Raw genomic sequence first — 144179 nt, forward strand, 5'->3', positions numbered from 1 at the left:
TAAGGTCTCACTTCTCTAAATCTCACAATTTCCCTCATTATTCTCACTTTCTCCCTGCCATGTTTCCTTAATGAAATCTTTAATTTGGTGATCAGCAAGCGATTATTCTCTGTTATCAAGTCTTCCGTTACATTTCTTATCTTGCGAAATGTGTATTTTCGCTAAACATTTCTTTTGGGGGGGGGGGGGCTCTGTGAATCTGTCTCCTTGAAAGTTTCTTTCTTTCTTTCTTTCTTTCTTTCTTTCTTTCTTTCTCTTAAGTTACACTCTTCTTCATTTCTTCTACTCTGGAGCGTCAGCACTCTGGTTGATCCCTCAGGCTGGTCTTCCTCCCTCAGTGGATTCCCTTCCTGAATCCAATGTGCCTTTGTGCTTTTCCTTGCCTCCTGTGGCTGTGGCTCACCCAGCAGGACCACCAAGCTCTCAGGGGAAATGGGTGGCCCTCGCTCTGGCACCTGCTGCAGTGGCCTCTCAGGCAGTTGTAGAAACTGGCCATTTCTCCTGACCCCTGTTGGTACCCGCACATCACAGACTGAAGACCCACCCCAGTTCGTTCCCCTCCAGAGCCCCAGGTTTCCAGGGATTAATTGGCCCTCCCAACTAGTTAGGAAGACTGACAATCAGAACAAAGCTTCCACATGCCATCATCTGAATTCTCGGCTCTTGAAGGCTCATGTTTTACCCTCTCTGTCATTGAAGGAGAGCCCAAGAACACTTCTGGGCAGAACTGTGGTAGAAGTTAACTCCAAGCATTGGCCCCAAAACCCAAAGGGATTTTTTTCCCCAAAAAACATTAGCTTAGAGTGAGAAAGCTATCTCTCAAAAGAGAGTAAAACTTGGTATAAGCTTTCTGGAAGACAGTGAGGCCATAAGATTAAAAATTCACAAATACAGACTCCCTTTAAGCAAACAATGATATCTAGGCATTTTTTCTGAGGGAACAGTTAAGGACATGTGCAAAAATCTAACTATAAGAATGTACTTTAATACTGTTAAGACAGTAAAACATAAAAAGGTGATAGATAGGTAGGTAGGTAAATAGACAGATGAGGAAATACTCCAAATGCCCAGTAATAATTTGTAGCAAATCAGCTTCGAAACACTGTAACCTATGCACCGATATAAAATTATACTCACTGAAGATAGTATTGTAGATCATTTGTGTGTGTACTGATTCCATTTTCTATTGTCTTTAAATCTATAAACCTCTCTATGTGTTTATACCTCGATCTGCATAAAATGGGGAAGATAGGATATACCCAAGTGTTTGAAAGTGGTAGATGGGCAAGCAATGTTTGATCATCTAAAATTTTATTTTCTTATTTTTAAACATCAAGCAAATTTTGCTTGTGGGACTTTTTTAAAGTAGCGAACTTATTTTATTTTATGCTTAAAGTTCATTTATTGATTTTGCGAGGGAGAGAGGGAGAGCGTGAGCCGGGGAGGGGCAGAGAGAGAGCAGTGCCCAAGTCTCCATTTGGGCTCAGGCCATGTTTCACGGTTTCTGGGAGGGAGCCTCGCCTCAGGCTTCACGCTGGCAGCACAGAGCTTGCTTGGGATTCTTTCCGTGCCCCTCCTCCACTTGCACTAAATAAATAAATAAATAAATAAATAAACCTCTTATTCCAGAACTCTAGTTGAACTTTTCAGAATCGTGTTCAAGGTTTCCAGCAAACTGCATGGTTACCTGATCCCAGCTCCTTACTCTTGGCTTTTCCAGATTGTCTCACCCCCCCTTAGCCTGCCTCCCTCACATCTCCTTCGCCATTAGATGATGACGAGCTGATGTACCACACGGTCATCGTGGGCTAAGGAAAGCTCACTGAGAGGGAGGAATGGTCCCCTCCCAGGTCTTCCTCCAGGTTTCTGTTTCATCAGCAAAAGGTCAAGGGAGCAGGAATGGGCCTTTCATGGGCTGGAGCTCAGGGCTGGGGACAAGCTTCCTAGGCTGTGCAGACGCCTATGGTCCTGCCCCAGCATCCAGCCGAAGTGGGGAGGGCTGCAGGGCTGAGCCCATCACCAGGGCAGAGGCAATAACAGGATACCAGTCAGACCAGGGCCAGCTAGAAGGCTCACTGGTGATGACTCACCTGCTAATCCGGTCTCCTTCATTGTCCCCTAATCAACAGTGACAATAGCCTCCGTGTCTAGGACGGAAGGAGAGAAATTTAAAACCTGCTATACCTATAGCTCAACCCTCTTTCTGGCACCATGTGGTGAAGCAAGGACATATCAATATCTTCTTGCCCCAGGCTCTTTGAAGAAAGTCCAGGGCTGAACGACATGAGGGAGCAAAGGAGTCCTCAGCCTTGTCGGTAACGTGCCTCATGCTGCCATCTTGTTATACCCAAGTTTTACTTTCTGATGAAATAAATGAGAAAAAAAAAATGGACAAACTCTTGCTGAGCAGAGGTGGCATTTATGTGCTTGGCAAGTTTTTTATAATTCATGACATTCTTTTTTTTTTTTGACACCCAAAACTCTTTTATTGGGGGTGGGGGGGGAGCACCGGGGCCCCTCACTGCACGGCTTGTTCATTGACGCTGCTTCCTAAGTCCTGTGGCTTCATCATGTCAGATGCCTCAGGTGAGCTAGACAAGGACTCAAGGCACAAGACCTAGAAAGCTTCATCATTCTGGAAGGCCAGCCTCACAGTGGCTGGAGCCTGCAGCCATGCTCTCTGACTGAAAGTGAAGCCACACTTTCCCAGTGTCTTACCATCACCCAGAAACTGGTCATACTTGTAGCTGCTGCCTGAGGATGCCCTTGACGATAATGCAGAACAGTCTCGAAAGTTGCCTCTTGGCACATGTCGGGATACTACATAATGGAGCCTCCTCCTTGAAGACAAGGGCTCCCTCCTTCCAGGTTGTATGGCCTTTCCAACATTGGATCTAGTGACCAATGTATCTCACTTTGGGGCTGGGGGTCCCATGACTGTTCCCACGCATATTCTCCCTCCAGCTTTGGTCCATGACAGCGGGAGCCTCTTGAGGACAGGAATTCTCTCTCTCCCTGTGGCCAGAGACCCAGCAGTGCTGAAGGGGGTGGGTAAGAGGCCAAGGCACAGGCGGGGGGAGGAAATGCCTCATAACCCAGAGCCTGTCAGTCAGAGGAGCTCACTAAAGGATACAGGAAGGGACATATTTGAGTCTTTGGTAGAAAGTTTACAGGGGGTCAAAGTGGCATTCCCCCCCCCACTCCCCACTGTAGAGAAAGGGCCAGGGGCTGGTTCTCTTCAATGGAAGTGACATTCTTGGGGGCTCCCAAGGGACCTTTGTCTTTTCAAGTAAAATCTTCACCATTTGCTACCTCTAGACCAGTGTGTTCCTCAAATTTTAATGTGTACACAAAATCACCTGGGGATGTTGTAAAAATGCAGATTCTCACAAGTCTGGGGTGAACCTGAGAGCTGCTGCTGGCCCATGGCTCACTCTCTGGATAGTGAGACGTTCAAGAGCGCACGTCACATGGAAGCCTGTTCTTGCTACAGCTGAGTGACCTTCGTCAGACACAACCAGATTTCCCGCCTGCGGTGGGTGAGGCAGGTTAGGAAGATGCCAAGCGTACAGAGGTGAGAGGAAGGGCCTCTTTACCAGCAAATCTAGCAAACGCATCTCTCCTCTTTCAAGTTCACCAGGTTGCCACAAAGATACTCTTTATACCGTCCACGTCTACGAAGTTCATTCTGGGCATTGAAGGGGTTAAAAGGGCCAGAGACAGTGAGAGAAAGCACCCTTTTCAAGGGCATTTCTAACAAGCTGAGCCTGATCCAAACCTGGTTTAATGAGTGCTTATTTTATACAAATAAGCTCACAGGCGTGTACTCATCTCTAATTAAACCAGAAAGAAAGCATTTGTTCTAATTGGGCTGCATAGCTCAAGAATTAATTGTGAGATTGTTTAGAATTGCAATCTTGTGACCCGTTCGCCAGAAGGGGGGCTGGGGGTGGGGGTGGGGTGGGGAACCTACTTTAGGAATCTCACTCTGTGTATTTTTTGCTAGGCTTTTTCTCTTCCTAATTCCTGGAAACCTTCCTGCAGTCTGAACTGATGATTTACAAACAAAAGCAAAAACTTCTGAGAGCAACTTACCGCCCTGCGTTACAGAGGCGTGGGCCAAGGTGAAGATAACGCAATTCAGTGTATATTCTAATGTGCCCCTGAGAAAGTGCCCTGATAATTAAGGGTTCGCACAATTTCTATGGGGGGGAATCCTGAGTCACGTTATTTATCAATATCAAAAGAGTCACTTTTGCATTCGGCAGTCTGGCCTGCCTGGAAACAACAGATATTCTCCCCAAACGCCAGTCCACAGCCACATTCAGCCAAAAATGCAAGAGGTTTCTGTGGGCACATCCGGTGCCCTTGGGTGGCGTTGATTGCCATCGAGTTTGCAAAGGATTACTCGACGGTGCTTGGCACTGTTTGCTCGTGAGCTGCCCTCCTCTGCTTGGGCTCTGTCTTCTGTATCTTGTCGGTGCAGCTCAGTGACAAATGCCGGCCGTTTTCCTGCAGCCAGTTCAGCTCATCTAGCTGCAGAGAGAACAAGCTGGGTCTTTTGCCCTTCAGAAGCTAAAAAAAAAAAAAAAAAAAAAAAAAGATACAGCTATGTCATCCTTGACGGCACACCCTGAACCCCTCCGAATCAGGGGCAGATGTCTTTAGAGAACCGGACAGGCTGGGACCGAGGTGGCCTTTAGCAGCTGGGACCCCAGTGCATTGGTGCAGCTCCGTTCAGCTAGCTGTGCTTGGGTTGCTAATACTCTGCCAGGGGCAAAAGGGAACCTATTTCACTGCCAAGAACTAGCTTGAGCTTGTGAAGCTGACACTCGGAAAAGTCTTGCTTTGACTTGTATCTGGAAAGAGAACATTTCAAGTTGAATGTCAGTGATGGAGGAAAAGGGGGATGCTTCAGATGGTCTTCCCGTGCGATACCACATTTCACCAGCGGGTCAGACTTCTGCTGGGAGGCTTCCCACCTCGCAGCCTTTGCCCCCTCCAAATGCACAGGTTTGCACAGTTGTTCACTCTTGAACACAAAACCTGGCTGCTCTTGAGTAAGTTTCAGGGATGGAAAATGCAGAGGACTTTGCCAGAATTGCATAGCGTGAAGCAACCCAAAGCAGACCATAGTAATCGCAGACAGGAAAATGGATCTGAACAAAAACAGAACCGTTTTGCTTCGGGGAATGGATTTTAATAAAGATCCAGTTGATTGCGCCCAGCAGAGACCAGGCATTAAATCAATCGTCCATGCAACAGCCTCCACCCAGCCAGCATTACACCAGGGCGTGTGGGAGATAAATTGGGAAATGAAAGGCATATGGCCTTCTCGTGAGGAGGGAGCACACCCCTGAAGGGAACTTTTCACTAGACTGTGAGTCTTTAAGGGCCGGTTTAGGGCTCTGAGTTCCCATCTCCTGACGTGAGATCCCATCCCAGGCTCCACAGATCTTTGCAGAATGAATGGATCTTTGCGGAATGAATGCAAAGATAATGGGAGACCGAATATAACTAACATGAAGCACAGGTATCCATTGGCACCGCAGTTCAAAAGGGGACCGACCAGTGTGGGACCAAGTAAGTGAGGAAGGGCCCTGGAGGGTGAGTCGAGCCTCAGTGCAGAGAGTGATCCTGAATATCCGTGGCTTCTATATCTCCTCATTTCTATTCCCAACCTTTCCCCCAATCTCCTGAACTTGCTGAGACCACAGCCTGTATGTATCAGGCTCTTTTCACTGCAGAGAGAATTTGACTTAGAGACTCCTAATCCTACTGCCTATACTATCCTAATGCTAAGTTACCATCTTAGCATTAAGTGCTTAATACGTGCAAAACCAAAAGGACGAGAAAAACACACAGAGATGCTAATTCCCGGTTCATTTTGTTTATTGCACACGAAAAATGTATGAGCCAAAAGTTTATAATCGTACACTCTACACATCCACAATAATACACGTACATAAGAGTATTTTAAATATATTAAAATCCAATGGCTTAAAACCTACTTAACGTACAATGTTGTATTGGTCAAAATAGCTTAAGCCATACAACGATTAAAAAATGAGCTCCGAGATCTCCATGGCTTTACACACAAAGGTTTATTTTTGCTCTGCTATGTGTTCAAGTACGTGGCAAGGACGACGTGTTAACTCTCAGGAACCAGGCTCTACCACTTGAAACATGTCCAGGCCCTATAGGAAGGGAAGATACAGCCAAGAAGGGTCATGTCCTGACTCTTCTACACTTGAGTCCAGAGATGACATAAACCACTTTCACCTACAGCCTATTGGTCAGAACTAGTCAAGGAAACTTACCCGAGAAGTCATCAACCACTAATAATAAAGCCTCAATTACTCTCTGAGAGGTCTGTTTGATCTTCGAGGCCCCCAAGTTACCTCTCAGTTGGGTGATACCAAAGTGCCCAGCATTTCACCATAGAGTCTAAACCAAGGGCCACAGCCAAGAGGGGAGAGGCAGAGACTCTGAATGCTGAGGACAGAGTAACTGTCTGGCCCAACTTTTTACTCATTGGGTCTCTGATTCTTTGTTGCCATATCTCACTAGGGATAGCATACGATTCTGCAAATATTCCAAGTAGATTGAATATTTAAAACGTAAGGTTTTTTTTAAGACCCATTTAGTATTTCCTTCCAGTTTCAAATACTGGGAACAATAAAAATTGGAAGTTCAAAACCTCAAACATCCCTGAGCCTCTAAGAGGCCTTACCAGGGATAGATAATCCAGTGAGCTCATTGACAAAATTAGCTGAAAATACATGTGGGTGTTGGGCCCCTGGAGACGAGCTGCTCTAAGCCCAGATCAATCACCCCCTGGTCATGAACAGGCTCCACCCCACCAGGGTGATGACCACATGGAGAAAGATCCTGCGGTGGTGGCGACCTTCAAGCTCAGCTTTTCAATCCAGCCCGTCTGTACCTGGCCCCCAGCATCGCTGCGGGGAGGCGCTCTGGCTGCCAAAAACCTCCAAGTGTCATTGAGAGAAGTTGGTTAGATTCTTGCGGTTTGAGGATTAAGCCCGTGTGGAGACTCTAGTGTTTTTCGGTGCTGGAAGGTGGGGGGGGGTTCCTGGGGTTAGGGGTGGGGGTCCCGGCCTGAAGCCCGCCAAACCCCGTCACCTGAACAAATAGCTCCCTGTCGCACCGATGTCACTGGAGAGAACAGCTGAGGTTCAGCGGAGCATCTGCTAATGAATCGTCTCCACGGTGTCAGCTCTCCCGCCGGGGGCCCGTCCTGCACTCTGACATTATTTTCCTTAAGTGAACAAAAGGAAAGCCGGGATGGCATTTATCCAGGCCAGCTGACTAAGTCAGCACAGCTGGCTCCACCAGCTTAAAGACACCTCACTGATCACCAGCTCCAAATAATCTCAAAACTGGCCCCTGCAAACTTTCCTCCTCTGGGAGGGCAGATACAAAGCAGGGGCCAAGTCCTCCGGGGCTCCGGACCACAGTCTGCCTTGGAGGGGAGAGGTGGGGACCTCCCATCCTCTCTCGGCTCCCGGCTGATGAGAAAGCAGAGGAAGAGGAAGGCCTGGCCTTGGGGCAGGGTGGGGGAAGCTTGCTGGGAAGCCGTGTGTGTTCGCTGTGCCTCCAGCCCAGGACTGCCTGGGAACCCAGGGAGGTGCAGGAGCCCAGGCTACAGGAGGCGTGTGGCATCAGTGTAGACGCTGAACCTGGGCCAATTTCAGCAAAGGCCAAGATGAAACTGGATGGTGAGGGCAATTGCCTCGCCCTCTCCCCACTGGGGGCAACTTGTGTCCAAAACTGCATTTTGCATTAAAATAGGGCAAACAGGGACTGAGTTTCTCGGGCAAGGCAGCAGACGGGGCCGGATTGAGGTCACCTATTTTCTGAGCTAGGAAAACACTTATTTGGGCTTTCATAAAGATTTTTCCTACTTTTTAAAGGTGTGTCCAAGAGAAGTATTTAATGAATGCTTGGGGCACCTGGGTGGCTCCATTGGTTGAGCATCCGACTTTGGCTCAGATCATGATATCGCGGTTCGTGGGTTTGAGCCCCACATCGGGCTCTATGCTTCAGCTCGGAGCTTGAAGCCCGCTTCGGATTCTCTCTCTCTCCTTCTCTCTCTCTCTCTCTCTCTCTCAAAAATAAATAAATAAATATTAAAAATATACAATTTAAAAGTGCTTGGTAGTGCCTGTCCATAGGCACACTATATAACAGAATGGCTTCACAGACACAGGCCTGTGAGATTTCATTATCTGCATAGATGAAACCGATACCTTTTGTATCCTGCAAACTTGAAAAAGTTCAAGAAAGTCTCAGATGGTGAATTTGGGACGAAAAATGGAAGCAGGCCTTCATGGTGACATACCCCGTCACCTCCTGCGTAGACATTGTGCTTTCTAACTCTTTCCTTCCCTTCAGCTCAACAAATGGTCACACACCTAGGAAATTCTTCAAGGAACATTCAGGCTGTGCTCCTATATTCAGGAACGTACTGGAGAGCCCTGCTTTCTGAGACTTGGGACTGTCTGCTTTTTGAAAAGGATGTTCACTTGAATGATGCATGTATTTGGGCCCTTCTGGCCCACATCATCTCTACAAGGACTCATTAGAAATGTGTAAAGAAAGCAACTCCAGGTTGGAATGTATCCAAGCAGAAGACCAGATCGGCACAGAATCAGACTCTCCTGTAAACCCCATAGCCTCCGTGGTATCACCCTCTGGGCTATGGACAGAACGTTTGACCTAAGTTACTTACTACCAACCAGCAAATGAATTTTTCCAGTGGATTCTCAAGCCCGTCTTTTTCTTGTGGCATTGTTCCATTCTGATAAATTTATCTGGATTATGCCTATGAGAGTAAAAGGTTGGGGTCATTCACTAAAGACCATGAGCCTCAGAGTATTGGGAAATAATGATTCTACTTTCTCTGCTTGAATTAGGATTCTCCTAAGCAATGGACGTAGGAGGTCAGAAAGAATGGACAGCTGTTTTTAAAAGACACGATATGCATCTGGGGGTCTTTGCAGTTTATGAGGCATCTGTACCACAAAGAGTTCCACAGATACATCTTCATCATTTGGAATTGAGTTACTTAAGAAATGGGCCAATGCGGGGCGCCTGGGTAGCGCAGTCGGTTAAGCGACCGACATCAGCTGGGTCACGATCTCGCAGTCCGTGAGTTCGAGCCCCGCGTCAGGCTCTGGGCTGATGGCTCGGAGCCTGGAGCCTGTTTCCGATTCTGTGTCTCCGTCTCTCTCTGCCCCTCCCCCGTTCATGCTCTGTCTCTCTCTGTCCCAAAAATAAAAAAAAAATAAAAAAAATAAAAAAGAAATGGGCCAATGCAAGAAGAACACTAAGACTGCCCTTTGTCTCCAGAAAGAAGGAAATAAATCTCTCATAGGAAAGAGACCGCCTGATGTACCAGGGGGAAGAGAGACATCCCTACTGTCAGAGATATGAAATTCAAAACAAAGAATTCTGTATAAACAAACCTTGTTACTTTTCTTAGTTGTCTACTCCAGACCTGATCATTTTTAGAATTCCTTGCTAATGATAGTTCTTCAATGTAAAAAGCATAATCATCCTGTGAAATATCAAAGATTTATGCTTCTTCGTCTAAAATGTGCAAAAGCTGCCTGCCACGCTCATTTCTATGTCCCAATTTCATCACTGGACCTTTGTGAGCCTGTATGAAAACTCTGAGGTTTTCTCCTGTTTAAAAAAAAAAAAAAAAGTAAATAAGCCAACTTATAGCACTTAACAAATAAGCCCTCAAATTCCTGCATTTATATGAAAAGGAGGCATAATGCCAAGCAATGCAAAGTAACAATTTTGCCCTTGAAGATGTAGTCAGAGAAGACGTGGCTCTGGCTGAGAAGGTCGGAGATTAACTCTGCAATATAAGCCCATGTGCTGGATGCATGAAGATTCCGGATTTGCATTTAACAAATCTGCTACCGTAAGCAAGGTAGACTTGGCTTTGCTCTGGGAGTACTTAGAGAGTTGTTGACAATAAGTGAGTTTGAGCAGGAGGACACATTCATGAAATAACTACAGGGGCGCCTGGGTGGCTCAGTCGGTTGAGTGTCCGACTTCGGCTCAGGTCACGATATCACGGTCCGTGAGTTCGAGCCCCGCGTCGGGCTCTGTGCTGACAGATCAGAGCCTGGAGCCTGTTTCAGATTCTGTGTCTCCCTCTCTCTCTGACCCTCCCCCGTTCATGCTCTGTCTCTCTCTGTCTCAAAAATAAATAAACATTTAAAAAAATTAAAAAAAAGAAATAACTACAAACTGTAATGAGTGCTGTGAAAAGAACATGGCATGTCATAAGGAAAGGCCTGGAAAGATGCTATCTATATTCACGCCGAGGCCTAGAGTGCCAGGAGGAAAGCTAAGAGAGCTTCCAAGCAGAATAGCATAGCCGGAGACCCAGAGGCAGGGAAAATTTAACCCATGGAGAAACCAAAAGGCTGGTGTGGCTGAACCTGAAAGACCAGGGCTGAGAGATGAAGTGCAGTTGGAGGCAGGCAAGGGCCGGGTGATGAAAACTTGCCAGCCTCAGTGAGGATTTTGGATTTTACTCCATGTGCCATTGGAAGGGGTCATAACTGGTAACCATGAGATAATCTGGTTTTCATAATTAGAAGGCTCTTCTGGATGCTGTGTGGAGAACGGGTTAGAGGAGAAATAGAGAAGTGGCAAGACATTCAGGAACTGATTAGAATAGTTTACAGGAACTGGTGGGAGAGTCTACAGAAGCAGTAATAACAACCTGGCTGAGGTTAGTGATGTGGATATGGAATGGGTAGACCAGCTGGATGACTGAAAGTCTTGTTTTAGACACATTAATTCCGATATATCTGCAAGACATCCAAGGACAGATCGTGAGTAGGCAGTTAGATACATGAGTCTGGAGTTTACAAATATAAATTTGGAAGCCATAGACATAATTTACATATCTGGGAATGAGTAAGTTCACCTGGTATGAGACACAGTGAGAAAGGGAGACAGAATGAGCGTTAGGAACTGCCAACATGTCCATTCTTAGTAGTTGATACGTAGCCAGTAGAGGAAACAGCTTTGAGTAATTTAGCCCTAGCTCTGTCACTAAGAAGTCGGCGTCCTTGGGCTAAGAGACTGGATGGTACGGACCCAAAGTTCTCTGAATGTTTACCACCCCATGATTTTACCAAAAGGCATTTTCCCAAACCTACAAGCTGACCAATGTTGGGTGGGCTCAGGACTGACGTGAAAGAGGTCAGCTAGAATGACACCCGCCTTCTCTCCATCGTGTTTCTTCAGACAAAATGGTGGGCTAAGTAAATGATGGGCCTGATATTGCTGTGGAGAGAGCCCTCAGATTTTAGCGAAGAAAACTTTACATGATAAGAAGGTTCCATGTATTTGTGGACACAGAGGTTAAATTCAAGTGTGTCTTGGGGTGAGGAAACAACTGGGAAAAGATTTAGAAGCCGGGAATTGTCCAACCAAGGAGACCTTTTCAATGAAGGAAAGGGATATTTTTTATCCTGCCTTTTGCCAAAATAGAAGCATGAGGGAGATTCCAATCCTTTGGATCACCTAAAGCAAATACTCTTCAAGTCAACAAGAGAGGACCAATCAGTGGCATTCTCTTAAGAGCTTCCAGGGCTTTGCGGTGACAGTGTGGAGCCTGCTTGGAATTTTCTTTCTCCTTCTCTCTCTGCCCCTCCCCCTCTCAACATAAATAAATAAGCTTAAGAAAAAAGAGCTTCCAGGAAATGAATGTCATAGAAAGTTTAGTGTAGAGTACATTGAATTACCTGTGAGTTCTTTTAGGTCCTGAGTTACTCTCTCCTTCAGGTTACATAGTTTGGGAAGCTATAGGAGGGAAACAAACAATAGAATGAATAGGATATTTTACATTTTTTTTTTAATGTTTATTTATTTATTTTGAGAGAGAGAGAAAGATAGGGAGAGACAGAGAATCCCAAACAGGCTCCATGCTGAGCCCCGTGCAGGGCTCCATCCCAAGACCACGAGATCAGGATCTGAGCCGAATCAAGAGTTGGACGCTTAACTGACTGAGCCTTCCAGGCACTCCTAGAATTAATAGGATTTTTAAAGGAGCTGCATGTATAGTTAGTGTATCAGTTTGCATGTGATGTGTAACAAGCTTCCTCAAAACTTAGTGGCTTAAAATATCAAACATTTTGCAGTGTAAGCACCTGAGAGTTGGCTTTTTGATTATAATGCAAGTGTCTGACATTAAGCTTTTGATTTCCAGGCAGCCTCTTCACACAGCTATCTCCAATAAACACACTGCCAGCCACGAGACTAGATAAAAAGCCAGGCCACTCCACCCCTGTTTTAGAGGTCCCTGGTTGACTTCCATAACTGACCATTTGAAAAATAAGTGTATTTTTCCCTGCCCATGCTGTAATTATTGCTCTTATGTTTTAAATTCACCAACGAGGAGTGAACCCACAAAACCCTAGACAGCCCCATCTTCAATCCCAATAAAAGCAGAACCTCAAGCCCATGCTTTCTCTCTCTCTCCACAACCTCGTTGTATGACCCCAAACGTGCCATGCACGTCCGTGACCCTGCGTGTGATAAACCTTGATTGTTGTTTCAAAATTCCCTGAGAGTTGCTGCTGAGGTGCCTCTTGCAATCATAATAAGAACCACAAGGACCAGTGCATCTACAACACCGACTCTGAACGGGGACATTTCTGTGGGGGCTCGCCCCAGGCCCAGGTGAATGCCCTCCAGCAATTCTAGCCAAGAGCCAGCACAACACACATTTATACTTCCTCACCATCCCATGGGTGGGCTGAATAGTTCTGGTTTGGGCTGGCACAGATGACCTCTGCTGGCTCCAGAGGAGTTTCACATCATCTTTTGTGTGGTAGGGGTCACACAGGTCTAAGAGAGCAGACTTCAGTGTGTGAGTTCTTTTCCTACCTCTGCCTGAATCATGTGTTGATCGTGCTTGGATTGTCCTATTGGCTGAAGCAACTGCCAGAAGCAAGTTCTGACTAATGTGGGTGGGACTAGCCAAGGGTATGGATGCAATGACACACGAATAAATCTGGGGCCATTACTTGGACAATCTACCACAGGTATCCCCTATCTGATGCTATGGGAGAATCTGGAGTTAAAAGGGAACAATTTAGGAGCCTACCATGAGCACATGAGCGCCTGAAAACATTGTATAATTATTGAAAGAAAATTTTAACTGTCAATGTGGCCAAATACACTCTGAACAAAGTTAGAAGGTAAATACAAATTGAAGAAAAGGTGTCTCCCATACAAAAGACATGCAAAGGATCAATATTCCAAATGTACAAAGCCTTGGTACAACACAATGAAGAGAAGACAAAAACCCCATAGTGGGCCTTTGCCTTTTCCTTGACTGGGCAGTTTCAGAAGCCAACGACCAGTGCCTTGGGAGAGACCAGTGCTTGGAGGGGGGAGATGTGTCCACTGGTGACAGCTTAATCCACCTCTACCCTCCCGCATAACCTAGGCTGTGGTTTCTATATCCAGTCCTTCCTTTGTTCTTGCTTATTTTCTGAGCCTCATTTTTCAGCCTCCTTGTCAATGACATGAGCCACCTGATACCCCCCAAAAATCAATTCTCCATCTGCTTACGTTGCTTTCTATTGTTTGCAGCTCAGAACTTCCACAGGTACACACCCTACTAGAAAACTGCAAATATGAGTAAGCGAGTCGTAAAGGCAAAATACAAAATAACCAATGAGGACAGCACCTGTCTTGTAGACCACAATGCTGATGGTGTCATATGTAACACAACAGAAATTAGGAAATAATTGACAATATCCATCCTCACAGTGGGGAGGATGCAGAAAACAGGTACTTGCCAGCATTGTTTCTGGGAATGCACGCTACATGATCTTTGCCCAAGGCAACTTGACATTATGTATCAAAAGATAAAATTTCAAAAAAAAAGACAAAATTTCATGCTCGGCAATTCCACTTCTTGGATTCCCACCTAAGGACATAGTCAGGAAATAATGTGGAAAGACATATGTATCTGGAGGACCACTGCACCAATGTGTACCATAGCACAAAAAAAGAAAAACTGAATTTATGGTGTTCCATAAAATAAAACAATATACTGTCAGTAGCTAATTCAAGGTGGCACTATTTGATCTGGCAGGATATCTGAAGACTCCTAGCACGCCGAAAAGCAGAGAACAGAGCCTCAGGACTGGTGGGATTCCACTTCTGTGCATGAGACTTTCTGGATATGTTGAATTCATTTATGACTTCCTTGAAAAACACTGATAGAGTGCTTCACCCCAACACAACCATGATTTTACATATCCTCCAAATACTAATTCATTTCTTATCATTATAGCTCTATGATAGAGGTCCTTGTATTAGCTCCGTTTTACAGATGAGAACACTGAGGCAAGTTAACTAGTCCAGGGTCCCAAGCTGACAAGCAGGATAAAGGGGGTTCGAATCCAGGAAACCTGGATCCATACCCTGAGCATTTACTAATGAGCCTTTCAAAACCGTACCCAAAAAATTTAGTAGGGCCTATATCTCTGTCTAGTTGGAAGTTGGCTGTTTTCTCTTTTGTCTGTTGTATTTTCCTTTATTTATTATCTATTTTTAATCCATTATGTCTTTTTGTTCTGTTTCACAGTTTATGTGTATTAGCTACTTATAGAAAGACCTTCCAATAGGTCTGCTTACACGCAGAACAATCCAACGGCCAGACGATCCCCTTACTACTATCTGAACGTCACTCTTTCACTCAGTGCCAAATGCAGCACCTGGAGTGGATGTCTACTAAAATGAAAATGGGGACAACTAAGTTGACTTGAAATCATTCCACCTTGAATGTGCCAGAGAACCTTCTTGGGAAGAAGAACAGGCATGCCAGGAACCTGAAGAGAAAATAAAATATATAAGAAGAGGGGACTTTCTGCTAATCTGGGAGGAACATCATCCAGAGGAGAGAGTGAGTCATGCACTCAAGGCTCTCACCACAGGGTCCACAAGAAGGAGCAGAACACAGGGAGAGCAGCAGGAGTTTATATTCCTCTTAAAGAGCACAAATGCCTAGTCTTACTCTTCGCTTTTGTTGTTAATGGGAACACTTATAATGGTAATGACAACACTGATGTGATGTTGATGAAGTAGGTAACTTCAAAAGGTAATTTGTAATGTAGAACATTAAGCTTTTAAAAATACGTCTGGAGTAATCAACAAACTCATACAGTTTCTTATAGGCATTTTATATAGCCTTTTTTTTTTTTTTCACTTCTCAGTCCCTTCTCTCTTCTCACTACCCTGTGCCTGAGGCTTTGTCATACTGGAAGGGCCTTGATGGGCACCTCGAGACAGGAGAGGAAACCAAATGATTTAGTACACCAGGCTGGACAGCTGCGAGGAGGAGATCAGCTGGGTGGTGTGGAAATTCCCAACACTCTCTCGCTGATGCTCTTCCCAGAATGGGTCATGGGGAAGGCCACTTACCCCACGTCCTGGACCCCACAGGGAACACAATAGCTGACAACCAGCATCCAGAGAAGAGGAAAAGAAAAACAGGAACTTATCGAGAGAGTGAACAAGTAGGAATATTCCATATTGTTGTATTGTTGTCTTATTATTATTCCTATTTCACTGGTAAAAAAAAAAAAAATTGAAGACTTAGAGAGGTTAAGTATCAAAGGGCCAAGAGGAGGGAAAAGCAAACTGAGGGTCAAAGGGCACAGGTTTCTATATTTACATTTTTGAGGACTTTCCATACTGCTGTCCATGGTGGCTGAGAGAATTGGTATTCCCACCGACAGATTAAAAATGGAAATAGCATATGATTCAGCTATCCCACTTCTGGGTATATAACCAAAGGAGATGGAAACCAGATATCTAAAAGACAGCCGTACTCCCATGTTATTGCAGCATGATTTACAAGAGCCAACAGGTGGCAACAACCTAAGGGTCCGCCAATCGATGAATGAATAAAGAAGCCGTGTAAATGTACAGTGGAATATTATTTAGCCACAGGACTGCCATTTGCAATGACCTGGCTGGGCTTTGAGAACATTGCACTGAGACAAGTCAGCTTGAAGAAAGGCCGAAACTGCACGATATCATTTATACTCACGCGTGGAGTCTGAACGAGCTGACTTCATAGACACAGACCGTAAAATAGTGGTGGCCAGGAGCTGGGGCTCGGGCAACTGAGGAGATGTCGTTTAATGATACAAACGTGCACGTAGCAGATGGGTAAATTCTGGAGACCTAATGCAAAGTGGAGTGATTGCACTCAACAATACTGATTTTATACCTCAAAGTTGCTAGAAGGTTAGATTGTAAATGTTCTCACCACAAAAAAGCAATGGCACAGGTGGTACCAGGTGGTAATCATACCGCACTATGTAAATGTGTCAAACCAACATCTTCATGCTCCTTAAACTTACACGACATTGTATGCCAATCATACCTCAATAAAAAAGGGAGCTCTGGTTTCCCTTCTCCTAGGGAATGGGGGGGCCCCTGTGATTCTGGAAGATGCCATCTCCGCCCTGTGGAGAAACTGTGGCCCAGTCCAAAAGACTCAGAGAGCGACTCCCTAATCCACATGCCCTTGTATAATCAAATCCTCCCAAGCTCAGTTTCCTTGCTGACGCCTGGAACTAAGAACCCACCCTGTGGTTTGGGGGCCTGAGTGAGATGGTGAGTTTGAGCTGCTGCACATGCTGACGGACAGAGACCCAGTGCTCAAGGAGGAAGATCTGTCATTGTTATGATTATTAGTAGTTATAGGATTGTTATTCCAATTATTTATCTAAAATGTTTTCATAGGTACAGAGTATAGCATTGGATGTATGTACTTGATTGATTTATCTAAACCCCTGTTATGGGGCATGAATCTTGTTCACAAACCCTCTACCGTTAATCCTGTTAATGACCTTGGGGAAAGCAAGCACAAATACAATGATGGAGAAGGAACATGGCTTACTGCACCACCAGGAGTTCCTGGTTCTCTCTTGGGGGCCCCTCTGTTTCAATGATGGAGGGAACGCTCCAGGGCCTTCACTCAATCTTAAACCAATGCAAAGGGAACCAGGACTCCACGCAGCTCGGGAGGCCTGCCCAGAGCATTTGTAGGCTGGGGAGAGTCCAAATGGAGATGCCACGTAACTACTTAGAAGTTACAAACCAAGCTCACGTATTGCTCAATATGTAATCTCCTCCTCTCCTCCTTCCGTCATGCTCCAGAGGCCGGGTTTCAATGCAGGCTTCTCAGATTCCTTGGTGTTCCATGCTAAAACAGGCAATGAGGAGAAGCAAGCCTCGGCTCTCCACCTGCCCTTCCTCTCTTACCACTCGAACTCCATTCCACAGCACGCAGAGCTGAGTGGACTCCCCAGCCTGCACATCTAAGATCTGTCCACACCTAACATCAGACAACTGCCCCTGTCATAGGGCCATGCACGCTGGTCTGCCCAAGGAGGACAGACATGGAGAAGAGTTCCATGTAGGCTCTGGAAGTAGGCTCAACGTCACTGGATAGGGAATTCTGGGGTCTAAAAGAGGGGCACTCTAGAAGGGAATTCTAGAAATGTTATACTCCCTTCTAGACTGCATTCTCGGAGGGCACATCCCCTGAACCTCCTGATGTCTTCATCTTACGAGAAAGAACAAGGCTAGAGGAAGATCAGAGTAGAGCCCTATAAAGCAAGGGTCTTACAACAGAGGTCCCTTGCCCAGGTCTAAGCAAGGGCAGAATTTCTCAGGGGAAGTCCTCTCATCTGGCTGGTAAACTTACAGACTACTATTGGGAATCGAACTCAAGTAGATACTTTCATTCATTTATTCAGCGAGTATTTTTCCAACCATCAACTACATGTCAAGTGCACTTATAAAGGAGAAACAAGGCTAAAAAGACAGTCCTTGCTTTCACGGCACTTATATTCTTTCTCCATGCCATGGTAACTGGACAGGTGATGATAAGCACTGTGAAGCTATTAAAGCAGGGTTTGTGTGATAGAATGGGGATCAGCAGGCTCATTTATGTTGAGTGTTCAGGAAAGACCTCTTTGAGGAGGTGACATTTGAGCTAAGGCCTAAACATCAAGATGGATCCAGCCTTGTGAAGTCCTGGAGGCAGAGGGAATAACAGGTGCAAAGGACCCAAGGCAGGAGAAAGCTTATGGTATTGGATTAACAGAAAGAAAGCCAGTGGGCTTAGCCTAGTGAGCAAAAGGGCAGGAGGTGAGGACAGAGAGGTTGCCAACAATAAATTGAGGAGGGTATAGGTAAATACCCTATAGGTACCTATATTTTATGGTATTTAGATTATTGTTCAAAATGCCACGAAAAACCACGAGGTATCCTAAGCCAGAAGAGATGTGACCTGATTTATGTTTTTAAAGAGCATGCTATACAAAGAATGAAGGGGGAAATAAGGCTGGGAACAGGCACACCAAACAAGAGGCACAGCCCAGGTAAAAGGATGTGGTTTCTGGGACTAGGTCGGTAGCTTTGAAGCTAGGAAGACATGAGATAAGGAATAAGTCAGGATATGTATTTTGGAGCTACCCTTGAAAGAACTTGGTGATAGATTGCATATGGAAGGTGAGGGAGGGAGAGGAGCCCCAGGCGACTCTCAGATTAGGATCTGCTCAATTGTTCAGATAGTAGTCCCATTAATGGAGATGTGGCAAAGGGCAGAAAGTGAGAAAATCCAAGGGGGTCTGGGAAGTACAGGGGCACATGTGGACTGTTCAGTGAACAGCCACCATCTCTGCCACCGTGGGCCATGTGCACAATAGAAGGCAGGGAATCAATCCTGGAACCCTTCCCACCCAGCCACCCATGTCCCTTTCCCATCCACCTTTCCTCTGCTAACTCAAGCTTCTCCTCTGTCTCATTTCCTCAGGACTCGGCTCTCCATCACTCATCTTTCTCCCTCCCACTGCTCCTCCCCCACTCGCACTTTTTCTCTCTCTCTCCCTCTCAAAATAAATAAATAAACTTAAAAAAAAATTAATAGAGCCTGAAGGAGACACCGCTTCCTTGGGAATCTGCTTTCATCCACTAATGGACAAAGCAAGTCCGTATAATGCTACCATTTCTGGCCCAGGAGCAGGAAGAGGGAGGTGATCACATGCCAATTGTACATTTCTCTTACTTGTGTGACAATAATGGCTTCCTTTTATTGGGTGCTTACTCCATATTGCCACTATTATTTTTGTCATAGTGTTCCAACGATTACTTTGAAAAGTGGCACAGTCAAGTCAAATTCCAAATCTGAGGCTTAGTGACCTCAAGCAAAGTTACTTACCCTCTCAATCCTGTTTCCACGACCATTTAAAATGAGGCTAAAACCACACCCCTTGTAGCCTTGAGACTCCAACAGTCTCCACAGTCTCGTAACAGAAGAAAGGCTAAGGTCGTGGTTCCAGGGTGGCAACCCCAGCTGGTACGCGGGCCATTCTTTCCTGAGAGGAAGAGAGAGAAGCTGGTGGAGGAGGAAAAGGCCGTGAAGTCATTCTGACCAAAGACTTTGAAGCAGGGCCTGGGCCTGCCCTTATTCCAGGTCTGTGGTGCAGCTGCAAACTGAGCCTGAGCCGCTCGGACCCACACAGAGCAACGAAAGCCCTCACCAAATGGCCTGTCGACACCAGGTTCCCTCCCAGGACCCCCCACCGCACCCAATTCCCTATGAATCTATGCTTGGAGACCTGGAATGTTTCCATGCAAGGGTAAGAGACTGGCGGCATGCTAGGAATATTGACACAGCAGTGGTTTAATTAAATCTTTAGTGGAAAAACACAGCTAAGAGGTGGGGCCAGCTCACCAGGCATCTGAGTCCCTGCCATCCTCTGATACCAACACTGGAGTTAATACCATCACTCTTGCCATGATGTCACTCTCAAAGGGGCTGAACTGTCATTTGAAAACACCGCCCGGCTCTTGAAACCAGTCACCTTCTTCAGAGAAACTCCACGGGCAGAAATTCTGGATGTGACATAAGCCAAAGCAGAGGCCTGGATGAAGTGGCCCGCTGCGGGGGGTGAGATGTGAGGTAGCAGGAATGGGATGATGGGGACAGATGAGTCCCAGGAGATGGGGAACTCACATTCCTGTCCTCTCAAGTCACCCACAGCCTGGCCTCAGATCTCTCCCAGGAGGGCCCATCTCTACTGTCACTTTGAGTTTAAGAATCTGGGACTGTAAATGAGACGGCCATGTGAGGCATGTCAAGGCACAGGGAGGACACCGGCAGACGGGACCGTGGGGCCTTTGGCACAAGCCTCCAAAGCCTCCATCACCTCCCTCCCCTCCAAACCCAGGCAAAGCATGTTTCTCAATTCCCGCCCTTTGTAATAATAATATCTGGCATTTATCCAGCATTTAAAATATATTAGACCTGCACTGTCCAACGGAGTAGCTACCAGCCACCCAGGACTGTTCACTACTTAAAATGTGACTAGTTGAATTGAGATAGTCTTGCTAGAAGTATAAAATACACATCAGATTCTGAAGACTGGTTTAAAAAAATATAATATACTGTATTAGTAAATTTTATAATGATTACATGGTAGAATTCAATATTTTAGGTCTATAAATTTAAATAGGATGTTATTAAAATTAATTTCTTTATTTTTTAAATGTGGCTGCGAGAAAATTTTATACTACATTTGTGGCTTAGGAACAATTGTGATTGGATTCATGATTAGAAAACCACGTTATGATTAGGGATCTTCACTCTACTGGCTTCCAGCCTGCTCCACCCTAAAAGGCTGATCTGAATTGTCTACACGGGGGGCACCTAGCTGGCTCAGTCAGTTAAGCTTCCGACATCAGTTCAGGTCATGATTTCATGGTTCATGAGTTCAAGCCCTGCATCGGGCTCTGTGCTGACAGCTGGGGGCCTGTGTCTCCCTCTCTCTCTGCCCCTCCCCTGCTCACACTCTGTCTCTCTCTCCCTCAAAATAAATAAACATAAAAAAAAAAAAAGATTTTGAATTGTCTACACAGATTGGTTCCTGGTTCTTTGACTTCTGGTTGGGTTCACTCAATGGGGAATAAGAAATTGAGGAGAGGATATTGACTCCCCTGGCTCCCTGCCCAAGGAACACAAGCAGTCGTGTCTCTGTGCTGTAGGGGCCTGGCTGGTGGCCCTTCCCACTAAGCTCTCTGTTTCCATGTTTTGATACATATTCCTGCCATGGCACCTAAGCCTTCCCATTCCAAGTCTCCAGGCTGATACACTATCGTTGGTGATTTCTCTACACCCTGCCCACATCTTTGTAAACAATCTTTTTACTAAACCCTCCCAGATTCCCCATTTGAATGTGCCATGTGTTTCCTCCCTGACTCACACAAGATTTTTTTGTGGACTGCTCCAAGAAACCAGATACCATGTAACATATTGTCCTACAGAAAACTCATTCCAAGGAGCAAGTCAGATTGCCAGGAACTTACCTACTTCCAATGTTGCCCCAGCTGGAGGAGAGGCTCTCACCTTCCTATGTTGAGTGGATTGGGGGGGTGGGGGGGTGGGGATGAACTGCCTCAAACTCCCAAGGTTCCAACAGTGCCATGGGACCAGATGGGAAGGCTCCAAAGTATCCAGCATGAAAACCAGCAATCGTGCATGGCCAAGGGAAGCAGCTGGATCCCTTCAGTTATTATGTTCATGTACAAGGATTGAGCTCAAATGAGTTTAAAACTCAGGGTTGGCTTGAGTAATATGCATGTTTATGTGCATAAAAACAACAACGCAGTCATGATGTGTTTATTGAGTGACTCTCATGCACTAGGCATTGTACTTATGGGACATTACGCTCATATCTCTTTAATCCTCAAGACAGTCAAGAAACATGTAAACTTTTCTTGGTTGATGGATGTATATATATAATATCAAACAATCAGCAATTAAAATTTGATCTTAAAGGTACAATTGGGACACAGCTCAACTCTCTCCACAAACTGAGATTCAGAGAAATTCAGTAGCTTACTTGTAAAGGTACATTGGAAAGCTATGGTGGAACTCAGTGGCTTTCATGCCAGACCCTCATGATCTCCATCTGACTGATGGGCTATCCTTCTTCAAGGTGTGAGCCATTTGATATTTTCTAGCTGAGAATTAAACACATAGATAACATGCCTGTCCATGAAGAAATGCCCCCCACCCCCAGTTCAAGCAATGAATTCATCCCATTCACAGATACAAATATGTTATAAAAGGAGCAGAACCCAGGGGATTCTGTCATGCTCACTATGGGAACAGTCACACTGACAAACCTACAGTTGAGAGTCCCTGTAACAAAGAATGCCATTTCTGGCAGGCTGGAGAGAGCAGACCAAGATGGCCAGGGGACAGCAGACACGTTCATGAAGAAGAAAAATGAGCAAGGCAAATGTGCTGTCATATTCAGTTCAATTTCAGCTTCGTCTATGGGGAAACTAGTTTCACTGTCCTCAGATGGCTCAGAGGGATCTCACAGACCTTCAGGAAGAGCCATGGAATGTGCATTCGTGATGGATGCTTCAGGATCTGGCCGTAGTCTCTTCCTTCAGACTATTGTCTATTTCACATGTCCTATCAACTCTTGGGAGACCTGGGGGGCTTTCTCTTGCCCCCAAACCTGATCCTGGATCCCTTTCAGGAATGGCTGGTAAGATCTCTGGAAGGGAGAAACTACCCTTTTGTCCTCTCTTCCCATCCCGCCTCATTCAACACTAAACACTGGTCAACACAGTGTGCTCCCAAGCTCGGATACTCTGAACATGCCAGAAAGAAAGAAGCCAGGAAATACTATCCCTCTTGAGCTCTCTTGCCCTGGTCTCATGGTTTACGCAGCACTGAGATGGTGCCAGAACACTTGCGAATCCTATTAGTGCTCCCTGGAGGCTCCCCACATTTGAGCCAAAAACTGACTCATGGATGATCAGTTTCATGGTACTAAACCCCAATCCCATGACAGCATCATACCTCATCGGCTTTGACGTTCTCCTTTGTAACTGAATCTTTAACAGAATTAGGTTTCTCTCACAACCACTCTCTCGAGCAATATTGGCTGCACTGGGTAATTCGCCTATGAAGGTCATAATTTATAATCTGGGTATTGTACTGAAACGGACAGACAATACAGCATTACAGATCATGACATGCTGTAGTTAGAAATCCTAGGAAAGTCTAATTGCATATTCATTTATTTTTACCAGGTTAGATTTCTTTTATAAGCAGGAAATTTCCTGAATGCTTGCCGCCACCCCTTCATGGGTGTTATATATGCTTGTATTTATTTTAAATTTAGAAGGAAAATAAATTAGTATTTCAGGAGGAAATTTATGTTGAGCTTTGCAGCTCATTCTACAATTTTTTTTAGTTTCAAGTTCAATGCTAGCCCAGTAATACTGATATTAAGAAAAGACCAATTATGATGGGGAAACTGGGTGGCTCAGTCACTTAAGTGTCCAACTTTCTGCTCATGATCTCATGGCTCGTGAATTCGAGCCCTGCATCAGGCTCACTGCTATCCGTGCAGAGCCTGTTTCAGATCTTCTGTCTCCCTTTCTCTCTGCCCCTCACTGCTCACAGGCACAGGTACACACATGGCATGTGCTCTCTCTCTCTCTCTCAAAAACAAACAAAAATTTTTTTTTCAGAAAGACCAGTGATGATAATAGAATTATAATTGCTTAACATTTAGCACTTAATGTTTAAAAGTCCCTGTTCTAAGCACTAAACACCCATTATCTTGATTAACCTTCACAATAATTTTGTAAAAGAGGACTATTATTAAGCCATTTTATTCATGAGGAAACTGGAACTTTAAGAGTTCAAGGTCACCTGGCTGAGTGTGGCAAAGTCAGGATTCAGGTCAGGCCTTGGGCATCAGAACCCTGTTCTTAACCTGTATACAAAAGTGGTGGAGAAGAAAATGAGATTAGATTGAAATGTCCCATGTTTTTGGCTTATGTTTCTTTCCCACTTTTCACCTTTCTGCAATATCTGGAAGTCAGAGATGTACAACTAAAGTCTCAAAGCAATTTTGAGTCAGATGCAGTGGACCTCAAAAGAACTGGCCGGGTTTTTATTTGAAGCTTTATTTGTTAAATCATAGTTCATCTCTGAAGAGAAAGATTACACTGCAAAAAAGAAAAAATAAAATAACACCTAACATTCAGCCCAACATAAGCAACATGGAAATCTCTGGGATTACATAAGACCTTCCCACATGAGGGATTTATTTATGCTGCAGAAAGGTGGTGGTGGTGATGTGTGTGTGTATAAAAGAGAGTAGAGGGCGTTTAAGAGAAAGAAATGAAAAACAGAGAGTTTCATTGCTTGTATTTTTGAGAGTTGAACCTATAGAACCAGACTTCCTGTCCCAGGCCAAGTTCACAGTGAGATAAACTGTGTATTTAAATGATGGGTGTGTGTGCATGTGTTGGTTGGCATGTTTTGGTGACAGAGTCAGGATGAGGTGAACTATCATTCCATTATGAAGAGGTTAGTGTGAATCTCTCAGATTTCCTCTAGTTTAAAATTTGGGGAAGGGTTGTAAGCCCTGCCCCACCAAGTGGAAAATGAATCTACTCACGCATTTCTTCATTAATGTAAAACTTCATTTATTATTCCTTAAAATACTTATGTTAATCACATTTGAGAGAGTCTGAAATTACATACCACTTAAGTTCAATAGAGTATATACATATATTTTCATACTTTTGTAGAAAAAAATAGTAATATAATGCAATACATTTTATAAAATGTTACATATCACATCATATTAAATACCTCACCAAATATACATATGTAGTATTTAATTTCATCTTACACACAAATATTAATAGTGTAATTTAGGTGATTTTAATTGTGTCCTTGTATTTTTTTGGTTCTTCTAAATTTTCTACAATAAAAACATATGACTTACGTGCTTGGATAACAGAACAATGAGTAAATTGCCCTACTTCCTCATTTCCCAAATGGAAAGCCCATTTGCCAAGTCTGCTGAAGTTCAGCCTATGTGAGCTTGTTGAAAACCTCTTCCTCTTTAAACTTCTGTGTCTCCACTTATCAAATACTTTCAGACCAAGTGGAGGAATGGACTCTGAACTCCCCCACACACGTGCACGCGCACACACACACACACACGCACACACTCACATTGGAGAATGGAGAAGGTATCATCCTGAGTGGCTCATTTTGACAGCCATGGCTTCCCGAAGCCCACTGTGGAAATTCGGTCTCTGAGGACTAGTGGAGCCTGTTCTATCCACGCCCACCCCTGCACCCACCACTCACTTCATATTAATGAAAACTGCAGGAGAGCCCAGGCTGCCTTGCTAACACACGGAGGACACAGCAGACTAACTCAATGTAATGTAATGTAATGCATTTTAACCCTTCCACTGAAAAAGACACTCTACAGAGAATCCTAAACTGCTAGGTCGGTGCTGTTTTCTAGAGGATTGGGGCCGTCAGCTACAGCTGGAATGAAAGAAAGGGTGAAGAGGCTGTTACTAATGGGACAGTGTATTTTCTAAAGATACACACCAAACAGAAATCTCTCTAGGCAATCAGGGATGCCGCAGACACTGGGCTGGCTCTTTGGGGTGAGTCAACTGACTTGTGCCGAGAATGTGCCAAGACACCTGCCATTCTAAATGCAGGGCAGTATTGAGAATCATGTGCCCGCTGTTAGGACTAGCTGAGTGTCCCTCAGCTGCACTATTAGGTTGGTTCTTCTTGTTAAAATAGTTGGGAAATTTAAGAGTCTTTTGGTAATCTTTAATAAGCTTTCAATATGTTGCAAGCGTCAAAAGACACACATGTCCACTAAGATCATAGCGTGAGCCTAGGTCCAAGAAATATGCAACAATAAGAAATGATCTTAGTCTCTCTAACAACTTGGCAGAAGTAAGACTAAAGAACACAAAATCATCAGAAAATGCCATAAGAGAGCATATTATATATATATATGTATATGTATATATGTATATTATATATATATAATATATGTATATATATAATATATATGTATATATATGTATATAATATACATATATACATATATAATATACATATATACATACATGTACATATACATATACATATAATATACATATATACATAATATACATATATACATATATAATATACATATATACATACATATAATATACATATATACATATATACATATATGTATATTATATATATATAATATATATGTATATATATAATATACATATATACATATATATATATATATATATACACACACACACCTATCTGGCAGGTATATATATAATGAGTGTTAATTTGCCCAATAATGCTTGAGTATAAGAAATGTACCACTTTCTTATTTCTCCAGAGCAAATAAATCTGGTTGCAAGCTCCTACTTATGTGACTAGCAGAACATCTGATGCCTGCATTTGTGGGTTTCCTTCTGTCCCCCATCACATTAGAGAAGAGTCCCTTGTTATCTTGGCCCCTAGTCTATGGGACACCGGGTTCTCTCCCTTCTTCTGCTTATAAGCCTGCTGCTGAGTAAGCCCACATTTATCACGAGTCAGTCACAAGCACACAATGGATAGGCAAAAATAATACAATGGTTTTCAAGATGTGGAGGAGTTCAGCCCCAGACTGGGCAATGGGAGACTCTCCCTTCCCTTTTCAAGGCTTGAGTATTGGACATCGGTCCCCAGGCAACCACTAGACATTCCCTCAGTGGAATTGACCCCTCCTGGGAGATGTGGGGTGGGCTTGGGTCTTTGACATGCCCAGCCAATGTGAAACAAGGCAAAAAATACCTCGATAGGTAATCCCCGGGTATTTGTGAATATGTGGTAACAAGATGACAGTACCTTGCAAAACACAGGGTCTTATTTAAGACAAATGATTTCCCTACATAATGCTAGACTGAACTGAATAGAATTAACAACAGCTTTTCCGAGGTCATAGCACATGCTTGGGTGGAAAGCCCAGGCTGGCCTGCACTACAGGCCTTGGCGACTTCAAGGCCAACTTCCCCTTGGCGAATGAGAAATGCCTCTGGGTCACCAAGCCTTTGTTGAAGCCAGAGTGCACATTTTCAGGGTGCAGCCCTTCCTTCTCTCTCTCTCTCTCTCTAACTCCACCTCCACCTCTAACTCCACTTCCATCTCTATGTCTCTATCTGTATCTATCTCTATCTCTATCATCTCTATCTCTATCTCTATCTATCTCTTACTTCAATAATCTTTCTTCATCGGACCTTTCTTCTAAAGACAGGAATGGAGTAACATCATGCTTCCAGGCCATCCCCAAATTTCCTCCAACGCTTTCCTCTCTGGGATTCTACAAGTCCCTGGTTTCTTGTATTCCTTTATCCAAGGCATGATCTATCTGGCAGATCATGTGTGTACATCCTCCTGGGAGAGAGGGCGGTGGTGGTGAGTCTCCCCTCAGACAGACCTGGAATTAAGCATGAATTCCAGTTCCAGTTCTTACTAGCTGTGAGATAGTAGACGATTTCTTAGCCCCTCAGATGCCATTTCCTGAGCTGTGCAATGCCAATTCTTCCCTCTGAGCGTGGTTGTGAGTGTGGAATGTGGCGCTCGGTGAATTCCTCAAACATCTCCCCTCCCTGACTCGGCAAAAGGATGTTATAAGAAATGCTCCCTCGTGTTTGAGTGCAGGGAATCCACAGCATCTTACTCATTCTTATTACAAACTTTTGGGGCAGAGGAAAGACTGTATTGTGGTGTGGGGATGGGAGGGTGGGGGGGACTATTTAACTTTCTACAGATGATAGAATCTCCCCTCTAAATTCCACTCGGGCAAGCTCAGCACTCTTTAAAGATAGTTTTATGATGATGCTTTGCCAGATACTTCACATGCTTAGGCTTTAGGAAGTTACTACCACCTGCAAGAAATGGTTTGGCAATGTGGGCTGCCTCCTGCCATCACTTAGAGGTAAGTGGTTAATTTTCCAGAAATACATGGCGGTCAGCCAACATAGTGTTCTTCCCCACAGATGAGACAGTTCAAATTCTCCTACTTCTGGGCAAAGAAAGAAATCTTCGAGGATATCATACCATTGGTTAATTCGGGTCAGTCCAGTGTAGCATTGTGTTGGGAAATCATTTGTGTCCCACCTCTGGGCAGAGAGAAGTCTTTGAAGATAGCATATCCTTCCTCTGTCCCTTTGAGAGGAGAATAAGTAGAGGACTTCTGCATAGCGTGGGGTGGTAGCCTCAGTCCCTCGGGTCTGGGTCACTGGAGATGTGACACAGCTGTCTGGTCGATTTCATAGGGCTACAAAGTCTTCACAGCTCCTCCCGTTGAAAGTGGCATCTGTTTCCCCATCTTTCCACTATCGGCTGGCATGTGAGTTGACTTGATCAATAGCATGTTATGGAATTCCTGTTGTGTGAAATCTGGAGCCTTGGAATAAAGAAACATTGTAGCTTCTGCCCTTGCCATTTTGGAATGCTACCTTGTGGCTGCCATGTCAGGAAGCTGGTCTAGCCTCCTGGAGGATGGGAGAGCACATAGAGGAGAACCCGGGTATTCAGGACAAGAGCCAGTATCACCCGCCATCTTGGACCCTCTGGCCCAACTGACACCCTACGTGAATGACCTCATACAAAACCAACAGAAGAACTGCTTTGCCAACCACAGAAGCTTAAAAATAATATCTTATTACCATCTTAAGTCACTAACTTTGGGGGTGCTTTGTATACAGGAAAGGCTAACAGAAAATGTCCAAGAGGAGTATTTTCCATAAAAATCCAACTCTTCAATCTTGATCCCCATGTATTAAGAATAAAGGCAGAGCAAGTCTCAGGCATAAGTAGATGAGGCCTCCACCCACAGAATGAGATTTGGAGTCCGAGATAAAACTTGCCCCTAATTAATATGACTAACCTGGCTTCGTACCTTAAATGGCCACCCTCAAATCTTGTAAGTTCAGCATTGTGTTTCTCCAGAAAGTTCCTGTTGAAATGCAAATATGTCAAAAGGATGACAGGGTAAGATATTAATTTATTTCTAATAATCTAGACCTCAGTTAAAATAGCTTTGTAGTTAAGTAATAATTTTTGACCACAGGGTTAACAAAGGGTACAAAGATTAAAATAACACAACAATGATTACACTCTCATGGCAACAGCAGAGTGCAATCTTTTAGGGAAGAGACATGTAGGCTTTTTGTACCTTTGTCAAGGAACTGGGAGGGCAATGGAAATCGGCAGAAAAAGAAACTACTTGTGACTGGTAAAACTGGGAAGTATTCATAGAAAAAGTGACATTTGATCAGGGATATTCAAGTACAGTGAAGATTTAGAAGGACAGAGATAACCCATATAGGGTATCCATCCAAAAGGAATGAAATCCGGATCTCAAAGAGATGTCTGCACCCCTGGATCCATTGCAGCATTATTCAAAATAGCCAACATATGGAAATAACCAAAGTGCCCATCAGTGGATGAATGGATTAAAAAAAAAAAAACCTGGTATACATATACAGTGGAATATGATTCAGCCACGAGAAAGGAGGATATCCTGCCATTTGCAACATGGATGGACCCTGAGCCCATTATGCTAAGTGAAATAAGTCAGACAGAGAAAGACAAATACTATATGTTGGCACTTACACGTGGAATCTAAAAAAGCTGAACTCATGGAAACAGAGAGTAGAGTGGTGATTGCCAGGGGCTGAGGGGAAGAGGGAGGAGCGGGCCGAATGAGGAGATGTTGGTCAAAGCATGCAAACTTCCAGTTATAAGATGAATACATCCTGGGGTGCAGTGTATAGCATAGTGCCTATAGTTAATTAACAAAACTCCATTGTATACTTGAAAGTTGCATCCTGAGAAACTTAACAGAAACCCATGGGGGAGGGGAAGGCAAAAAAAAAAAAAAGAGGTTAGAGTGGAAGAGAGCCAAAGCATAAGAGACTCTTAAAAACTGAGAACAAACTGAGGGTTGATGGGGGGTGGGAGGGAGGGGAGGGTGGGTGATGGGTATTGAAGAGGGCACCTTTTGGGATGAGCACTGGGTGTTGTATGGAAACCAATTTGACAATAAACTTCATATATTGAAAAAAAAAGGGGGGGGGTAAAGAAAGTTGCTAAGAGAGGAGATCGTAAATATTCCCACCACAAAAAGAAATGGTAATTAACTGAGGTAATGGACGAGTTAGTTAACTCTACAGCGGTAATCATTTCACAATATACTAAGTGCATCAAATCAATATGTTGTACACTTTAAACTTACACAATGTTGTAGGTCAATTATATCTCAATAAAGCTAGAAAGAAGATAACCAATGTAGCTTATACAATTACATATATAAATTAAATATATATGTGATAGTGTAAGTGTAGGCAATTTTATATATAATTACATCATAATTTATATATAATTATATATTATATGTTGTATATATTAATAATGTATAATGGGATATATTCTATTCATGTATGTAATATATTACATACATATATTATATGTATATATGTATTATATGTATAATAATATATTTATGTAATTATATTTATATACTGTGTATAATACTTGTGTGTGCATATAATTAATAGTGCATAATAATAGTGTGTGTCTATAATTAATAGTGTATATAATAACATATATTATATACATTATTAATACATGCAATATATGTATGTATTGTGTGTATATATACAATATATATTAATATATTATATATTAATACTATATAATGTAACATGTACACATGCATAACATATTACATATACATATATTTCATGCATATAACATGTGTATAATTATTATATAATATATGCATAATATATAATTATATGCATATACTGTCAAATAATAGTGTGTGTGTGCACAGCAAAGGCCAGAGATGAGGGGTCTTAGACAATTTTATTGACAAGGAGAGACCTGAGCAAGTGGTTTGTCTCTGAGGAGGCGGAGCCCAACTGCCGAGCCTGGAGGGTGGCCCGGGCCTCCGGGCAGCATCGTGAGCACCTTAAGGGAAGGAACGAGCTTGGGAGAAGCAACTGGCCCGTGAAGGAGGGTGACCTAGAAGCCTGGCAGTTAGCACGAGCCTAGTTCAGAGCAAGTGGTCAATACATACCTGTGTAATTGAGTTTAGTAGGGAGGATGCAGGAGCCCCTCCCCCCAGCGCGTGGAGCTACATCGCCCACGTCAGACCCTCGATTACCTGTGCCGCTGCTGCTTGTTGTCTCTGCTCCTCACGCTTCTGAGGTCTTCCGCTGTTTGTTCTTTCCGACCTTCCTATGACCTTGTCGTCTCATCCTCTGCACCAGCTCCTTATAGCATGAAGAATCAGCTTGTCTACTTTCCTCTAATTCAGCCAACAATGATGAGTAAGTACACGCACGCACACAAATACGTAGCTGGCAAAATTAGAGGGGCCATTTTTTATTTGTGAGAAAGTTCTTTAACTTTCTATCTCATACAGGCCCTCCCACTCAATCAAGCCTTTCTTTAAGGCAAATGGTTCTCAACTGGGGACGATCTGCACCCCCCCCCCGGGGGGGGGGTTGCTAACACTTGTGACATTTGTATCGTCACAACTGGAAGGATGCTATAGGCATCTACTAGGTAGAGGCCAGGGATGCTGCTGACGGATGATGGGATCTTTTAAAATATTTTTAACGTTCATTTATTTTTGAGACAGAGAGAGGCAGGGCACGAGCAGGGGAGGGGCAGAAAGAGGGAGACACAGAATCTGAAACAGGCTCCAGGCTCCGAGCTGTCTGCACAGAGCCGGATGGGGGGCTTGAACTCATGAACCAGGAGATCATGACCTGAGCCAAAGTCGAATGCTTAACCAATGGAGCCACACAGGGGCCCCTGAAGGATGATGTTTTAAACAATTCATCCCGTAACAATAAGCTTCTCTTTTTGGAACGGCTTTAGATTTACAGAAAAATCATAAAGATAGGATGGGGAGGTCCCATATGATCCACCCTCAATTTCCCTATGATTAACAGCTTTTACCAGCATGGTACATTTATTGTAATTAATGAATTAATATTAGTAGATTATTATTAACTACAGTCCAAACTTAATTCAGATTTCCTTAGTTTTCATCTAGTGCCCTTTTTCTATTTGATCATGGCATCCAGTATAGTACATTATATTTAGTTATATATATATATATATATATATATATATATATATCTCCTTGTTCTTCCTCAGTTTCCCTTGGCTGTGATAGTTTCTCAGACTCGTCTTCGTTTTGATGACTTTGACAGTTGGAGGAGTATTGGGCAGGTGCTTTGCCCAGTGTTTCTCAATTGAGATTTGTCTGATGTTTCTCTCATGACTAGTCTGGGGTTATGCATTTTTAGAGGAAAGACCAATAGAAATAAAGCACCGTTTTCATCACATCATATCAAATACCATCAACCTGACTTAATGACTGTTGATGTTGACCTGATCACCTGGTGGAGGCAGAGATTTTCAAGTTTCTCCATTGGAAAGCTGCTTCCCCCTGCCTCCTTTTTCCATACTGTCCCCTTCGAAGGAAGTCACCACGTGTGGCCCACACTTAAGAAGCAAGGAATTATGCTCCACCTCCTGGATTATCTACATAAATTACTTGGAATGCTTCAGCACTCCAAATGAAATTTGCCTCTTCCTCTTCACTTACTTAATCATTTGTTTATATCAATCTGGACTCACGGATATTTATTTTATGTTCTGGATATAATGCCATATTATTTTGATGCTCCATTTTTTCCAGTTTTGGCCATTGGGAGCTCTTTCAGTTGGCTCCTGTGTCCCTGTGGCATACCCCCGTTATTAGGTTGTTTTGTTTTGTTTGAGTGTTTCCCTACTTTCTGGCACTACAAGATGCTCTTGGCTAATCTTCTGCATTTCAATACCGCGGTCCAAGAATCAACCATTAACCCAAGGAGTCCTGCTTCCATTCATTGGAGAATGGTATTCGAAACCAAGATTCGAGCATTGGGTGTGCTTGTTACTACCAAGGCCATCTTTACTTTTCATTTAAAAAAAAACCCTAAGAATATAGTGTGCCTTGAGATATTAGCCAGTAAAAGTATACATGTATATAATCTACAAATATATAAATAGAGTGGGAATACATGTCCCATTTTTTAACCCACCCGTAATGAAAACAATATTTGGCAACCACTGTTCCAAAAGGCTGTCATTCATGAGACTCGGCTCTAACAAACCCGAGTCTCTGTGATTCTCAGTATGATTTCATATTCCCAAGAGAGAGAATCTATTGCTCCAGAGCTGAGCTGTCTGCTTCTCAGCCCAGGGTGGTAAGACATAGCTTCCACAGCCCCACCCGTCTGAGTCAGGGGCAGGTCCCCAGAAGCTGGTACTGTGAACTGGGCAGCCTCCCCCAGGGATGCCCACTAAAGAGGGACACAAGGGCAGTGTGGTCAGAGGGAGAGGCAAGAGGAAGCCAGGGGTGCTGGGTAGGTGGATCTGAGCCAACACTGACGCAGACTCACTCTGATTCCTTCCTGGCCACATGCCTGGTTCCATGCCATGGTTCCACCATCACCTTGGGCAGCCATCTCCTGGATATGTGCCCCCTTTCACAAGAAACATCGAGGGAGAGACTGGGGATTGGCTACTGCCTCTCTGGCATGAGAACAAGAAAGAAACTCTACGCGCCCAAAGCACTCTCTAGGCTGAGAGAGTAATTTGTATCTGTGTAAACAAGAAACACGAAACATTACAGAAATGTGAGGACGACTGGCTGGGGGATGGGTCTACTCCCCTCACCACCCTCACCTCTCACTTTCTCCAGGAACTTGGTGCATCATCTCATTTGTCTTTTAAGCAATCAGTAGGAGAAAGGTAAATGCTGGGCCTCTGTTTCTCCTTTTATAAAATACAGTGGGAGCACCTGGCTGGCTCAGTCGGTAGAGTATGTAACTCTTGATCTCAGGGTCCTGAGTTCAAATCCCACCCCTGTGGATTAAGAAGACTGATAAAAGAGCTTGCTAAAAATAGATGACAGATGATGATAGATGGATGATAGATAGATAGATAGATAGATAAAATACACTGAAAGGGGCGCCTGGGTGACTCAGTCGGTTGAGCGTCTGACTTCGGCTTAGGTAATGATCTTGCGGTCTGTGAGTTCGAGCCCCGCGTTGGGCTCTGTGCTGACAGCTCACAGCCTGGAGCCTGCTTCGGATTCTGTGTCTCCCTCTCTCTCTGCCCCTCCCCCGCTCATGCTCTGTCTCTCTCTCTCTCTCTCTCTCTCTGTCAAAAATAAACATTTAAAACAATTAAAAAAAAATACACTGAAAAAGTGCCTTCCTCTTGCAGGGAACCTACCTAGAAACCTTATTGCTACCGCTGGCTATAAATACGGCAAACCGGAGTTGCTGACTAGTCCAGGAGTTTGACCTTGATTTTTAAGCTCAAACTGGAAATTCACTGGGATCTTGGGAGTGATTTGGGTGGAGGCCATGCTAACCGGAGGGAGAGATCCAGAACAGTTTGTTCCACGTAGGACAGGATTGAGTTACCCCAAAGAGCAGCCTTCTGCCTGAGAAGTGGCCTAGACTTTTTCAACTTTCCTAAAAGGAGGAGGAAAAACAACATCTGGAAATTGTAAGGTGTCACGACCTGAGATGTCACCTCAGGTCTGTTGAAGAAGTATTCGTGAATACTTGACCATCTGCGCCCTGACCCAGAGTGGCCAACTCCATCTGGCTTCCAAGCTAGAACCTGCCTTCCACTCTTCCCTCTCGCCTCCGCTGGCCTCACTGAGCAGCCCTCGCATCCCCAAGGTTTGAAGCTGGCATTCCAGCTGAGAAGACTCCCCCGCCCCACTACTCCTGTCCTCAGTGGATGCTGTCCTCACAAAACACTCACTCACCACAGCCTGGCCAGGGAAACAAATGCGTGTCTGTCAGTGAATCCACAGGACTTCAGTTTGGGGTTAAAAGCATAGAAAAATCATAGTATCGGTTATCAGTGTTGTAGCTCTAATGTTACCCTAGTCAAATCACTGCTGATTAAAACCAGCCCTGTTAATAAACCGCAGGCTTTATTTCCCCTCGAATGTCTATAACCACTTTCTTCAACCCCTATTAAAAGGCGAAACCCAAAGAAAAACACAGCTTTGGAGCCCAAGCGTTGCTTACTCCCCGGAGAAAAAAGAAAACAAGAGAGAATAGCTTTTCCCCCCCCCCTCACCTTTTCCCCCACTTAATGGAGTCAAACTCTTTTCTGAAGTAGAAAGAGAAATCTGTAAAAGGCAGGCGGGCATGATCCGTGGCCTGCAACATTGGATCAGCTGCGAACAGTCCCCCTCCACCTCCTAAAACGAAGTCATTTGCCGGCAATTCCGTGAATCTGACTCATATCCTTACCTCCTTCTCCTCTCGCTTTCCCCTTAAGGGACTGATTTTTCCTCCCATCTAAGCCAAAAAGAATTTCTCTGGATTAAGGAGACTGATGAAAGCATTTTTAATATTTGAGTTCAGGTTTGCAAGCTCCATAAAACCAACGTTTCCCGTCGCCTGCTTTGTCTTCCCACCCCCCGCCCGGTCAGTTGTTTTTCTCCTTCATTTGCTCCACAGAAACCAGCTCAGGACCTTCTCCAGATGGGGTCTCCGGCCCCCTGGCAGCTTCCCCTGCAGAGCTGCCTGCTCTCCGCCACCTCAGCTCTGCAGGCCCCAGATGCAGGATGTAACATCTTTCGAAAATCTTGGGGGTGGGGGTGGGGGTAACTTACATGACATCTTCCATGCTGATGCCATATGTCTTTCAAGTCAAGACTGGTTTGACAATGTGCTGAGCTGCTCAGAGGGGAACCCGTTTCAAGCCTGGAGGGGAAAGTTTTGACAATTCATTCCAGGGAAAACTGGAACCTTCCCCCCGCCCCACCGCCTCCCTGCCTTTGACTAGTAGGAGGTAGAAAGGAGGGGAACAGTGTCTTCCCAGGGCAGGAAGATCATGGTCTTTGTTCTTTATTGTTCCCACATTTGCACCACGGATATACTGCTTTTCCCTCGCTTCCTGGATTAATGGTGGCTTTGCCAGTTTCACCTTCAATTCCAGAAACCTTGAACTTACCGCATATAAACAGGCCTTTGCTGAGGTAACCTCACCCGTTGCTGAAATCCAATTGACTTTAATGGTTCTTGGGAAGCATGGGGCCTTGTTCTAAATAAATAAATAAATAAATAAAAATAAAAGTGCCAATTGGGCCACCCTGCTACTGTTCCAAGGCTGGGGGATGAGGTCTAATCACTCCATTGAGCAACAACCTCATACCGGGCAACTGTTTGGCCTCATTGTCATACCCTGGCTTCCGGGGGAAGCATCGTTGTGAAACAGTAAAAACCATCTGCCATCAAATGCCTCATTCTGACATTTTCCATCTCTTTTCATATCCGGTCCCATCACTGTCCACAAGATAATTGTTTTCAGATGATGGGAATGTATTAAATGGCACACTAACTGAAAGAGTGGGGTGTGTGTCCATGTGTGTTTTATGATCAGCTCTTCGAAAGAGGGTGTGACAGATGTCATCTCCAGGTACAATGCCCTGAAGAGACTCACTGACACAGAACAACCAATCAGCGCAATGAATCGTGGGACAAGATGGTGCCTCTAATGCAGGAGGGATGAACCCTTTTGTCTAGATGAGGAGATTTTAAAATGTGAGTCCCCTGGGTGGCTCAGTCGGTTAAGTGTCTGACTCTTGATTTCAGCTCAGATTTCATGAGATCAAGCCCCACTTTGGACTCTGTGCTGACAGCACGGAGCCTGCTTGGGATTCCCTCTCTCCCTCTCTTTCTGCCCCTCCCCCATTTGCTCATGCGTGTGCTCTCTCTCTTTCTCTCTCTCTCTCAAAGTGAATACATAAACATTTTTCAAAAATAATTTTAAAAGTGGGATTCCCCTATTTTTCTCAGTGGGTGTGCTCTAACAATGTTAGAATTTATGACACTAATCATAGCTACAATTTTCATTGTAAATATGACCTGGTTTTTATTTGAAGTATTTTATAAGCGTAATTTCTAATCGTGTCAATAACACTTCAAAGCAGGCTTATTGGATATCACTTCATAAATGAGAAGTTAAGTCCCAGAGATTCATCAACTTGCCCCCAGCAATGCAGTTATTAAGTGGCGGACTTGAGATTCACGTCAATATCAATGAGCTCTGAGGCTCATAGTGTGTTGGTTTTAAAATATGTCTACAAATGCTTCGATACTTCTCTCAGCAAAGGCGGACGCTAATTTTTCTCCCCTTCAAAGTACATTGTGCTTAGCGGCTCATTTCTAATAAAGAGAATATGGCGGAAGGCGGGTGTGTGACTCCCAAAATTAGGTCAAGCCACTGTGGCTTCCCGCTTGCTCTCCATCTCTCCTCAGTTCACTCTGGGGGAAGCTGGCTGCCATATCATGAGGACACTCAAGCAGCGCCATGGAGAGGCCCATGTGACAAGGAGCAGAGAATTCCTGCGACAGCCCTGTGACAGAGCCACCTTGGAAGCAGATCTTCCAGCCCCAGCCAAGCCCTCAAATGACCACAACCCCAGCTGACATTGTGACTGCGGCCTCGTGAGACACCATGAGCCAGAACCACCCAGCGTGGCCACCCTAAATTCTGATCCACAGAAACCACGCAATAACTCTTTGTTGTTTTAATCTGCTAAATGTATGCGAAATTAGATCACTGATGCACATGTTTTTCTCCTAAATCATATTCCCTCAAAAGCAATTCCATTTGCCCTTGTGTGTCCAATGGCATACAAAATTAAGTGGGACAGGGACATAAAAGCCCCTTTCCATCCTTCTCTGGATTCAACACATTTAAAAACATTTACCAAGTGCCCTGTCTGATCACCATGCCTGTACAAAGAATCGCAAAGAGCTGAAGTTGACTGTCTGTGTTTGAATTCATTTTCCCATAGTCCAGACCAAAGACACAAAGCAGTGTTGAGTTCTTGAGTGGGAGCTTTGACCTTCCAAAATTTCCAAACAATAAAAGAGAAGGTCTCATCCCACTAGACCTTGAATGTTATGGCAAGACCCTTTGTACTGGACTGGTACCACTTGACTAAGAGGCTTGGAGACTGACCACTTGTGGTCAGTTCCCCCCGGATGGAATAAATGACCCCTGCATGTCTCTCAAACTCCCACTGAAGGCTGAGGAAATTTGGGGGTATCCAGACATCCCCATGCTCAGGACTCTCTCAGTGCTTTGCTCCTCTGGGGCTGGGCCCAGCCCTTGATAAAAACACCAAAATAGCCTGAGAAATGTACACGCTGCAAGTGAACTTGCTACCACAGACAGAATCCGATATGACACAGCCAAAAAGTTCAAAGAGCCTGGACAAGTTCCCAAACTTTATCAGGATTTCTGAGACATCCAAACTCATTCTTCCTGTGACTGCTTTTCCAGTGCTTAGAAGTTCTTGCACGGAAGATTAAAAATGTGGAGGTTTTGCCTCTTTATAGAACTGCAAATAAAATATCCCCAAGAGAAGGTCTCCTTAATGAATAAACACATGACTTTCATTTGCCTGGCTCTGCAAAAGTGCTTTTAAAGTAATCCAGGCAAAATCTCCGTAGACCACCACTCGCAGGCTGTTGGCTCCCCCCCAGTCTTAGCATGAGGATAACACACACCATGGTTTTTCCCTTTCTTTTTTTAATCAAATGCATTACAACATGCTATTTCTCCTGGGGCTGGGTTTCTCCAGATGGTTTTCCAGCACCACTGTGGACTCCATTCAGAAGGAAATGGAACAGAGTTTCCCAGTGTAGTGCCTTAAATCAGTTTGTTTTTCCCAGGTCTCTGTGCATGCTGACCTCACGTTTCACTGCGCTCTGAGAGAATTGAGTCTCTGTCACACCACACTGGATCACGCATGTCTGGGACTATGCATTAATACCAAAATGAAAGTAGCTTCCTTTCCTCATGGTGGGGCAGGAAGAGGGAGGAGGCGAATAACCTAAGGCCAAAACAATGCCTTGAGCTTCTTTTGTGCTAGATTCAAAGTAGCCATTTAATAGCTCAAACCATAAAATATATCTAGGTAAGATTTTTTATGATTCCGTCCAGTTTGTAACCGTCTTGCCTTGAAAATCCTATGACAGCACAAGTAACACAGCAACCTGTTCATTCTGCACGCACCCCACACTCTCCATACCAACAGCTCCAGACTAGTCCCAGGCAAAGCTCACGCCTCTCTTTCCTCCAGGATGACCATGGGTCCTAAGTGAAAATCTCCCTTCAGCAGCTGAAAGTAACAGTGGACCTGTACCCTCTCCTCGAAATCCATTACATCAAGCCCAAAGCACAGAAGAAACCCTTCCTTCTGGTGACATACATACACAGTCCCTGACGTCTCCAGCAGACAATTCTTATCTGCATCAATATTAGGCTAATAGATAGCATCAACAGACAGCACCGTTTATTAGATAGTTACACTGTGCCAGGCATTGTGCTGTAGATATTGTGTTAACCCGTCATAACAATCTGTGAAGTGGGCCCCTGAAGCTGGCGGGGGGGGGGGGGGAGGTTATCTAATGTCTCCAAAGCCACGTAGTTAACAGGAAGTTGAGTGTAAGGTGCAGGGAACCTAAACCTGAACGAGACACGGGTGAAGAACAAAAGGGTAGACAGCGAAAATTCCGGCGCCCTATGATAGATCCCAGAGTAGAGTCAGGTGGAAACTGCTGTCCCAGAAAAGGGTGTGAATAACTGGGTCGGGTGCATGGATGGGAAAGGGAGAGAGGAGAAGTTCTCAGAAGCCGGGATGCTTGAGCTGGATCGTGAACACTGAGTAGATGTTGACAAGGCTGACATGGAGAAAGGGCATGGCAAGAGGCTGGAGGCGTATTCTAGACGATGACACATCATGCCTCGAGGCCCAAAGAACGTAATGGGGTTCAGAACTGCACATGGCTTGGTTCCGTGGGAGCACAGTATATCTGAAAAGAGAAAACAGAGTAAAAACACAGGTGCCCTGAGATCAGATTTCGAAGGCCTTTTATGCCCTCCTAAGGGTTCTGCATGTACACCGTGGGTGACAAGCATGCTCTCCGAGGCAGTCACTATAAATCTGTGTCTCGAGAAGTTATCTCTGGAAACAGCATGAACTTGAGGCAGGGTGACCAGTTGTTTGTTTTAAGGAATCTGTAACTGAGACTGAGAGGAGGGAGAAATACATAATATATTTAGGAGGAGACAAGATAGCACATGCGAGCACGGAGGCAAGGCAATTAGTGGTGGAAAGCAAGTTGGATTCTAGGGTAGCAGCAATGCTGCGGGGTGGATGGTAGCAACCTAAAGAATGCACGGGAAAACAGTGCCGTTTTTGTTGGGGGCGGGGGGGGCATGTAGAGTCAAGGTTGTATTACACTGCGTTTGCTGTGAAACACTGACACCTTCCATCTGAACACCATCAGGAGGTCCCTCTGAGAGAATCTGGAAGGTACTGGCCGAGACAGAGCAATCAGTCTGATTCTGAAACCCTTCGGGAGGAAAGCTGACATCCGAATCTTTCGCATCCCTTGAGAGCAGAGTAGAAAGGATCCGTGTGAAACCTACATCATTCGATGGAGGACGGGGAGCGCTTTGGAGCAGAAATCCCCTGCTTTCGCAGCCATCTTCACTGTCCTGCTCCTGTCTCAGCCCCTTAGCCAGACGCTGGGGTCAGGAATCCTCGGTGCACTGAAGAATGACACCCAGGTAGGACCCACAACCCCTCTGCCCAGCTGAAGCCTATACTTGGAAGCAGAGACGCTGTAGAAAGGTCTATAGTTCAACTCAGCGTATACGAATTTGGCACCTGTCATGTACCAGTCACTGCACAGAGCATTGCGACTCGGAGCTAAGACCATGATCCCTGACCTAAAGGAGTTCCCAGACTGTGCAGAAGAGGCGAAGGGTGGGAATAAGTGAAAAAGAGGACATGGAGAAAAAGCAGGTGTGGAGGAGCGCATTAGGGGATAGAGTCCTCCTTGTCCAAGCTCAACCTGACCAAATCCTGCTCACAGTCAAAGACACACCCAGGCCTGGAACCCGAGACACAATCAGAAAAACTTTCATCGTCATACCAAGGTGGCCAAAACATTTATTGCCGCGTGTTTCTCCTTCATGACGTCCGTGGTATTTATCGCAGGCAAAATCACCTAACCACTTGGTGACCATTTACCTCATTTGTCTCCCCAAGCTGGCCTGGGTATATCTTGCTCGTCACCGTATCCCCTTTGCTTGGCCTAGTTCTGGGTACTGAATTGGTGCTTAGGAAAACACTTGTGAAAGGAAAAGCTTCTAAGGGAATTCAGGGAGGAAAGAGACTGCTTCTTAGGCAAATGGAAGAATATCGTGCCCCGTAAAGGCCAGCCAGCCCCCTCCCCCGGCAGACAGATGCCAAGGATGTAGCATTTCACAGGTCAGACTGGCTTCTCAAGTCCTCTCTTCTGGCCTGAAATTTCTCACAAAGATTACCACTCTAAGCAGTAAAACTTAGGAATCCGCCTTGAAACAAACATACTCTAGTAAATATTATTCCTCTCCCTGGGATGCATTCCCCATTTATTTCTCCTCTTGGATTTTCATTCCTGAGACTTTATCCTCTCAATGCTTTCTGCCCGTAAATCATCTGTGTCCATTTCAAAGGCTCCAGCTATCCATGACCGCTGGAGAATTACAATGGAACGCAGCTCTTGACTCTGGCCCCTTGATTCTTGCATGCTGTCCTGGTAATGTGGCTCACTGAGAGCAACGTAGAGCTCTGTGGATTAGGTTGGAGCCCGGCTTGCACGGGGGTGAGCTTGTGTGCAGGTGGACTTCTAGGACCTGAAGTAAAGCACAGGGGAAGCGAAAAGGCAGCATTAGCTGACATGTGAAACTTGATTCTGGTTTCAGACATGCTCCATGAAGGCGAGGCATGCAAATTGCCCATCTTTGTTGAGACAGGGCCTCACCCAGCACTTGGCATAGAGTAGGCCATCAGCAAATGTTTGGTGAACCGAACTGAGCATGTACCACTACCTCAAAGGTTCTAGACATCTGTCTATGGGACCAAGGTAGCAAGTATCTAAGATGAAATGAAAATTTTCATCCCTAAAAAGCTTATACGGTACTACAAGGCCATACTTCAACTGGCAGAGCCAAGAAAGTTAATAAGCTTTCCACCAAATGTCTTTTGGCTCCAAAGAATGTAGAGTGCCCCAACACACACACACACACACACACACACACACACACACACGCTCTTATGTAAGTGCATGCACGCACCCTCAGGGAACATGAGAGTTCCAGATAAACAAAGTATGTTCAAGCGAAGGTAAAAATCGGTAAGAAAAGTGAGTGCTGCCTATTAGAGGTCCTGAGAACGAGCTGACGGCAGCCAGACTCTAGCTCGTGGATTTCCTTTCTCCACTCCCCTTCTCTGCATGACCAGCACATGCTTAGCTTCCACCACAGAGACTCTCTTGACCATTCTCACACTTAGGCGTGCTGCTTTCTTACAACCACAACAAACGTTAAGTCAGGCGAAGGGCCAAACAAGCGGGCTCTAGAAAGATGATGCTAGTTGGTGAACCCATGAGACAGGCGCTTAATCTTATATGCCTTTCATCTTCAGAACCTACCAGATGCTAAGTGCTTCCTCTCACTTTGTCTAAAATCCAAATGACAGGCCACACAGAGCATTTCCTCCTCCCAGCTGACCTCACTCACCTTCTACCTCTCGTCTGTGCTCACTGTGCTCCACATACACTGATCCTTCTTCAGTCCCTCGAACAAACCACACGTATCCCACCCCAGGGCCTTTGCAAGTGTTGTGCCTCGTGCCCAGCCTCCCTTGCCCACTTCATGTGACTGACTGCTCATCGTTCAGGTGGAAGGTCACTCGTCTCCTCCCCAGAGAGGTGCCTCCCGACCACTCCATCATCCCCTGGACACCAGTTACTCTCTATTATACTGTGCTGATAGCACATAGAGCTCATCATCATCTAGAATAATGGTATTTGTCGATTTACTTATTTATTCTCTGCTTATTTTCCCCCACTAAGTTGTGAATTCCATAGAAGCACCAGCCTTGCCTTTTTCTGTTAACCTCTGTAACTCCAAACTTTGGTAAACTGTTGGGTACATAATTGACTCTCATTGAAGGTCTATTGAATGAATAACTTAAGAACAGATATTTGTGTGATGATATTGACAAATGTGGTCTCTAGATGAGTTAATATACGTAAAATACTCAAAAGAGTGCCTGGAGTATAGAAACCACACAACGTGCTATATTTTATTACTATGTCTGCACTTGGGATGGGGTGGGGGGTTCTCATTAGTTTCCATTCCCCTCTCAGACACCTAGTTACAGCTTTTTTTCTACCCCCCTCTTATCAATCCTTTCTTCCTATCCCTCCCTCCTATGCATGTGGTCGAAGAATTCCTCATATTAACTGATGGGCTAAGAAGTATATATGGGACCACTACTTTTTTTCTTAGTATTCCACATATCACACTGGGATATTATCACACCTTACAGATCAGGTCTTTCCTTTTTTTTTTTTTTTTAATTTTTTTTTCAACGTTTATTTATTTTTGGGGGGACAGAGAGAGACAGAGCATGAACGGGGGAGGGGCAGAGAGAGACGGAGACACAGAATCGGAAACAGGCTCCAGGCTCTGAGCCATCAGCCCAGAGCCCGACGCGGGGCTCGAACTCACGGACCGCGAGATCGTGACCTGGCTGAAGTCGGACGCTTAACCGACTGCGCCACCCAGGCGCCCCAGGTCTTTCCTTTAAAGTCAGTGCTAAAGACCGAGCTTTGGCAAAAGTCTAATAATTATCTAACTCTCCTATATTCACTAAAACTATGCATCTACAGAAAAAGCAAAATAAGTAACATTTGTCTTGCTCCAGCCCAGTCCAAGCTTACTGTGTGTTGTACCCTCTCCACTTTCCTGGGTAGCCTGTGCCCTCATTACATGATCTTTCCCAGCTATCCCATTGGAATTCACCTTTGAAAATGAATTTTGTATCCGTCATTTACTATTTAGTAAGAACTGTAGTCAAAGTGCTACATCTGTAGAAGTGCTTGTCTCTCATATGTCATTTTTAAATGGTAAAATGAAAGGAAGTCACTGAAGAAGAAATTTCAAGAATCTGTGAGCATATAGGGCAGAAAATATTTGGGAGGAGTAAAGGGAAATTTTTGACTTCTAGATGAGTCATCACTGACCCATCCAACAGATATGAAAAGCCAACGTGGGTCCATGTTTCCTCAGGTGTCCTTAGGTTTTTTGATATTTCAGAGACAACACCTTTGGGTAGAATTCTTTCTAAGGGATTGCCGAATTTACTAATTAAAATCATGCTAAGTGTACTCATCAGATGGGATGGCATCCCATCGTCTATAGCCCTTTTACAAATATGTGAGGAAAAAAATGACTATAAACTCAAAACGTCCTAAGATACTTTTAGCTTATCCCAAACACTGCATTTTCTCCCTGCTTATATTCAGAGATAATAATAGTTAACAAGCTTATTTTGGAAAAGTCTTTCCCTTTCTTTTAGCTATGGACCCATCTGTTCTGCATATAAATTTGGCCTCTACCTCCACATCATTACATTGTGAAACAGCGCTGTCTGTGATTTCGCTGCAGCACGCAAGAGATTTCATTGTGAAATTCTCTCGTGGGTGGAGTTGTCTGTTTCAACTCTTTAGCACATTCTCTGGCTATATAAGCTGAGATGGAATCTAGGATTTAGACAAAGTTTCTTATAAACTTGGTTTACTCAACACACACACATAAACCTCCTCTCCTCTCCCCAAATGTTTCACCAGGATGGATGAAGCCCCTTGCTGAATAGGTCTTGGCCCTCCCCGAGGAGCATTCTAGAACAAATAAGGAGATGTACACCTACCCTATAGTGCTGACCCCTGGAGTAGGTAAACTGTAGAACAAAAATCATTTATATTCACTAGTCAGCCTCCCTCTCCTTTAAATTACAGGATAGAAAGGACCTCAACATAGATTCTTGGGTTCATTAAGAATGTCACACAATCTTGTAACAGGAGCTTGGAGACCATCTAAATCTTCTCAGTCATAGATGCCAGCCGCTCTGTCACTTCTCTGAGATCATCTGCTTTGTAAGTGGCAGGTCTGGACTCCAAACCAAGTTTCTGCCTCCTTGCATTCAGGGTCCTTCAAAAGCCAAGTATTCTTGGGGTTTTTACTGCAGAGAATATATATATAGTTTGTCAATGCCACCTCTACAGAGCAGGAAGTGAAACAGAAAGTTAGATCACTCTCTAGAATGTTCAGGCAATTCAGGCAAGATGAGAGGATTATTTTCCCTCTAACTGATAAAGAAAAGTCAACTCATGCGAACTCCAACCAAGAAAATGTAAGGCTGTGGGCTTTTACGTTATTTATCTCACTATTTATAAGAAAGTTAATACACTTCGAGAAAGGTACTACAAAATGTGAAATCTCCTGAATATAACTGGTCTCATGGTCATTGTTCCAGAAAGAATATTTGCCTTTCTAGCCCTCAGCTCCTTTTTGCATTGCGTTAATCCTAGCAAAAGGGAACATTTCCAGTTCCCACTCACAGCGCAGAATGCCTTCCTCGGATGCTTGCACTTCCAAGTAAGATTTAAGGCCCAGAAGCAGACTCCAATGAATATAAAAACCACACACTCACTGGAAAGTTCTTACTCACCCTCAACAGTGTTTCCTTTTCCTGGGATGCCCATGCCTTGAGCTGCACATAAATGCAGGGACTACACCATCTACAGCCAAGGGAAGGTAAGCATGGTTGTCTTCTTCCACTGCCTGCAGGAGAGGTCTTAGGAGGTGCTACCTCAACACTGTGGACTGCAGAAAGTGACTTTCTTCTCTTTCCCATCCTTCTCACCCCTTCTCAGAAGTAGAGCCCCTTCTAAACTAGAGGTGGAAGTGGGGATCACCAGCAGGAACAGGCTTTGTCTGACTTACAGGTGTATTCACTTTGGGGGTTTGAAACAGAAATCCAGAACAAGGCAATTCCTGAGTTCAACTTTTTCTTCTGAGCAGGTCCCTCCTCTAAAAATTCATATTCTCTACTTTCAACCAATTCTTCATTCCCTAAGTCTAAGTCACCCATCCTTAGGCCAATGGGTGGCATAGCTCTTTGCCTCATCTAGGGAGAACCATAATTTCTAGTGATCATTCACTCACTCAACAACTATTTATTAACAATCATACTCTTTGTCAAGCACAAAATAGACACAGTCCTTGACCCTATAGTGGCTTCTAGAGACAGACAATAAACAAGGACAAACACTAATACAGTATGTATTTTATATTGTAGACATATATATTATTAAATATTATATTTCATGTGTAACTCAATTATATATACACATACATATTCACCCTCAAAGCCTGTATTATATATGTATGTCTCTCTATATATAATATTAAATTATGATATGTGCTATAAGAATAATTTTTTAAGTTTTAGGAGAAAGAATAACTGAGGAAATCCACCCTATATTGAGCAGTGAGGAAAAAGAGGGGACTTTTCATCTAAGACTCACAGAGTGAAGCGGATAAGAAGAAGGATGACAAGACCAGGCAGTGGGAGCAAGATGCACACAGATCCTGAGGAAGGAGAAAGTGCTTGAACTACTTTCTGACCCTTATCAAGATCAATCCTCCTCCTTCTGTGGTTCTCCATATTCTTCCCTTCTTTCCCCGTACCTCTCTCAGCATTTTCTCTGGGCTTTCCTTGGCTATTGATCTAGATCTCTTAGCTCCTTTGAGTCTAAGGACTCTTGAAGATGTCTTCCAGCCATGAGCTACTTATTCCAGCCTTTCCCTATGAAAAGTCATCTCAAGGGTATTGAATACCCAGCTCAAGGGTATTCAAGAAGACATATTTTGCAGAGAAACTTTTCTTAGCAGTCTTCTGGATGTGAAACAGGTAAATGGCCTGGTCTTGTCTGAGGACAAAGCTTCTTTACACACATCGTTGTGTGCAAGGAAAACCCATTTCAAAGGGCCATGAAAAGACAGCTCTTTGGAACTGCCTACATATGGAGATATGGAGAAAACCCAAACATGTGAGTATAGACAGATGGTGGCTTTCTTTCTTTTTTTTTTTTTTCCTTTCTTAAGTAAAAGAAAACTTCAACTAAGAAAGCTTTCCTCAAAGGTTCTTAATCTGGGAACCTATAGAATAAAGATCCAAAAAGATCATCAGAATCTATGAACACCCTAAAAATTACATGCGAAAATTTTCTCTATGTCTTGTATGTGAATTTTTCTGGAGAATAGGGGTCCGAAAGTTTCACTGTGTTTCAAAGAGGTCCAGTGGTTTGTGTGAAAACCTGACACTTAAAGAAAAAGATGTTGTTCTGCATGAAGACATTCTAGCCCTTGTCACTTCCTTCATGCATACCTCTCCTGAAATCCCCAAAGGGATTCCATGAAGCCCCCAGGACTCTGCAGAGCACAGTTTTTAAGCTCTTGCTATAAGAACCACCTAAATAAAATCCTAAAATCAAGAGTTTCGAGCTGTTTTTTGACCATAGACATTCCCTTCAACATCTTTGGATGGCATATTGCAGGCGTGCCAATATAAGGAACTTATAAAGCAGTTAGGGGAGACTAATGTTTGCTAGTAGCTTGGGGACTTTCGCTCAATCCTTTGTCTAGAAGCAGGCTAGTTCATTCATGAAAATAGGTTAAATATATACCCAGACACATCTCTTAGTTAACTACGATAGCAGGAATTAATGCATCTTCTGAGTCAATAACACCTAAATATTTTAACCTCTCTTAGAGTTATTTTTTTTTAAAAAAAGCTGTTTTATAGTCAAATAAAAATTTTACTTCCGTCCTAAATATACAGAAGATAAAACATGAGGATGAGGGGGAAACGTAGGATAGTGTTGATCAGGTTGATACTACCCAAATGATAAGAAAGACCATCATGATCACTTTGATCATTTTAAGCATTCAAAATATTTATCTAAAAAGATTTTGAGATGCGAGCCATATGCAAAATGTTGGTAGCAGTCTGGGTTCTTGGTGGCAAACAATAGAAATAGGCATTGATTGACTCAAGCAAAACAAGGGATTCATCAAATGGGTGTTAGGTATCTCAAGGAACCTAGGAGAAGCCCAGAGAACAAGAGTTGGAGAGAACCTAGGAAGGCAAAGGACAGCCACAATCTAGCCACCAGAACTATCTCCTTACTGCATGTCCAATGGCGCCAGGGACAATGGACACTTGCTGTCATCACCACTCCACCAAAAACCCCTCCAGTCCATGGTGCTGGACACTAGTCCCTGCAGCTGCACCCAGGACTAGTCTCCAACAACCCTGATCACAAAGACCCTCTGGAGATTCAATATCTGACTCAACTTCCACCCATCCTGGAATTCCTTCCAAAACAGGAAACCATTGGGATAGTGGGCAGTTAAATTTTTTTCTTCCAAAAGTCCTTAGCAATATTACACTAGAAGATGTGAGTGAGGGGGCGTTTGGGTGGCTCAGTTGGTTGAGCTTCTGATTTAGGCTCAGGTCATGATCTCATGAGTTGAAGCCCCACATCAGGCTCACTACTGCCAGCCCACAGAGCCCACTTCAAATCCTCTGTCTCCCCCTCTCTTTCTGCCCCTCCCCCACTCATGTTCTCTCTCTCTCTCTCTCTCTCTCTCAAAAATAAGTAAACATAAAAAAAGAAAATGTGAGTGAGGATATAGATGTGGTAAGAAAAAGAACATTTTATGATCTTCACATGGCACTAGGATCTCTTCTAGGAAGCAGCCATAAGTCGAGTTCAATACCTTGTTAATTGCCAAGGTGGAAGGTAAGGCTTGTAAACCTCTCTGGGCCTGAGCCAGGCCTTACAGGAGAGGGTTCATCATGCTGCATAAAGAAAGGAGGCCAGCTGGAGCTGGGACCATCTTTTATTTATGATTTCTATTCCCAAAATACCTAGCTCAAAAGAGATATTTGTACATCTTTAATTGATTTTATTAGTAGTAGATTAAGCTACTTCTGGTCAAATAGCAACTAATTTTCTTCTTTCTCCATCATCTCCTTACAGAAGATTATATCCATTTACATCATCTGTGGGATTTGTCTTTCTTGTAAGTGTTGTAAATCAAATTTCAAACCACTAAGGTGGATAGGTCAGGGATCGAGAGCTCCATTGTCCAATAAATGCACCCAAGAATTAAGCAGTGGAACCCGTGAAATTTAAAAATCATGGAATTCTATTCAGCTCTACAAGAGAAAAAAATTCTGCCATTTGCAACAACATGGATGAATCTGGAGGACATTTGGCTAAGTAAAAAAAAAGCGAGACAAAGAAAAACAAATACCACGTGATTTTACTTATCTATGGAATCTAAAAGAATCAAACTCATAGAAGCAGAGAGTAGAATGGTGATTGCCAGGGGTGGGGTGAGGTGGTAAGGGGTACAAAATTTCATTTCTGAAGATCTAATGTACAGCAATGTGACTATACCTAGCAATACTGTATGGTATACTTGAGATTTACTAGGAGAGTAAATCTTAAGTGTTCTTACTACAAGAAAAAAAGAAAAAGAAAATCTACGTGATGTAATGGATTCGTTAATTAGCTTGATTGTGGCCATTATCTCCCACAACCCACAACCTATACGTATATCAAAACATCAAGTGGCACACTTCAAGGACATACAATTTTATTTGTCAATTATACATCAATAGGAATGGGAGAAAATCACACACACACACACACACACACACACACAATCACACCAAACATAAAACTGGGAAAGCAAAACTCACTGGGTAATTAGCAGAGAAACCTCACGGAGAGCATGACATTTTGTTGTTAGATGATTCACACGACGCACATTAAGGGCTTGAAGTGGAAAAATATTAAACCACCGGGTCAGTCAGTCCTTCCACACTTGCTGCCAATGTTTACTTCAGTTCCGGTAACACAGTAGACTTGGGTATTTTTCTTTTCAGTAGATTGAAGAATATGAATAACATCTGTGTGTGTGTTGAATACTTGTGGAACAAAAGCTCAGAAATGTCACACTAAAATGAACAAGACTTGGAGGAGCGTGGCTGTTGGACAATCTCAGTTTCCAACTCTTCTGAGATTCAGCACAGAGAAGAAGCAGAGGCCATGACCTGCCCCTCCTAATTTTCAGAGAATGGACAAGGCATCTAGCGTAACATCACACTCCTGGCTATCAACACACAGAAAAAAGTAAGTATTTCATTTTTCTGGGGAGGAGAGAGAAACTCCTGAAAACAGTTAATGGAAGAAAGTATTCTCTGAAGGCTGGAGGCGGCTACAGTTGCTTCCGTGTTTTTACTTCTGCATCATGGAGCCATGCTTGAGGAGAGGGGCTCAGATTCAAACGAGAGGAGTAGAGTTCTTTCTGGCAGCAGCCATGAGGGGTTTTGCTGTCCTTGAGGACAGGATGGTAGAGGAGGAAATGATACCCTCAGAAAGACTCTGCTGCCCAAGATGGGGAAATAGGTGATCAGGTAGCTAGGGAGAAGGAGGGAGGCAACAAGTTCTCTCTGAATATTCTCCAAAAGTGGCATCTGTAAAACAAGTTTGTTTGGGTACCACACTGCTATGGTTGTTGTTGGAGCTACGATAAAAAGATAGCTCTTTTATCACTGTGCGAAAGACATTGATAGAAGATTCTGAGACCCACAGAGAAGGTAGAGATAAGGTCCCTTATCTCTGAACCTATTTCTACCAGCCCCAGATCTCCCTGGCTCTCCCCCTGCTCACAAAATAGCAAAAGAGAAAAACCCAAAGTAGATCATTATAATACAAGGTGGCCACCCCAGTCATCAGGAGTGGAGCACCTGAGGTGGAGAAATGAGTAAGAATCGGGGATTAGGAGAAGACCTTTATTATCAGGGATAACATAAATAGAACTTAAATGATGGGTAACATTGAGGACTTTCAGATTCTATTAATCAAGCAGATCCCTACAAGCAGACTGGAATTAGGCTCTGGGCCAAAGAGACTTGCATGTGTTGGACTGTTCTGTGGTTATTTCCCATCTTTGAGAAGGCCAGATGAAAATACATTTGTAGAAGCAGAAACCAATTCTTTCTTTCCTGGGACATCAGAACAAATGGACTCAGAATACCACCATTATATTTCTGTTGGTTTAAAGAATGGCTTTGTAGGGAACTGTCTCTGAGTTTTCTGCCTTCCTGGGAAATATCACAGATGTGAACCATCTTAAAGAAGGACAAGGACCAAAGTGTTTTTTGGATATGCTGCAGAAAACATGAATTTACTGAGGCAACAGAGGGTGAAGGTGTTCGAAAAACTTGTAGCTTTAGCCATAGGCTCCAAGACTCAACACTGATAATGTGGTGTTGGCACGATCTTAACAGAATCCATGCGCAACATGGTTAAAAGACCAAATCATGAATGTTGAAGCTGAATCTGGTTTGTTCAGAAGGTCCCCAGGGTGGTGGCCCTAAGTAAACTCTGGTTTCATCAAAGTATTTCTGAGATTATTAACAAAAAATTCCAGAAACTGTTACCAATTTTTCCAGGACAATCTGATTTCAAATTTTTATTGGAGTCTGCCTTCAGCCAATCATTTCATGTCTCTGAGCCCCAATTTCCTTGCCATAAAATGAAAAGTATTAACTAAATTAACATTTTGCAAATACACCATCCCTCTTTTAATATGCCGTACGGTCTATAACGCATCTTTCAGACACATTGCCTTTATTTTTCTACAGCAAAAAATATGAATTACATGGGTAATACATGAAGATATTTTCTTTGTAAAAGAAATAAAACATCATAAACTAAACTCAACTTCACCACTGACAATCCCAGTTTTCTTCTCATCTCTTTTCATCGCCAGTATTAGCTTGCCAACTTTGTAAATATTTTTACTTACACATATTTGCTCCTGGGAAATGGATAGCCCTGTTCTGTTTGTGTATTTTCACAGGAGTTGTACTCTATGAAACATATCATTCTGCGATTTCCTTTTTATTTATTCCACAATATACGAGAAGCTCTTCAGTGCCTACAGATCTACCTCATTCCATTCTGTGGATGTACCACCATGCTTTGGGGTCACACTCATATTAATGAACATGGACTTGTTCTACTGAACATCTTTGAAAATGCCTCCTTGGGCACACATGAAAACGTAGGCTGGAGTAAACAGTGCAAATGAATTTTCTGGGTCATGGACATGAATCCTTTAGATTTGGGGAAATACCAAATCATCCTCCAAAGTTGCTAGACCAGTGAATACCAGCCATTCATGAGAGTTCCCTTTTTCATGGAGAATATTCTTGCTGATACTAAACCTTAAAACCTTTTGCCACCCAGGTGGATGGAAAGTAGCATCTTATTGCGTGACCCTGATTACCAGTGACATGGGACACCTTTTCACACACACCTCTTTGATTTCCGTTTACATGTAGTGCCTGCTCACAGCTCACTGGGTACAGTCTCAGAAACGTCTGAGTTCAAATGTCATCTCTGGTATTTTCTGCTGTGCCAAGTCACTGAATCTCTACGCTCACAGTTCCTTCGGCTGTTCAAAAAAGAAAAGAAAGATGCCTTAACTGTCTTCCTCAGCAAAGAAAACTGAATTCTTCTTGAACACTCTCATAGGGTTTAGCTTGTCAACAGCTATGCAACTGTACCAAGTAGAGTATGATCAGAGGAGCAGAATCACTAACACCAAGAGTGATATAAAATAAGGGATTTATTATGGGGATTTGATCTTACACAATTCTGGGTGATGATTAAACAGTCCATGTAAGGCTGTGCTGTGTGGCGATGACCCTATAGTCAGCAGCGCAGGCAGCTGGGAAAGAAAGATGGAGGAGAAGCGGGGTGTGGCAAGGACAAACTGGAACCCCTGATACTGAGCTGGAACCCATGAAGGCAAACCGAAATCCACACCGGTCTCTCCAAAATGTCGAATTACATTATGTGACTCCCGTGCCTTTCATCAGAGGGCGAAATGTACTTGGCCCAGAAGTTGAAGAAGTTGAAGGATAACCCAGTGGATCTGGAGAAGCTACGGACCAGGAAGACGAGCGGCCACGTGTGTGAGAGCAACAGCAGCACCAGAGCTCTGCCCCCAGCTTCCAGGGTTAAAAAGAACACTGCCAAACATCGCTTCGTCTTCCCACGCCTTGCAGCCCCGCCAGCCCGGAACTATGCAGGTGGAGAAATCTGGGAAGCACCTGAGCGGAGCACACATGCTACCAACCCAGGACAAATGACAAGCGTGAAATTTGTCGGTTGCGGACCCATTGTCGAAATGTTTGATCTGCGCACAGCCTGGTCATTCCATTTGCCAGACTGTGTCCTTCCACGCTTGTCCATGAGGAGTAAGATCAAGGGAGCGAGGTGGTCAAGTTTCTACGTCTTAGCAGGTCAACGAAAAAACTTAAGATTTTGTAAGGGAAGAGGCTGGTGACAAAGGCTGAAATAAAATCCGGGGATCTGCGTGCCATTTTGCAGAGAGTCCGAAGAAGACAGAATTCCCTTCCCTGTGGATCCCAGCCACACATGACCACCTGAAGAATCCCAACCGCATGGATTTCCCCTACTGCCGAGTGAAGTGCACCTTTGTCTTTTGGAACAGACCTGTTTTACAGGAAAAGAATTAGAAGTAAGGGCCATAGAAGTACTACACTAATTATGAGCCGGAATGTGTCAGCCAGAAATGAGTTACAAGCTGGCCAGGGCCTGCAAACTATAGTTAGATATTTAATAACGTTCAGGCATGCAGCTTCGAGGACTTCTGGAAGCTTGCCACCTTTTATTATGGTGGCGCCTGGCAACACCCTTGTAGTTTAGAGTCTGTCAGTCTTTCCAGTAGAAACTCCATTTTTTTTTCAGAACTCTCTAAATCTCCTTTTTCTGTTACATAAATTAGAAACTTGCATGCAGCACGGCCAAAAGGAGGATGTTTTGTGCTGGTTCTCACTGTTATTGTTTTGCTCTGCAGACTGGAATAACCTCAATCCGGATCTAACATTTACTGTACCAAAAAAGAAAGAAAGAAAGAGGAAGGAAGGAGGGAAGGAAGGAAGGAAGGAAGGAAGGAAAGAAGGAAAGAAAGAAAGAAAGAAAGAAAGAAAGAAAGAAAGAAAGAAAGAAAGGAGGAAGGGAGGAAGGAAGGAAGGAAGGAAGGAAAGAAGGGAGAGAGGGAGGGAGGGAGAAAAAGGCAGAGTTAATAGATAGGCTCTCAGCTTGGTTCCAATTTTTCCTACAGAAATGACCTGTTCTTTCCTTTCCCTATCTGGGGCCATGTTGAAAAAGGAAAATACACTATAGGCAACGTGTTTTGCCTAAAAAATGATATCTGTCTTTAGATAAGATAAAAGAAAGCTAAAGATGGGGAAATGTGCCTTCTCATTTCTTAGTTTGGTATAAAATTATTGACCTGGCAACAAAAAAGAAATCAAGGAAGAGCTTTATGCTTCAATATACATGCTTAAGAAGCAATTTTTCATTAGGAAAATTGCATACATAGTTCAGGAATCCTGGATGAAACAGAAAAACCTGCAGTAATTTCTCAGTTCTGGTTATAAGATACATTATAGATTTAATAGCAGCTATTCAGAAGAAAGGTGGGGAGGGGAAGAAAGAAGGAAGAAAGATATCACCTCCATAAATGTACACTGGGGTTAAGATGCATCCCAATTTCAGAAGAATAAATATATGTATATATATATATATATATATATATATATATATATATATATGTATATATATATATATACACACACACACATATGTGTGTATGTATGTATATATATACATATTTTATATATGTATAAAATATATATATAATATGAAGAAAGAAATGTCTTCGAATAAGGGAATAGGGCATATAGCTCATTATCATTTACAAAATGCTTTCAATCAAATTTTGCTAGAGCATTCTTCTCTGCTCTAGATGAAATACCAGGCAGATTTGATAACTTTTCTAGTGATTTTTCAGGTATCAAAAAGCCAGTTAAGGAATATCTAGGTGACTCAGTTGGTTAAGCATCTGACTCTCGATTTCAGCTCAGGTCATGATTTCACGGTTTGTGAGTTTGAGCCCCACATCAGGCTCCACACAGTGCGCAGCCTGCTTGGGCTTCTCTCTGTCTCTGTCTCTCTCTCTCTCTCCCTCCCTCCCCCTCTCTTTCTCTCTCAAAAATAAACTTTTTTTTAAAAGTCAGTTAAACGTAAAGTCAAACTGCCACAGTCGTACGCCATACCTCTGCTTGTGTCTGAACCAGCTTGGATGTCGACAAAGGTGGAAGGGATAGGATGAGTTTTTCTGTGATTTTTTTTTTTTTAACCTTGCTCTTTCTCTTCTCCTCCTCCCATCCTTCTACTTCCTCTGGCTTCTCCAAGTTTGGAGTGAGGTAAGGATTAAGAGAGAGAGAAAGGTCTTATCAGGCTGATCTTACAGCCAGTTCATTCAAGACAGTCCCAGCTTACTTTGGGAGCTCCCAGTCATGACTGTTGTCTGCGATGTTTCTATGAGGTGTTTGTTATGAACAGTTACACGAAATTCATGAGAAGGGGTCTGGTGGACCTCTGACCTCTACTTCCAGCTCCTGCCATGGTTTTATCTGATAGCATGAGAGAAATACATAGCTAAATCTGAATGGGGACCTGACCTTTTTCGGACACAAAGTGACACTCCCTCTATGGGGACAGCATGCAGTGCATAGTTAGGGATGACCCTACCGGCATCTTGGTATACCAGGTAGCTATGCTGTGGCCCGTAACATAAATTATACTAACAGCCTTCAACATACTGAAAGCCATTAGGCTACCAAATGGAAGGATCGGTGGAAACGCTGAAAATTATAGGCTGCGTGCATGTGAACTATGCATGAGAAACAGGGGCTAAGAAATCTTGATGTGTAGAGAGTAGTGTGAAAGCTAAGGTTTCCTATGTATTATATAGTACAAATCAGCCACTATTTATGTTATTCCTGTATTGTAAATAACAAGAGCCAGATTTCTCACTGTTGTGGACCGAAGTAAAAGTTAAGGAAAGGGAGAAACTAGAATGAACTTATTTGTTGGATTGGAATCAAGTTATGAACGCGTGTACTCAGTATGAACTCATATATATACAAATAGATAGATATAGAAATGTATATCTGTTTGCTTATATATACGTTTCAACACTGTCTTCCAGCAGTCTGAGCATACCCGGCGCCAGATCTTGGTTTCTATATTCCATTCTCCAATAAAAGGAATCAGAGCTCCCTGGGGGAAAGAATTGATTCTAGAGGTGGGCCAGGAAAAACACAAGAGCCTGGACGATCTTGTGGTGCCAGAAAATAAGGAAGTGTTTGAGAAAGGAGAGGGGCACATCAAAAGGCAAGGACACATTCCAGTGTGCGTGCGTGTGTGTGTGTGTGTGTGTGTGTGTGTAAGACATCTTCCTTATCCATTTGTCTATCTATAGACACTTAGGTTGCTTCCATATCTTGGTTATTGTAAATGCCATACAATGTAACTCATATTTGGAATCTAACAAACAAAACAAATGAATAAAGAAAGAAACAAAAATTAGAATCAGAGAATAAATACAGAGAACAAATTGATGCTTGCCAGAGGAGAGGGAAGTAGGGGGGTGGGCAAAATGGTGGAGCAGTGTGGGAGATGCAGGTTTCCAGCTATGAAATGAGTAAGTCACAAGAATAAAAAGCACAGCATAGAGAATATAGTCAATGATATTATAGTCGCCTTGTACGATGACAGATGGTGGCTACATTTATGGTGAACATGGCATAACGTATAGAGAAATCGAATCACTGTGTTGCACACCTGAATGTAAAATAACATGGTGTGTCAATTATACTCAAAAAAAAAAAAATTAAGGCAAGGACACAACCTAGGGGACTCTCCATGGTCAGAGCTGCAACAATTTGATTTAAAAAAATAATTATAGTACTGGGTTATAACCCATAGAGTAAAATAATTATCTATAAATGCACAATAATATCAAGGAATTATTGAATCAATAAAGGGGGGGGTGGGGAGTTCTTTACAGAAGAATCCCAATTTATAAATGTAGAAGGAACCAGGGAAATAAAAAAGTCACCGCTAAGGGGGCACCTGGGTGGCTCAGTCCTTTAAGCATCCAACTCTCGGTTTTGGCTCAGGTCATGATCTCACAGTTTGAGTTTGAGCCCTGCATCAGGCTTTGAGTTGACAGCTGCTTAGGACCTGACCTGCTTGGGAATCTCTCTCTCTCTCTCTCTCTCTCTCTCTCTCTCTCTCTTCCTCTCTGTCTCTGCTCCTCCCCTGCTCCCTCACATACTCGCTCTCTCTCGCTCTCTCTCTCTCTCAAAATAAATAAATAAACTCTTCGAAAAATCACCATTAGGCAAATGCCGCAGTAATAATTGTCGCAGGCAAGAGGTATCAATGTATGAGGCAAAAACCATTGAGCAAAATTTGAGGAGATTCAAGATACCAACATTGTTTCAAAGTATCTCACCCAAGATATTTATCAGTTATATACGGGAAAATAGTAACTTTACAATAGACAAACCCAACAGACACCCTAACCAACTGATTGAGGTTAATATCTGGAGTAACAAAAAAAAAATGTCATTATCATGTATGCCCTGACAGGATGCCCTAAGAAGGACACACAACACTTCTGAGATATTCCTGCCCAAAATGCACATCTTCAATATGATCACGAGAAAACATCAGACGAACTCAAACTGAGAGTCGTTCTATCAAACAAGTGACCTGTACTCGTCAAGAGTGGGAAGATCATGAAAGACCAAGAATGTACGGCTGTCACGACTGGGGGAGGCCGAGATGACACAGCAAATGAAGGTCATGGGGTTTCATCCTGGAACAGGAAAGGGGGTGAAAGGGCTCTCTCCTGAAATCTGCATGGAGTCTGCAGTTTAGTTAACAACATTGTACAAATGTTCATATCTTGGTTTGGACCACAGTACTGTGGTTACCAAAGGTGTTAACATTAGGGGAAGCGAACTCTGAACAATTTTTTCAACTTGCAGTTTTGCAATTTGAAAATTATTTCAAAATAAAAACTTTCTTTAAAAATCCCACCGATCAGAAGGATATTTTGTCTCGGTTGTAGGGCACGCACAATTTAATTGCATCCAACATGTTACCATCAATATAGAAGCTAGAGTTACAAAAATTTACAAAGATATATTCCCAGCTAGACAAACTGAATCTTAAAATTTTTGTGACAAAGTCGATGCTGAATTCAAAAGAGAAAAAAACAAAAATGCAGCATGATAGTGCACACTTTTTTTCTTTGCTGCTCAGTTTTATAAATGTTTGAAATTTTGAAGGGTTATTTTGCAAATTGACATAAATGTCCAACATTTGTATTGAGCTTCTATGTAAATAAGTTAAGTTTTGGTTGGATTTATTTAAGGTCAGGTGGGGAGGGATGCTCGGGTGGCTGAGCCGGTTGAGCATCCAGCCTTTGATTTTGGCTCTGGTCATGATCCCAGGCTGGTGGGATCGAGCCCTGCATCGGGTTCCGCCCTGAGCATGCAGCCTGGTTGAGATTTTCTCTCTCTCACCCTTTGCCCCCCTCCCCAGCTAGCGAATTCTCTCTCTCTCTCTCAAATAAAAAATAAATAAATGAGAAAACAGATGAGGATCTTTCTTCAAACTATTCAATAAGGCCAAAAGCTTCAGCATTTAAAGTTTTTAAGAAATTATAATCATTGAAAAAAAATTTGCAAACAGGCAGTCGGTAACATTTATCACTGTAAAGGCAAAAAAGCAACTAAACAGGGACACCTGGGTGGCTCCACCAGTTAAGTGTCCAACTTCAGCTCAGATCATGATCTCATTGTTCTTGAGTTCGGGCCCCGCATCGGGCTCTGTGCTGACAGCTCGGAGCCTGGAGCCTGCTTCAGATTCTGTGTCTCCCTCTCTCTCTGCCCCTCCCCTGCTCGTGCTCTGTTTCTATCTCAAAAATAAATAAACATTAAACATTAAAAAAAAATTTTAATGAAAATAAAAAAGCAACTCAATATATTAAAAGAGCTCAGGTAGCATACAAATTGAGCGATTTCTGTAATTGTATTTTGGACTTCTCAACATGTAAGAAGTATATTTTGAGGAAGCTTCTATTTTTAAATAGATGAATTTCTATTCTTTATCAGAATAAAAAGAAATTGAGAAAGCCCCAAATTTTCACATCTCTAAGTTGGTGAAACATTTACATGAATCATAAGTAGAAGCCATTCATTTTATGAGTTTTGTCCTATAAAATATTAATTGAAGAAATGTATTACTCTGAAAATAGTTTGAGAATTTGCAAATATTCTCAAATTTAAATATTTTAAAAGCTAGAATTCAGACTATCTTCCATTTAACTGAATTTTTTGTGCACTTACCACTTCCTGCCTGATGTCGTCAGAGCATTTTCTCAATCAAAAAGATCATGGTGTCATAAAAGTATCACTTGAAAGTGTTTCAACACTTCCAATTTTTAACTTCAGCCTTGAGAAAGATTACAGGCAGTACTATTAAAAAAAATTTAAATAATGAGACTATTTCGAAAACTTCATTCTTGGGGCGCCTGGGTGGCGCAGTCGGTTAAGCGTCCGACTTCAGCCAGGTCACGATCTTGCGGTCCGTGAGTTCGAGCCCCGCGTCAGGCTCTGGGCTGATGGCTCGGAGCCTGGAGCCTGTTTCCGATTCTGTGTCTCCCTCTCTCTCTGCCCCTCCCCCGTTCATGCTCTGTCTCTCTCTGTCCCAAAAATGAATAAACGTTGAAAAAAAAAATTTAAAAAAAAAAAAAAAAAGAAAACTTCATTCTTCAGAAAAATACAAATGATACAGTATTAGAAACAGAAACAGTTAAAAAGCTGATAAAATTAGGTACACATGTATCCAGATAAATTATCCTGCTTTTGTTTTCTTTAATGTGCAGAGAATTGATATAAACATGGCTATGTTACATTTACTTTTCTGTGAAAAGAAGTTTTATATTTAAAATAGTTTTTTTAATAGAACTTGAGGTCTACCAAGATGATAAAACTAATTTGTACTGTTGATCGATAAGGAAAATGTCTCCAAAAATTATGCAATTTCACTTATTTTTACCACCACTTTCACTCTGAAAAGCACCCTGGTTTGGGTGATGTGGTGGTCAGTTTCATGTGTCAGCTTGGCTAGACTACAGTCCTCAGTCAGTCAATCAAACATTAATCTGTGCAGATATAGCTGTGCAGATATTTTGTAGATGTGACTAAAAGGCCATAATCAGTTGACTTTAACTAAGAGAGATTATCCTAGACAGTCTGGGTGGGCCTGGCTCAATCAGTTGAAAGCTTGACGAGCAGCACTGAGGCTTTTCAGCAAAGAAATTGCACCTGTCATCTGCAGTTTTAGCCCCTACCTACCTACCTACCCTTCCTGATGGCCTGACCTTCAGGGGCTCCAACTTGCCCAGCCAGTCCCCATAATCAGTAAACCAGTTCCTTACAATAAGTCTCTTACTCTCTGTCTCCTGCTGGTACTGTTTTTCTGGTGAAACCTTGATTGATTCAGATGTTAGATTCTATGGTCACCTTCATCTTTCCCTCACAGGGACATCTGGTATCTGGCATGAGGTCCTCTAGGGAGCCCGATGTCCAAATACTGACTCTAACCCACTGAGATCACCCAGTGGGAACCCCCAATTTGTAATTCTCTGATCTCTGAAATGCCTTTCCTAACTTGCTAAGTACACCTAGAGTAGCTGTTATATAAATTATCTTGACTGGGGACATTCATCTTTGAGAGTGAAAGAGGTGCTATTCACTGGCTGGGGGCCAGAACATGAGCATAACCCAAGCAAATTGCATCTCCTATATGCTTCTCTTAGCCTGTGGCATCCAGCCAGCCATGCTGGCTTCCTCGGGCAAGTACTTTCAACAGGCTCCTCCACTGGCCCAAGGAAAGCATATACATTTGCACTTTCAGCGGGAGTGCAGATCCCTCCCACTGCAGCCCTGTCTCCTTTCTCTGCCATTATGGCAGCTTCAGCCACAGCCCGTCCATTTTTTTCCAGGGATAAATCAAGTAATAGTCCCAAACTTTCAAACTACAAAGAGCAGGAGGCAAGCTTTCTAGTTGGTGCTCTTGAGTAAATCATGTGATAGTCCCAAACCCCCAAACTCTAAAGAGTAGAAGTCAAGCTTTCTAGATGGTTCTCTTGAGCAAATCAAATAATAGTACCAAACCCCACACTCCAAAAGGTAGAAATCAAGTTCTCTAGAGGTTCTGTTGAGTAAATCAATTAATAGCCTCAAACCTCCAAACGCTAAAGGGTAGACGTCAAGCTTTCTAGATGGTTCTCTTGAGTGCCTCCTCACTTGGAGGACTTCCTGCTTTCACCATGGTGGGTATTCAACAACTCTCACCAAAGAACTCCTCCCTGTTGAGTTCTTCCTTCAGTCCTCTAGGCTTCCCTTTTACATTCTGAAGCTGCCTGCCCCACCTGTTAGCATGATCCATAAAGCTGGTTTGGTCCTAATTGCTTTTGGTTTGGGGGGCCTTTGAAGACATTGAATCAGCAAGATAAGTTTCCCTTAACACCACCACCTCTATCAGTTAAGCCCTACCACAATCACATCAGGCACGTAGGTAAGTCCTAGAGTCTTGTTTAAAAGGGAGAAAATGTGTGTCTTATAAAAAATCATACAAAAAAAAAAAATCATACAGCTGGTAAGAGACAAAGCCAAAATGAGGGATCAAATCTTCTGACACATAGTCTAACAAACTTCTTATACACCACATTTCTTCTCACTGACAAAACAATTGAAATACCCAATCTCATAAATATGAAAGATGGGGTCAATCAGCTGTTGACGAAATGGACAAGAAAGAAACAACCTGCATTAAAGTATAATTAAGTCTACATTCAAAATGTGCAGATTGATGATGCAGTTTCTCCCACACTAACAATTTCCCTATCATTCAGAACATTTCCAGTCTAACTATCCAACAACCAAACCAATATACCTACCAGGGCGGCAACTTCAACTATGAATCAAAGAAAAACAAACAGAAAACAATCTGCTGTCCCTCTCTCTCAATCCAAATAATTAAGCCCCACATACTAATGCTGTCCATTCCAACACCCTATTTTTATTAGTGTGGGTCAACTTCAATGTTCTAAGAGAATTCTAGACCAAACGTAAGATGGCAATGGTGTCATTTCGTCATCCACACCTCAACACAGGCAGGACCCCTGAGAAGTTGCCATAATGTCCCCTCCCACGGCATGAGGATGGGCACCCATTCCTAGGATAGTCCTGAACTAGTTCAGAGTGAACTTCCCTCTGGGCTTGGGAAAAAACCGAACTCTGACCAGTTGTCTCAGGGAGTCTTCCCATGGGTCACTGATCTAGACCATGACACAAAATGGGGCAGGATCCGTGAGGTATGGGTGTGAGAGACAGGGACAGCCATTCCTCTCTACAAAATCAGAACAGTGGAGCGCTGAAGATTCTCTGGGGAATTACCTTCTCAGCCTTCAAGCTGAGGTGAGGACCAAATACAGCATTCTAAGAAGGAAGGCTGACACGTTGAAGGAAAGTGTAGAGAGAGCAAAGCTGACCCTGTCTGTGTAACAGTGTCTTCTTCTCAGAAGGATGGTCCAGGATCCTCTACCTTCTCTCCACATCTTCTCTTTTGCAAGAGTTGTCACCTGTATTTCCTCAAAACCTTCCCCTTTCTGCCCCCTTTCCATGCTCCGAGGTATCACCTAACTAATTCAGATTCTCTTCACCTCTACTATACTATACATTCTCAACAAGCCCACCTTGAGGGGGGTGACAATTGGGTTTGGGGGCAATGGGAGCATCTTTTTTATAAGTCTCTTTTTATGTTTAAAGTACAAATATAGATACACTATATAAACATACATACAGTATATCTGAATTTAAAACGTCATGGAGTTGGCAATTAGAAGGAAGGATGTCTAAAAGACTTCTTAGGGAAGTGATAATGAAAAAAAGGATGAGAGACACTAAAGCAGAAGTATCCTGACTGGCCTCCACTTCATTCTCCCCCTCAGCTGCCCAACCCTCCCTCCCTCCACCATTCCAGTGCATCCTACACTTCCTGACCAGGGGTGCTTCTGGAAGCACCAGTCAAGCCTCAAATAACAAGGCTTACATCTTCCTCAGTCTTACATCTTCCTACTTCAGAACTTGACGCTCATGTCCAGTCAACCTGGAGGACTTCTGATTCCTCCCATACTTTGGATCATGTTGCTTCCTTTTTAAAATTTTTTTAAATGTTTATTTATTTAGGAGAGAGAAAGGGAGACAGAGCATGAGCAGGGGAGAGGCAGAGAGAGGGGAGGAGGACACAGAATCGGACACCTCTGCCCTTGAAAGAACTATAATGCTATCAGTGCTCATTTCAAGTATTAACTCCCTTATGAAATCTCTCCAGGACCACCCCAATAAAATTGGTCTTTCCTCTGTCAGACACTCCAGAGCACTTTGTACATTTCTACCATAATCGTTGATGGCATTATATGAGTCTATTATGTATTTGTTTTAGCCACACACCCCCTGAAGCCACTCCATGTAAAGCTAGGCTTCCTGAGGACAGAAATGATGAATTGATTATCCTTGAAACTGGTACTGCAGCAAGAATGACCACCTATCCATTTTACTTACTCAACACTTAGGAATAGAAGTAATGAAATCCAAACCACACGCTAACATTTGAGCAATAGTCATAGGTTCGAAAATACAAAACGATCGGGCGGAAGAACTGGACTATTGTGGTGACTTTAAAACAATGACATAAATAATCATAGAGATTTAATAACTGTTTGTGCTCAAGAAAGTATGAATTGTGACCATCAACCAAGTTGGTGATCATGTTGAAGACGGTACACATCATCTGCAATTCATACAACAGTCTGATTGGGGTGAGGGGTGGTTGAGGGGGCGTCATTTGAATTTTAAGGAAGAAGAAACTCAACCTCAAACTAATGAAAAGCAGAAAACTGAGTAGAACTGACTCTAAAAGGCCAGGTTCTTCCGTCCATGATATAAGTCCTCTGTAGAGAAGCTAGTTCTGTACAGCAGTTCAGAGGAACAAGATATCTTTGGTAGATGTCACTTTAATGAAGAGCCTCAACGTGCAGGCTCTAGAATCAAGTGGGTTGAGCTTAACTCCTGGCTCTGTCACATCTCAGCTGCAGGACTTTGGAAACTGAACCTTGTTTTTCTCATCCACAAAATAGGGGAAATGGATAAAGTGGCTCTGGAAGCTTTAGGGGAGAATCCATTTCCTTGTCTTTCCCTGTTTCTAGAGACTGCCTGTATTTCTTGGCTTATGGCCCCTTCTTCATCCTTCAAAGCCAGCAAAAATTGGGAATCCTGGCTCATATGAGATCACTCTAACCTCTTCATTGTCACATGTCCTTCTCTGACTCTCTTCTGCTTCTCTTTTCCACATTTAAGCATCCTGGTTGTTACATTGGGTTTGCCCAAATAATCCAGGATAATCTCCCTATTTTAAGGTCAGCTGACTAACAACCTTAATTCTATCCTCCGCATAACCTAACATAATCACAGGTTCTAGGGATTAAGATATGGGTATCTTCATGGGCCATTATTCTGCCTACCAGACTGTTCCACTAATTAAAAAGAAGAGTAGTTAGTAGTAAGGAGTTGTAGGCAGAGTTGAAGGAGCTAAAGGGAAGGAAATTCTTTCCTTGACAATTACATATGGAGAAAGGCTAGTGCTCTGGCTAACATAGAGTATATATAATGCAATTATCTCAAGTCAATGGGTCTTTTGAATGGAAAATAGTCAACCAGAGTTCTGAGTTATGGTTTACCGTGCTAATCGTGTTAACTTCAGCATAGCATATGCCCTTTCTGGGGCTTGGTTTTCTCATTTGTCAAATGGAGATGGGACACTCACGGGGAGATTGTGTGGAACAAATAGTACAACATGTATCACTTTTTAAGGCAGCGACAGCAGTAATAAAAACAAGGATATATGGTGTACTTAACACCAAGTGCTATGGTGAGAGCTTTAACATTAATCCTGAATCTTCACAACAACCCAATGAGATAGTACTTATTAATTTATCCACTTTACAGGAAAGGAAACTGAGGCTCAGAAAGGCTAAGTAATTTGCCCAGTTTATGTATAGGAGAGCCAGGACTGGAACACCGTTCCATGTTACCCCGAAAATCTCTACTTTTAACAGTTATGATATAGAATAGAATAGAAATATAAGTTATAAAATTAGTTCAGGAGTACTTCATTCTCTCACTAAAAAAAAAGAAAAAAGAAGAGAAGAGAAGAGAAGAGAAGAGAAGAGAAGAGAAGAGAAGAGAAACTGAAGTCTTGCACCTGTCCCCCTGTGACATAATTACTGGAAACCCATTATTCCAACCAACCCCCCAGCCAGGGAGAGATTCATTTGTTAACCACCTGTAGGGTTCTGCACAGAATGAGGTAACGTGAGGCCTGAGTGTTGTTTGCTTCTGAAAGGGCCGTGAACTGAGGCTCCACGTTTCCATCTCAGGGAGCTCTTGCCTCAGTCACATTGCCCTCTCGCATGTAGTTTTCTGCCCAGAACAGACGTGTAATTTCCTTTCCAGCCTGAGTCTGTCTTGCCTACTCCCAGGAAAGCCCGCCATATTGTTTTCCAGAACATTCTTTTCGAACAACAAACAAGCCAAAAATTGTTTCTGTTCTTCACTTCAGCAGAAATTATAAAGCTTCCCCTGCATGCACAATGTCTTTCTTCATGTCTCTGGTAAATTATTTGCACGTGTTGCTACCAGACCAACTGACTCTGCTGAGAGCCCACCCTTCCTCATGCCTGGGATGACCTCTCACCCAAGAGGTCAGTGCCCAAAAGGCAGCATGTGCCAACTGTGCTGTGTGCTCCATTACCCATGAGATTCTGAATAATTGTGGGTAATTACTGAAGCAAATGAGTTATAGCTAATTACTAATGTGGTCTTAATCCCAGCAACAAGCGAATGCAAAAATGCTCACTGACATTTCACTCTCTACTATAATGAATACAGCTTGCAGTTTGAGTTGATTCCAAAATATTCACTGTTATGAGCGGAGTCTGAAATCCCAAGGGAATTAGATAGCTGAGTGTTTAAACATGTAGGATTTTGCTTTCCCCACTTCTAATTTGCTATCAGATATTTTTAAGGGCAACTTCCTTTTTGTGGTACACAACTGCGTGGGCTTTCTGCTGTAGTTTGCAAATGTTATTAAGAGTTACCTGACTCTAGAGCCTGCTGAAAATGCCATATTATAAAAATTTAAGGCATCACTTGGAAGGATAAAATGAACTAATAGATTTTAAAGTCCTTTGGGAAGATAAAAGCACAATACAATTATAAGGTATCATTATTATCCCCCCATAACTATGATCTATCATGCCCCATAAAAAATAGAATTTGCTAATTGTTGCATCTAATGTTGTCAGTGATAATCAGTACATGCCTGGATAACTGTAAAATGTAGCCTTTTTTGAACAAGTAATCCAAGAGTATTTCCTCTCATTCCCTAAATCCATATTTTAATTGCTCTGATTTGGGGATGCTTCCAACTTCTTAGGAGAGAGTTAGCTTTGAGACTGAACACAGTGGAGATAAGAGCATGGAACATGATATCTTATAGAAAAGCCAAGACTAAAACCCAGGTCTTCCGATAAGTAGCTAAATGCCCCTGGGCAAAGCATGTATTCACTCTGAGTTATAGTTTTCATATCTTCTAAAAACGGGACTGATAACTGACACCTAAGAATACCGCAGGGATGAAATGAAATATAAAGGAAAAAGCACTTTGGAATGTTAAAATGTACATGAAATCAAGACTTCTATGAAGAGCAGAATATGGTACTCCTAACAACACTAAAAGCTTCATCATGAAATGAGGACAATTAGCTTCCTTTCCTGTCAAAACTGCTTCCACACCACGTTTCTGCATGTCAGGGTTTGGGCAAGAGCGAAAGTTTTGTTTGAGCTGCAAAACCAAACGGAAGAAATGACATTGTTAGCAAATCTCTCTGATTTGAGACCAAAGGAAGAATGCCTGTTTAGGGACTTGCACATCTCCAAAGTTTGTCGAATTTGGTTTGCAGCCTATGCCACCTTTTACATCCAGAAGTTTCTCTGCATTGTGAAATAAGCGCTATTCTGTAGAGACGATGGCTTCCATCAAACGAGAGACTTCCAAAAAGAATCCCTCCATCTTAATCTTTTTCAAGGCCCATATAAATTTACAGGGGGAAAAATGGGGAATATAAATGCAATTGCTAACGTGTCCTTACTTGCGTTTCCTATCTTGCCAGAATCCAGATGTTAGTGAACTCTCTTTTTCCTAATGTACATAAATAAAAACAAAGCTGGGCTCAGGCAAATTTGCAAAGTATACACTCACTCAGACAATGAATATTAATGGAGTACCTGTGTGTGCAGGGCACATTCTAGGTTCTGGAGACTCAGCAGTGGACGAGACAGACATTTGTCTTTTATTCCAGCAAAGCATGCTCAATAGGAAATAAATCAATAAACAAGAAAATGTCAGATTGTAACAAACCCCTTTCAAATCATTGGAATAAGGCCATGTGATGGGAGTAACTGGCTGACCAGGCAAGTCCGTTCTGAGAGATGACGTTTTAAACTGAAATCTCAATGACAGGAGGGCTCAGGAAGATGAACACCCCATCTGGGTGAGCCTTCCCCACCTATACACGGCTCCTTTCCTTCTCTGCTTCCTCTGTTACAGATCAAGGTTCCCAAGTTAAAGCAGCCTGCCCAGACCAGGCCTTCTATCAAGCTGGCCAGCTTCGTGGCTTCTTAATTCATTCATTTAACAGACTCTGAAAGGGTTCTGTGCTTAGGTCATGACCTCGATCCTAAGTGTTAAACAACCTCAGACCTGTGCCGCAATGTCAGTTATATGAAATCTGTTTTGCTAATAGGGCTCATAAATAACAACCACAACAACAACCAACATTCACTAGATGCTTACTACGTGTCAAAATCCAACAGACCAAAGCAAAGGAACAATGGCCACAGCAATCACCAGAGACCTAGGACCAGGGGCCTTTGTCATTTTTCTGGGCTACAGAATCTGCAGGGATTCTGTGCACCCAAGGGAAAGTGAAAAAATGCCACAATCAACTGATAGCTGCCTTATGTCAACTGTGGCAGGGAGGGATTGATCCAGATTCATTAAAATATATATATATATATATACACACATACATATAATCACTTATATGTATATATTTTATATAAAGTTATATAATATATAATTTATGTAAATATATATTATACTTACATTTATGAAATAATATACATAAAATATTACTGGATCTGGAGTGCTTTGAGTCAGACCAGTGTGATCAAATCATTCTCCAGTTCAATAAACTTTCAGTGACTTCCCACTTCCCCTGGGAAGAGCAAACAGGTGACCAACAGGCCTGCCAGTGTTTCAGTGGGCGGTCGGGGAGAACCCACACAGTGCTGTAAAGATCAGAAAGTCCTCATTAAAAATACCAGGTTCCCGGGATCCTCTGAAAAGACTCAGAAGTTCTGGCATCTTTGGGACCCCATTTCTATATGGCATCACCAGCTGGCATTGAATATCAACTGTCCACCAATTTCCAGGAACAGCAATTTCCTTAACTGTCAGTTTCACATAATTTCTAATTTCCATTTTGGTTGTTTCTTTGATTCATGAGAGGTTTCAGAGTGCATTTTTAAATTCTCAGCCTATGCTCTGTCTTCAAGCTGTCTTTTGTGTTACAATTTCTAACTGTTTGCATTCTGTTTACACAATGTGGTCTCAAATGACACTCATTTTAATTTTTGTGGAGGATTGCCTTACATCTAAAAACTAGGTTAATGTTTATAGATCCTCGGTATGTTCTCCAATTGCTGGGGGAAGTGTTCCATATATGTCTGTTAGATGCTGTTAATACTCTATATACCTAATGAATGTTTATCTGGCTTATCTATAAATATCTGATGGAGTAGTCTAAAAGTCTCCCACTAGGATCATTGTTGTTTTGTCTACTTTGTAATTTCATCAACTTGTGAATCTTTTCTCAGTAGGCATTATATAATGATCTCCCAAATGCCTTTTGTCTTAAAACCAGCTTTTATCGAATATTAACCTGGCTATTCCAGTTATCTGGAGTTTGTACATGTCTGTTATAATTTTTTCCATTCTTTTATATTCAACCTTCAGTATCTTTTTATGAGGACTTATAAATAATCCATATCTGAATCATCTGCTGCACTGATATGTATTTGTTATCAACAGTCCATATCTGGGGCACCTCAGTGGCTGAGTTGGTTAAGCGTCTGACTTCAGCCTAGGTCATGATCTCACGGCTCGTGAGTTCTAGTCCCTCGGAGGGCTCTGTGCTGACAGCTCGGGGCCTGGAGCCTGCTTCCAATTCTGTGTCTGCCTCTCTCTTTCCGCCCCTCCCCTGCTCATGTTCTGACTCTCTGACTCTCAAAAATAAATAAACGTTTAAAGAAAAAAGTTCATATCTGAATCTACTGCATTGATGCTTATTGTTGGCTTGTTCATCCAGTGTGATAGTATTTGTCTTCTTTTTTTTTAATGTTTTTATTTATTTTTGAGACAGAGAGAGACAGAGCATGAGCAGGGGAGGGGCAAAGAGAGAGGGAGACACAGAATCCAAAGCAGGCTCCAGGCTCTGAGCTGTCAGCACAGAGCCTGACGAGGGAATCGAACTCAAGAACTGTGAGATCGTGACCTGAACTGAAGTTGGATGCTTAACCGACTGAGCCACCCAGGCACCCCGGTATTTGCCTTTTAACTACATATTATAGTCTACTAATATTCGTTTTGATTAATGATATATTTGGATTGATTTTTACCACCTTGTTTTGTATTTTCTCCTTGTCCAGAGGTTTTTAGTTTTTGCCCCTCTGTCTTGCCTCTTTTTAGCTTTGCTGTTTTTTTCTCTCTCTCTCATTTCATTCTTTGCCTCTTCTGATTTGAAAATTACATTTTGGTTGTCTATTCTGTTAGTGGTGTCCTATAAATGACCAACATGCATCTGTAACTTTAAAAACTAGAAGTTAATCAATATTTTTACCTTCATTTTGAGCACCATATGAACCTTAGGGCACTTCAACATTGATCACATGCTTTGTGACTTACATGTTATGTATTTGAGGGTTTTATTTCTACACTGATGTTATACACTGTAAATTAGATTTTAATTGCTTATGCAGTCAGTGTTTGTTTACATTTACCAAGACGTACACCATATTATTTATTCCGGTTCCTTCTTGCATCTCAGGTGCTCCCTCTGGGGTCATTTTTTTTTTTTTCCTGAAATATATTTTTTAGCCTTTCATGAGTGAAGACCTATTGGTAGGAGTCTCCTGCAGGGTCTTGGGGTTTTATTTTATTTGCTTATCTTTGTCTAAAAATGTCTTTATTTTGGCCTCATTCTTGAAAAAATAGTTTCACTGGACGTTCGATTTTATCTTTAATTGTCACTATTGATGTTTTTTAGAGCCAACATCCCTGGGAATGAATATGGAGAAGAAACCTAGAGATGTCTCTGCTGGCATATGTTTACCACTTAACTTGTTATCTAAAGTGACTCATCGGATGGGGGTTGATGTCAAGACTCGTGGACCTGAGAAATCTTTGTATTGTAAAACGCATAGATAGACAACTAATTGGGCATCCTTTTTTTTTTTTCCCCCCACTCACAATTTTAGCTACAGGAGTAAAACACACTTAAGCCCCCTTATGTCAACAAACACAGCACAATAGCATCTTCTCAACGACATTGTATTCAAATAGAACCACGGGACACTACAGTAATCTTGAACCGTCTCTAGAGCCCAGTAACGCCTCCCAGTAACACTCCCCAGAGTCAGTTGCCTTCCAGCTGCTTTAGATTAACACCCTTCCTCCCACATTGAAATTGTTCTAGAATGAAGGTACAATGTCCTCACTCTTACTAACACAGAATTCCCTTTGTACACCTTCTTGCCCACCCCGCAGTAAGCTTTACCTGTGGTAGATGCTCAGTGAGTATTGGTTGAGCTTAAAAAAAAAAAAAAAAAAAAGACACAGCCTTGTCCTGAGAGAGATTTCAATCTAACATAGAAATAGGTCAGGAAATAGTTACCTACCTGTACCTGCAATACGGACAGCTTTGATAGTGACCGAAATAATTTGTTTACAGAGAAATGAACTATTGCATCGATCGATTCCCTTTATCTTTGAGTGCTTATGGCTAGAAACTGAAATGGAGTTCTAGATTATGAGCCCTAGGTGCTGAGAGCACAATATTTTGATGGAAGAATGTTGTATATGGGAATTGATGCAGAGAACAATAATCGGGAAATAACTGCACGTTGACAATGTGTCAAGCATGGTATAGACCACTTTCTCTATATTATTACACTTACTCTTTACAACAACGCAAAATAAATACTATTATCTGGATTCTATAGTTTGGGGAACGGAAATTTAGAGACAATCTAACTAATAGCTACCTTCCCCACCACCACTATTCTCCACCACCACCAAAAAAAAAAAAAAAAAAATTAAAGGCTGGAGTGAGGTTGACACCCCTTATTTGAGACCACTGGGCATTCTGCCACTCAATATGATTCTGGAGGATTTCAGTGACAATACCCACCCTCCTGACCCCATGGGTGGCCTATCAGATTTGCTCTCCGAGACCCTCCAATGTCTTGCGAAGTCATAGAAGCAACAGTGCTGGGGGTGAGTCATGAAAGCAACATCTTGAAATGAGCTCTGTGCTCTGCAATTCACACAACTTCCCTGGCTCCTTCTTAAGGCCTGGTAGGCAGCTCTTTACTTTTTCCCTTTAGTTTGGTTTGCCACGCAGCATCCTTCCAACAAGTGTTCTTTTACCAGACTGAATTTCTGTTGTGTTCAAACAAATAACCGTAAGGGATAACTTAATACTGAATAACACTGGGAAAGAAGCATGATTATCATCCTGAAATGGACACAGGAAGTGAGATTCCCATCTGTGATGCTGGAAGGTCGACAAGCACTGATGAACCTGATCAAACCAGTGCCTGTGGCCCTGGACACAGCACTCCTACGGTGGGTGGGCTCTCAGGAACTGGGCAGTTCACTGCTCAGGGGGAAGAATGCCAAGACCACAGGCCCAGAGGGTTGCTTCTGAATGCACAAGCTGAATTAAAACTACAGAATACATGCTCAAACCTTGGAATTCCCACCTCCAGGCAACAAAGAAAAAAACATGGTTTTTCTGTGAGTGCTAAAAGTATTCCTTTATCAGGTTAGAGTTGACCTGATAGGAAACCAACCCCAAATGATTGACAGGCTGTTATTCGACGAATCCAAATACCAGTTAAGTCCACAACATAGCAAAGTCTCTTAGTGAACATTTGGGACTTGATCAGGAAGGAGTGGAATTCTCCCAACTGGAACAGTGACATCTAGAGGGAATGAGGAAACCAGAGAAGCCCATTTAGTTCTTTTCCCACAAGAAAACAATGAAGAAGACCATCTTTTACAGACCAGAAAATACTTTATAGACAAGAAAAACTTACAGGTTTCACACGGTGAGAGGCAGAGCCAGAATTCAAGCCAAGAAAGTCTGATCCAAACCCCAAGCTCTAAACCAGGGTTCAGCAAGCCCTTTCTGTGAAGGACTTTCCAGGCCTTTGCCGAAGGTCTAAGCTCCACCAGGGTAAGCAAAAGCAACTTCAGGTAACACATCAGCAAATGGGGGTGGCTCTGAGCCAACAAAACTTTATTTGTGGACACTGAAATTTGAATTTGATGCAGTTTCCACAGATCACTAAATATTCTTCTTTTGATTTTTGGAAAGAATTTTCAAATATTAAAATCATTCTTAGCTCATGAGCCATACAAAAGCAAACATTGCTGTCATTTGCCAACACTCACTCTTAACCATATTATGGCAACAGAAGTGACACAGATTCAAGCTGTGTTACAAAGCTGTAATCATCAAGACAGTATGGTACTGGCACAAAAACAGCCACTCAGTTCATCGGAACAGAATAGAGAACCCAGAAATGGACCCGCAAACGTATGGCCAACTAATCTTGGACAAAGCAGGAAAGAATATCCAATGGAATAAAGACAGTCTCTTCGGCAAATGATGCTGGGAAAACTGGACAACGACATGTAGAAGAATGACCCTGGACCACTTTCCTACACCATACACAAAAATAAACTCGAAATGGATGAAAGACCTAAATGTAAGATAGGAAGCCATCAAAATCCTCGAGGAGAAAGCAGGCAAAAACCTCTTTGACTTTGGCCACAGCAACTTTTTACTCAACACGTCTCCGGAGGCAAGGGAAACAAAGGCAAAAATGAACTCCTGGGACCTCATCAAAATAAAAAGCTTCTGCACAGCGAAGAAAACAATCAGCAAAACTAAAAGGCAACTGACGGAATGGGAGAAGATATTTGCAAATGACATGTCGGATAAAGGGTTAGTATACAAACTCTGTAAAGAACTTATCAAACTCAACACCCATAAAAACAAATAATCCAGTGAAGAAATGGGCAAAAGACATAAGTAGACACTTCTCCAAGGAAGACATCCAGATGGCAAACAAACACATGAAAACATGCTCCACATCACTCATCATCAGGGAAATACAAATCAAAACCACAATGAGATACCACCTCACATCTGTCAGAATGGCTAACATGAACAACTCAGGCAACAACAGATGTTGGCAAGGATATGGAGAAAGAGGATCTCTTTCACATTGTTGGTGGGAATGCAAGCTGCTGCAGCCACTCTGGAAAACAGTATGGAGGTTCCTCAAAAAATTTTTAAAAAGTTGGGGCGCCTGGGTGGCTCAGTCAGTTAAGTGTCCAACTTTGGCTCAAGTCATGATCTCGCAGTCTATAAGTTCAAGCTCTGCATTGGGCTCTGTGCTGACAGCTCAGAGCCTGGAGCCTGCTTCAGATTCTGTGTCCCTCTCTTGCTCTGCCGCTCACCCGCTCCTGCTCTCTCTCTCTCTCTCTCTCTCTCTCTCTTAAGAATAAATAAGACATTTAAAAAAAATTAAGTTCAAAAAAAATTAAAAATAGAACTACCTACAGCCCAGCAATTTCGCCACTAGGTATTTACAAGGGATACAGGTATGCTGTTTCAAAGGGGCACATGCACCCCCATGTTTATAGCAGCCCTATCAACAATAGCCAAAGTATGGAAAGAGCTCAAATGTCCATCAATGGATGAATGGATAAAGAAGATGTGGTATACACATGCAATGGAGTATTACTCGGCAACCAAAAAGAATGAAATCTTGCCATTTGCAACTACATGGATGAACTGGAGGGTATTATGCTAAGCGAAATTAGTCAGTCAGAGAAAGACAAATATCATATGACTTTACTCATATGAGAACTTTAAGATACAAAACAGATGAATATAAAAGAAAGGAAGCAAAAATAATATAAAAACGGGGGGGGGACAAAACATAAGAGACTCTTAAATATGGAGAACAAACCGAGGGTTACTGGAGGGGTTGTGGGAGGGGGGATGGGCTAAATGGGTAAGGGGCATTAAGGAATCTACTCCTGAAATCACTGTTGCACTAGATGCTAACTAATTTGTATGTAAATTAAAAAAATAAATTAAACTAAATGGAAAAAAAAAGAAGAAGAAGAAGAAGAAGAAGTGCCACAGGTTTCCATGATTTCTTGCAACTGTGTCCAGGAAAGGCCCAGTGCAGATAAATATAGCACGTGCTTACTCTTTGGCTTACGAGCAGTAGGACATCACACTGTCAGGAATGGCAGCCTGCATTTTGGAACTGCCCGTATGGGCCACATGGTTGGCTGTTTAGAGGACGGAAAGTCAAGTATTCATTTCAAAAAAATAATAAAATAAAATAAAATAAAATAAAATAAAATAAAATAAAATAAAATAAAATAAAATAAAGTAAAATAAAGTAAAATAAAGTAAAGTAAAGTAAAATAAAATAAAATAAAATAAAATAAAATAAAATATCACATTAGAAGGAGGGGTTTGAATGTTTGAGGAAAATACTCATGCTGACGTGAGGCCAGCTGAAACGTGTGTTATGCCAAGGAAGTAAAATACAAAGAGCCAGGCATGTTTACTTTGCATCTCATAAATGATTTATGAGAACTTTAATACGGCTACTGAGTATACTTTAGGCTTGTTAGACGTTTTATTTTTTGACCAGGGAAAACTTTGTAAACGAAGACCCTGATACGTTAGCTTGGATTCCAGAGCCAAAGATATGTTTAAGTACGTCGGGGCACCTTTCTCTCTGACCAGTCTACTCCCTGCTGCCATTCTGATCTATGTACATTTCTCCATGGTCACTACAACTCTGACATGAATCACATAAAGAAAGACTCCTTGTCTACTACGAATTCCACATCTGCTTTCAAGAAAGGCAGGGAAAGCAGATCTAGGGTGGAGGTGGGGGATCAGAGCAATGTTAGACTCAGTCACAGATGTAAGATACATTCAGCCAAAGCACGAGCACAATCTTATTGTCATCTTCATATAAGTGGCTGTGAGTGTTGAACACTTTAGAAAGCCCATACAAATCCACCATGTTGAGGTTCATCCCAGGACAGCAGGTGAACACATTTGTGCCCTGCGTTCCCAGGGAGAGCAGCCTTGGGATTTGGGGAAAGAAATGAAACTATGTCTAGAGAGGTAGATATATCTTCCATCCATCATATCCCATTTTTTTCTTGGTTTCCAAGAAAGTCTATGTAAAAGAATTTTGAAGACATGTTCTGGTTGCTTTCTATTTGCTAATTTATAGAGAGAATAGTAGAAAGGAGTAGAAATGGATAGAATGTGGATAAAGAGTGTTGGTTGAGAAATAAAGGCTTGATAGGAATTCTTACGATCAGTTCCTTTCAAAAGATTTGAGGACTGAATTTGTACCAGACATTTGGATGGATGATGCAGAGACACTAGGGTTTTAAAAGCCCTTATTTTCAGGAAACTAATTATATGGAGTCAAGTAGAATAAAATATGTACAATAAACAATGATGGTTAAATCAAGACTGGAAGGAAATACTCCTTTAATGTTGTAAGAAAAACACAGAAGAGCAGAAAGATCAGAAGTTCTAATCTTGCTTTTTGTTTGTTGCATCTGAGATACTTACCTGAAGGCCAGGACATTGTGAGAGCCCTTCTGCTTTCCCTCTTCAGGCCCCAGAATCTGAAGATCCATGCCCCAGCTCCACCCATTATAAGGCAAATAGAAAATTGCTGGCAACTTCATCAGGAGCCAGATACAAAAGGATGTAAAGTTTGGGGGAGGGCAGGGGTTGGTACCTATGTTCCTTAGGCCAAACTGGACCACTGCCTAATTTTGTATGGCCCACAGGCTAAGAACAATTTTCACATTGTCGAATGGGGAAAAAGATAAAAGGAATCAAATTCAAGTTTCAGTGTCTGTAAGTAAGGCTTATTGGAAGACAGACACCCCCATTCATTCACACATTGCCTCCGCTGCTTTTGGGGTGAACAGTTCAACAGAGACTCCATGGCCCACAAAGCCTAACACGTTTACATGCTGGCCCTTCACAGACAAGGTTCTCCAAGCCCTAGGTGAAGAATAAAAAGCCAAAGAACTGAGGAGGGAGAGAAAGATGGTGAGGAACTGGTCCCGGCAGCACTGTCATCTACAATTGTAAGAATCTGCGGGGGGAGGGGGGGAGGTGGCACCAGGAGAGCCCACAGAGAAAGCCTTGTGCCCTCAAAAAGGTCGAAGCGAGGTGGAGAGACTAGGAAACCCATGCACAAATTTATCTATGGGTTGCACTGTTGTTTAAATCCAAATTAAAGGACAGACTGAACCTTCTTTGAAATTCTACACGTGCTGGAGCAGCTGAAAGGAAGCCTACTTTGTTATGGACCGAAACTCCCCCCCAAAAGCACAATAAGTCTGTGTGTGTTTAGGAGGAAGGGGTGGATATGTGGAGACATACATATTGCAAATACCTTTTGAAAGGTCTATAGTGGGGAGTGAAACTGACATGAAGGACTGAGGTTTCACTTCTGACCATATCTATTTCAGTAGCGCTTAAGTATTGTCATAAGCATTCTAAGTAAGTGAATAAAGCAATCAAAATGGAAGAAAGCAAGAAAAAAAGAGAAGAGAAGGAAAGAAAAGAGAAGGCAAGGCAAGGCAAGGCAAAGCAAAGCAAAGCAAAGGAAAGAAAAAAGAAAAGATGCTCCATTAAAGAATTGTAACCACGAGTTTTGTGGGTTCAAAGGTAATGGCAGTCAGAGTTGACTATTCAGGAAAAGGGATATGGAAGAGGCAAATCAGGAAATGCTTTAGGAGGACATGACATTTGTAATAAGCCTTTAAGGATCAATAAGATTTGACAGGGTGACGAGGGCATGGTCAGCCAAAGAAACATTCAAAACCAACAAGAGTAGGAGTTCTCTGGCCCCAGTGAAGAAAGGGTCTTCCCAAATGGTCTCCAAGCTTACTGATATGGGAAATATAGTTTCAAGGCTGATTTGGTTGTATGCACAGGGACACAGTCCACAAAATAATCAGCTGTGAAGAGAGGCTTGGCTACTTATTAGCACAGCTTGCAGCTTATAAGAAAATAACGAAAGAAGAGAAGGAGGAATATTTCTATCACAGTAAGATAAATGCTGAACATACCAGGCCATCGTGAATTCCAGCCACACTTGCTCAATGCTTCACAGTAAAATGACCAAAAGTGGATCAATCCGGTTTCCGAAGTAATTAGCAGCCATGCCTTTCTCGGATGCAAATGAACTTAAAACAGAGCCAGCTTGCAGGTTTAATGGTGGTCACTTTGACCTTCCTATCAGTACAGTCTGCCAGCAATTCTCACCTGATAATAAATGTCCTGAATTAGTATCTCTGCGGGTGGAGACTGAAAGTCTCTAGTTCTGTCACACTTCCAGGTGATATTTACGGATGAAAATGTGAGAGCCTCAATTCTAGAATGTGCACACCATTGCTCCATGGCATCTGTTGTTGATGACCCTACTAAAGACAAGTTGAAACATTTAAAGACGTAGCTTCCAATTTGACCTTTCCAATCTAGCAGCTTCGAATTGAGGAATTTGAAACCATGTCCTTTCTGGCTCATCTGTGCTCCGTTGAGGACTTCTTAGACTTAATGTCCACATTTCTTCCGCTTCTTTCCCCAAACTTCTTCCTCCAGTTTCTGAGGGAGGTAAGAGGAATAACCCTCATAAAGCATTTAGCATGAGGCCTGATACCTAGAAAAGGTCAAAAATGTTGATGCTTCCCGCGGTTGGATTCATCTCTTAAATCTCTTGGGTGGTTTGTCACAAGACTTCTCAGAAGAAACGGGAGAATGATCACAGGTCATTAAAGTGCAGCTGTAGTGAACCTCGTGGGCACTTGTGCTCCAGGCCATTGGCTGAAGACAGGGCACTCAATGGTGCTGACTTTCAGTGGCTCTTTGCCCATTTCCAGGCAGTCAGCCTGGAGCTGCTCTCTGGAGCAGTGGTTCTCAGCCTTTGCTCAACTGTGGAACCCCGGAGTCTGACAGAATCTGACCCCAAGGGTAGCTCCGGAGCAGTGCCAAGTCCCTGTGGTCGAAGCAGGGGTGTGAGCGCCCGGAGTCTGCCCTCACCACCCCTTCCCAGGGCCAGCTTCCCCACTAGGGGTCCATTTGGAAGCCAACCTTAAGTCTCAGAGTCTCTCAGAGTCTCTCAGAGTCTGCGATGGAATAAATTCGGTGTGAATGTTATTAAAGGGTCAAGAAAAGATTCTTAATCACTGGAAAGAGCAGAGTCCTGCAGTGAAGGCAAAAACCACTCTGAAACACTGCTTCCATTATAAAATGAATGTTTAAAATAAAGCTAACCTGCCCAGATACGTGACAGCTTTGCGAAGAGTTCCTGCTAATTCCACGGCCCTAACACAGTGCCATTACCTACTTGGTACTTTTGGAAAGTTGGTAAGTGGAGAGAGAACAGGGGTGGAATCATACAATGTTCAATAAGGCCCTGGGCATAGTGACACAGCAGAGTTACACTACGGGGTCGACTCGGAGCTGCTTTGCCATACAATGTGAAGAACTGGACCTTTCTCCCAAACCACGGGACCTGAGGTTCTGGCTCTTCCACTCCAGGTGGAGCCAGGGCCCTGGGGGGAGAACAGAGGGGTAAGAAAAGCTGAGGGATGGAGAGAAGAAGAAGAGGGAGAACACAGAAAGCCCACACAGAGAAGGAAACCTCAAGAGGCCCATCAGAGGGGGGACTCAGCCGGGGATCAGGGCATATTCGTTATCAGCTCATTGCAAGGCCTGCTTTCCAGCGAAGAAGCGTGCTTTCATACTTGCTCATACTCCCAGCACATGACTGAGAGGCTACATGACCACACTGCAGTTAGCAGCCCCTGAGGACGTTTGGGATGAAGCCCGAATTGCTGAACGTGACTGACGAGGCTCCTGTTGACTTCTCCAGACATGTCCCTCACCCCCCACCCCTTCCCCGCCCTCACCACCCTCTTAGTCACTCCCCACAGCCACACTGTCTTCTCCAGTCACACTTCATTCCCTTCTTCATTGATTTACCCAAGTGTCGATTGAGCACCTGCTACGTGTCATGTACATAGACTCTGTGCTAAATACCAAGGAGTCCCCAAATGTCCACCTGGAATCATCCGTTCTCTGTCCCTTCACTCCTGCTGTCGCACTCCCCCCCTGCCTGGACACTCCTTTCCCCTCTGCTGACCACCTCCTGCACCTCCTTCAGATGGAAGCATCCAGAGGCTTTCCTTCACCCTCCTACCCTCCCTGAGCAAGCTGGCTCTTCATCCGTGTGCTCCCACAGCACGCACCCCCTCTCCTCATCTTTGTCACACCCCCATGACACATCATTGCCAGACCCCATGGTCTTTGTCACCTTTACATGCCACATCATTGCCGGGCCAGCTGCCAGTCCCTCTGGGCTATGGCAGGGCGGGTCGGGGAACAGCATTGTGCCTGTGGTCCGGCCTTCACCGGGGATGTTACCTGAGAAATTAAGCCCTACAGAAAAAGAGTCCACGTGTTCTCAATCCTCCCAGGGAGGGCACATTGCATAGAAAACGAGCTCATTCCCGAGCCACTGCGGACACCCCGGACATCCACGCTCAGTTCTCTCAGGGAACCCCCCGGGAGGGCCTACTGTCCATCCAAGCACAGAGCCCAGCACCCAGCATCTCTCAACAAATGTTCGTTCAACTATAAGCAAGCGAGGTGTCCAGGTGTGGGGACAAGGGGAAGAAGTCACTGTGTTCTCAGTCGCCTCTAAGTAAGGTCAATATCAACAATATCCCTTGCCCGCTATTGGACTAAAACTCGCAGGGAAGATCAGAGCTAGTTTGAAGAAGCCGGAGAAACCGTAAGATCCGCAACTCTTTCAGCACCAGAGGAGCATTGTTCCCGTGGGTTCCAAGGCGGAGAACGACTTCTCACCTTGCCTTTCTTCACTGTCAGCCTTTACTCCTTTACTCGCTGGCTGCTTTTATTACATTCCCTTGCAGGTGCCTCTGTTTCTAATTAGAGCCCGGGGCCTGACCCCCTGAGAGCTGATAACAATTTTGCCCCGAGACATACCTGACCGGCTAACTGGAAAAGGCAGGTTAATGGTGTCTGCGCGGAAGGTATATTATTAGCAGTGAGTCTGTGAAGCAAATTCCCCGTGACTCTAATCTTCGGAATGCTGACTCCTGAGGTCAGTAATTGGGCCCCGCAGAATTCACCAGAGCAGCAGGCCTCAGCCTGTCTTCAGACCTCTTTGAAATTCAGTTCCTGAGGTCAGGGAAATAATTGCTTCATTTGAAGGGGGTGAAAAGAGACGAAGGGAGAAGAAACAGCCTTCGTTAATTCTTCAGTTTATCAATGCACCATGTTCTCAATATCCCGGTCTAATTAAAATAACACAGGCTGCTTGAGAAACTCAATCATCTCCACGGTGATGCTTGTCAGTTTGATCCTCCTGCCCGCTCAGAGATGCCTAATGGCAGATAAGCCTGGCGTCTGGGACTCCCTCACTTAGTCATTAATTCAGCAACCAGGGTGCCACGATGCTCATTAACGTCCTTTGCCCCTGCTCTATTAAAACCTTTCATTAGCGGGGAGGATATTTTAATGTCACTGCTTTGCAACTTTCCAAAGAAAAATGCCAATGTAATCAACTTGAACTCTTGACCACCACGCCTAACGCAAATCTGCCTTCTTCTCATCCAGCCTGACTCTGGGCTCGGTTCACATTCCAGATACACTGACCATGATAATCTGGGCACCTGGTACCGCCTCGCCCGGAAGTGCTTGAACGTGGAATCATTCAGAGGATCTCTCTGAAGTTTGGCCCCTGGTGTTGCGACCCTGGCCACCTGAGAAAAAAGTTCCAGGCAAGATCCAGAGATCCACTTTTTCAGTTCATGATAAATGAAAGAGGGGTGAAGAGGAATGGGGGGGGGGGTTGTTGTTCTTTTGACTAAATCCCCATAACTCCCATGGGTCAGACTTAACTCCAGCTCACAATCTAGAGAAAACTGGGCACAAAAGAGATGTGAAAAGAGTAAACCAAAATTTACACTCCAGGAAAGAAAGGAGTCGGGGGAATCAGCAGCAAGTTCCTTGGCCAAGTGAGGCACCCACGCTGACAGAGATCCCGACACGTATCCAGTCCGGCCCGGCGTCTGTATCGAGGACCCACCGCAGACGTGAGGAGGCAACCATTGGCCTGCTTACTGTGGAGACCTGAGGCATGGATCTCTAATCCCCATGGCCTTGGGGCTTTGGGTCTGGTCCTTCAATACCCACACGAGCCTCCGCATCTGATTTGGCACCTGGGCTCAGGACTCTTCCTCTCCCCACACCATTACTGCGAGAGCCAGGGCCAAACTGGCCTCTGGGCCCCAGTTTCCTTCCAGTATCCGACCCAGAATCTGCCAGCTTGGCCACTGAAATGGCCCCTTTGACCTGTCTTGTTGACAAGCTGTTAGCCTTGGCGAGGGCATACGATCTCGACAGCTTTCAGAGGCAGTCAGCACGCCTAAGTGGTGGGGGTGACATGACATGATGACAAGACAGGGTAGTGGGTATAAACCAACTCCACTTGAAACAAGAAAATGTTTTAAAAACCAGATTACCGTTTCCCTCCCTGTGCCCTAAAAGGCCAACATTTTACATGGGATTATAATAATTGTAAAGACCCTTTAAAAGTTTCCCCTTCTGGTAATTGCAACGCAGATGCAAATATTCCTTTCGCTTCTCAGGCCACAGCAGAAAAGCACTAGAAAGGAAATATATCAAAGCTCAGAGGCTGGAATTTTAAAAATGAGATTCCGATGTGTCTATAAATCTGACAGAAAGATGCAAAGAGACCCTTCAAGCCGGCGTGGGCAAAACATGCCTGGAATCTGGTCTGTGACCTCACCTGGCCACTTGCTTCATTAAATCTGCTGCTTTGGGGCACGCACAGGTCTGGGGTCAGCTGGGATGTTTTCGTCCCACGTATACCACGCAATATTGTTTGCTCGCCTTGGGGCTGCCCAGCGTCCTGCCTCCTGCTCAAGTGTCATGACTCGGCCAAACTCAAGAGACAGGAAACTGAGCTGGACGGATCACTGGTTTCATCTCCAGTGACAAATCCCTTGTTGTGACGTCTTTCAGAGACAGGAGATTGCCCAGGGGTGGGGGAGGCAGGGAGGAGGCTGAAGCGGGAAAAGGGCAGGAGATGAGTCTTCACCAAGATGGCTCCTGCTCCCCCAAACCACCTGCACGTGGGCACATCTGTCCTGCTTTCGATGCTACCTCATGCATATCCATCCAGAGAGAAGGTGGAAAAAAGTGCCCGGGAGTGAAGCCCAGGGAGAGACCCTGAAAGAAATTTGCAGGTGTTCAGGAGCCAAATAATTCTAGGCTCAATGCTCTCATTCCCAAGATCAGGCAAGAGACTTAGCCTTCTGTGTCTTCGTTTTCACATCAGTGAAATGGGGATACTAACACTCATGCGTCACGGTTGTCAAGAGGAATAAATTCAATAACATACGCAAAACGCCTCTCATAGACAACTGATCCTTTATTAATAAATGCCGGATCCTTTCGCTTTCCTTTTCCAGATTATCTGCTACAGGTTTGCCAATTTAGTAGGGCAAGTAAAGGGAAGACCTGAGAAACACAATTCTGTTCTCTTAACAAGGGGGGAAACACAGACAAGATGAAATCAAGGCTCTTGAACCTGAGAATCATTCCCAGCGAGAAGACATATTTGTGATGAGAAGATTCATGAGGCACCAGCCCTTTTACTTTAAAAACCATTAGATACTTGTCCAACCCAGTCACCCAGATGAGTGACTGACATGATCACAATCTGTTGGATTCATTTTCCCAAAAGGCCAGCTAGTCATGGAAGTACCATATGGATGACCTTGTTCAACGGGTGTATTTGCTTAGCAGTCTAGCCCACATGCTTACCCTACTCGGGTCCTAGGAATTCCCTTTCCTGGCTCCTACTTTGCCACCATGTCTCAAAGTCCAGCTCTCCTACTTTCTTTCTGGAGTGCAGACTTTTGCCAGGAGGACCTGAGAGAAGGCAGAGAGAGAAAGAGAGAGAGAGAGAGAGCCCTCCTCCTATGGCCCAGCGCACCATCCCATGACAAAGAGCAATTTCTCCCAAGGGGATTGACATTGAGAACCTCCATTCCCTTACTCCTTGCTCCCTTGCAAATCAATGATGCCCAGTGATTGCTGATAATATTTGTTCAACTTCAATATGTAAAGGAACGGTCATATTTACACATAGCTACATGTAGACCAGTTTGTTGTTATAGATCCTTCTGCTGCACAAAGTGAAGGATGCACGCCTTAACTCCATAAGCTTCCGGAAGTCCTCACCATATCAGGTCTGAGTCTTTTGGAACACAATCACTCCACAAAAAACACCCACAATTTTATAAGAACAGACAACAGTTTGTAACACACACACACACACACACACACACACACACACACACCAATTCTCCCAAAGATACCCAGCTAAAATATAAAATATGCAATAGATGTTGCCCAAAACAAAACAAATATGATTAAAACCTCATTCTGGTTATTCCCAAGTCTTTTGCAACAGTGGTTGGGTATTTGCTTATTGACTCATTGCTTATTTACTCATTCATTCAACAGATGCTATTTAGAGACAGGCACTGTTCTACAAAACAGGGACGCGGCCTGTCCTCACAGGGTTTAAAATTAAGAGTTCATTGTGATCCTTTCCCAGAACTAAATGCATGTGTATATGTATGCATACATTTAAAGAAAACAAAAAAGCAAGCTTGTTTCAAAGACTTGAATCGAAGTCTAAGATTCTGTTCACGTAATTCTTTTTCCATGTATGCCCATTTAAGCTTAAAAAAACACATGAGGGACTGGGCACTGGATATATATTGCCTTATCCGGCACGTGCCCGTTCTTCTAACACTGCTTCCTCTTCTGTGTCCTCACAGACCACCCATTTAATGATCGATTGCATTCTTAGTCAGAATTTACCTTTTTTATTTTAAAATAAATATGTTCACCATTTCTAATCTAATGCACTTCCCAGCTTCACACAATATGTCTGTGTCTGTATATTAAAATGTTCATAAGAGCAGGGCTCCTGGGTGGCTCAGTTGGTTAAGTGTCCGACTTCAGCTCAGGTCATAAACTCGTGGTTTGCGGGTTTGAGCCCCACATCGGTCCCTATGCTGACAGCTCAGAGCCTGGAGCCTGCTTCAGATGCTGTGTCTCCCTCCCTCTCTGCCCCACCCCCACTCACGCTCTGTCTCTCTCTGTCTCTCAAAAATGAATAAACATTTTAAAAAATTAAAATGTTCCTAAGAGCGATTATAATTGCAAGTACAATGTTTTCTGGCATGCCAGGTCACAATCTCCCTCCAACAGTGAATGTGCCCAAGGATGTAGGTGCTAACATTCTGTTGAGTCTTTATTTAGTTTTGATTTAGTGACCATCACTGTGCTGAGATCGCCATACTCACTTTCCTCTTTACTTCCCATAGTAGCCCCAAAAAGTAATTTATTGACAGATGAAGACGCTGGGGCTCCCTGAGAAGCCCTCCACCCAGATAGTTGATCGCAGAGCCAAAAGTTAACCTCCAGATTGAATATTGAGAACTACTGCCCCAGGAGAGAGCCTGGGGGAGGAGAAAACATGGGCCTTTGAACTACAGTCATGTCTAGATTTTTAGAGGTCTTTCCAAAACATGTCAGGGGTTTCCCTGGGTTTTCTTTTCAGATAAATGCTCCAGTGTTGACTCCTCTGTGTCTAAGCTGGCTCAAATGAAAGTATATTTATTTCTGTGGGAATGGTAGAACATGGGATGGGGGAGATTCTTTCTCTGCACAGCTGTCTCTAATCTCAGAAGGTCAAATCTCCAAAGCTGATAGACCATCATTCAAGTTGGTGGGTCCACCAGAAAGACCTAAGCCCTCTCGTGATCGCTGGGATTTGGTACCAGCACAAAGAACCTTTTAGAACCTTTTGCATAACAGAACCTTTCAATGGGTTAAAAAGAGAAACTGAGCTTATATCTTCTTCTTGCTGCCATGGTTCAAGAGCAGAACTTTGAAGATTCCTTGTCTGAAACAGTCCTCATGGTGGTCCTTTAAGCAAAGCCATCCAGTTGGTGCTCAAAACAAACTCTGCAAATATCTTGCATCCTAGGTTGAGTATTAAAATATAAATTATTTGGAAACCACAACCAATTACAGATTCATAGCATCATCTTGTGTGACGGGCAGATGATATTTGGTAACAGAATATATCCCTACTTCTGGAAATAAAAATCCTGTCAGGAATACTAATTTTTTTATATAAATGTTTATTCATTTTTGAGAGAGAGAGAGATGCATGAGCGGGGTAGGGGCAGAGGAAGAGAAGTATAGAGGATCCAAAATGGGCTCTGTACTGACAACAGCAATCCTGATATGGGGCTTGCACTCACAAACCGTGAGATCATGACCTGAGCTGAAATTGGACACTCAACTGACTGAGCCACCCAGATGCCCCAGGAATACTAACTTTTTCACAAACTTTTTCTGTCCCAAAATGCCTGAGGGATAAGACACACTCCCTCAGTCACAGCAGCCATCTCTAGGCATGATTTAGGATTGAGTAAGGAATTTGGTGTCCCGTATAGGGGTTACAGGCTCTACAATATCACAATCTGTCAGGGAGAGAATGTACTTTACAAAGCCCCACAGGCGATTAGAACGTGCCCATTCATCTTGCCCAACACTTCTCTCCTCCTATCTTTGTATAAAGATATAAAGTGAAAATACTGGGGCGCCTGGGTGGCGCAGTCGGTTAAGCGTCCGACTTCAGCCAGGTCACGATCTTGCGGAACATGAGTTCGAGCCCCGCGTCGGGCTCTGGGCTGATGGCTCAGAGCCTGGAGCCTGTTTCGGATTCTGTGTCTCCCTCTCTCTCTGCCCCTCCCCCGTTCATGCTCTGTCTCTCTCTGTCCCAAAAATAAATAAATGTTGAAAAAAAAAATTTTTTTAAAAAAAAGAAAATACTCTCCCCAAAACAACCAAACACCAAGAGGCTACTGAGGCGTCTATAACTTATAACAGATACTTAAAATAATCATTTACTCAGCTAAGCTATGTTTACTGGGAAGGGCCACAAAAAAAACCTAACATTAATCCATTAAAGAATATAATATGATACATCCTAGTACCTTTGGACAGTAATTATTATGGTCCTACACATGCTACCAAACTTGAAAATAAATTTACTATTTGCTTTTTAGTGATTGCAACTTATATTTACAAAGCCAGATTAGCAGCCTTTACTAAGAATATATACATTCTCCAGGGAACCTGGGTGGCTCAGTCAGTTAAGCGTCTGACTTTGGCTCAGGTCATGATCTCATGGGGCTTGAGCCCCGTGTTGGGCTCTGTGATGACAGCTCAGGGTCTGGAGCCTGCTTCGATTCTGTGTCTCCCTCTCTCTTTGTGCCTTCCCCGCTTGTGCTCCCTCTCAAAAGTAAATAATAAATGTTTAAAAATTGTTTGAAGAATATATACATTCTCCTTTTCACTAGTACTTTAAAGATTTTCCCTTACATGAATTCTCTATCATTTAACCAAATTTTCATGTAAAACTATTAGAGAAAAATGAAATATTTTACTCACACTATTTTCTTAAACAATCCCTAAACATAATAAACATAAATGGCCTAGATTTTTTTTTAGATGCTCTAGAATCTGAACATAAAATAAGCCATCTGTTGTTTAATGACTTTCATTTAAAGAACTTGCAAATAGGGGCACTTAGGTGGCTCAGTTGGTTAAGCATCCAACTCTTGATCTTGACTCAGGTCATGATCTTACAGTTTGTGAGTTCCAGCCCCACATCAGGCTCTGTACTGACAGCACAGATCCTGCTTGGAATACTCTCTTCTTGTCTGTTCCTAGCCCACTCATTCTCTCTCTCTCTTTCTCTCTCTCTCAATAAATAAATAAACTTTATTAAAAAAAGAACTTACAAATAGATTTATTCTGTTATTACCCTCCCATCATTCCCATTTGGAAAAATAAAAGCAAGGAAGTTTTTTTTTGAAATAAAATACTAATCTTTGTTGCATTCATTGCTGCTAAGAATACAACACATAGTCAGCCAAACTTCCTGGGATATGAACAGGTGAATTTAAGTCAAGTAAGTAATCAAATTAGCAGAGTTTTCCCAAAGTGAAAGTATGACTTATACCTTTCATTTCTGAAGAGACTTACTTGCTGTTTTCATCTTAAGTCTTCAGCCATTACTAGAAGAGAAGTTAAAGGAGTCTGCAGGAGAATTTCCATTCTAGGCCAAGCAGCACAGCTTTGGGCTCGCCTCATTGTCAGTGTGCTTGAAGTTGCACAACCAGGGGTTAAGCATGGGATCCACTCATGTGTTTGTCATTGTAAGGAAAACTGGTCCCATATGCCCACATGCATGCGCACACACCTCATTTCATGTCTGGACTTCAGACATGTGCAACAGCACATAGCGATGTCAAGGAAATGGCAACCTGTTCCTGCTTAAACACACTTACAAGAGAAAACTGCATTCAGATGACCTATTCAAAAGGTGCTTTAACTTTATTCCAAGTGGCCGGCAGGAGAGCTTGCTTGAAATGAGCTGATTTTTACCTTTTTAAAGAATTTGAGTTATCAATATTTTTAATTATAAGATTCATTTTGATCAAGTGTCCAAATCAATCTCCAAGGAGTTTTCCTTGCTTTTTCCTAGGTTTACAAATAGCATGTGTCCAGGGCGCCTGAGTGGCTCAGTCAGTTAAGCATCCGACTCTTGTTTTCAGCTCTGGTCATGTTCTCACAGCTCTTGGGTTCCAGCCCCACATCGGGCTCTGCAGCTGGCAGTACGGAGCCTGCTTGGGATTCTGTATCTCCCTCTCTCTCTGCCCCTCCCCTGCTTGCGCTGTCTCTGTCTTCTCAAAATAAATAAGTAAACTTAAAAAAAAAAAGTTACCTTAAAAAAAAATCATGTGTCCAACAGGGCAAAAGCATCAAGTTGAAATCACAGTTGACCTTCAGGCATGAGAACTGGGAGGGTGTTGGGAGCTAGGAATGCCATTCAGTAGAAAGAGAAAGGGATTCTGATGTAAGTGGTGGAAGTCATATAACAATTTGGGATAAGGGTTCTTACACACACACACACACACACACACACACACACCTGCTTCAGCAAAGCTGCCGCAGGATTTCTCCTAGGGCATTTTCATTCCCACAGCCCTAACACTAGGCCAAGTTATGTGAACTGATCCATTTCATCTACTTTGAGCCAGTGTATCTGATTCACACAGGTTCACAAGGTTTTGCCAACTTCCCACGGTATTAAAGAGTCTGCTGCCCTACAATGATTGAATATCTTAGTCCTCTGAACTCACCAGCATCTTGGAGGGCACTGAGAGCCTTTGCCTTCAGTCCACCCCAAACTACCCCAACCCTGCCATCAACAGACACGTGTTCTGTCAGTGTCCGCAGTGAATTATTGGAGAGAACTGGGGACACTCCATTGTTCAATGTCACCGTATAGCAATCCTAACTTGAGGTCCCCAGGCTGTCACCTTTTCCACGTTTACTTACGGCTCTATGACCACAAGAAGTATATAGTGCTAAAAAAAAAAAAAAAAAGCCTGGCTGCACACACACTGAGACCGTTCTCACATCCCAAAAGGCCTGTGGCAGAGTCAGCAACAGAACAAAAGATACGTAAGGGTAAAGCCATTTTTCTTCCCCAGGTCCCCTTTCTGTTGATGAAATTGGAAGCACACTTGCTGGTTCAGGGGGAAGAGGTGGCAATTATCCCATCCACCTGGGTCCTAAATCTGCTACCTCGGTGATGACCCCTTGATGACTCCATGGGCGCAATTTCCCATCTCTCAAATTTTGCCTCTTCCCGTAGACCTTGTGTGGAGGAAGGCTGAACTCGGGAACCAGTTTCTGATTCCAAGAACGCAATGTTCTCTCTCACACTGTTTCCAAGACAAGGGAGCGATGCCAGTTATGAATCTGAGCACACGGATCCACCAATCCTCTTGAAAAAAAGACAAAAATACCAATTTTCAGTCCAGCAAAAAACGCATGCCTTCAGTTCAAGTGATTGATGAAAATGCATTCCTGTTCGACACAGAATGAAAGAAACACATTTTTAAAGATGAAGTACGCTGGAATCCCTGCTAGCAGCGTACCTTCAGCTACTCCTGTCACAAAACTGCCATTATGAAGCTAGTATTAATCAGTTAATTAATATATTATTGTTAATCACGTTCAGCATGTCTAAGAGGCTCTTCAAAGACACAACTTAACTATTCACGCACCATCTCACTACTTTTCTCCGCTAAAATTAAATACCAAGACGGCAATGGTAAAACTTAAGCATCCTAATTAGATGCCACAAAAGACCTGTGCCATTCGGCCAGAACTCATCCCAATTCTTTTCGTACGTAAATACAATTTAATTTGGGGTGTCTGGTTTTAATTGTATTTTTCCCCTTAAAAAATGTTAACTAAGTAATAGGACATTGACAAATAAAACATGTTTTTCTCACCTCTAGACTGATCTGATAAAGGGGAGCAGAGGAGCATACACCTGGGTGTCAGGTGGGAGGAAGTGTGGCAAACGCACTACGGGACAGCTAGGGTGGAATATCGCTGGCCATGAGACTTTAGACCAGTTACTAAATGTCTCTGTTATTTGGTTTCCTCGTCCAAAAGTGGAAAGAATAATAGTAGGATCTCTTTCATAGAATTTTTGTGAGGATTTAAGAAATTAATATGTGCCGGGAGCCTGGGTGGCTCATTTGGTTAAGCGTCGGACTTCGTCTCAGGTCATGACCTCGCGGTCCGTGAGTTCGAGCCCCGCACCGGGCTCTGTGCCGACAGCTCAGAGCCTGGAGCCTGCTTCGGATTCTCTGTCTCCCTCTCTCTGCCCCTCCCTCGCTCACGCTCCGTCTCTCTCGGTCTCTCAGAAATGGATAAACATTTTAAAAAATGTTAATAAAAAAAGAAATTAATATGTGCAAAGTTCTTAGAACAGGAAACACATAGTGAGCACAGATTAAATATTAGTGGCTCTTATAACTTAACGGAATTTTCAGCCACTCGCTGGACTTTTTCTTTTGACTGCACCTCAAAATCGATTCATCTAGAGAGGTAGTGCTCTTCTCTTCAGAGCAGCTCCTCCTCCCAGCTTCCTTGGAAACAAAACCCCCAGGCAGTGGTGCCACTATCTGATAACTACAGAGGTGCCACCAACATATTTGCTTCCTCCTGCTCCTGCTCTCTCCAGCCATCCACACTGTCACCTTGTCACTTCCCTCTCCGTTCCAGCTGTGATATTGTGATCCAAGGTCTTTGTCCCTGGTTCCCTGGTTCCTTGCACAAAGCTCTTAAAACCCTTAGAATTACCTGAGGAATGGGGCAAGAGGAGCATCTTTCGTTATTCATACTTAGCCTCTTTCAGTCATACCCGAGTTTATGCTAATGAGCTGATTCTTGGAAGATGGGGGCAGAGCGGGGGAGTGTTGCCAGATAAGTAATGCTCGTGAAAAGTGGGCTAGAACTTTAGTCCCACCACCCCCAGCCTCTGGGGAGGGGGAAAGAACCAGGGATTGCGTTACTCATCAATGGTCAAGGACTTAATCAACCATGTTTATGCAACAGGACCTCCATAAAAACCCAGACGAAGGAATTTAGAGAGCTTCCGAGTTGGCGGATGGACCCATGTGCTAGGAGGGTCGTGCATGCCCAGGACAGAAATTCCCACATTTGGGAATGCCCTCACCTCGCGTCCACATACATCATCCTACTCGGAGCGGGCTGCTCACTGGCCCCTGTGCCATGTGGCAAGAAGCAGAGCCTCACTCAACGTTGCCCCAGTTGACGGGGGCCTGCATCCAGGAACAGCGAGGCCAGGACATCATTCATCTCAGCCGTCAATGCTGCCCCTCCCTCCTGGGAAGGAGAAAATACAACACTGAGGATACACTTCCACTAAAAAATCACTTGTGGCTTACCTGAAATTCAAATTAAACTGGGTGTCCTCTTTAATTTTGTCGTTCTTACCGTTTCATTTCTCCGTTTGCTAAATCTCGCAGTCTTATGTCACACACACCATGGAGGACATCAAGGGTCCTCCGTTTACAGTGGGAGCCAGCTTGTCCCAAAAGGGGATCACCATGTCCAATGCCTCTAGGGTTGGGGGGCGGGGGGGGGTAGTAATGTGAACATGTGCAGCAGGGCCTCTGTAGGATGATATATGACAACTGGCCTCGTGTGTTGAGAGATCGCCCCAGCGAGCAGTGGAAACTGTTTTAAACTGATGTGCACTGTGCATACTCCAACTAACCCAAGGAGCTGCTACTCACTTCCATCTACGATTGCCATAGATATGGTAGAAATGCTCAAAAAATTCCCAAATGTTTGAAAGGTTTCGATTTGAAAACTTTTGATATTTCAGTGTTAACGACGAATTTAATAATAAAGCATTGTACTGGCAACCCTGTGTAGATGGACAGAATAAAAAAAATTTTTTGAAAAAAGGTGTAATGTCCACACCAGCTGGCCTGCAGGCCACCTCTGCCCTATAGCAATTCTAGAGCTCAGTCTTCAATCAGGAAGAGGCATCCGTTGCCCCAGCCAAGGTCCGCCATGACAGTGGTTCAGCTGCAAGTCTGCTTTGCTCTTGGCCAGTGGACTCCTTTGGTACATCTGGTTTGAACTCTCTAAAAGAAGGGACTGGACTGGGTTGGCTAGTCACCCTGCAGCATATAGCACTCTACCTGGTCTCTGGCCCGCCTAGAGAGGGGAACTCTCTAGTTTAACCAGCTGTACTCTGGGAGGACAATTACAAGGTCCAGACCCTTCACATTCCTCTTGCCCTGTGCACACCAGTCACACCTGCCTTCTTTCAGTTTCTCTTTCTGCTCTTGTCCTACCACAGAGCTCCCTTACACACCTCTGTGGTCATGCCACCTCGCCCTTCTCCCCAAATCAATGCTTCCACACACTTTAGATCTCTTCCTTGGGGAATCCTTCCCTGGCCTCTCTGAATAGGTCAAAGACCCCCCCCCCCCCCCATACAACCCTATGCCACCCGGCCCTCGGTGAAGGTATTCAAAGCATTTATTTACTGGAAATGTGCAGACGTCAGCCCAAAGAACACAGAATGGACTCTGGAACAAGAAACTGGAAGCTTCCTGCTGTGCCGGGAATTGACTGCTGAGTGCTAAGTCATGGTGGGGAGCCGTCCTGGAGGTGCTGGAGACAGATCTGAGGGGTCTAGGCCACAGGGGAGGGGCCACTCAAGGGGCTCAAGGCAGCAGCTATACTGCTGTTTTAATGATCTATTGTTGTGTAACAAACCTCCCCAAAACTTAATAACTCACCATAACCATTTATTCTTCTTTTGCAATGTGTGCTGGTTTCCTCTGGGTGGTTTTCCTGTTCCACGTGGTGTCCACTGGGAGAAGAATGCCCCGAGAGGAGATGGCCTTCTTCAGTCACGTCTGACGTCTCAGCTGGGAAGGCTGAAGAGCTGGGACCCGGCTGAACATCCCTCTCTCCGTGTGGCCTCTCCCCGCTGCTGGCTTGGCCTCCTCACAGCACTGTGGTCTCGGGATATTGGGCTCTGTCTGCGGCAGATGACTTGGAAAGGGAAGTCGCGGAAGGCCATCAGTTCTTTTAAGGCGTTGGCCCCAAACTGTCTCACACAGATCCCTTCACAGCATTCTCGGGCTCAAAGCAAGTTCCAAGGCCAGCCCCATTCAAGGCAGGGACAAGGCTTCACCTTCTGACGGGTGAGAAGGCCTTTGCATCAGCAGAGGGAAGGACAGGATGGGGCCATCTGAGGAGAATGTCACGTGGACGCCTTTAAATACCTTCACACTGACCCAGCAGCGTATTTGCATAGTGGCTAAACATAGAGGTCAGGTCTATGCCTTTTATTCAGGTGAGTGTGGCAAGTTTACGTTTGTTCGTGATTTATTCGATGCGAGTCTCCGAGATGGCCGCAACGGTGACTGTGTTTGCTCTGCCTTCAGGCGCAATGTCTGTCACACTGCAGAATTTGCTACGTGTCTGTTGAATGAACGAACTAATGAATGAATGAATGAATGAACGAGTATCCCCCTTTAAGAAACAGCCACCACGATCATCACTGAACCGCTTCGGTGACCGAAACACTTCAACCTTTGCGTGGTGGAAGTTTGATGAAGGTTTTTTAAGGGGGCTGGAAACAGAAAGTTCAGTGTCAGAGTTCGCCCAGGCAGAAGAACTAGTTTTGCTTAAAGGCACTAAAATGCTGTCTTTTGGAACTGATACCAGGTGCCTGTGGGAGGCAGGAGGGAAAAAAACCGAAAGGAGAAAGAAAGATTTAATACAATAGGTTTCTCCCTCCCCTGTCTTACGGATGTTTCTTTGCGCCAGGCAAAGATCCCCTACCGCTGATAAGGCCATCAAGAAGGGGAGCCACCCACCACGAGGGTTTGATGAGCCACCTCCCAGGAAGGCTCTCCCTAGGCGAGAACGAATGCCTTCTTCCAGTTTCGAATGCGTAGCTTGAGGTAAAGGTTTTATTTGGGCAGCAGCCTGGAGTAAAGAAAAAAAACAGGAGTCAGAAAAACTGGGTTCCCGGCCAGCTTGGCCACACTCTAAAGAAGAATCCTTCGCCGGCGGAGGGCTCAGTTACCCCAGATCTCAATCCCTCTTGACCAGTTTCATTAAGTCACGCTGTGCCCCTGACAGGATGTGACAATCCCACCCTTCCAAACTCCTCGTCCCCATCAGTAATGTCCATCTGCCTGCTGGTCCAGCCATGACCATCTGGAATGCATCAGTATTGGCCCCTGCACATCTGCTACATCTCCTTGCTCACCAGACGTCGTAGCACTTCCTCCGGGACCTCGTGGCTCCTGTCGCCATTCTGCTCCCAAGTCCGGGTCCTCCTGGAAACCAGCTTTGGTGTGGTTCCTCCGATCCAAACCAATCCCTGGTTCTAGACCGTCCTCAGTTCACCACTCCTGGTGATTTCTGACTCTCCTGACGTTATGCCAGCAGACCCTGGTGGTTGCCTACGTGGAAGGCAGAGGTAGACTTACCATTTACCACGAAGCCGTTGAAGCTTAAGCTCCCAGGTCACTCACTTGGCTGGGCTCCTTTCCAAAGCCAGGAAAAAGGAAGCTCTCGCCTGAAGGTTACCTGTGTGAGTAAGATTGTTTCCCACCGTGAAGTATAACCACCTCCGTTTTCTACCCCAGTTTTCTTCACTCACATCTCCTCTCGTGCTAAATGGTAGCAGAGTGCCAGTAGACGGTTTAGGGTGTACTGGTGGGTTAGTTGGGTTGAGGATACACTTAGCTTGTGTTTACTAGAACAGGTTGACGTGGCTCCCTTCAAGGTAAATGGGCACTGGTTAAAAGAAAATAGCGAGGTTTGGGAACCATTTGGATTACACCCAGCATATATTTTTTAAAGCAGCAATATATTAAGAAGAAAAGATAGACTGAGGATAAAAGTAATGAAGAGCCTCTGGCGATTATTTGCTAATGTGATTAATAGTTCAAATCATGCGGACGCACTGGAAACAATCTTACTTTCTTAATACTTTGGCACGAAAGACTAACAACAAATTTAGCACAAAACTCATAACACGCATTACAATGAGGACATTGAAAATGAACTCTTTTACGAGTAGCATGAATGGAAAGAGTGTTTGAGGTTCGCCAACACACAAGACAACTTGAAATACCTGGAGATCTTACAATTCATTTATAAAAGAAACCGGGGGGTGGTTTTGTCAAAGTTGGCAGTAACCTTACATCTTTACATAACGTTACCAATAAGCAAGTTGTCAGGCTGAAACGTTTTTAAACTACTGATTAAAAAAACGTCTTGATCCCCCATGTTGAGAAAAGACTGAATGGTCTTTCTATCCTTGCTAAAAAAAAATTATACAGAAATTCACTGTCAGGTGAGGAGGATTTCGAATAAAATGTTTCAGAGGGATGTGCCAGGCAGTTACTTAAAATGTTACCATTTTTTTAGTTTTTTTATTTATAGACAGAGTACAAGTGGGAGAGAGGGGAAGAGAGAAAGAGAGAGAGAGAGAATGCCAAGTAGGCAGGCAGTTACTTAAAATGTTACCATTTTTTTAGTTTTTTATTTTTTACAGACAGAGTGCAAGTGGGAGAGAGGGGAAGAGAGAGAGAGAGAGAGAGAGAGAGAGAGAGAGAGAGAGAGAATCCCAAGTAGGCTCCACACTTAGCATGGAGCCACACAGGGCTCAACCCCACAACCCTGAGATCATGACCTGAACCGAAATCAAGAGTCGAGATGTTCAATGAACTGAACCACCCAGGCACCCAAGAATGTTGTGAAGTTTATTTTTTATTCTTAATCTCATTTTCAGAATTGTGTATGCCTTTTCTTAAAGAGAGATTTCAAAGTGTATAGTCATCAAGCCACACATCTGATCTACCTTGCCAATAGCCAATTCTCTTTCCTCTTTCCAAAGGGAACACAAATTTTGCTCAGGGACAGGCACTGGATCCTAACTCTGGTCCTTCCAGGCACTGATGGGTACAACTGCATTAACTACATAACACAAAGAAGGCAGTTACTGGCTTGTTTATTTAATAAAGATAGTCTTCCACAAGCCTAACTCCAGCCCCACTGGCCAAACTGGCCATGTTTTTTATTTCACCAAACCAACAGTGCCTTTGAAAACACTAGAGCTGTGTTATTCCATCTGACAGCCACCAGCCACATGTAGGGCTTTAAATTTTAAATTTTGTTTACTTATAATTAAATACAATTTAAAAATCAGTTCCTTGGTTGCACTAGCCACATTTTAAGGGCTCAATAGCCACATGAACCAGTGGCTACCATAATTCTACAACACAAATATAGAATAGTCTCATCATCAGAAAGTTCTATTGAACAGTCTTATTCTAGAAAACCTAGAGTAGGACACCATCTAAGATGTGTTCTTCTTCTTCTTTTTTTTTTTTTAATGTTTATTTATTTATTTATTTACAGAGAGAGAGCACAAGAGGGGGACAGTGGGGGGTGGGGGAAGAGACAAAGGGAGAGAGAGAATCCCAAGCAGACTCCATACCCAACCCAGAGCCCCATGTGGGACTCAATCTCAGAACCACAGGATCACGAGCTGAGCCAATATCAAGAATCAGACGCTCAACCAACTGAGCCACCCAGGTGACCCTAGAATGTGCTCTTATCAAAAGAATAGAACTTGAATCTGATCAAGTCTCTACAATTTATAGGAAATGCAAAAAAGGGAAGAAATGCTCATCTACACCACAGAAACACAATCATAAATATGCAGCATGGAAAATTTGATGGGATAAATGACACAGTTTCCTAAAAGGAAGATTTCAAGAAAAAACAAAAACAGGGAAACCTATAAATACTGGTCAGATACATCAAACAATGAAAATGTGTGGACTTTATTGGAATAAATTCAGATATAAACTATAAAAGTATGTATTCTAAGGATGAGATAATAACTGACATATAATAATTGATAATAGGATATATATAACAACTGACAACATTAAGGAGTGGCTTTTTAAATGATTTTAGGTATGATAATGGTATTTTGGGTATGGCATAGTAAAAAAGATCTTATCTTTTAGGAATGCATACTAAAATATTTACAGAAGAAATGATATAATGTCTGGGCTTTGCCTTGAAATAATTTAGGATGGGGGATGGATGGGCACATAGATGGAATAAAATTGGCCATGATGTGATGGCTGTTGGCTCTGGAGGACATACCCACAGGCATTAATTTTATTATTCTGGCTACTTTTACATGTGTTAAAAATTTTCCATAGTGAAGACTTAAAAAAAAAAATGTACTAAGGCAGGACCACAAAAAGAGAGCTACAGGAAATAAAGATGGCTTCTTAATTCTCTTAGTACTTAGTAGGCATTGCCCTTGACCTTGGCCTTTTCAGTCAGTCATTGTAGAAGACCTGCTTCACACATAGACCTGATGAAGACATCTGGAAGCCAGAACACAACACTCAGAATCTGGCAGAGCAAGATTCCTTAAAATAGGAAGCCTAGATTCATTTTAAGTAGGGATTCATCTACTTCTAGTATATGGATTAAACGAGGTAATACACATAATGCACTTAGAACAGTGGCCAGCGTAGAGAACACTATAGAAGTGTTCTTATCCTGATTCTGATGATTAACGATGGGTTGGAGAAGAACCAAGAACTGAAGCAAGTAAACAAGTTGGGAGGTTGCTCCCATAGTCCTTAGTGGTGGCTGGGAAATTGGAGAGCAGTGCAGTGTGAGTCAAAAATGGGAGTCAGATGTGCAATCATTAGGGCTTCCTGATGAGCAGGGAAGGAAATGAAGAGCTGTCCCCAGATTTCCATCATAAACTATCAGATGGATGATGTGGGATCACGCCAAAGAGGGCTGCCAAAGAAATCAATCTGGCAGGAAGAATCAAGAGCGCCATTTCATTCCGTCGAATTGGAGATGCCAAGTGGAAATATCAGATATGTCATCATCCTCATTGCACATTGAGGAAACTGAGGCTCCTTTAAATGAGGAAGCTGAGATCCAGAAGGACTAAGTCATCTCAAAGTTGAACAGCTGTTAGGAGAGTCAAACTTGGAACTCAAGCTAAGAACCCTTCGCAGCCAGAGATCTCACCTCCCGGTGCTGAAACCCCCATAGGAACGGCGTCTGCTTCCTTGGTGTAACCCATCGGTATAAGCACCTCCAAGATACGTGCAGGGGGCTGGCATCCCAGAAATTCCAGGCAAGTGCCTGAGCCAACAACAGAGGCCAGGAAATGTGCCTCAGTTCTCGGAGTCTTAGCAGATAGATAATTTGCCCAGGAAAGAAGGAAAAGCCAGGGAAGAAAACTATACACAGTTAAAAGGAGGGACGTTAGCTTGCTAAGCCTGGCTTCCTGCTCTACTATATAGGGTGGGAAATCTAATACACACAATTTCAGGTCTATTATAAAGGACTATGTTCAAAAAGAGAAGCAAGGGAGAGCAAGCAAGATCATGTACCTTATAAGTCTCCCAGGTCTGCATGTTCATTTACCCAGGCCACAAATTAAAAATAAAACTGGACCAGGGGCTGGGGACACTGAGAGAAACGGGGACTTATTACCTCATGGGGACAGAGTCTCATCACAGGGCTGGTGAAAAAGTTCTGGAGATGGCTGGTGGTGATGGCTGTACATCAGTGAGAATACACTAATGTCACTGAACTACGTATTTTTAAATGGTTAAAATGTTAAATTTTATGCTATGTATATTTTACCACAATAACAATAAATCAAGCTGGATTTTTGCTTATATTATTGAATAGAAGGTCACATCACACACCTCCATTGTGTTTCTCTAGGAGCCGGGTGATGAGCCAGTGTCTCTTGTCATCCCCACACACTTTGGATGTGGAAGAGAACCAGTTTTGACTTGGACAGGAAAAGTGCTGGAAATGAGAAATTAGCTATAAATAAAATGGCAACAATTGTCTAAAAAAAAAAACTTGAATAAGAGGCTAGATTTCAAATGGCATCCTATTTTATCTGAACAGGATCACATTCTGTAAGCAAGCATCTGTCTGCGTCAGTTTATGAGCCCCTCGGGGCCAAGACCTGCCTCTGCCTGTCGTGTCAGTGCTCTCACGGGGCCTCGTGTGAAAGTATTGTTACGTTATTGGGAAAGTTGAATGGAAAAATCTAGAGACAGTGGAACCAGAGGGAGAAAAACTACAGTGCCCACCACTAGAAATAAAAATGCTAGGGAAATAAGTCAACCAGAGATAGACAAATAACATAGGATTTCAGTCGTATGTGGAATTTAAGAAACCAAACAGATGAACTTATGGGAAGAGGCGGGGGAAGAGAGAGGGAAACAAACCGTAAGAGACTCATAAGGGTAGAGAACAAACTGAGGTTTGACCGAGGGAAGTGGGTGGGGGATGGGCCAGATGGGTGAGAGGTACTAAGGAGGGCACCTGTTGTGATGAGCACTGGGTGTTGTATATAAGTGATGAATCACTGAATTCTACTCCTGAAACCAATATTGCACTGGATGTCGACTAAAATTTAAATTAAAAAAAAAAAAAAATGTTAGGCGCTGCATTCAAAGGGAGGTCAGATTAAATTAAATGGAGCCTCCTGAACTTTTGAAGCTAGTAGACATTTTCCTGCTTCCAAGAGCTTGCTTTTTAATTTTTTTAATTTTAATTTTTTTTTTAGTGTTTGAAAAGGTTTAATTGTGTTAAATATATGTAACATGAAATTTACCATTTCATCATTTTTAAGTGTGGGGTGAGGTTAAGTGTACTTGCATTGTTGTACAACCCTGTAAAGCTGACACTCTATGCCCATTAAATAACTCCCCATTTTTTCCTTCCTCCAACCCCCGGTAGCCATCATTCTACCTTCTGTCTCTGAACTTGACAGCTCTGGGTAGTTCATGGAAGAGGCATGCTGCAGTAATTGTCTTTTTGTGTCTTGCTTATTTCACTTATCATAACATCCTCAAAGTTCAGCCAGGTTGTAGTATGCGTCAGAATTACTTTCCCTTTTAAGGCTGAATAGTATTTCATTGTATGGATATACTCTATTTTGTTTATCCAATACCTGTTGAGGGACACTTGAATTATTTCCACCTCTTGGTTATTGTGAATAATGCTGCCATGAACATGGGTGTGTAAATATCTATTTGACTGCTTAGTTTAAATTCTTTTGAAGATACACACAGAAGTAGAATTATTGAATCATATGGAACACAGAGTCCCCACACATGCACAACTTCCCACACTACACATTCTCAACCACAGTGGTGCATTTGTTTATAATTAATAACATTTGCACTGACACCATTATCATCCAAAGTCCGTAGCTTACACTGGGGTTCATTCGTGGTGTTGTACATTCTGTGAGTTTTGACAAAAGTACAATGACATGTATCCACCATTATGGTATCATACAGAGTATTTTCACTCCCCTAAAATTCCTCTGCACTCTGTACTCACCCCTCTCTGCCCCCTAACCCCTGGAAGCCACTGATCTTTTTATTGTCCCCACAGTTTTGCCTTTTCCAGGACACCGTATAGTTGGAATCATGTAGTATGTAGCCTTTTCAGAGTAGCTTCTTTCACTTAGTGGTACGCATTTATGTTTCCAGAGAGCTTTCATTTTTACATAGCCTATTCTTGGCTGGTTTGCTTCTCACTTGTCTACAGACTCCAGTGAAGACATTGCTAAAAGAAGGGAACCCTCTAGGCTGCACAAAAGCATGACTCTCAATGCCCCATCAGCCATTGCTGGGAACCTGGGCCAGAGACTTAGAAGTCAAGGCTCTCAGGCACCTCCCTGAAAAGAAAGGAAAGCCAATGCCAAATTTTGCTCTGATCAGGCAATGTGTTAGCCTAATCTCACAGTATAGCACCCATAGCTAAATTATCTGCCACTGTTGGTCACTTGTGACCATATTATATTAGCAATGTTAGATATCATGAAACTTTTTTTAATGGAAGAATTTAGAACCAAGGGTGAGCTCTTTCTAGTTTCTAAACATTTGGAAACTAAACAACACACTTCTAAAAAATATCCAAGAATCGAAGAGAAAGCTCAAAGGAAGTAAAATAATAAATAGAACATAGGAATTTCAGTGATGCAAAAGTGGTTCTTCAAAAAGAAAAAAATCAGCCAAATTGATTGAACTCTAGCAAGACTGAAAGAGAAAAAAGAGAGAAGACAGAAACCACCAGCATCAGGAATGAAACAGAAAGTATAATTCCAAACCCTACTCATATCAAAAAACAATAAGGAAATACTACAAACAACTCTACGTACATAAACATGACAACTTAGAGGATATAGACCAATTTCTCAAGATGCACAAACTATCACAATTCACCCAATATGTAATCGATAATTGGAAAATTTGGATAGCCTTACAACTATTAAGAAAATTAAATGTGTAATTTAAAAACTCTCAAACAGAGATCTCCAGGCCCAGATGGTTTCATTGAAGAGTTTTTTTCAAATGATTAAAGAATTAACAGTAGTTCTACACAGTTTTTTCAAGAAAATAGAGGAGCGTACACTCCCAAATTCATTTATGATGCCACTATTACCCTAATACCAAAACCAGACACAGAAAATGACAGTAACAAAAAAAAAAAAAAAAAGAAAGAAAGAAGAAAGAACAAAGGAAGAAAAAAGAGACTATAGACCATTACCCCTCATGAATACAGATGCAAATCTCCTGAACAAAATATTAGAAAATAAAATTCATGATACATAAAAAGAATAATATGCCATGAGCAAGTGGGTTTTATTCCAGATATGCAAAACTGATTGACTTTCTGGAAATCAGTCATTATAATCTGAGAAGAAAAAAATCATGTGATCATATCAACAGATGCAGAAAAATCACTTGGCAATATCCAACAGGCATCATGATAAAAATTCTCAGAAAAACAGAAATAAAAAGGAGTTACTCAACCTGATAAAGAGCATCTACAAAAAAAAGAACAAACAAACAAACAAAAAAAACCTTAAAGTTAACATTATGTTTAATAGTAAAAAACTGAATGCTTTCCCTCCAAGATTGAGAACAGGCAAGGATATCTCAAAAGGAAAACCATACAGTACTTATTCAATATTCAATATTCACTCATTTAACATAGTACTGAAAGTTCTAGCTAGATGGCAAGGCAAGAAAAAGTAAAGTGAAATAAGGTAAGAAAAGTAAATTTGGAAAGAAGGAATAAAACTGCCTCTGTGTACAGATTATGTGACTACCTACATAGAAATTCTCAAGAAATCTATAAGAAACAAACAAATTCTGTAAGTGAGTTCAGAAAGGTCATAGAATACAAGAACATACAAAAGTCAATTGTATACAGGTATATACCAGAAATATAGTAGTCATGACATCATGGCAACTGAAATTTAAAATAGCATACCATTCACAATAGCTCAGAAAAATGAAATAACTTACAGATAAATCTAGCAAAACACATACAGAACTCGTATGCCAAAAACTTCAAAACGCTGATGAAAGAAATCAAAACATCGTATGTGTCATATGGACGTGCACTTGAACACTTCGCATGATAAGAATGAAAATTTTTAGAAATATTTAAGCCAATGCTCATCCAAATATCAGCAAGAGTTTCCACTCTATACGGAAACTCAAAAGGAACTAGAGTAGCTAAACAACTTTGTAAATGAAGAATAAAGTGGGAAGGATCAATCTATCCGGCTTCAACACTTATTTTGTAGCTCTGTGAATCAAAACTGGGTGGTATTGATGAAAAGCGATCAATGGAACAGAATAGAGAGAGAACCCAGAAGCAGACGCACAAATACACTCAACTTTCTGACCAAAGTGTAAAAGCAATTCAATGGAGGAAAGATCATTGGAACAAGTGGACTTCCACAGACAAAAAACATAACATCTAAATTTATACCTTATACGAAATTTAAGTCAACATGTAAATCATGAACTGAAATGTAAAATGCAAAGCTATAAGTTTTGGAAGAAAACAAGAAATCTTCAGGATCTACAGCTAGGCAAAGAGTTCAGAGACTTGACTCCAAAAGCACAGTCCATAAAAGGACAAACCGATAAACTGGACTTCATTAAAATCAAAAACATTCACTCTGTGAAAGACTTTGTTAGGAGAATGGAAAGACAAGCTTGTAGACTGGGGAAAAAATATTTGCAAATGGCATATCTAACAAAGGGACTAGTATCTAGATTATATAATGAATTCTAAAAACTCAGTAGTAATGAAATAAACAATCCAATTAGAAAATGGGCAGAAAACATGAACAGACCTTTCACCAAAGAGGATGAGTATTGCCAAAGAAGCACATGAAAAGAGATGCAGCACCATTAGCCACTAGAGAAATACAACTCAAACCAAAATAGGTTATCACTACACACCTAATGGGAAAGACTAAAATAAAACATAGTGACAGTAACAAATGCTAGGGAGGATGCAGAGAAACTGAATTCCCATTACCTGATGGGAATGCAAAATGGTACAGCCACTCTGGAAAACAGTTTGGCGGTTTCACGAAACAATAAATAAATATAAACTATCTTAGAGCCCCGCAATTATACTCCTGATGCATTTGCTCCAGAAAATGGAAAATACATGGTCACACAAAAACCTGTCCATGAATCGTCACAGCAGCTTTACTCCTAATAGCCAGAAACTGGAAACATTCCAAATGTCCTTCAACAGTTAAATGGTAAAAACAAACTTCCATTTCAGTACCATGGAATATTACTTGGCAAGAAAGGAGTAAATACATGATATAGCAACAACTTGGATGAATCTCTAGAGGACTGTGTTAAGTGGAAATAAAATCAATCTCAGTAGGAAATATGCTGTATGAGTCCACTTACCTAGCGTTCTTGAGATAACAAAATTATTGAAATGGAGAGCAGATTAGTGATTTCCATAGTGTTCTGGATGGGGAGGGAGATGCAAAAAGGAATGAGGCATGTCTGTAAAAGGGCAGCATGAGGGATCCATGTGGTTGGTGGTGGAAATGCTCTTGACTACATCAATGTCAATATCCTAGTGGCAACATTGTACTATAGTTTAGCAAGATGTCACCATTAGGAGAAACTGGGTAAAGGGCATAAGAAATATCTCCCTATTATTTCTTGCAAATGCGTGGGAATCTATAATTAACTCCAAATAAAAAGTTCCATTTAAAAATGGTTTGTCCATTAATTTGTTCAAACATTTCTGGAGCATCTCATTATGCATTATAACCATTGATCTCTACAGAGTTTATAGTTGCTGTTGCAACAGCTGGGATTATAAAACGAGATCCGAGAGCTTGCCCAAGGTCTGGAGGAAGAATTTTCTTGGTGGGTAAATCCAAATTGTGAGGCAGAAAAACAGCTGTCCGATAAATGAGGGAAAGGGTGTTGGTAAAATTCTCTCTGGATACTTCCAGGGGTTCAAAAAGAATGGGTTGGCCGAGTCGTAGGTTCTCGGAAGACCACCTTTGCCATCTGAGGCCAATCGGCCACCCCCTACATTTTCAGTTTTGCTGTCTCGGGAGAGAAGGGGCCATTCAGAGCTCTGTGTGGGGCTGGCAGTCAGGATTTCCAGGTTCCCAAAGGAACTATGCCCAAATTAGCCTCAGCCCAGAGCATGCTGGGAGTGAGAGACGGTGGCATGGGTGTTAAAAACACTGGCTTTGAAGCCACCAATATCTGGTAATTGTTCTTTCTCTGCTCTCTCTTGGTTGTGTAGTCTGGGCCAAATTGCCTATCCTTCTGGAACCTTGTCTTTTCATCTATTTCATGTGGCTATTGTCGTTTGTTCGATACATTTTATTGGGGCATCCACAATGGGCCAGGCACTGTTGTAGGCACTAGAGAAACGACATGTGAATAACACAAATCAGGAAAGAAAGAGGAAGGGAGGGAGGGAGAGAAGGGTGATGCAAGGCAGTGTCTAAAAGCGTGGCCAACGATTCTGATTCCGCAGCAGCAGCATCACCAGGGGGCTCCTTAGGAATTCAGAGTCTCAGGCCCGCCCCGGGACCTGCTCCTCAGACTCTCTGAGGGTGGGACTCAGAAGTGCGCATGCTCACCAGCTCTGCAGGGGATTCTGCTGGCCTCCAGATTTGGAGAACTGCGGGTCTAGAGGGAGCAAGAGCGTTTACCACGTGACCTTGCAGAAGGCCGTGCTCACTCGTACTATCCCAATCTCGACCCCATGGGAAACATTCAATTTGTCAGAAGGGACGAACCCTCCAAGAATTCAGGCGGACCTGGAACTCAAAACCCAAGCCCACTACCCTCCAACTGGCTGTTCTTCCTATTGCCCTCACGGCCTTCACGTGCCACAAACGCAAACGCGCAGCAAAGAGGTCTTGACCATTTATCCGGGGCTCCCCGTACCCCGTGAATTGCGTTTCTGGGCCTCCACGGTGTCAGCGCCCTCCCGCATCCTCATGGAGACCTCGGATGCTTCACTCCCTCCTGGGAGGTTATGATACACAATTAAAACCGGAAAAGACAGCAGCTTGTGCGTCTAAAGGTCAACCGTTGGCTTGAGGTCATTTTTGTCTAAACCGCAGAGAATGAACACAGCTTGGAAACAAGATCATTCCTTTATCTGCGCCTTCCTAGGTCTGCGGATTCTTTGAGGACCGTGGAGTCTGCACGTCTCTCAGAGACGTTGGATGATGGCCCGGGCGCTTCCCGAATCCTCCCGCACCCGAAGCGGCCGGCGGTCCTGCCGGCCTATTCAGTTTGTGCAGTGGAGGGGACACGGTCCCCGGGGTTAAGAGCTGGCAGTGGGGCACGCAGGAGCCCCTCTACCCCCGCCGAGGACGATCATTCAGAGTTCCGTGTGGGTCTCTTTTGTGCGGTGGGTGAGGCTTCCCACCATGGGTTCCGGTGACTTGGAATGCCAAGGGCCCAAACTTAATTAACTTCTCCGGGCTGGGACTCTATCATGTCAACCCGCATCCTGCTTCGTGGGGCGGCCGGACGAAAGTGCTCCCTGCACAAACAGAAGGCCAGGGACCTTAGTGGGAGCGTTGGCAAATACAACAGGGCCAGTGGCATCCTCATTAAACTCTGATTAGCAAGTGGACTTGATCCAGGCTAAATCAGAGCTGAATGAGATTTCTTTCTTTCTTCTTCTTTCTCTGCTGCCAGTTGATCAGATGTAGGCAATTAAGAACCCCCACACCTCCAGCCCTTGTATTTTTTTGAAGCAGGGAGCCCATACCAGTCAGGCCATAAAGACACTATTGTCCTAAGAACAATATTCCCCACTAATCTCACTTCTGGTAATTTACTTTTTTTTTTTTTCCCAAGCAGATTTAGAAACTTAAAAAAAAAAATCCTTGAAAGAGTGGGGGGGGCAGGGGGGAGGAATACTCCACGGTATCTAATCCCATCGCAAAGTGGGAGTTTTCTTGTTCCATTCAGCTTTTCTTTGAATGAGCCCTGGATAAATAAACTTGGGCTGCCTTGCCACATTGATGCGGAGACCGTGAGGGTCCAATTATGCATATGGGGGCGTGTGCATTCTGGTTTGCAAATCAAACACAAAGAAAGCAGCACAAGTGCCCCCTTGTAATCAGTTCTCACTACAAATTTACAAACCTGCGAGGTGAGATTGCCTTTTGTTAAGTGTTTAAAAGCAATTATTACCTTTCTTTAATTTTCTGGTGGTAATTAGGCTTCTGAATCTAGTCCAACCTGGTCTGCTCCTTGAAGGCTTCTCGCTCCTCCCTGTGGTCTGCACGGGTGAGCTTCCCCTCGGAGCCAGGCTTGCAAGGATTCCTGAGAACTCCAGAGCTTTACCAGCCCGAGGGCCAAGAAGTCTGACAGGCGGACGTCAGACTGAGAAGCTGTGTCCTTTTTTGCCTTGAAAGAGAGAAGATAAGAGACAATGGTGAAGAGAAGGATTCAGGGAGGGCAAAAGGAAAGACAGAAACTGGGCGGGGGGGGGGGGGGGGGGAGCATGAGGCAACAGAAACTTGAGAGGGAAAAAAAAAGACGGGGAGGATTATCTAAAAAAAGGAAAGTCACCTCAGCACTGTTACTGTGTTCACACTTTTGCATTCACTTGCAGGATTCCGGTTAATGAGCCCGGCGGCACCCATGCCTCAATGCATTTGGGTTCAAAGCCGAGTCTCTCTGCAAATAGAAGCCAAAGGGGAAAGAAAGCAAGAGAATCCAAAAGCCCTGCAAAATAGCTAACCAAAAAGCTCTACCTTTCACCATGTCCCAAGGTCACACCAACTTGGCAGGCAAGAGAGCCCCCAGAAAGACCTGCCTGGGGCTCCGCCTACCGAGACCCTAGCGGAGGCCAGGCCAGAAATTCCATTGCTCTTGGCACGTTCTGTGACGGTGCAGAGTACCAGCACCATTCCCAATGGCCAGATCCATCTCCAGGAAGGCCAGAGTTGACATCCCATGGGTCTCTTGGAAAGACAAACTATTTTTGGATTGTTGAGTTTTTGAGATTTAGGACGGCTGAGCCCACCTGGGTGAGGATGGGGTTCATCGTAAAGGATCTGGCGAGGAAACCAGGCTGGAGTCAGAGGGAATCCCCGTCACTAGAAAGGAGGCAAGCTGGGCCATCTTACTACTGTCCAGGGAAATCCAAGCTGGAGGGCAGTTCCAATATCAGGAGCAAACCAGAGGTGGAGTGGTCACCTGCTCTGTTTTCTCCTCGGGAGCAACATTTCCTCCCAAGATGAAAGGAAACAGCCCATCCCCTTTCACAGTGCGGGGTTCTGAGTCATCCAAATCTCATTTCAGGCCCCGGCCGGGTATTTACCAGCTGTATGAGGCTGGTCAAACTCTGCAGTCTCGAAGAGCCTCAGTTGTTCTCACCTGTACAATGAAGATTCCTCCCTGGAGAGGATAAAATAAAATAAAATACGTAAATCGCTCAACACGTGTCCGTGACAGACACTCCGTATATAATCATATGAGAAAGTTAGTCTAGTAAATGATGAATGTCTGTTGGTCATGTTTAAGAGACTGGGTTAAAAAGAGAAACAAGTACTGTTTCCACGAAAAACAGCTGTGTGATTGAGAAGATAGATAGGTTCAAATAGAGAGAAATCTATATAAAAGCGTTGCTGTGAAGCATAGTAAATTTGTTGGCATACTGAGTGCCAGTAATGTGACTTCCACCCGGTCTCCACGGAGGGTCAAATATTGGATAGGAGCTGTAAATATGAACAAGCCCCTCATCCAAAAAACTCACCCTCTGGGGTGATGTAAGCCGTGTGACTATCCCACCAGGCAGAACGTGATAAGAGCCAAAGGAGTTGTGTAAAGAAACGAAGGAGTGCACTGAGGAAGGAGAGATTAGTTCCAGATAGCAGGATTAGGAGAGGCTTTAGGTTGGAGCTGGCATTAAACCGAGACTTGAAGATAGGTGAAAACAAGGAGGGCGTTCTGGCAGGAGGGGACAGAGTGCATGCGAGAAGGCAGGTGTGTCCGAACGATGGGGAGTGGAGGGACGGCACCTGCAGGGCGCGAGGCTGTGTGCTTGGGTCAGGGGACAGGAGTGCTCATTTGCCATGACGGGTTGGACCTTCACTGTCTGCAGCAGGCAGAATGGAATGGTTTGACTCACGTCGCCCCAGAAGCTCGGGTGTGAATGGGAGGTGGGGAGAGAACAAAGGCCAGGTCCGGACCGGCAGAGGCCTTTGCAGCAAGAGAGAATGATGGCGTAAGGAAGGGTGTGAATGCACAGAAGGGCATGGATGTGGACGCATCGGGCAAGATGGGTGATGTGTTGAACGTGAGGGCCAGGTTGGAGGGAAGAGTGGCAGAGACCGCTGGAATCTGAGCCCAGGGAATCAGAAGAGCTTACAGACCCCTCATCCTCCCCCACCCCACCCCCAATGCACGAGGGGTGGCTGCTAAGCCAGAACAGGCATCTTCCGTGGAGGAAAGGACAGGTGTGATGGTGCCTTGGAGAAGAAACAGAAGGAGAGCAGGTATTAGAGGAGGTGGTATCCCAGGGCTGGGGAAACTGAGGAAAGGGCAGAGAGGAAGTGCCTATGAGTTCTTGACCTCCCTGTCCCATGTGGGGACAGGTCAGGGAGAGAAAAGGTGCCTGCAGTGCCCAGTGGCCTCCAGCGCATGGACACTGGGTCCTGACCCTCACTCAACAGCTGCGAGAGGTCTGTACCGTCCTCGGGCCCTGACACAATACAGTAGCCTTGTCCTAATTTTGCCACTGGACTATTTATCGCTGAGGGAATCTGCCCCCATTATGTCACCGCTACCCCCTTCAATAAGATCATCAGTGAGCTAAGGTTCCACAATGATGGTGAAAAATTCGTGTATGGCCCTTCTCTCACACTTTTCTCTTTTACTTGTTTAAAAAAAATCTGATCATCAGTGTTCTTATTAAAGCTTTTCCAGAGATATCCATTGAAGGGGACTAAAGAGGCCCTGGAAAAAAGATATTAAAATGTCATACCCAGGCAGGACCACAAAGATCATCTGTTCCAGGATTTTCCAAACATTTTGGGTCTTAAGCATCACCTGGGCCTTTATTAGAACTATAGAAGACCAAGAAAGTGGACCTAAACCATAAAAAAAATTATAGATTCCCGAGCCTCATCTCAGATCTACTGAAGCAGAACATCCAGGTGATCCTTAACATCATGCAAGTTTAGGGGCACCTGAGTGGTTCAGTCAGTTAAGCGTCTGACTTCAGCTCAGGTCATGATCTCACAGTTCATGGGTTCGAGCCCTCCACTGGGCTCTGTGCTGACAGCTCAGAGCCTGAAGGCTGCTTTGGATTCTGTCTCCCTCTCTCTCTGCCCCTCCCTAGCTAACGTTCTGTCTCTGTCTCTCGAAAATGAATGAAAACATAAAAAAAAAAAAAAAAAAAGATCATGCAAGTTTAGGGAACACTGATTTAATCCAATCTCTTAGAGACAAGGCCCAGAGAAGTCAGTTACCAAGAATTCACAATCTCAGGGGGACATGGGACTCACACTCTCAGGGGTCACCTTCTAACACAATCTCCTGGGAGAGGAAAATGTTCTGGGTAAATTGATATATTGACTGAGCAATATTTGAGCAATATTTTTTGAGCAGTATTTTTTCTCAAGCTTGATTTTAATTCACTACAAAAAAATTAGCAATTTTTCAAATAACTTTCTGTGTTCACCTTAGAAAGCATGTTTGGCATATATATGTATCTGTATATGTATGTGTATGTATATGTATGTGTGTATACATACATATGTATAAATATACATGTATGTGTCCAGTGGATGAATATGTATCATATATAAATATATATTTCTGTATGTATGTGTATGTATGTATGTGTGTGCATCATCTGTATATGTAAATATGCATGTATGTGTACATGTGTGTGAATATGTGTCCGTATATGAATATGTGTGTGTGCATACATGTGTGTGCATGTACACGTGTATGAATATGTATGTGTGTGAGTGCATGCATGTGTGTGTAAATACACGTGTATGTGTCCATATATGGAAGTATATTTGTATATGTATATGGGTATGTATAGCTATATACCTACGGGTCTAGAACCATCAGGTGATGAGTAAATGTGTGATGAATGAGTTGAATGAGTGACATTATCCCAGGAACTGGCCGGGCAGCTGGCCGGGCAAGTTATGGCCACAGATATTTTCTGCCCAGAAGCAAGAATTTCTCTTTGAAGATCCTGAATCTGTAAGGCAGGGGTGTGGATTTGCTGTGCTTTCCAAACCTGCCATGTTAAGGGAAGGATTTCTTTTGTAAAAACCTGTGAATGGTTCTTTTACTGGCATGTTCTGAGTGTGGAAGTGTTAGCAAGAGATTCGCAGAGTTAATTAACCACCCCCACCTCCCTCCCTCCTGTTTGCCCAGCTCATTCAAACACATAAATGCCACTACAAACAACCACTAAATCTACAGAGGCTTGTTCTGGCTGTCAAACACCACCGTAAAAATAATATGCCCTCCAGCAGGGGAGGGGAAAGAGAAGACGGCAAAGCACTCACTAATTTTCAACAATCCCTCTTTAGAGACATAATCTTCAAATAAATATTTAACTTGCTCTGTCTTCAGTCTTAGATTATTTACAAATCAGGCTTTAAAGGCGATTTTAAATGATCCTTCCCTGAGCTATTTGCACACCTAGAGTTGCCCCGGGGGGAGAAATGAGCCTTCCCAGAGGCCGGGGCTGGCCTCCCATGAGACCATACATGGCCTGTGAGCTCGCAAAGCAGGAGGCTCCAGAACCCAGGCAGTTGCACACCCTCTTCCAGCGCCCCTGTGCTATGAAGGGATGGCTTGCCCACCTCCGGAAAATTATCACTCAGGACCCTTACTTACGGAGACAATAGTCAGAGACTGAGGGAAACTTCCGTGGCAGAACCGGAAATCTGTCCTAAGGAGGCCTGTGGCCCCGCTGAGACACCAGGGGAAAAAGGGTTCAGAGGGCAAGTCCAAATTCTCAAGATCACCAGGTGGAGGCTCACAGCCAACTCAATTCTGATTGTCTCCCGAGTTCTCGTTCCCAAGGCTGCGCAGAGTACAGTGGAAAGTGTGTTAATCGCATAGATTAACTGCTTCGACAAGCAAGACCAAACGCAGCAGAAGCTTATTCTCATTTGTATAAAGTTCTAACTCGTGTTCCCGGTCGGTGGGCAGGCCATTCCTTCGGCTGCATCTGACCAGCAGTCAGGAAAGAGAGAGAGGGCACGGCGAACGAAGCAGCGGCCTTTATGGACAAAGCAGCTCTACTGATGAGTTTTTTGGGGTGATGGTGGGGTTCGTGGGGTCCGGAGCCGACAGCCAAGAAAGAATTCCTGAAGACGTCTTTGGTGCAAAAAGATGATTTTATCAAAGCACGGGGACAGGGCCTGTGGGCAGGAAAAAACTGCCCAGGAACCTGGAAGAGAGACTGGTTATATACCTGGGAGTTGGGGGAGGTAAAATCCAGGGGAAGTTTCCAGTGAGATTTTCATATGCTAAAGAAGACTCCCAGGACCCTGGAGGCCTAGCTAGTGTCTAGCTAAGGGTGTTTTTCCCTCTAGCAAAGCATTAACCTTGAGACAGTAGGCAGTTCCTGGAGAAACATTGTGCTCTGCCTGCCTCAAGTATTTGCCAATGGGCTGCAGGTTATAAGGAAATGTAATTTTACCTGCCATTTCCTTCTGCCTTTCTTCCCCACATCACTAAGGAGGGGAGGGTGATGTTGGGGCTCCAAGAAACGGAATCTATAAATTTCTGGGGATTAGGCTATTGATTAGACTATCTTTTTCTTGTAATTTACTAAGATATTTGTAAATGGGTGGAGACCGGTGTCCGCAGGACTGTGCTCGCTATCAGTTAATCTTTTGTTTTTCCCCTTTCCTTTGTTCTTGGGCAGCCAGGAGTGCCCAGGAATATCACACACATCCCACCCCGGGGCTAGGAGGGGGTTGTGGTCTGTCAGCTTGCCTTACGCTCCCTCATCACTCTGAACACCTTTGGGCCCTGCACAGGATACAGTACAATGGGAAACCCAAGGTGAAGGGCATGGCGTCTCCCTAGAGAACCAGAGACAACCCCACACCAAGCAAATGATCTCTGTATAAGTCTGCACACTGAGCCTTCACTTGACCTTCATTGTACTTCCCACGCACCACAAGGGGTCTTTCTATTTATTTGCTTTATTCTCTTTTAGTATCTCAGTAAGCTGCTCCATTTTATTTTTTGGCGTAGGAGGAAACCATTAAATGAAACTAATAAGTCATGGTTCAAGGGAGAGGAAAAATTGCCCACTGAGGTAGGTATCATTAAAAACAAACACAATAACAAAGCAGATTGGAGTTTACAGGAACTCCTGGGAGCTTTTTCCTTGCTTGAGACAAGGGTCTCGGGCATGGATGGCTCTGTCCACGTCGGACCGGCCAGTGCCCCTCCAGCCTGGGAAACCCAGCATCAACTCTGCATCCATTCCAGAGGCACCCGGAGAGGAGAATCCAGAACTCTGACCTGTCTTTCAATAGTCTTGCTGCCGGCCGTGTCCTTCCATGAGTCTGGCCGGATTCTGAACCCCAGCCAAGGATAGATAGATGGGGGCCATCTTAAGGTGGGCCAGACCCAGACAAGCTCCCACCCCAGCATGGGCGTCACCTTGTGGTGACAGCTCAGAGCCTGGAGCCTGCTTCGGATTCTGTGTCCCGCTCTCCCTGCCCCTCGCCTGCTTGTGCTCTGTTTCCCTCTGTCTCTCAAAAATAAATAAAACATTAAAAAAAAATTTTTTTTTAATTAACTGCCATCTCCTTGAGGGGGGCAGAAAGCAAGGGAGGATGACAGGCCTCTTGAACCACATCATAAGGACACACACTCACATGCTCTGTTTGATAGCCCCGACTGACAACAATCATTTCTTCCATCAGGGACACATTTCATCTTTATAAAGCTAGATGTCCAGGAATGTAATTTTTGGAAAACAAAGTGGAGACAATCCGTAAGCCACACATCCTTCATTCTTACCACAAATGAAGTCATATACTGACACCTTCTTCCCCTCCCAAACATAGGATCCTTTTGGAATTTGAATTCGAAACTCAAATTTGTCTCCCCTATCTTAGTCCTTCGTTATTGTCACATCGCACATAAAACAATCACTGGGAGATGGTAAGAGTAGTTCACACATTCACATATGCATTAACTACTTACACATACAAGCATACATAGAGATGTAACTGTGCAAACATGGATGTATATTACACAGTTCCGGATTCCACATATATTCTCATTGTATCTTCGTGACAACCCATGAAAGAGGCCTGGCAGAAATTTCTCCCGTTTCACATTTGAGGAGACTGGAATCAGTTGGGTGAATGAGGTCCTAGGGAACAGTCCCCCATGGGGCTCTCTGCTGTCATCGTGGAACCTGCTTCAGGTCCTCTGTCCCCCACTCTCTCTCTCTGACCCTCCCCTGCTCACACTCTCTTTCTCTCTCTCTCTCTCTCTCTCAAAAATAATAAATTAAACATTAAAAAGAAAAGAAGAGGAAAGGAAAGAAAAGAAAACATTATACTCTCTGTACCTGGAGCACAGACAGTGACACTTGAGACATAAAATCTAGGATCCAAGATTCCATTCCAGCTATAACCCTAAACTCCCCCCAAGGACAGGGCCTCGATGGCCTTTGTAACTGCTGTTTTTCTTTGCAGGTGTACAGATGGCAATGCAAATACAAAGGGAAATTATACAATGTTCGAGATGTCAAAGAAAAAACATTGTAAAAAATGTTACACGACTTAAAGTGTATTCCTGAGGGAAAGGAAAAAAGGACGTACAAAACAGAAGGAAATTAAGACTGGAAATTAGGATTTCTCTCCAGAGCATTCCAGGGAAGTTTAAAGACCACCATGCCTTATAGATTCTCACACTAGCTCTCCCCCAACCTTTCTGCAGCTATAGCCAACTATGGAGAGGGAACGTCAGCCCCCTTGTGGAATGTGGCTCACTTTCTAAAGGTCTATGACAGAGAAGGATCATTTCCGAGGCAAAACAAAGACAATGACATAGGGTTACGGCTACATAATGAGTGTTTTCACATTGAGCCAGTGACTGCACAGAAACAACACAAGCACAGACTAGGATCTCCCTTCCACGCTCTCGGTGGCTTTTGTCACACTTGGTTATGAGTCGAACTGTGTCCCCACAAAACTCATATGTTAAGGACTTACTCCCAGTGTCTCAGAATGTGACAGTATTTGGAGGTAGGGCCTTTAAAACATGAGTTAGTGAACGTGAGGCCATTAGGCTGGGCCCTAATCCAATCTGGTGTCCTGATACAAAAGAGAAATGTGGGGCACCTGGGTGGCTCAGTAGGTTAAGCGTCTGACTTCGACTCAGGTCATCATCTCAGGGTTCATGAGTTCAAGCCGCACATCATGCTCTGTGCTGACAGCTCAGAGCCTGGAGCCTGCTTCGGATTCTGTGTCTCCCTCTCTCTCCTCCCCTTCCCCTGCTTGTGCTCTGTCTCGCTCTGTCTCTCAAAAATAAATAAACAAAAAAACAATTTTTTTTTTTTTTTAATTTAAAAGAGGAGGGGAAACTTGAGCATGGACATCAGAGTTGCTCACACAGGGAAGACCACACGAGGGCACAGCGTAAAAGCCTGAAAATCTACAAGCCAAGGAGCAAGGCCTCAGGAGAAACCACCCCTGCCAATATCTTGATCTTGGATTTCTGGCCTCCAGAACTGTGAGACATAAGTATCTGGTTTTTTTTTTTTTTTAATTTTTAATATATATTTATTTTTGAGAGAGAGAGAGGGAGAGGGAGAGGGCAAGTGGAGGAGGGGAAGAGAGAGAGAGAGACGAAGGCAGAGAATCCGAAGCAGGCCCCAGGTACTGAGCTACCAGCACAGAGCCCAATGTGAGGCTCAAACCCACGAACTGTGAGATCATGGCCTGAGCCAATGTCAGACGCTTAACCGACTGAGCCACCCAGGCGCCCCAAGTTTCTGTTTTTTAAGCCCCAGTCTATGGTGCTTGTTACAGCAACCCAAACAGACTCACACACACCCACAAAGCCTCAGAGCAGAAGAGGGGAAAGCATTTGGCCTTGGAATGTGGAGGCTTGGATTCAGGTGGGGCTTTGCCACTAAGTCATGTTCCCAGAAAAGTCAGGGTTTCTGAGCATCGTTCTCTTCCTGTGCAAGATGTAAGGGTTGGTGGGGACTGGCTGAGAGGTTCTTTCTCCCCACATTCCATGACTTCGCCACCTGTCCATCACAAGGACGCCCCACCCAACCCTCAACCGCGGGGGGTGGGGGAGAGTCCCGCCGCAGTGAGGCTCACTCAGTGACTCTGCAAGCTACAAGCACACTGTGGCCTTGAGACATGGGGGAAGGATCTGTATTCTCTAGTGGCAGGAATTAATGAGTTGGGAAGCCATGTCATTCTCCCTAATTGGCTCTTGTTGAGGCCAGGGCCGCCTTTGCCTGGAGACCTTTGCAATCCTGACTGCTCAGGTGTTCAGCCCGCCCCTCACCCTCACCCGGCTTCCCACACAGGCCTCTCCCCCAGGGCTTGCTCTGACTTGGATTGCCGCCAGACTCCCGCCCAACTCCCAATTAAGTCTACCAGGCGCGGTCTGCCCCTTGGAGGAAGCCCTCACTTGCAAAGGGACTTAAATCACTTGACGCGTGCATGCCAATTTTTCCCTCCATATCACTCTTACTGATTAGCCTTTTCTTTTCCCCTTTTTAAGAAAATGACGACGACTCATTATTTTTAAAGAAAGCTTGATGGGCTTTGGCTCAGACACAAAACAAAATTTCAGCCAGTGGCGATGAATGCAGACCGTTCCAAAGGATAAAAGGCAGAGGCACCTAAGACCACCTAAGTAAAGGTTAACTGAAAGTGCCTGACGTGCCCACTCTGACACCTTCACGTGTGTTCTCGCTCATTTCCACGCACCCACAGCAAGTGGGGCCCATGCATCTAAAGTACCCTGATTGTCTGAGAAGTTGCTCCTCCCACCTCCCCTTCCCCATCTTTTCTTCTCTCTTCTTATTCACTAATTAACATCAGCAACCTTAGTGCATCCTGTCCTGTCCCTAGCAAAAAGGAAAGCCAACAGGGACGCTGCAAAGTGTTGTGACCTCCTTACATCATTTTAAACTGCATTTTTTTTTTCAACCCAAAGGACCTTGAATAATAGGAGATTGAAAATGGCCAGAGAAAAAAAGAGCCTTTGAATACGGAGAAAACTTCCAAGTAGCATGTAGTCTGTAAGTTTCAATTTGCAACTAGGTCACTGAATGTAAGCCTCTCCCACAGGCTTTTCTAAGGTCATATGTAAGCAGAAAGCATTCTCCTTTGAGAATTTTGAGCAGTCGCTCAAAATATGCGTGAACAGAATTGCATAGATCCATACAGTAACAAATAGGAAGAGAAATAACTGGACAGGGAGACAGTCACATAACAGTGAGTCCGAAAAGCAGGACATCTCTGTGTTTTAGAAAACTGAACTTCATGCAATTAGAGGCAGAGACTGAAGACTCCAATATTATTAAGAGTTTTGATGGCAATCAGATGTGGACCACACACCACATGGTGAAGAGCAAGGGAATGCATGGCAGTGGAATACAGAACCAGAACCCAGAGGACAGAGTTATGACCAGACACGTTGCTGGCCACTCCTGGAGATGTCACCATCCCTGATATAGCACCCCCAGGAGTCACGCACGTACACGATGAGCTGCTCTTCTCTAGGTTGGAACTTTAGTGCCCTTCAGTGGGTCCACCATGGAGCTTCCTGGGCGGCTCTGATGTGATCCACACTAGCTGAGAGTAAAATGTACAGCTGGCAGATTGCCATCTCCCTGGCGCTTTCGAAGCATGGGAATAAAGATTACTCGTAAGTATTTTATTCTTTCACATATTATTGTAAATGGGATTCTTTTCATAATTTCCTTTTCAGATAGTTGGTTGTTAATGTATACAGTGCGGCTGATTTTATCTTAGAAGAAAAGTTTTCAGTTTTTCACCACTGAGTATGACATTACTTGGAAGCTTCTTATATATGGCTTTTATTATGTTGAGGAACATTCCTTCTGTACCTAACTCATTGAACATTTTTAACATAAAAGGCTATGGAATTTTGCCAAAAGTGTTTTCCTCGTCTATTGAGATGATCGAACAATGTTTTTGATGTTTATTTATTTATTTTGAGCAAGAGGGAGAGAGAGAATCCCAAGCATGTTCCACTCTGCCAACACGGAGCCCAACACAGTTTTCTGTCTCACGAACCGTGAGATCATGACCTGAGCTGAAATCAAGAGTCAGATGCCTGGGGTGCCTGGGTGGCTCAGTCGGTTAAGCGTCCGACTTCGGCTCAGGTCACCATCTCGCGGTCTGTGAGTTCGAGCCCTGCGTCGGGCTCTGTGCTGACTGCTCAGAGCTGGGGCCTGTTTCAGATTCTGTGTCTCCCTCTCTCTCTCTGACCTTCCCCCGTTCATGCTCTGTCTCTCTCTGCCTCAAAAATAAATAAACGTTAAAAATAATTTAAAAAAAAAAAAGTCAGATGCCTAACCAACTGAGCCACCCAGCCCCCTAGATTACCATATGATTGTTAATTTTTCATTTCATAATGTTAATGTGATTTATCACATTGATTGATTTGCATATGTTGAACCATCCCAAAAATAAATAAATCCTACTTGATGTATTGTTGAATTTGATTTGCCAGAATTTTGTTGGAGATTTTTGCACCTATGTTCATCAGGAGTATTAGCCTACGATTTTCTTTTCTTGTGGCCTTTTTGTGTTGTTTTGGTATCAGGGTAATGTTGGCCTTATAAAATGAGTTTGGAAGTGTTCCCTCGTCTTCAAATTTTGGGAAGAGTTTGAGAAGGATTGGTGTTAATCCTTCTGTAAAGGTTTAATAAAATTCACTAGTGAAGCCAACTGGTCCTGGGCTTTTCTTTGTTGGGAGTTTTTCACTACTGATTTCAATCTCCATATTCATTATTGGTCATGAACAATTTTCCATTTCTTCATGATTCAGTCTTGGTAGGTTGTATGTTTTTAGAAATTTATCCCTTTCTTCTAGGTTATCCAACATGTTGGCATATCAATGTTCATAGTATTATCTTTTGATCCTTTGTATTTTTGTGGCATCAGTTTAATATCTCCTTTTTTGTTTCTAATTTTATTTATTTGAATTTTCTCTCTCTTCTTCTACTGAGGAATAAGTAAAGGAGGTGAAAGAGTTGTGCACTGAAAACTATAAAACACTGATGGAAGAAATTAAAGCAGATACAAGTAAACGGAAAGACAAACTGCCTTCACCCATTTGGGCTCCTATAACAAAATACTACAGACCAGGTAGTTTATAAACAACATGAATTTATCTCTCATGGCTCTGGAGGCCAGAAGTCCAAGATCAACAGCATAGTCGAGTCCTGGTGAAGACCCTCTTTTGGGTTGTATACTGCTGACTTCTCTCTATGTCCTCATAATGGAACAGGAGATCCAGCTCTCTGGGACCTCTTTTATAAAGGCATTATTCCCATTCATGAGAACTCTGTCCACATGACCTAATCACATCCCAAGGCCCTACCTCCTAATGCTATCACCATGGGGGTTAGAATTTTAACATATAAATTGGGGCAGACATAAACATTCAGATCATAGCACATTCCATGTTCATGGATTGGAAGAATTAATATTGTGGGGCACCTGGGTGGCTCAGCTGGTTAAGCATCCAACTTTGGCTCAGGTCATGATCTCACTGTTCATGGGTTCAAACCCCGCATTGGGCTCTGTGCTGACAGCTCAGAGCCTGGAACCTGCTTCCAATTCTGTCTCTCCCTTTCTCTCTGTCCTACCCCTGCTCGTGCTCTGTGTGTCTCTCTCTCAAAAATAAATAAACATTTTTTAAAAGTCAATAAAAAAAGAATTACTATTGTTAAAATGTTCATACTACCTAAAGCAAACTATACATTCAATTCAATGCCTGTCAAAATCCCAATGGCATTTTTTACAGAAATAGAAAAAATAGTCATAAAATTCATACAGAACCACAAGAGACCCTGAATAGCCCCAGGAATCTTGAGAAAGAACAAAGTTGGGGGTATCACACTTCCTGGTTTCAAAATAATTTACAAAGCTATAATAATTAAAACAGCAGGGTACGGGCATAAATACAGATACATAGACCAATGGAGGAGAACAGAGAGCCCAGAAACAAATCCATGCATACATGGTCAATTGGTCTTCAACATGGATGTCAAAAGTACACTGCCGAAAAGATCATCTCTTTGACAAATGGTGCTGGGAAAACTGTCCACATGCAACGGAATGAAACCGGACTCCCATCTTACTTCATACACAAACTCACTTCTAAGTGGGTTAAAGACTTAAACACAAGACCTGAAACTGTAAAACTTGAAGAAAACATTCTTTGACATTGGTCTTGGCAATGATTTTTTGGATTGGACACCAAAAGCACCAGCCAAAATCAAGCACAGACAAATGGGACTACATCAAGCTACAATGCTTCTGTACAACAAAGGAAACCATCAACAGGCTGAAAGGGCAACCTACGTATTGGGGGAAAATGTCTGCACGCCATCTATCTGATAAGAGGTTAATACCCAAAACCTAGAGAACGCTACGCTAAATGAAACAAGCAAGTCACGGAAGGAAAAATATTGCATGGTTCCACTTATTCAAGGTGTCTAAAATAGTCAAACTCATAGAAGCGGAGAATAGAATGGCAGTTGCCAGCTGTGGAGAGGAGGATTGAGGAGTTGATGGTCAATAGGTACAAAGTTTCAGTTATGCAAGAGGAACAAGTTCTAAATATCTCCCGTACAACACAGTACCTGTAGTTCATTTAACAATACCATATTATGCACTTTAAATATGTTAAGAGGATAGATCTCATGTTAAGTGTTTTTACCACACACACACACACACACACACACACACACAAGAACACAAGGAAACTTTTGGAGGTGATAGATATGTTTAGTACCTTGATTGTAGTGATGGTATCATGGATGTATATCTACAGCCAAACTGATCAAAATGCATACAGTAAATATATGCAAATTTTTGTGATATCAATTATATCTCAATAGAACTTTTTTAAAGAGACAGAGTTAAGGACCATAACACAGTCAAAGATCCTCCAAATATCTGTGACCTCCCAGGACCTCATTTGGGGTTGACTTTTCTAGAGAAAACCCAAGCTACATGGAAAGATCATTGAATGCTCCTTTAGGCTAATTCAACCAGATTTTAAGGAAATTGGGATTCGATGTTCCCTGTTTATATGAGTTGATAGACTCAGGTTCATCTATGGTTCATAATGTGATGAAGTCAAGGGGATGACTGATTTCTAGAACAGTATCTAAGAGCTCTACACATGTCCATGAGCCACAAATAGCTACAGAATATGGTGAGCAGAGCAGTCTCCTCTACCCCCATGGACTACCTTTAAGTGGGAAATGCTACCAATCTTACCGGGCCATTCTCTGGCTGCCGCCACACGGACCTGCTTCTCAGGTCTGCTTCAGGATTGTACAAGGAAATGAAAGTCACAGTCTCCAGTGGGAAGCTATTGTGCTTCCATCGTCTCAGGGAATCCTAGACTTAAAATTCCTTAGAAGTTCAGGAACTTCCTATTTTTATTCTTTGCCAACCTAAATATCAAAATGTCTGAGAGGAAGGATTGATTAGGCAAATGAGCCACTATCGAGATGTTCCCTATTTATTGAGACGCTCCAGCATGCTTGGAACTCTTTCCAAAAGCTCTAAGGAGGGCACTCACATGTCTTCTCTTGGTAAATCGATGTGATTTAAAAACAAGGAAGAAAGAGAGTATTGTTGATAGGGGCTGTGTTCTTTGCTTTACGTAACTCCCTCACGTCTCAAACTGTTTAGACCCTAGGTAATATATTTACTGGTCTCTCTCAGATGTTTTAGTGTCACCTCCATGAGAATTTTTTTTCTTTTCTTTTCTTTTCTTTTTTAAATTCTTAGTCTCTGAAGATGTCATTGGTGGAGGAGATTGTCACTGGAGAGAAAGCCACCTGGATTCAGTTCCAGAACAATGTAGATTGGGTTACAAAACATCAAGGAGTCTAGGACAGTCCCATAAGTAGTGAGGATAACTATGGTTTATTGTAATATTAAGTGAGTTCCCAGCTGGGAGGATTATCTACTCATTGAGAGTGAACATTGACTAGAAAAGATGAAAATGGAAATTTGGGGGTGGTGGGCTTATCCTAAAATTGACTGTGGGTGACATTGAACCCCACTGAATGGTGCACGTCCAATGGTTGATCTTATGTTACATAAATTATACCTCATATCTCAATAAAACTAGGTTGTTGTTCTTTTTTTTTTTAAGTTAGTGGCATAAAATAACACTGAATTGCATTTAAAAAAAAAAAACAAGAACCATTTCATTGCAGTGATGAATCTTATGGTGGAATTCAGTTAGGACTGTGAGTCTGGCTTGTCTCTGCTCCAGAATGACCATGGATTCTGATGGGAAGACTTGAATGGTTGGGGGCTAAAATCCTGTGGAGGCTTCTTGATTGGCATGTCAGGCACTGGGCTGGACAGTGGGCTGAGTTGGCTGTAAAGATGAGCTCAGTCAGTACCGTTGACTGGAGCGCAGGCATGTGGCCTGTCTACGTAGCTTGGGTTTATTACAGCAGAGCGGCGGGATTCTGAGGTAGAACATCCCAGGAAGGAGTTTCTAGAGAACGAGATTTCCAGAAGCTCCAAGTCTTCTTAAGTGTCCAAATAAATCTCTAGGCCAACCCAGAATCAAGGGAAGATAAGTAAATCCCCTCCCTTTGATGAGGGTGTGGCAGGGCCATATTGAAGAAAGGCATGTGGCATGGGACATACCATCCAGAGCACCTTCAGAAAGTAGAACCTGCTGCAGGACCCTATTCTTCAGAACACCATGGTGCCTTGGTCTCACTGTCAGACCCAGAGGCCTCCCTGCAGGGTAAGAGAGCTCAGTTACAGAAATTCTAAAGCTAAGGTCCTTGCCCTGCCACAGCACCACAAAGCCTTTTGCTTTCAGAGGTCTCCCTGAGATATGTCACCTGGTAGGTGCAGGTACCGTCACTTGAGAAACTTGCTGGCCTCTGACCTTGTTTCAGATTTAGAAACTGCCCCTCACGATTGCTCTTGCTATGCTGCTCTCCAAGGTACTTCTCCCTCTTGCCCCCACCCCATGAGATGTCTCAGAAAACATCTTCAGGGGCGCCTGGGCAGCTCAGTCAGTTAAATGTCTGACCCTTAGTTTTGGCGCAGGTCACGATCTTGTGGTTTGTGAGTTCAAGTCCCGCATCAGGCTCTGTGCTGACAGTGCGGAACCTGCTGGGGATCCTCTCTCTCCCTCTCTCTCTGCCCTCCCCCTGCTTGTGATCTCTCTCTCTCTCTCTCTCTCTCTCTCCCCCTCTCTCTCTTCACCTCCTCAAAAATAAATAAATAATTAAAAAAAAAAAGAAAACAACTTCAATGAGCTTTATGTTTCAAAAGAGGTTGCTCACAAGCAGCAGCTTTTATATTTAGATTCCGTAAAATCTCTAAAGCTGAGAGACAGAGAGACAGAGAGACAGAGAGAGAGAGCCCACCTTCTTTTTTTTTTTTTAATCGGGAAAGGCAAAAAAAAAAAAAAAAACAGAACAACAACAAAAACACATTAGGGACGCTTGGGTGGCTCAGTCAGTTGGGCATCTGACTTCACCTCCGGTCACCATCTCACAGGTTGGTGAGTTCAAGCTCCACATGGGCCTTGCTGTTGTCCATGCAAAGCCCACTTCGGATCCTCTGTTCCCCTCTATCTCTGCCCCTCCCCATTCTCTCTCTCTCTCAAAAGTATATAAATTAGCATTTAAAAAAGACACATCCATTTTTCAGGAAATCATCATGCCACAATGGTCAAATGTATAAATGCACATAAGGGTGTGTTCACACACATAAGAAAGGCAGAGAGAGGGAGGAAGGTATGGGGGGGGGGGGTGGGAGAGATTTGTTAAATCCTCTGAAATAACTTGCATGCATTTTTCAAATAGCAGAAACAGAGTCCTGCTTAGGGGCAGAATGCAATAAATAAGGAAGAGAGGAGAAGCTGATTTCATATAAAGAAGAAAAATACAATTTTCTCTCTCTCTCTCTCTCTCTCTCTTTTTTTTTTTTTTTTTTTGATACTTAATGCCACATCTCATATTTGTGGGAGATAGAAACCTAGTCTTTTTTTTTTTTTTTTAATCCACAAACACCTTTAACATAAGTCATTAGTGACAGCCTAGGGATCATTTTTTAGACAAAGTCAGTGGCTTATCTTTGTCTATATCAAAAAAAAAAAAATTCCTTAAATGACAGAACTTGGCACTCTAGGAAAAACTCGAGGGGGAGATTGGAGAAACAAAATTTGGCTTCAAGTATCGTCCAAGGGGCGTTCCAGTTGTTACCCAGTCGAATCTCCCCCATTATGTGAGGCAGCTGCTAATATCTCATTTAGTTTTGCAGTTTAGGAAACTGGCACTAAGAAGTTAAATAACAAGCGAGTCTGTCCGTCACTGGCACTGCAGACCCAGATGTGGCTTCGCCGAGCCTGTGTCTGGTCTGGAGTCGCGTTCCTTGGCTCAGGAACACCTGGGTGTCTCCTAGTGGGACGATAAATTGAGACGTGCTGGTTGGAGGCATTCTGATAGGCCACCAACATCTTTCCCTCCAGCTCCGTTTCCTCTCTCTGGGACAAGCTAAGAATGCAGCTCATTTAGGTCTTCTTCCAGATTGACTCTGTCCCTGGCCGCCCAGCAAGCATTTTGTTAAATGCCCTGCTAAGTCCTCCCGCAGCGCCTTCCACCTGCTCTATGCTTATTCCTAACGTAGCACCAACCCTTCTAGTCTACAAACATTTTGAGTCTCTCACAAGAGACTTTAAGCTTCCTGAGGGGGCAGACTGTGTCACATTCAGCATTTATCCCAGTGCTCAACATGTAGAAAATGCTCCCATGCTTGTTGAATGCCTGGGTTAGTTATTAAAGATCACTCAGCCACAATTAGTGCCCAAGTCCCTTCCTTGCATCTCACTAAATGGCACTGAGTATACAAATCACAGCGCTTTCTTCATGGGAAAAGTTGGATAGGAATGACTACATAAAGATATAAAACTTCTATAAGGCAAGAAACACATGAACAAAATTTAAAAGGGAAGTAGCCAGCTGAAAGAATATATTTGCAAAGAAAAAAAATATAAAATCCTTGGTATATAAAAGATTCCTATAAATTAATGTTAAAGATGTGTGGCACAATAGGAGAGGGGAAATTATAAATGGACAATTCACAGGACCAATGCATATGGCTAAAATACAAAAAAGATGTTGAACATCACTAGTAACTACAGAAATGCAAACTTCAATGACTGTCAGCCTAGCAAAATGTCAAAGGTAGAGCGTACTCAGTTGGAACACTGGCAGGATGAATCAGTATGACCTTCTGAACAATCATTTGCCAACATTCCAGAAAATCTCAAATGGACGACTCCTTACATTCCATGATTCCACTTTGAGGAGCACTTACTAAGGAAATATGACCAACTAGCAGGTGGACATAAAGCTATTCTTACAAATATACATTCTGCAACTTTGTTGATACTGGCAAAATTATAGTGAAGACCTAAATGTTAATCACAGTCAAAAGGTAAAATGCATTTCACAACACTAAACTATGAAGAGACTCTACTTCATGAGGTCCTTCTAGATGTGTTAATATATCTATGCCACTTAATGAAAAGAAAAGTAGATTGCCAAAGCAACACAATAGTCGACAGAATTTGGGGGGTGGGGTGGGGATATGCATTAGTTTGGAGAGATTTGCATAAGCACTCCAAAAGCTTGTAGAATGACACCCCCAAGTTGTTAACAGTACTTATTTCTGGGACTGGAAATGGAGAGAGCAAGAAAAAAACATTTCCTTTTAACTCTGTACGTGTCTGTACAATCAGTTAAATGTGTTACAAATTTGTTACAATCAGTTTCTATTGCTTTTCTAATATGAAAGAGAAGCAAAGACGTTTCTTTGTTTTAAGTCTGTCCTATCTTTTCTTGGCCGCGTTGCTATTCTCTGTAGAGTTGGACAGAATGTAAAAGAGAGAGAGAGGGAAACTTAGTTTGAGAATGATGCGTGTCCAGCAACCCCCACTGACACCCTCTTTGCCCCATAATGTCCCAAGAATGCAGGGAAGCATTCTTGGATCATTGCCATTTTCTTGAAAGTGTCGGTGTTTGCTTGCAAAATTCAATGAAGTGGTCTCTTCCCTTAAGGAGCTTACAAAGTCTAGTGAGGAGAAGAACAATCAACTTATACAAGCATATAACCTACAGGGAAGTATAGTTTATGAAATAATGGCTGGCCTAGGATGATGAGTAAATGAATCATCCAGGAAAAGTCAGGGAAGGCTTTACCAAGGGGGAGGTTTGGGAACTGAAACTTAGCCATTGAGCGGAATTTTTTTCTTCTTTTCAGGTAATTACACACGCAGTTTTCAATGAAATTTTATACAATGAAAAGTAGAATTGTTGTTTGCATAGCCCCATGAAAGAATTTGAGACAAAAGCAAATACACTAATTAAACAGGAAGTGAGAGAGTGACAGACGATTTCGAAGCTCTCTTCCAGCTCTCAAAATCTCTGTTGTGAGCACTCAGAGTATTGATGGAGCCCCTGAATGTGTTCAGCTCTGATCTGAGGATGGAAAGAGGAGGGAAGATAAAACTACGTGCCGTGGTCTCAGTTCTTATGAAGTTTACGATCTTGGGGGCCCTGGGTGGCTCAGTCGGTTGAGCATCCGACTTCGACTCAGGTCATGATCTCACATTCCTGAGTTCGAGCCCCACAATGGGCTCACTGCTGTCCATGCAGAGCTCGCTTCAGATCCTCTGTCCCTCTCTCTCTGTCCCTCCCCTGCTTGCCCTCTTTCAAAAATAAATTTAAAAATATTAAAAAAGAAAAGAAATTTACAACCTTGCTAAGGATACCAAACTAATGCACAGAAACCTGTACTCAATAGGAACCACGCCAGCAGGCCGTTCGAAATGTTAATCTATTGACGTTACATAACTAGGCACCAAACCATGTGGTACAGACCCAGGAGACAATGTCCATAAATGATACAACCCAAAAACAAGACACTCTTCAAATTTGGAAACCGACCTCCAAGGTGCAAGTATTTCACCATATTTGCCAATACACTTGCAATGGATGATTCTTTAAAGTAGTAAAGCTATCTGGGATCTAATGGCAAACATATACATAAATTAGCAAAACATATGAGTCCAGCTGACTCTGAACGACATGGGTTAGAACTGCATGGCTCCACTTATACTTGGGTTGTGGTGGTTATCGTTGTTGTTGTTTCAGTAAACACAGTACAGTGGTGTAAATGTTTCTTTACAACATATCTTTTCTCTAGCTTACTCTTTGGTAAGAATACAGTATATAAATATAGCATACCAGATATGTATGGCTGGTTAATTGGCTGTTTATGTTATGGGTCAGGCTTCCGGTCAACGGTAGGCTACTCGTAGTTAAGTTTCTGTGGATTCAAAAATTATACACAGATTTTTGACTGTGCGAGGGGATCGAGGCCCCTTACCCCAAGTTGTTCAAAGGTCAACTGTATTGAATTATTATAGGCACTACAAATGGAGGTCAGAAAACAAAGCTCTCAGTGGCTACTCAGTGTCCACTGGAGAAATCAGAAAAAGTATGACCAATGGGGGCTTGAGTTGAGTCTAACAGAACACATTGGATTTAGATCATAGAAGAGATTAGGTAGAACATCAGAGACAGGAAGAAGGCTACGAAGAGTTGCAGGATTCTCCTTCATTCTGAATGACTTAATAATGATCTACACTATTTCTTATTACTATTGCTACCTGTCTATACAACGCCCAGGCATAATCAAGTTCGCTCTTTTTTTTTTTAATATTTATTTATTTTGGGGAGAGTGCAAGTGGGGGAGGGGCAGAGAGAGAAGGAGGTCAGAGGATCTGAAGCGGGTTCTGCACAGACAGGCTGACAGCAGCAAGCCTGATGTGGCGCTCGGACTTGTGAACCATGAGATCATGACCTGAGCAGAAGTTGGAGGCTCAACCGACTGAGCCACATGCCCCTCAAGTTCATTGTCAAGGTAGTAGGAGGAAAGGGACATTTGATGGTTTCCAAAGGCAGAAGTATGTGGGAAGTCTGTCGGGGACACCATCAAAGGTTCAGAACTTCTGCTTCCTCACCTCATGAGTCTGAGTGGTACACTATTGGTTTCTAGAAAGAAAAAAGTATCGGAAGAAGATGGTATTCCCAAAAGTCTGAGAGGCTATCAGAGGTGAGTTAAAACGCACTGGGGAGTGTTGTATTGGAAAGGAGAACTGGAGAACGGGCAGCGGGGAAGTGAGCTGGGGAGGTTGAGGGAAGGGAAGGGAACCAGCTCCTTCTGGGTTTACGGCCAATTCACATTTGCCATACTTCAGACTCGGACGTTTTGCAAGGGCTTCTCAGTATTAAAGGCAGCTCTTTGAAGAATACGGTCCTTTTTTTCTTCTTTTCTACAGTTCACAGCTGTCAGAGATCATTTAACTCCTTATACATTTCCAAAAAGCGACGCCTTTAATGGGCAGCATAAACAGTGGAGCGGGAGTAACCTGAAGCTTGACTTGGATGCAAGGTGTTAGGGCATCACTCGCATCTGTCAGGATCTGGAAGGGAGGCCTACATAAACAATTCCATGCATCTCAAAGAACAGAAGAAGAAAACTAAAGAGAGAGGAGGTGGGATGCAGGGGAGAGGAACGATGAGGAATAGAGCTAGAGAGGAAGGAAAGGTAAGAAGAGAAGTAACAAGGACAAGAGAAACAGAAGCTGAGAATGCAAGGATTAAAGCTTCCATTCCCTTCTTCAAACAGTCCATTTCCATTCAAATGCGAACGTAGTCACAGAGGAACGTGCTAAGTCTCACGTGTCAGCCCTAAACAAACTTCCTAGTTATTAGGAATTCGACTAGAACAGCACAGTTTGTATTTAATTTCCAATTTGTTTTCCCCTTTTACAATAGATCCAAATATCACATGTAACATGTACTGTTTGGTTTTTTTGTTGTTGTTTTTTTTTCCATTTCCTTGAGTATTTTCAATGGCCTTACTCTTTTCCAAGACCACTAAAACTGCTGGTGTGATGTTCCTCCCTTTGGGCTGGGATTCTGTATTGGAAATAGAAGCCCGATCCGGTTATGAAAGAGAGACTACGGAACTTAAGGGAAAGGCTCACACCTCTGGACAAGTTTCACCTGCAAGGTTAAATGTGTGAGCTCAGCAGTATTTGGGAAAATACCAGAATCTTCCTTTCACATGAATAGTGGGTAGTAAAACAGTCTTCATGACACGATGGTAAGTGAAATCCCAAATGCATTCAGGAATTTTAAATGAAATCTTAAAATCTGAAACCTTTAAAAACTGAATTCATGGGGAAGTGTCATCTAAATTTACCCTAAGTGATACCTAGATTTGTGATAATAGTGTAGAAAGGCTTAGCCAAGTAAAAAGTTCCAAGAAAGAAACGACCCAGTCTCAATTTTACCATCCAGAAATAAGTAATGTTAAAAGTCTACAAGTTTCAGGGGTGCCTGGCTGGCTAAGTCGGTTAAGTGTCTGACTCCGGCTCAGGTCACGATCTCATGGTTCGTGAGTTCAAGCCCCACGTCAGGCTCTGTGCTGATAGGTTGGAGCCTGGAGCCTGCTTCGAATTCTGCGTCTTGCTCTCTCGGTGTCCTTCCCCCACTCGTGCTCTGTCTCTCTTTCTCTCTCCAAAATAATAAAAATAAACATTAAAAAACTTCTTTTGAAGTCTACAAATTTTATTATAACAGAATTAAAAATATACAGATAAAAGAATGACTAGTATATGTCAATTCTATCTCAATAAACCTGGAAAATATAAAAGAAAAAAATTAAAATTTGATACACATAGATATAAAGACAAACAATGATTTCATTAGAATGAATTCATATAACATGTGTCATTTTAAATCACTTAATCTGGAAACTCCTGGGTGGCTCAGTAGATTCAGCATCTGACTCTTGATTTAGGCGCAGGTCATGACCTCGCCATCGAGCCCCGTGATGGGGGGGGGGGGGGGGGGGGCTCTGTGCTGAGAGTGGAGTCTGCTCAGGATTCTCTCACTTCCTCCCTCTGACCCTCTCTCCCACTTGCACCTCTCTCTCTCTCTCAAAATAAATGAACATCAAAAAAATAAATAAAAATAAAACATTTAACCTTACTTTGCACACATTTTTTTTTTAATTTTTTTTTTAATGTTAGACAGAGCATGAGCAGGGGAGGGGCAGAGAGAGAGGGAGACACAGAATCTGAAACAGGCTCCAGGCTCTGAGCTGTCAGCACAGAGCCTGATGCGGGGCTCGAACTCACGACTCGCGAGATCATGACCTGAGCCAAACTCAGACGCTTAACCGACTGAGCCACCCAGGCGCCCCTGCACACATTTAACAAAGGAAAAAGAAGCTGAAGAAAAGGAGATTTCAGAATTTTAGGTAAATATTTCTTTACCATGTAAGATTGAGAAGAAAGTGTGAAGTCATCAGCAGTCTGAAGTCATTGACTGCTGACGATTTAAAATACACATTTTATTTTTAAACAGTTTGGATTGATTTCCCTGCTAGGAAAGAGAAATTTCTTTCACTTCCTCCTGCCGCCCCTACACCTTCTACTATTGGTTACTTTATATGATTTCTATATTGTCAGGATCTGAGACATTTACATAAACTGTAAATGTCCCAGAGTTTCTTCTTCAGTCTGTATTCGAATGGATCCCATGCTTACAACTAGCTTTCTACCACCACCTCTCTATTCTTGAGCTCTTTGTTACGATTCACCCCTTGCCCTGCGTTATTTTTTTTAATGCAGAAAAACATTTTTTTGAAACATGCTAGAAATTTTTTTAACTTAATACAAATCGTGGAAATTGGGTACATGAGATTGGGCGCTTAGTGAGTTAGGAAAAACATAATCTGCTCAGGCACCTCAGACGGAAAACACAGCAGGTCACTGGAAATTCAATTTGTGGAGGACGTGATATGCCTCCAAGGGGAAACCATGCAGAAAGTTCTGGGGACTGACAGAAGGGGCCTAGGAAGATGGGATTAAGGTTCCAAATCAGGGGGAGGGGAATGTCAGCTACATCCAATCTCTTTGGAAGTGCCCAATTAGGCAGCAAATGCCTCTCCAAGCAAGAAGGATCTGAGAGTCTGCCTGGGGACGTTAATTATTTAGAGGCTAGCAGGAGACCTCCTTAATAGTGACTTGTCCCCTGTTCATGCCATCTCTGCTTGGGCCTGTCAATTTCACCTCAGGCTCAGCCTACCAAATATTGAACACATCACCTTTCTCTCTACATGGACTTCCTCTTGTCTCCCCTTATTGAATGGGGTTCCCCACTCCCAGGCCCACCCATTACACAGATCAGACACATTCCCTCCCTGACTTCTGCACCCTCCATGCAATTCACTCCAGCCCTCCCCACCGTCACCACGCCACCCAGCATCGTTTCCTAGGGTCGCAGGTTAAGGCTCTGCCTCATTCCGTTCTACAAAATGTACCTATGAAACAGCACTTGCACAATATAACGGCCGAATGAAATTGTTTAATTGCTGTGAATATTCTATTCTGAAAAGGCAGATTGCTCAGTTTTCCATGAAAGTGAAATTTGGGGAGCAGGAAACGAGATTTAGAGTCTACGCTGGGGGTCGAAACTGCTTGTAAAGGGACAGGTAATAATTATTTTTTGCCTTGCAGGTCATATACTTTCTGTTGCAGTGCTGGATCTTGCCATTGATAGCAGTGCCCAAGAAGCCATCGATGGTATGTGTACAAATGGATGCAGCTGTGTTCCGATAAAACTTTATTTATAAGAACAAGGAGTAAGCATTTAAAGAAGAATTAACACCCATCCTCTTTAACCTCTCCCAGAAAAACAGGAAAGGAGGAAACACTTTCTGACTCCCTTTATGAGGCTAGTAAGGCTCCAAGATCCTGAATATATAAAGGACTCTTTCTAATGCCACTCCTAGGTGTCTATCCAAAAGAATTGGAAACAGTGACTCAAACGAGGACATGCACACACAGGTTTGTAGCACCGTTCCTAAGAGCCCAAAAGTAGAAACAACTCAAATACCCGTCACCGGGGGAATGCGTAAAGAAGTTGCAGGCATATACACACAATGAAATATTATTCAGTCAACAAAAAAGGAATGAAGTACCGAGTCGTTCTACAACATGGGTGAACCTCACACACCTCATGCTACACGAAATACATCCTGATGTATGCACACGAGAGCTCCTATATCGTACGATTCTGTCAATATGAAATACTGAGACTAGGCAAATTCAACGAGACAGAAAGCAGACTGGTGATTGCCAGGATCCGGGAAAAGAAGGATATGGAAAGTCGCTGCTTAACAGGTAAGGGGATTCCTTCTGTGGTGATGAAAATGTTCTGGAACCAAAGAGCAGTTCCACTGAGAACTGCACAACATCGAGAATGTATGAAATGCCACCGAGTTGTTACCTAGATGTTATGTGGATTTTTACCTCGATGAAAATAAAAATAAAATGTGTAGCTCAGGTTTGGCTCATGCACCGCAGTTTACGGAGCCATCATCTGGACTATGGGTGAAGAGTTCATAGCTAGCTCTAAAAGTCTTTCTGGGTGACAAGGAGACTATCAGTTTTAACTTCATCCCTAATGGAAGCACTTTGTCCACATTCGGTGTAATTATAATTTCAAGTGACTGCAGAGCTGATAGAGCCCATGACTTCACACACACACACACACACACACACACACACACACCTGGAGAGTCCTGGAATTCTCCTCACTGAGATGAGACACAAAGAATGAGACAGTCAGAGAAATCAGTCCATGATCCAAGTCATGAGGAATCCAGAAAGTGACTGTTTAAATGAAAACAGAAGAAAATGCATATTTCAAGGATGCCATAAGCCTTTCTGGAAGGAAGACATAAATGCACTGTAGAGCATCAATCAGCTGAGAATAGTTGTAGTTTGTCTTACATCAGCCCACAGGGATTCTTACAACCAGATAAGACAAGCTTCCTCAGAGGGTCTGCAGACAGCTTGGATGCAGAGGTCAGCCCTGGGCTGGTTCCCTACCTTCCCACCAGGCAGCACTCCCACACACCAGGTGCCCAAGCCAGAAGCCTGGCAGACATTCTCCACTCCTCCCTCTCCTCCATTCCCAGACCCCCTGGATCATCAGGTTCTTGTCCCTCCTTAATCTCCCCTGAAGTTATCCATTTCTCCCACGCCCCTTGCTGCTGTCCAAGTTAAGTATGATTATTTCTCAACTGGACCGTAATGGCAGCCACCATTCTGGTCCTCCTTCCTCCAGCCTCGTCCCCTCCAACGCATGTTCCCTATTCCAGCTTCAGTGTGCTTTCTAAGACACATACTGGAGATTTGCAATGCAGTGGTTAAGAACTCAGGCTCTGGGTCAGAATGCCCAGGTTCAATTCCTCGTGCTTCTACTTTCTAGCTCTATGACCTTGGACAAGTTACTTCTTATGGGCCTCCGAGCCCCCAATTCATATGTTGAACACCTAACCCTGAGTACTCCAGAACATAGCTGTGTTTGGAGACACGGCCTTTAAAGAAGTAATTATGTTAAAAATGATGTCACTAGGGTAGACCCCAATCTCATATGACTGGTGTCTTTTTAAGAAGAGGAAATGTAGGGGTATCTGGATGGCTCAGTTGGTTGAGCATCCTACTTCGGCTCAGGTCACGAGCTCAGGTTTGTGAGTTTGAGCCCCACATCGGGCTCGCTGCTGTCAGCCTGATGTGGGGTTCAAACAGAGCCCACTTGACAGACCCCGCTTCAGATCCTCCGTCCCCCCCCCTCTCTGCCACCTCCCCTTCTTGCGCTCTCCCCAAATAAATAAATAAATATTAAAAAAAAGAGAAGAGGAAATGTGGACACAGGTACCGAGAGAAGACACAGAGAGAACTATCTAGAAGCCAAGGAGAGAGGCTTCAAAAAACCAAGCCTGCTGACACCATGATCTCGATTTCTAGCCTCCAGGACCGTGAGAAAATGCATCCCATTGTAGAAATCACCAGTCTGTGGTACTTTGTTAAGTCAGCCTAGCAAACTACACACTTCTCTAAAGCCATGTTTCTCTGTATAGACAGAAAGGAAATATAGTTATTGTAATTCAGTGTCATTCTCAAATTCTTGGCAGCCAAGGCAAAGATGGAAACATACCCTTCAGAGAGGGTGTATCAGGCCAGAATGCCTGAAACTGAACTCATAAGGTAATATACAAGTGTTTGGGGAGGGTTCTGAGAGCTTCGCTACCAGGTCAGCTTAGTCAGGGTTTTTACGGGGGAATGGCGGAGTGTCATGGCATTCCCCAGGGCTGGTATGTGTGGCCAGTGTAACACGAGAAGGTTGGTGAGTGTCCCCTGGGCTGGAGTTGGGGGGGGGGGACAGAGGGCACACCCGAGGGGGGACCCGCCTCACCAGGAGCACAATGATGGCCTCCAAACAAAAGGTGTTTGCTGCTCTCAGGCACATTCTTGGCATTTCATTTGAGAAAAATGCCTGATGGCCAAAATGTCAGGAACGTGCCTGTAAATAACAAATTCCTTGGAGTTACCCAACGCACCTCATCCTCTTTGTCAAAAAAGTTTGCAGTCACCTCTTCGAAACCTACGTGGACCTCTCTTTGCACACCAGCGTTTCTCCTATCAAATACAATATGGTTTCCCCTCTCGTGATGATTTTGAAACATGCAGCTATCCACTAGACAGTTAGTCTTGAATTCTGGCATGCACTGCCCCACTTTGCCAAGCTTCTATTGAGTGTGCAGTGGGCAAGAGCTGGTAAGGCTCCCACTAAAAGTACTGCTGAAGATACAAGGTCAGAATCATCCAGTCATTCATTCATTCACTGGCTCACCCATTCATTCATTCGTTATTCACTCAACAAATATTTAAAGAGTTAGTACAGGTCAGGATCTGCACTAGGGATCCAAAAACAAATCAGACACAGTCCCTCAAGGAAGATAGGGTTTATTGGAAAAGTCTGGTAAGACATGAACAATTATTATACATCCCGATGGGTGGTGTAATAAAATTAAACATGCAGTGCTATTTCAACAGAGGGACACAAACGGGCAGAGAAAGATTCCTCAAAGAGCTAATGCGTGAGCTGAACCATTGCTCTGTAGACGGAAATAAGTGACGTGTCAGATTTTACTCGCATATTCAGCACAGAGGTAGAGAGCAGAGGCCTGGACTCTGAAGCTAAGCCACCTGGATCTGGATCTTTGGCTCTGGCCCCCACCGGCCGTGTGACCTTGAGGTAGTTAATTCGCTCTCCTGTGCCTCAGTTTCCCTATTTGTAAAATGGGGGCATTTAAACGAGTTAGTACATATAAACAGAATGCAGTCACAGATATACTGTTATATAATCAAACCACATATAAAAATAAATAAATATAGAGAGAACAATGCCACCACGAAGTAATCACTACATCAGAATTTGTGATATTTGAAGCAACTCACATTAATAACCGCATATCTTTGGGAAGCAGTCTGAGTATACATTGTACAAGTATGGTAGTATTAATGAGATATAGTTGCTCTAGTAATGAATATAATTTTTCTTTCTGAGAAAACACTGGTCTGGACAAGTTTGATCCAGGACTTCATAGCACATGCGCACACACACACACACACACGCTATATTTATTTTGGAAGCAAAATTGTAGTAATATTCCAATCCTAAGCATGAATTTCTTCCATTCTAAATTCTGTGATTTGCATTGCTACAAAATTCATATTCACCAAGCAGCTACTAATCCTCGAATTCCACTCCGTTTGAATAATTTGGGTCTCAGAAGGGAATTGTGGTTTAACAAGCCAAATAAAGAGAGTCATGCGTCCCAACCTTAACAACGTTGGAGGAGTAGCACCTTATGCTAAACGTGTGCACAGACAGCAGGCTGTGTTGGCAAAAAGCCATGGGTCTCGACATCTGTCTCAAAACCCACTTCCCACAACTCTTTGCCCGGCAACAAAAATACCCAAACACCTTTTGGTGGGTCAAGCCTTCCCTGCTCCGGAAGCGTTTGCTTTGCGGCTCAAAATTCATTTCCCGGGTGTCTGTGTCTGGGCTGTGTCTGGCTCTGTGGGCCTCGTCTGGGCAACCAGTGGTGGAAGTGACAGGCCCAAGTTCTGCTCCTGGAAATGAGCAGCAGCTCCATGAGCAATCGCCATGTTGCCCAGAGTCTCCTCAGCCTGGACACAGAGAAGTCCTAAATGACGTGTGCACTCAGGTGTGCCACTTAACCTCAAGCCACAACACGTATTTCCCATATTAGCCACGATGGGCAGGACCATTGCATCCCCTGCCGTATCTGCCAATCACAGAAACCTAGGCGAGAAACAAAAACAAACGTGTGAGCCACTTTTTAGATGTCTGAGTTCCTATTTTCAGTCAAAACACTGAGGGTTCTCAATGACCACTAAATCATCTCCTGCTCCACTCCCCCCCCCTCTTTCAAAATATTTTTAGACTCTTTGGAGCTTACACTTTTGTTTACATTGTTTTCATTATGACTATTGCTCAAATAAGGGGTATTTTCTGAGCTCCAACTCTTTGTGGTCGAACCTGTAGCATATTCAGAAGCAAAGCCACATAAAACTTGGCTTTGGCAAGCCTTAAAGTACTAAAATATGTACTTTTTTCAAGCAGTGTGGGATGATATGAACTGATATACTCCATTCCACAATGCAGACTTACCCAGCATGCACTGGGGAAGAAAGAGACGGTCGGTGGAGGGGATAAGGTTTGAGACGGGCTTTGAAGGATGGCTAATAAATGTATATGTAAGGATGGATATTCTTGCCCCGTGATTTAGAGAGGGAAAAAAGGGTCAATAGAAATGTAAGAGCAAGGAGCAAAGATCTGAAGTTGAGAATACACTTTTCCCTCACAGAAAGGAGAGAAACCAGGCAGAGCCCATATAAAGGAGGGAACAGATAAAGCAAAGCCCATCATTCTCTTTGATGTGCCTGTGCTTGAGCCCATATTGAAATGTCTTCCCAACAACACCTCATGCAACTCAACTAACTCAAGTCCTCAAATAATAGAAATCCTTCTTCTACATTCAATGCTTGGGATGTTATTTTCTTAATTATAATCCTGTATTACTGATCCTGCACATGGAAATTTTAAAAATAGGCATTTGCACCCTGCTGTTTTCCAAAGTATATTTAAGATGGCTTGCAAAGATAATATAAAGTACAATGAAAGAGCATGAAACAGAATGAGATAAGAGAAATAATAAAGAGAAAACGAGGGTATGCATTAAATGGAGCCAGAAATAAGCTTAGTACTAATTATGTGTCACATGGGGCCATAAATTTGTCTTCTGCAGCATGAAGAGAGAAACCTGATGGTTACGGGAAAGTGGTCATTTAATCCATCATAGTCACACATATCGTTAAAGCCATTAGAAGCATTAGGAATCATTCATGTCCAACCCTGTCATTTCAAGATGTGGCAGGTGGGGTTCCAGAGCCTCTGAGTGCGATCACAGGGCTAGTTAGGGCAGAACAGAAGTCAATTTTCACAAGTGTGGAAATCACTCCCAGAGAGGAGATTAAGAAGCAGAAGTGAACCAATGAATAGAGGTCGCCTTCCAATGGATTTGGAACCTCCCTTCAAGAGCAGTCAGATTTCTTCTGTAAAAGCCGCCACGGAGACGTGAATCAAGAGTATTGTAAGTTCCTAATTAGATTACCTTAATTGTTGCTACGCTCAAGTACAAAACCCAAAAGAATGTCTGAAATCCCCAGGGTCTTTATGAGACGATGTGTTCCTTGCACGTCATCCAGCATCAGCAATAAACTCTATCTGCTGATTTCACCATCCCCGGTGAGCTCATGGGCAGATTTATTTTCTGGTACTTTGGCACGGGTATTTTCTGTGAGTTCTCATTCGTTTCTAGGGGAGGGCTGTAACCGCATATCCACACCCTGGGAGAGAAATGTGTTTTCACTAAAACTATAATTTACTCCCTCGGGTCTCCCCCGACTCATGGCAAAGTGGTGACCCTGCAGGAAAGACCTCATTATGCGACCTTGTTGTCATGAGAGACCAAAGGAATAAGATGTAAGCCTTGTGAGTTCAGTGCTAAGAACACTTGCCCCAGGCAGCAACACAACTGTAACGCAGACCTGAAAGAGGAACAAGAAAGAAATGTGGAATCACACCCTCTTGATGAAGACAAAGACTAAACAAATCAACCAAGTGGGCCACAAAAAGCATCCTGAGATTGAGAAAGTGTAAGTGAAGCAGCAATGATCACTGCCATCACAATGGCAGCATAGAGATGTCAGGCTCCATGGATTATCACCTCATGACATGGGGTTGCAGCCAGACCTCGGTGGCCCCGCCTTCCCCAATTCTCCTTCACCTTCTTCAGCTCATGGCCCAGGTCCATGCTTTGCTCCAGATCATCCACCTCACTGAAGGTGGAAGTGCGAGAGACTAAGCATTCTAGTCCATTCTCATGGTTTCTAACTCCTGCTTATGGTCCCAGCTTGTCTCTCCACCCCTCCCCCACCTTCCATCCACCTTCCCTTCCATCTTCTCCAACATCAGCTTCAACACCAGACACAAAGACCATTTCACCAGCTCCCACAATTGCACAGGGTCAAATCCCCTGAGAAATCCCTGGTTGGCGTCTGTGTGGGCTAGCACTAATCTTGGTGGAACCAGCAGCCCTGTTTTTCCAACACTCGGGAGTCTTGTGCTCTTTCAGAGTTTCCATAATTGTATGATTTTTTAATGGAGAAAAAGGCATTATAACATTTTTAAGGAATATTTGGCGGGGTGGGGATTTTTGAAGTTTATTTATTTATTTTGAAAGAGAGAGAGAGAGAGAGAGAGCACGAGCAGGGGAGGGGCAGAAAGAGAGAGAATCCCAAGCAGGCTGCCGCTGTCCGCACAGAGCCTGACACAGGGCTTGAACTCACAAACTGAGAGACCATGACCTGAGCCCAAATTCAGAGTCAGACACTTAACCGACTGAGCCACTGAGGTGCTCTATTAAGGAATATTTTGAAAATTGTTTTTAAAAAAGCCCTAAACCATAATTCTTTTTCTCCAACATGCCAAATATTTTCTTTTCTTTCCTGAAAGTGTCCCCTTCTGTCATACCAGGAAGGAAAGAACAACCTTTATCACCAGAGTTAGAGATGCTGGCAAAATGGACCTACACAGAAACTCTTACTAAAATAATCCTTATCTTCTGTTCACTTCTCTCAATATTTACCTTTCCACAATTTACTGCCCTACGAGCTCAAGCCTTTTCCTTTGTCTTGTCACTTACCCACAAATTTATTGCTCTTTGTTAAAATGATATATAAGCCCATGGTCTAACTCCCTCTTTAAATCTTCTCTTCCTTTTCTTTGAGGCCTCTGTGTGCATACACATAAATCTTTTCTTCCATTAATCTGCCTTTTATCAGTTTGATTCACAGGCCCCAGTCACTCAACCTAAGAGGATTGAAGAAAAGGTTTGTTTGGGTTTTTTTTTTTCCTTCCCTACCACTGCAATGAATTGAAACAGATCAATTATGCTAAAAAACTCAGAAATCCTTGGAGCACCTGGGTGGCTCAGTCAGTTGAGTGTCTGACTCTTGATTTCAGTTCAGGTCATGATCCCGGGGTTGTCATATTGGGCCCCGTGTCAGGATCCACACAGAGCATGAAGCTCAGATTCTCTCTCTTCAGATTCTGCTTCAGATTCTCTCTCTCTCCCTCTGTACCCCTCTCCCCCACTTTCATGCTCTCGTTCTCTCTTTCTCTGTCCAAAAAAAAAAAAAATTAATTAATTCTTCATGATGCTATAAATAGTAAACAGCAAACATTGGTCACCTCTGGAGGATGTTAGGGAACCAACTCCTTGTGAAAATTGGTAAATAAAGAGAAATTATCAAAATATTCATTCTAGCTTTTTCACTTAATCTGATTGTGAGGACAACCAAAGAGTTGACAAGGGAACCGTAACCAATAAATGAATCAGAAAATCACCATCGGATAGCCCTTAGTGATCATCAGTGACTGCTTAAAACATCAAGGGAAAGGTGGGTAAGAAACAGTATAATGGGTGAAATCAGGCTGACAGCACCCAAAGCCACTAACCAACATTAACATCACAAACATAAGAACGACCATCAAAGAGTATCCATCACCTTCTGAGCTGAGGTGCTAGGATGGACAGAATATGCTAGCCATGAAATTGAACCTGAATCTAATCAAGCTCCGTATCATACTGACAGCCTACAGGAAATACAGGGGCTAGGAGGACATGAAAAATAACACCAGAGGATACAATCATCAAAATCCAGAATGTGGGGGATGTAACAGAACCCTATCTTCCAGACTAGATACCTTGGGGTCATCTTGGATTCTTCTAATACCTCCCTCCATCTTTCCTCTCCATCTGCCTTCAAACCGTGTTAGTGTTCCTCTCCTATCTCTGTTAAAAACACTGTTTCTCTCCCTTTCCATGAATTGTCACAGATTTATTCTTGCCCGAGCAACGTTTTCATCTTTAGAGTGTTCGTCACACTTTCTAACTAAAAAAAAGTCTGTTTGTTTAGTATGTGTCTTCTTCACTCAATTCTAAAAGCTCATGAAAGCCAAGAGCATGACTCTTGGTCAAATCTGTTAACCTCACATATAGTAAGCATACCATAATCAGTGGCCAGTGACCGAAAGCTTGATTGATTGAATAAGTGAACAAACGCACCAGCCTTCCAGGCCACAACATTAATTCTAGATTTTTTATCTCCTTTCAGTTCATCCTACATACCCTATGTTCCTTTAAAAAAAAAAAAAAACTACAAAAAAATCACAATTAACCTGTTACTCAAGTGACTTACTTTCATCTATAGCAGCAAGCTGAACTTCTCTGCTTTCCTTTGAGGACTCCAAAATCAGGAGTGCCATTCCTTGCCTGCCCGAAGACATTGCCTACCAAACCCCAACTTTTCTGCTTCACGGTTTCCCATCCCTGCATCAGCCTTTTGCTGGAGCTGTCTTCACCCCCAAGAGGAATCCCCACCTTCCTTCCATCCGATTGTCTGAGTCCCACCCATTTTTAACATCTCTCCGGCACCTTCTCCAGCTTCCCCAGACCTTAGTCATTTTTCCAGAGAGCCAGGATGAATGAAGTAAATTCAGCCCTTTTCGTGTTCATGTGACAAAGCAGAAGACCAAGGAAGTGAAACAGCAGCTCTGAGCTATTTGGAAAGACAGGGCCCAGCCCCTGTGTACCTGCTCCTAGTTCGATGCCCCTTCTGCTCCACACAGGGGTTAGTTTCCACAACACTCTCCATAGCTAGACCGTGAGTTATTCAAGGGTGATATATGTCACTGTGTTCTCCAGAGAAGCAGACCCCAAAGTAAGGTGAGCATGCCCCAGGGATGTGCAACAGCATGTAGTAAGAAAATATGAGAACAGCTAGTCAGGTTTTTTTTCTCACTTCATCCTTTTCTTTATTTTTCTAATATTTATTTATTTCGAGAGAGACAGAATGCAAACAGGGGAAGGGGAGAGAGTGGGAGAGAGAGAATCCCAAGCAGACCCTGCACTGTCAGTATAGAGCCCAATGCGGGGCTCGATCTCAAGAACTGTGAGATCATGACCTGAGCTGAAATCAAGAGTTGGACGCTTAACTGACTGAGCCACCCAGATACCCCTTTTACTTCATCCTTTTAAATATTCTATTTGTGTACGTGTTTCAGTGTACTTCATGTATTGGTATAATAGAACATGAATATAATATACAAATACATGTAATGCATATACAGAGGTGTATGCTTTCATATATATAAAATGTTTTTAGCTGACAGATTGCTACCCCTCCCAACACACACACACACACACACACACACACACACACACACACATTAGTAGCATCTGCTGTAGGCTGTCAAACTAATTCCTGAGCATTACTAGCTTTGGAATACATGTCTATTGCCTATTGTTAACCAAGAAAACTGGGGGGCCATTCTGAAGGAGGGTCCCCTTCTCTGCTTTCTCCCCTGCTCTTTGAAATGTCTATTTTTTAAAGCCATTTAGTCAACTCCATGGCTTCAGGCAGTTTCAATCTGTTCAAATTCCTAAGGACACTTAAAGGCCATCGATTCATTTAGAGAGGCCTTTCTTGAGAACTGGAGAGAGGATAAGCAGGAGACAAGGCTAAAGATCACGACCCCTGCTAGCCACAGCACCTGGGCAATATTTTCCTAGGAGTTCACTAATAGTGAGTTTATTTTGGTAACTTTCTGGAGCTAAATCAAGTTCTAATTGAAAAGCAAGCATTTGTATATTGGGGGAGAGGAAAGACAAGAGCTGTTGGAATCAGCCACATGGCTGCATTATGACTGACAAGTGCTCTGTTACAACCAAAACTCACGTACTTGGACCCAGAATTCAAACCCAAGATTTATAATAATTCCTCACCAGGTCAAGAAATTACAACATCAAACCTTTGAAATAAAGGGTTCCAGTCGAGCACCGCTCATTCGGGAAGCAGGGATGAATGAGAATGCTTTTTATTTCTGTTCCCTGTGGAAGTATATTGGACTTGAAGCAACTTAGCAATTAGATCTTTCTAAAGAGAAAAAAGAAAAAGTTAAAGGCAAACACAGTTCATTGATCTGCTGGTCACTCCTGCCTTCCAGTTTAGATGCCTGATGATACAGACTCTATATCATGTCCTACTTTTCATGGACAGGCTACTTGGGAAAAATACTGTGTTCTTGGGGTGCCTGGGTGGCTCAGTCAGTTAAGCATCTGACTTCGGCTCAGGTCATGATCTCACGGTCCATGAGTTCAAGCCCCGCGTCAGGCTCTGTGCTGACAGCTCAGAGCCTAGAGCCTGCTTCGGATTCTGTGTCTCCCTCTCTCTCTGCCCCTCCCGTGTTCATGCTCTGCCTCAATAATAAAATAAAACATTAAAAAAATTACTGTGTTCTTCACTGTTTTGGTCACTAAGGAATAAAAAGAATAAACTTCGTCTCCTTAAACTCAAGCAAGAATTTTTAAAACTATACCTAATTTTTTCCATAAAAACTTAAGAAATTGACAAGGTAATGAAAATGAATGAGAAAATTATGAAAAGTGACAAAATAAAACTTGAACCAAAAAAAAATGATGCTTGGTAAATTGCTAGGTGTAGAGGTACTCCTTACAAAGCAAGATTTCCAGTTACAGAATTAACCAAGGGCAATGGGCTACATTCAGTACTTTGTTCCTCTGATCTAGTTCTTTTCTGTCAATACAGTTGAATCAGTTGGAAGTGGAATTAATTATGCTTGTAAAGCCCTATTCCAGAAGGCACTGCTGGGTAGCTCCAGATGTTCCCACACCTGTTGACTAGAATCCCACATCCAGCACCATCCCCTGAACAGGGAATGATTATTAGTTCTCTCTGGTTTCCTTCCTGCAGTCAGAAACATGTCGAATGATGGCATAATAGAGCGTGCAACTGCATTTGCGCCTCTAGAATTACAACCCAGGGGGAGCACATTCCCACAGGCTCAGCACTGCCTATGATCTCACAAACATCTGCGAGGTAAGCGAGGGACCGGGACAGCCATAATACCTTCCCCCAGGGAAGGTGAGTCACACTCCTCTCGGTGACACCCCTGCATTTTAAGGCCAAAAAGAAAGAAGTGAACACAACGTAACATCCAGTAGCCACAGCTCATAGAAAGTTACTGGAATGATCTCAATATGGCGACTTGTTTTCTCTCTAAATAAAAAAGAAACAATCTTCGAGTCTAGAAGTACATTTGAGACAAAAATGCATCCTGCATTTTATTGGTGAGTTGAGTCTCTAAGATTCTAAACACTTAAATAAAAACTTCAAAAAAAAAAACCACTGATTATTAAGGCATTTATTTGCCATTGGGGAACCTGGGTGGCTCAGTCAGTTGAGCATCCAACTCTTGATTTTGGCTTCTATATCATGATTTCCAGGTAGTGGGATCAAGCCTCGAGTCAGCATGGAGCCTACTTAAGATTCTCTCTCTCTCTCCCTCTGCCCCTCTCCCCTGCTTACACACACACACTCTCTCTCTCTCTCTCTCTCTCTCTAAAAAAATAAAAAAGACATGTATTTGCCTCTATTAGAGAAGCATGCACCAGGGACAAATGCAAAGAAACCAGCATTAGAACCACTGTCAATGCCAAGAGAGCAGAAAGTTGGTTAAAAATGGTCTCTGCCCAGAAGGAAGGGGGAGGGGTGAATTTGGAGAAGCTGTGTCAGTCAGGGAAAAATGTTATTTGCAT

Source organism: Prionailurus viverrinus, chromosome D4, assembly GCF_022837055.1.
Source record: "Prionailurus viverrinus isolate Anna chromosome D4, UM_Priviv_1.0, whole genome shotgun sequence".
NCBI lineage: Eukaryota > Metazoa > Chordata > Mammalia > Carnivora > Felidae > Prionailurus > Prionailurus viverrinus.